This window comes from Melanotaenia boesemani, chromosome 20 (genome assembly GCF_017639745.1).
Source record: "Melanotaenia boesemani isolate fMelBoe1 chromosome 20, fMelBoe1.pri, whole genome shotgun sequence".
Lineage (NCBI taxonomy): Eukaryota > Metazoa > Chordata > Actinopteri > Atheriniformes > Melanotaeniidae > Melanotaenia > Melanotaenia boesemani.
Genome location: NC_055701.1, coordinates 19,528,962 through 19,673,140, shown reverse-complemented (window position 1 = coordinate 19,673,140; position 144,179 = coordinate 19,528,962). Strand labels below are relative to the sequence as shown.

General features: G+C 39.1%; 3 protein-coding genes across 4 annotated transcripts in view; all 3 read right to left on the bottom strand.

Moving 5' to 3' along the window:
• Nucleotides 1–4,305, bottom strand: part of palm1b (paralemmin 1b) — a 20,973-nt gene extending 16,668 nt beyond the window's left edge. Inside the window, exon 1 of one of the 2 annotated variants that reach the window (XM_041972370.1) lies at nt 3,838–4,305. Coding sequence is in view for 1 of the 2 variants with exons in the window: in XM_041972369.1 (XP_041828303.1) it covers nt 3,587–3,588 (2 nt within the window). In the remaining variant the exon portion in view is untranslated. Of the gene's footprint in view, nt 1–3,586; nt 3,759–3,837 lie in introns of those variants that run through there. The other variant, XM_041972369.1, reaches the window with a different exon arrangement.
• Nucleotides 4,306–19,361: 15,056 nt separating this feature from the next.
• On the bottom strand, nt 19,362–36,459 carry plppr3a (phospholipid phosphatase related 3a). The gene is made up of 9 exons (XM_041972859.1): nt 35,874–36,459; nt 30,639–30,742; nt 30,138–30,323; nt 29,199–29,328; nt 28,401–28,596; nt 26,872–26,929; nt 24,899–25,072; nt 23,143–23,973; nt 19,362–21,856 (listed from the first exon to the last, which is right to left on the bottom strand). Exons 2-9 carry the CDS (start codon nt 30,717–30,719, stop codon nt 20,780–20,782), a joined length of 2,733 nt encoding a protein of 910 aa, XP_041828793.1. The 5' UTR covers nt 30,720–30,742; nt 35,874–36,459; the 3' UTR covers nt 19,362–20,779.
• Nucleotides 36,460–43,967: 7,508 nt separating this feature from the next.
• LOC121630655 (glutamate receptor ionotropic, NMDA 3B-like) lies at nt 43,968–126,365 on the bottom strand. The gene is made up of 12 exons (XM_041971060.1): nt 125,563–126,365; nt 83,389–84,089; nt 75,454–75,950; nt 74,191–74,462; nt 72,621–72,857; nt 67,307–67,453; nt 66,880–67,025; nt 62,428–62,543; nt 50,190–50,341; nt 48,973–49,137; nt 47,671–47,738; nt 43,968–45,478 (listed from the first exon to the last, which is right to left on the bottom strand). Exons 1-12 carry the CDS (start codon nt 126,094–126,096, stop codon nt 44,503–44,505), a joined length of 4,011 nt encoding a protein of 1,336 aa, XP_041826994.1. The 5' UTR covers nt 126,097–126,365; the 3' UTR covers nt 43,968–44,502.
• Nucleotides 126,366–144,179: the final 17,814 nt, after the last annotated feature.

Here is a 144,179-nt window from a genome sequence, read left to right as displayed (position 1 = left end):
TGCATCTCGACAGGTGCTCGCTGCCTCTTTCAATCAGCAGCTTCCATTTATCCGGAAGCCTATGGACTTGTGTTATTAGAGCAGCTCTTAATGTTAACACAGGAACCATTAGGCCTAATAGGTGCTTTTCCTTATGGCAAGGTCCCAACCCCCACTTAAGGCTCTAAGGACAGTTAGGAATTGTTTATACTGTGTTTGTCCAATATCAGCCTGACTAATCTCCTCTGGTATTAAAAAAAAAGAAAAAAAAAAGTGGTTTCCTTTACAAGAGCTCTAATATTCAGTCTCTGTCTTTCTTTTAAACCCGATTTGTGTGTGAGTTCAGGTCATCTACAGTACAAAAAGAAGGATGATCCCTCTCTGCCGCTTATCAATAGTGCTTTTGATATAATCTTTGCAACAACAGTGATGATCGTCATATGAGCATGTGGGTGTGCGCGTGTTTTGGACTGCAGATACAAGAGCCTCCCTCACACACACACACACACACACACACACACACACACACACACACACACACACACACACACACACACACATTCAATATGAACACATACATTCTGCTGAGAACATTTCCCTTTGAGATTAAAACGACTTAGTACCAAAAAATGACAGTTAATCAGAAGACAGATGATCTGCTGGGAAAGGAGAGAGAGAAAAAAATAGATCCTTTCCTGCCTTATCTACTATGTAGCAAGGAGAGGGGTTTGCTAAGAGATGGAGAAAGAAAGAGTGAGAAAAAGTGACTATCCAGGAGAAAAGGAGAAGAGATTATTAGAAAGTGAGTAAAATTGGGAGATGGAAAGGGCAAGGTAGAATACAGTGCATTATCTATTAATATCTCACATCTCTGCTCAGATGCAGATTCTTATAATTTTGTATGCTTGCTAGATAACCTTTCAATTCCACTCATTTTTTTTATTTATCCCTACAATACCATCATTCAGCATAAAACTGTAAGACCCTGTGTAATGCATGCCATTCATTTCACACTGATTTTGGTTTTATAGCCTTTGCATAAATGATTCTTAATGACAATAAGGCCAGTGAGAGTAGTTAGCTAGAAACATTCTGTCCTGTAATGTTGTTGTTCATGTTACAGATATTCTATTTAACAAGGTAAATTCAAATTTTGTAATTTACTACTGCTGAAGCTTTTCATGGACAAGTCATAAAATAAAAAGAAAATTAAAAAAAAAAAACTTTTCATTTCTAGGTTTTCTTGTCATAACATTTAAGTTCAAGACCAATGATCAGTTTTATAAATGCAAATGGCAAAGATGTAAACATAATTCCACATCATAAGATTTAATTCAGGTTATTTTAATTTAGTCACTTTATATTTTAATGGATAGCTAAATATTGACAAAGTCCAACTTATCATCATCCAGAGTTAGGCCAGTGTTGTCCTAATTTATGCACATTTAGTTTTATTATAAACTTTCAGTCTGAATACTGTTTGCTGCATGAAAGTTATCAGAGGTGAAAATAAATAAAAAAAGAATCAGTTTCAGGCTGATAGACTAAAACACTTAAAATAACAAGGAAATGCACTGCAGAGGTGAGGGCTGAGTGGACATTCTATGTAATTAATTAAAAAATAGCCATGACTTTCAAATAGATGAATTCTATTCTATATTGATAAGAACCATTTCAATCACTGTACATGTTATTGTGAACTGAGAAGCAGCTTGGATGTCATTAATTATGACAAGTCTAACCATAAATATATCTAAGTTGGGGTTAGTTGGGGGCACTTAGTTCTACTGAACCTCATTTTTCACTGACAGCCCATGAATATGAATGAATGACCTTCCAGTTACCAACCAATTTCCCTATCTAAATGGGTGAAAGCAGATCCATCCAATCATCATGCCTCCCAGGTCAGGAGACAATTTTCAGCACACCACTGTAGACACACAGACAATCCATCTATGTGTTTCATTCACTCATTCAAACTGCCTGGCTACTGACAAAAATGCACACACAAAGCTGCCTATGCAAGCATACACGGGACAAAGATGAGGCTGCCCACAGTCATGATGCCACATGATGATTGGGTGAACAAGACAAGTGCTGTCAGCTCCACTGTGAGTTGCTGACAAAACACAGAGCAGTCAACTGGACATAAACCCTGAGCTACAGCCTAGCTAGGGCCTTTGGTAGACCTATATCTCACTCATATAATAAAACACAACAGACAAGAAAATAAGGCAGATATGCTGTTACATATTGAATATATTAATTATATAAGTTAAAATATGCAGTTTTTCCTGCTCTGGAGCAAACACTAATTCAGCTGTGTCCATATTCCCATCATTTACAGTGTAGAAAAGGCCCCAAAGTCTCCAGTTCATGTATAAATGACACATTTTGACAGAATTCATGCTCATAATGCAAACTCATTTCATGATTAAAAAAACAAACAATAAAAACATGTCCTTCAAAATTAAGATAAAAGCAAAACATTTTTAGACATGTATGTTGAATTAATATACAAGCTGTTTATAACCTGCAGTTTCTCTTTAGGAGAAACTAACATGGAAAGGTGAAAATCCCTTTCTATGCACATTTTCCCAGCATCTCTCGGAATCAAACAGGTGTCAAGCTATTTTGTATACAGCAAATGGGTGTGTTTTGTTTACAGACAATAATATGCCCTTGCAGCTCTTGTCAACAAAGATGCTGTCCATAACACAGAGCAGAAATCCAGGGGAGAAACAATGGTCATAAGATCAAACATAAAAACATCCTTTGTCTGGTTTTGGCCATACCTGCTGTGATCAAACATAATGACAAAAACAGAGTAAAGTGATAGGACTTTATGACATTGTTCCATTCACTGACAGGAAAAAAGCAGAAGAACACACACATACAAAAGCCTACGTGCTATTCTGAGAGGATGGAGGAGACGCCACGGTCCACTGAGGATGCACACTGTGCTATACACCCCAAAAAGCCAACGGCCTGTTCCGCTGCACAGTGTAAATTCCAGACGGGAGTATGTAATGGCCTAGGTTTATAAGCTCATGAGCGCCATGTTGGAGCGGACTGCTCACATCACAACACACAGAATCCCCTGCTGCTCCCCCGCTGCCTCCTCTCCTCCACAGTCTGCAACCAGTCAGCATCTCTCATCCGCGCGCGCAGTGGCGGCTGTGCGCTGCTGGCGCCACTGAAAATCTCCCGACAAGGCAAAAAAACGAATAAAAAAAACAAAAACAAAAACAACAACAACAACAACAACAAAAAAACAACAACAAAAAAAACAAAAACAAAACAAAACAAAAAAAACATATTCTCCTTCGCGAAACAGATCGATATAACATGATGGATCATCAAAGGCATTCGCGTAAACATGTCTTCCTGTTACACCTGTCGGCCCTATCATGCCTTCAGAGCACGGTGCTACAAGGCTGGGTCCTGGGCACGAGATATAACATGACATGACATAATAATGACGATATTCTGTAGCCCAATTCTCCCCCTAAATCAGCCAATGACTTTTCCTAATCACGTTATTATATCCTTGAAGGATGCGCGCATACTAATGCAGTGATATTGACACGTTTTTCTTTTTACTTACATCAATCTTGCTTTATAAGGAATACAGCACAGATATACCGCCAGTATTTTACATGTTTATTTCCTCCCGAACTATCTTCCATCCCTCTGCCCCGTTATGTCATCCCTCTCGTCCGAAGCAAAGGATGCTGCCGTAGTGCACAAGCAGCCGCTGGACAAATCACCAAAAGCAGGTCAGCCACAGGAAAACAGAACCACCGACAGAGGGGAGAACAATAATATTAATAATAATACAAAAAAATCACGACTTACTCTGCTGCAAATCCCTTTTGCGTCCCGCTGCCCACGCCTTCCAAACAAAGTGTCGTGTTGTTTATTTCTACACGTAAATTCAGAATACTCTTAACACCACCTCCCTCTCCTCCTCCTCCTCCTCCTTCCCTTCTTCGCTTGGCACCCCTTCTGTTATTGCCGAGGTGATGCCGCTGGCAGCTTGCGCGCACAGCCCGACGCTAATAAGGCCCCAATGGCTTCCTCTCGAGCGAAAAAGACGCACGCCGGACTTGGCTCCGGTCTTTTAGTGACTATCTCATGGGCAACAGGGCGTCGTCTGAAGCAGGTTGCGGTTTGGTTACGGCAGGGGTGAGAGAGAGAGTCAGGCTGGTATGTGAAGGGGAGTGCAGAGGGGAAAAGGATACGCCTCCCTGCCTTGTAGAGATAAAGGGGTCCCTGGCCGCGCACGTTGATTGAGATACGGGACCTCCTCTTCCAAAAAGGGGCCTGCTGGCTTATATTCAGCCCTATCTGACGTGCAAGAAACCAGCATGTGTGCTTCAGGGCAGCTGTGAAAGAGCAGAGTGCTTGCAACCAGACATTGGGAACGCATCCAGTTCTACCAGCGGAAAAAGCGCCATTCTTGCCACTTTTACTGTCCCACCTCCCCATCTAGTGGCGAAAAGTGTCAAGACTCCTTCGCACGTGATTTCATTCCGGTTGCTACATAAATAAACCCCGGCGGCTATGCTGAGGCTTTCGAGCGGCGATTTATGCGCCGAATTCGCTTAGTCATTAATCTGCTGCCTTCATCAAGTCAATGACAGGAGGATCACAGAGATATTTCTAAACAATGCCTGACCCTAATTATTCTCTCACATCTGTATCCTGAGATTATCCATAACATTTTGCACCTGCAGTCAACGTACAGCAGGGGGTGCTACAGTTCCAGACATGTTGCAATGCCTCTCCAGATATCCTGTCACCAGATCATGCACGCGCTACAAAATTAATCATCTAATGCATTAATTATGATAAAAAAAACAAAACAAAACAAACAAAAAAAAACAAAAAACAGCGCAACATATTTTTACATAAACTGTTTATATATATATATATATATATAAATATATATATATATATATATATATATATATATATATATATATATATATATAAACATATATATATATATATATATATATATATATATATATATATATATATATATATATATATATATAAATAAAACAAAAAAATTGAATATTGCGGAAAACTTTATTTATTTCAGGAATTCAACTTCAAAGGGGAAACTAATATATCCCTCAATGGCATCAATTTTTATTTTACGAGGAAAAAATATTCCACCCTTTGGAAGCTTGGGGGATACTTATGATATCACTCAGAAAATCTTTTTTTTTTACAAAGCACAGTCTGTATTATTCTGTATGGAATCTCATGAAGTAGTTGCTGGTGGATGTGAAACAGAGGTGGGCGTCACATTTTTGGCACTTGGTTTTAGGTGTACCTTTGCATCCTGGTACCTTGCATCTCCCTTTCTTTTCATTCATGACCATCCAGTGGGCTGTGGCATCCAGACGCACATCAGGGACCCGAATAGGTGTAGTGGGTCCTCTTCTCCTCTTTTCTTTGCACTCCACAGCAATTGTGGAGCTGGGACGACCTCTGTTAGATTGCAGACTGTTGACACTTTTGCACAAGCTTTCTGCAATACGGGACTTGAACGTATAAAACCTGATTTGTTCCTCTTTTGTCATCCCAGCGCTGCTGCAGTCTCTCTTGTAGAGCAGCCAGGCAGTCCCGATGGTCATGTCGATGAAGTGGAACATCAGCCGGTGGTACCACTTCTTTGACCTGATTCTGTTGCGGTACAGAGGCAATGAGAGAGTCCAGCAGATCCACTCCACCCATATTCTCACTGTACTCTCTCACCACATTGGTTGGCTGGGCGAAGGACAACCTTACCACTTGCTCCTACATCTGGCAGCTGAAGGGGTTGCACAACTCTCCCTGTGTAAGTCTCAAACTTGCGCGGGACACCATCAGAGCCAGCCAAGACAAGTATCTTGTAGCCCCATTTTTTTGGTTTTGCTGGCAGGTATTGCTTGAGTCTGTTTCTTCCCTTGAAAAGGACCATCTGACACGCACACACACACACACACACACACACACACACACACACACACACACACACACACACACACACACACACACACACACACACACACATATATATATATATATACATGTATGTATGTATGTCACATATTTATTTATTTTTCAGTGAGTTGCAGTGTCTTGTATGACTCACTGATGTCCACTGAAGTGGCTAATTTTCCATCCTCACCCATGCATATACTAGAAATATGCCTTTAACCAGGTGTCCACTGTCGATGGGTTAATGATGACACAGTTTGTTGCTAAATATTTGTATAATATGGTTCTCTGTTAAAAAATGTCACATTGTTAATTTAAGCACCTTGCTCTTCTTTTCCTTTTTGACTGTTCCTTTCATGAATCTCAGCCTCCATCTAACCCTATCTCTACATCCCCTTCGCTTAAACCAACTAAATTCATGCCCTCGTTCACCACATCCATAAATCCCCTTTTATTGGTCTTCATTTAGGCTTGGGTCTTCCAGTTTCAGCATCCTTCTTCTGACATGTTTACTATCCCTCCTCTGATCATGCCCAAAACATCTCAATCTGGCCTCTGCTTTGTCTTCCAAACATCTAACAGAGTCTGTGATGTACTCTTTCATGATGCTGTTCATCCTTGTCACTTCCAAAGAAAACCTCCAACTTTTTAATCTCTACTACGTCTAGTTCTGCCTCCTGTCTTTTTCTCACCATCACTGTCTCCAAACCACACAACATTGCTGCTCTCACCGTCATCTTGTACACCTTTCCTTTCATTCCAACTGAAACTCTTTAACCATTTTTGGAAAATCTTTCCACCTGTTCGTCTTGATTTTCAATAATATTCTATGAATATAGTGTGTGGTCTGAAAAGCGTTTCTAAGCTTACAAACATTAGTTTTGGGAATTAGAACTTTTCATTAAAGTCTAAAATTGATAAATACCTTAGTTGTGTAGGTAAGTGAATCAAGCAGATAAATATATTTCCATTGGCCTCCTAAGGATTTAAAGATGGACTGAAGGTTGGGTCTTTTTTCTGAACTTATCTAAATGGAGACTACTGTCTCAGACTTGGAAAACTTCTGGTTTAAATTAAATGTGGTCTAGGTCAAAGGTTATTCAGGCAGCCAAGATAAAAAAAAAACGGTTTGTTATAATACCCTTACTAACAAAGAGCAAGCAAACCAGGCTGAAAGAAAGACTGTGGTGAGTGTTTTGTCACTTAGAGCACTGATGTACTTGTGTGTGTGCGTGTGTTTTATGTTGTTGTTTTACTGTTATTTGTTCTTTTTTGTGTTTTTGTGGTCATTTATGCCACTTTTTGCTCTAGTTGTGTGTCTTTTAAAATTGTTAGTACTCCTTTTTTTTTAGAGCATTTTTTAAATTTTTGGCTTTAATTATAATTTCTTTTGTTTGTTTTATTTCTTTGCAATGTATTGAGTCTATTCATAGCCACTGAGTTGGTCTTAGTTCAGAAGGTACAGTGATAGTCTGCCAGTTAGGGGCTTGGTGGGTCTGTCTCTGGAGCCCCCTGTCCACATGTTGAAGAGTCCATCCATCCATATCCATCTATTCCTGCTAGCAAAGTTATGTAATGAGTCATTTAAGGGGAATTTTATCATTAAATTAAAAAAGGTAAGCTCTCCTGTGATAGACAGAATACGAAGCAGTGTTTATATAAATTAATACAAAGTGTGAATATTTATAAAGGGAGCAGATTGGTATTTATTGTCAGAGGGCTTAAAGAAAGCTAAAGATATAGAAAAGTGGCGTAACAAACCTGAGAGGATGTGTGGGTGAATAGGAAGAATTTTAAACCCTTTGCCTCTCGGTCTCTTACTTACTTCATGCACATCACGTCTCCCATCTTTCTCTGCCCCAAGCCATTTTAAAATGTGTGCATGTGACACGCAAATACATGCAGGAAGATGGTTTGGAAAAGAGAAGCATGTTGTGATGTGCATGTGCATGTCTGTCATGACTTCCTGATAAACACAACTGACAGATGAGGGTCGGGCATGTTTTTGGTCCCCACATCTCTAAAAAATGATTTTCTCCTTGACAAACAGGAACACCAAAAGCGATGCAGCCAGCTCTGACTCAATTTGATAATGATAAGGAAGTTTCACGGACACATTAGAGTTTGCACGTGGCAGGAAACTAAAAATAGTCCTGCAAGAATCGTGATGCAAACATGAATCTAAACAAGCTTGTGGGATCCTGCGGGTTCTTGAAGCAAGTTCTTTATTGAGTGTTTACGTGCATGTGATTTGTGTGTTTGTTTGTGACTTGGAATCCTCACAGCCCTCGAGGCCAGCTCAGCACTTGGCTTCTTATCTCCCTCTAAGAACCTTGGTCATGAATAAACATCACTGGAATAGAAATTACCCAAATAACCGAGGCGGGTGGTGAAAATCCACAGCAGAGGAGTTGTGTTGAGAAAGTGAAAGGGTAAGAAAGTCAGAAGTACTAAAGAAGGCAGTTGAAAGGCAGACTGAGGCCTGGGGAGGTGGGGGAATAGAGTTTCCTGCATCCTGGAATACTCACAGTGAACTGGGCCAGAAAAATGCCAAAATGTTTCACTTCTTGCTCTTTCTGTCTTTTAGTTTTGTCTGTCTACTGGCCTCCATCTCTGTCTCACAGTATGATTTAAAATGCCAGTCGTGCCTCTGTGGGCTGTTAAAGATTGTTGTGCACTCTCCTGTTGTGCTGGTGTATGTGGGCGCAGGCGCGGACAATTTTTATGACTTTTTCAAATTTGTTCTTGTTTGAAATGAAAATAAAATAAATATTGCAAGTTATCGTGTTAATCTTCAAAAGGAAATTAGGAAATTATAATGTAACTGAGATATTAACTAATTTGTAGTGTCATGAGGTTGAAGTAAAGAATTTATTTCCACACCTGTAAATTTTTGTAATTTCCCATCCTGTCCCTCCTACTTAACTCACTTGTTAAGTCTCCATTGTACACTAAACCAGACATGCACAGAGATGCACAGTGAAATGAGACTCATATGGAAATGAATAACCGTAAAAAAGGACAGTGTCATTACTTGCACACTTACTGTCACTCACCAATAATTTCCTCTGCCCTTTCTCTACTCTCTGTCTTTTGATTTGACTTTTATACAGGCCATCACCATGCTGCCCCCCTCTATGGTGCCAGATCAGGCTGGCATGAGATGTGACAACGTGTTAATCGATATCTCCTGTGCAGGTCAGCGAGTGTCACAGTGGAGTGACAGCTTTTATTCCCTCTCATAGCATCATTTAAAACGTAAAAAGCAAAGTTTCTTTCCTCAAACCTCTCTCGGGTTTTGCTTTCTTTTCTACTAACTGCCTTTTTATGTCAGACCTTTATCCTTTCTTGCCTGTCTTCTGCTTTCTCTCTTCCTGTCTGTGTTGGTGTGTGGCAGGTGAGAAGGCAGATGGATGAGAATCATGACTTCACTTAGTGAATGAACAAAATAAAAGCAGAGCTTAGCAAAACTTGAATTTAACCTGCTTGGTTAAATAATATGATAAAACACCAATGATCTGACAGAGAATAAAGAAAACCTGGTGGTAAATATAGTATTATGGTGTGTGGGTTTTTTTGGGTTTAGTCATTTGTTTACTTTTAAACTTATTTCCATGTTTTGTTTTATTCTATAAGCTTGCTCCTTTGTTTGCAAGCTCTCCGCTATTGCCACAGCCCCCAACTGCTACTCAGCTTCTTTTGTTAGTCATTGCATTCCTCTGTATATACACTCCTTTGTTTGCTTTTTTCCTTGCCAGATCATTTTGTTTTTTTCATTTCTATGTACTCAGCTGTCTCTAGCGTACCTGCCCTTAAGTGTTTTAAATTTTGCCTTGTTTCATAAGTAATTAAAGACTTCTATTTTCTGTCCGACTACCTCCAGTGATGTCTACATTTTTCGTCATCTTGATGACATATAGTGAGAGATCATGACAGAAACAGTGCAGGTGAGTAGCAATCAGCAAATTAGGATTTGATGTCAACCAAAAAGGGAAGCAATACTCAACAGAATGTATAGAGGAATAGCAACTTTAGGAAATAGTAAAGCTAAAACACACAATATGGAAATACGAAGGACAAGGCCAAACTGCAATGTAACAAAATTCAACGCTTTAATCTTCAGTTTTCTCTGATTCTTCATTTTTTTAATTAACTTCATACAGAATGTTTGCTCCCTTTAAAACTATATCTAATGTCTACACTTGTTTTTTTCAGTGTTCTTCATGTTTACTACATTTTTGCCTTCTTTCCTTTTACAGCTTCTTCTTACTCTCTCCCATTCTCTCAATTCCTTCCATCATTCCCATTTGTTGTAATTTCCTCCTTCTTTGTGTCACACATTTGATTAGATATTCATTCTCTCATGTATTTTCATCCCCTATTCTTTCACTCTCTGTTTTCATGCCTTTCCTCTATTCTGTGTTGTTATTTTTTTCCTTTCTCTTCTTTCCTCTCTGATTGTTTTAGCTCAACAATTTCTCTTTCTCTACTGAACATTATGATTCATCCTTGACCTCTGATCATTGCTCACAATTCCTGTCTTTACAGATAAACAGAGGGTGACTACCAGGTTAGAAAATACTGAGAAAAAGTCATATGCATTTACAAATAGATTCAAATATAACTAATGCCCCCATTCCCCTCCTTGTAGCTAGTATGAAATAAGATGGATCACAGGCATGAGTTCAGATGAGCTCAGTGCTGCAGAGTTTTAATTTACTCATTAAATTGATGCTCCCAGACTCACTGATTTAGACTGGATTAAAGTGGATGAAACAGTATTTTTTTCCAGTTTAATTTAATGCTGGATTATTTGCAGATTCGCTTATACACTAATATGAGCTCCATGTTCATGCATGTGTGCATATGCATATATGTTAAAGCATTTCATTATGGCATGGATAATGTGTTGAATAGTGCAATGTGACTGAGTTAGGTAAATGTTTGTGTTTATTATGCATTATATCCCTCAGTATCTTAACAGTAAGGATGTGAGGACTGAAACTGGGTCAACCAGTAGCAGAAGCTCATGATCATCTGCCAAAAGCTTCCATTAAAAAACTCTGACACATCTGACAGATTCTCCTGGCAGGGAGGTATTTATGATATTCATGATTTTGTGAGGACATGTAGAAGAAGAGGCGAGACACTGCATCAACACTGTTCATGTAACATATGAAGTTATCATGTGCATAAAAGGATGCAAACACAAGCAGATGGAATTATACAAGTCCTCACTGTCTTATATGACCCACATTAAAAAGGTACAGAGGTGAGAGGGCAGGAAATGAAAACAGACATGCAGTCTTGTGTGTAGATTTTCCAGCATTTGCATGAAAGGGTCCCAAACACACATGAGCACATATATGGTCCCAGACCCAATTAGTCTGGTCTGATAACTGTGTCAGTGTGCTACTACCCATTCCGAGGCCTGTAGGGTATTAAAGCCATGTACTGTACAGTCTTACTCATGCATGTACAGCATCAGCCCACTCATGCTTAAATACAGTTTACTGTTCCACCCCATCTCTATCTGTACTTGCATACAAAATGCACAAAACTAAAAGAAAATATATGTTTGCCTATGTGGAATCCTGTTTGTGTGTTTATGCTAAGAGAAAGAGATGTTAATCTTTATTCTCTCATTACTGTTGATGTGTTTGTGGGACTGTGTCTTTATACGATTAAACCTTACATACTGTTGAAATTTTGTGTCTTCATAGTATGGGTCAGTTTTGACCCAGGCTAAAATTTCCTTCATAGTAAGTGTCTATACCAATTTTAAAACTACAGATCTATTTAGAATGTCTAAACAGCATTTGTCACATAGATAAATGCATGATTAAATCTTTATAAAGGTTTCAGAGAGCAGGAAGAGTGTATTTTTTTAGGTTTTACAACACTTGTTTTTGGAGAAAAACATTACTATTACACAGCATAATGTCCTGCTTTACATAAAACATAAAAACATCAAAGCCATTAAAACATATATATATACTTTTAAAACTCATAAATAATATATATTCTACGTAACTTATAATGGCACAAACGTTCTAGAAACGTTAGAATTTATAATATAACCATGTTTTGTCATTGCAATCATTTAACACTGTCTTCACTACTATATCATAACAACTCATAATTTTTTTTTAAATTTTCTTGGCTCTAGTGGTCTTTATTTTACAGTTAGTGTACAAAATAGGGGTCAGAGAGAGCGAGAGAGCGAGAGAGAGAGAGAGAGAGAGAGAGCGAGAGAGAGAGAGAGAGAGAGAGAGAGAGGGTGAGACATGCAGTAAAGGGCCTCAGGGGCCAAGCACCTCTTTAAAGAGCTGCAGCCTCTGTATATGAGGCGGCAGTTCAACCAGTTAAGCTAAACACCGCCCCATGATTATCAATATTACTTTAAAACTTAAACACAAAACATTAAATATTAAAATGCTTGTTATGAACTACTTTCTGCAATTTCTTTCAACATTTGAAGAAGAGTAGTTACATCTCCTCCTCTGCCCCCTTGCGTTTGCTTCTTGTGTGAAGTGAAGACCAACAAATAAGTTTTTTTTTGTCTCACTACTTTGACACATCCACCTACAAATCATTATAAACTTCCTCTTCTTGGAAGATCAGACAAAGGGCATGTTACACATTATGTCTTGCTGCCATGATGTCCGTCCCTGAAATGACAGATTGTGTACGTTTAAGTCCCCTACTACCACCCTCCCAACCCAAATTTATCATCAAATCAAATCAAATCAAATCAAATCAAATCAAATCAAATTTTATTTATAAAGCGCTTTTCATGCAAAGGCAACACAAAGTGCTTTACATAGTAGAAATGAATGCATATTAAAATGAAAAAAAAGAAAATCACAGAACAAAAACAATAAGCCCTTTACACACCCAGTTATGTGACAGATTAAACTCCTCCCACCCCCCCCGCCCCCCCCCTTCAACCATCCACACACACACACACACACACACACACACACACACAAACTCTTAATATCTGTCTTTGGCTTGGCGCTGCTGTGAGGAAACGGCATTTTTGGGGACCCATTTACACCAGGAGCCAGTCAAGCCATGTTTGCAGAGGGCAGACCAAGCAGGCTTGACTCCCAGAGTTTAGGATCCCCATAAAGAAACACTGGAGTTAAAAATGTTAAAAATGTTAAAACAGTTAAAACAACGATAAAATAGGGAAACAGTTAAGAAGCTATAATAAAATATAATAAAATAAAATAGATAAATGAGACAGATAAGATAAGATAAGATGAGATAAATAACAGAAAATGAATAAAGTCAAATCAAAAGGCTAAACTAAAAAGGAAGGTCTTGAGCCTCTTCTTAAAAACATCAACAGTCTCTGCAGCCCTGAGGCTCTCTGGCAGGCTGTTCCACAGTTGAGGACCAAAATGATGAAACGAGGCCTCACCGTGTGTTTTAGATCTAACTTTGGGAATAGTTAAAAGGCCGGTACCAGAGGACCTCAGGGTCCGCGAGGGCTCATAATTTGAAAACAAGTCAGATAAATAAGAAGGCCCAAGACCATTACGACATTTATAAACAAGTAAGAGAACCTTAAAATCAATCCTGAAGCGCACGGGGAGCCAATGCAGCGATTTTAAAACCCGTGTAATGTGTTCCCGCCCCCCGGTCCTCGTCAGAACTTGTGCTGCCGAGTTTTGCAGTAACTGTAAACTAGAAATAGACTTTTTGGGAAGACCAGAGAGCAGGGCATTACAATAATCTAGCCTGCTGGAAATAAAAGCATGCATTAGCACCTCCGTGCTGGCAAGAGAGAGAAATGGGCGAACTCTGGCGATGTTTTTAAGATGATAAAAGCCTGTCTTTGTGACATTTCTGATGTGTGAAATAAAATTCAGCTCAGAGTCGAAAAGGACACCCAGATTTCTCACACACTGAGAGGGTTTGAAGTTTTTCAGTCTGCAGGAAATTATCTCTCTCTTGTCTTCAGGACCGATGACTAAAACCTCAGTTTTGTCCTGGTTGAGCTGCAAGAAATTCACTGCCATCCATGACTTTATGTCTAGAATACAGTTTAAAAGGGTGTTAACTGGCTCTAGGTCATCAGGAGACACGGCGATGTAAAGCTGTGTATCATCAGCATAGCTGTGAAAGTCAATGCCGTGTCTCCTGATGACGTCCCCAAGTGGCAACATGTAAAGATTAAAAAGTATTGGGCCTAAAATTGAGCCTTGGGGAACCCCACATTTTATGTCATAGATTCCTGAAGAGCATGTATCCATACTCACCAAGAACTTTCGATCAGCCAGATAGGAGTAAAACCAGTTAAGAACAGTACCTGAGAGGCCCACCAGACTTCTCAGTCTGTCTAATAAAATCTGGTGGTCCACTGTATCAAAAGCAGCACTAAGATCAAGTAGCACCAGGACATTAAGTTTCTGAGAGTCCAAATTACGTCTAAGGTCACTGACAATCTTTAAAAGGGCCGTCTCGGTACTGTGGTTTGTCCTAAAACCAGACTGATACTTTTCTAAAATGTTGTGTTTGTTTAAAAACCCATGTAATTGAGTATAAACAACCTTTTCTATAATTTTACTTAAAAATGGTAGATTGGATACAGGTCTGTAGTTGTCAAGGATGTTGCAGTCTAAATTACTCTTCTTCAGAAGAGGCCGCACCACAGCTGTTTTACAGGCAGATGGGAAGACACCTGTCTGAAGAGAGCAGTTTACAATATTTAAAAGCTCAGACTCGAAGAAACCATAAAATGTTTTTAAAAGAGATGTGGGAATGGGGTCTAAAAGGCAGGTTGTTGGGTTTAGCTGGGAGAAAACTCGACCAAGCATCTCTGCATCAGATGTCTGTTTCTGTGTAAACCAAGGCAAATGTAGTGGGACTACAGACAGTTCTTCTAACTTTTGTGTTTTTTGTTTCATTTTAGGAAAGGTTATTACATCTCAGACAAAAAGAATGTACTGTCAAATTGACCCAAACAGTATGTAAGGATTAGTAGCTTCATATGCTGCTGCATGTGCCCATGCAGGGCTACAAGGTAAAAATGTGTCCATCTCCACAATCTGCTCAATTCTCAGAGGAAAGCATGAAGAGACTGCAGAGCAGAAACATCAAATTTAATTGGAGAAGAGGTGGAATGAAAGGCATGCATACATTTTTGTTTTAGTGGAGGATTACTTTTAGCTGTCACATGAAAGCCTTGCTCATTTGCATAGTCAACTTCTGAGAAAGTTTTGAATAAAGCTGTTTTTTTTTTTAGTTTTTTAGCCATTTATTTTTAAAAGGTCTGCTTTGGTGTGTTTTACAGCATCCCAGCTAAGCTAATGATGTTAATGAGAATCTCCTAGTCACTTGAACACTTTGGTCCAGACTAAAATATCTCAACAAAGATTTTCAAATGTCACTCATCCTCATAGGATAGATTGTACTGACACTGAAAATAGGCTGAAATTTGAGAATTTAAATGAGATGATGCAACAATTACAATCACAAGCAAAAGTTTTGGGCAATTACAGCTCAAAATGACATTGCGAAGAAGTTAAGCTGATCTCAGACGTTATAAAGTTGAAGATAAGAATTTAGATGCAAATATTTTGGTGCCGGGCAAAAATGGAGCTTTCAGATCAATTATAATCGTTCACACCCTAATTTGCATGTATGGACTGTAATCTTTTCATAATCATTGTTATTTAATGCAAACTTCAAAGCTTTAAACTGTTTCTAACACCTTAGCTTTGTCCCAACAATCAGAAGTCACGTGCTCCACTAAGCGGTTCTCATTTAGATAATTAAAACAATTAATGCCCACAAATCAGAGGAATGCTATAAGAATGGTTTGCAAGAATCAGTATTTGCAGCTCTTAATGAAAGTGAATGACGAAGTGGCTTATAAAGGGCTTCCAGAAAGTGCTTTATAAACACTCACAATCCTCACAAACAAGTGTGAACAGCATCACAATGCAGGGCTCTTAATTGTCACTAAGCAACTTGAGGTTCAGTGTCTTTTCAAAGACACTTTGACACACCAAGAGGATGGGAGTTAAACCACTTACCTTCCAATTAATGGGTTATGTGATACCCCACCTGTGCCATAATCATGCAAACTTGAGTCATGTCTCCAAATGTTGAGCATTGGGGTGGATTGCAAACTCTACAGCCATGCATCATGTTAACGGAGAACAAGCTGGGATGGCCAAAGAATTGATTCTAGAGAATCAACAGAACTGAATAAGTCTCAGTTGTGATAATTGTCAAAAGAAATTTGCCTTCTATGATGACCATGCAGTACAGAACAACACTTTTTAAATAATGATGTTATTAACATCATTATAACATTAAATTCATGCACAACTCAGAATTAACATCAGCAAGAGCAGTGATCCTCTATAGCAAGCAGTGTGACCTAATTAAATTCCAATATAGGCTGCAGCTTTGCAAAGATGCTTATCATGTTAAACATTATACGTGCTTAGATTATGCACAGTCACTGCAAACAGATTAGGATGTGAAAATTCAGCCGAATAAAATTGTTTCTAAAGCCTCACAGAGCTGCACACATGGCTGTAAACTATTGTTTTGAAAATGGATATAAAAATGGTCCAGCCACAGAAAATCTAAAGTCAGTGGGCTTGAAACTCAAGCTATAAAGCAGCTGTTGCTCGATAAGGTGAAGACCACCCTATAAAAGTGTCAGGCTCCTGGCTGGGCTCTAACAATGTAACTGAGGGAAACCTTTATCACCTTCAACAACCTTTGTGTAAACAGGAGAACCAGTATGGTATATGCAGGAGGATTTTTTTTTCATTAAATACTGACTTGTTATAGTAATTTCTTGCTCTGAACAGCAGGGTAAGAAGAAGAAGAAGAAGAAAAAAAAAAAGCATTAAAGCTACCAACTCAGAGATTTCGACCTCCTGCAAATGTCAATTTTAGCCTCCAGCTGTGGAGGTAGAAGGCTGATTGACACATTAAAGCTAGTTTGGGTTCTAGTAGAGCTAAATACAAGGTCTGTGCCTGGTGGGTTGACAAATGACAGGTTTTCCAACGTGGTTTAATGGGCCCTTGTGAGACTTGATTTAATTTAGTGTGAATTTCAAACTGACAACTGTAACAGGCAGCATACCAAGGGAATATGAAAGTATCACTTTTCCTTTCGTTTCATAATTAATCTCTTCGAGAAAGCTGTTAAACAGAGGTTCATCAGCTATTTCAGCATGGAAGACAGATGAAAATGAACTCTGTGGGTTAGGTTTCATTATCAGTTAGCTGGAAGTGGTGACATTTTCATGCTAAAAGGTGTCACTATTGTACTTTTTAAAAGAAAAACGATCCACCATAAAACTGGACTGGCAGTAAGATTATTTTCATGGCCATATGGAATGAAAATCTGGAGAAGCTAGAATATACTGCAAGCTGGAAAGCCATGAATCCTCTTCTTTCATGTGTAACGGTTGACAGAGAGCTGTGTGAGATGACAGAAGGTAGAATGATAGTGGTGAAGTGAGTAAGATTAAAAAGAAAATGCAGACAAAAGGCTTTTGTGCAGTCCTTCTGCAGTAAATCAGTCCTGAAAAGGATGTAAGCAGATTTCTCTGGACAGCAGCTCTGACATACACACAAAAACTGTACAAGCATATACAGAGGCACATGGCCACAAAAATAGACATGCAGACAGCTCAGTCTCCATTTTCTGTTGCCTCCTGCGGTCACACATCCACACACGCTTGTTGTGTAGTGCTGCGTAGCGATTTATGGGCCACCAATAGGCAAAAGAGTGGGGGGACAAGACGGCGAGAGAAAGAGCTGTTGGCTTGCTGAGTGTGAGTCACGGACAGACTGACTGTCCTCAGGCCTCAGTACACCATCTGCCCCCCCCCACACACAGCCTCTATGGCCTCATTGCAACACTCAGAACTCCACAGTGTTGGATGCACACAAATATGCATAAATGCAGAGACAAGCAGACATACATTCATGCCTCAAACTAACACATATTTGAATGAATGCACAACTTTTACACACTTGTGCATACACAAACGGCCATTAATATCAAAGAGTACACATTTCCACAATTCTTTTTCTACACAGGCCTGTGCTTGTTTCATCCCTGCAGGTCATTTGGGATTGACCAGCATGCTACCAGAATTCATTACAGAAACCTGACACTAGCTCACATAAAACGAGCCAATGTTGCACTGTAAATGTGCATGTGTTACATCCGTCTGGCTGCGCACATTTGTGTGAGTGTTTATGTCAATGTGAGTGTCCAAATGAGCTTGCAAGTTCACATACCCCAGGAATCAATGCGAAAGATCCTTTTCATTAGAGTGAGGTAAAAGATGCTACTGCATCGACCCCTTTCTCTATTTGGAACCATATACACCAGCTACAGCGCCTTCAAGCATCACAAGATGAAGCCCCATTTAAGAAGTCGTATTTTCTTTTTATTCAACAAGGTTATTAATGTTACACGTCACCACAGTTAAAAAACATGAGTCCATAAAAGAGGACTGTGTAATAATAACAAGAGTATTATTAATATTAGAGAAAGCAAAGTATTTTACAACAGTCAAAATCGGGCAATGTTGTAGCATATGCACTAGAATGTTATTCTGTCAAAAGGAAAATGCACAGACTTGAAACACAGAAGTTAAAAAAACACACTCGTACACACATGCAGCACAAACAGACGAGCAACTTTATCTACAGGCTACCTATCTGGAGAGCACCTCTATAAAAAGATCACATTTTCCATTTAACACAGCTTCTTCCGAGAACAAATTTACAAAAATCTTTACAAAAAAAAAAAAAAAAGAAAAAATCTATGTCTCATTTAGATGTTGTGGTAAATGATAGAACTTCATTTCAGTGTGAGTCTGTGTTTCATTAAAATATGATCAAGTTATGGCCCAAAATAAAGCACTTATATTGAACTAAACAGCTTCTGATGGCAAAAATGAAAGAAGATAACTTTATACAACATGTGATCGTGCACATCACTACCACTTAAGCATGATAGATGCTCCTTCGAAGTGTATGTTTCACTTTGTTCAATTGACTAAACATAGTTTGCTAGATGTTTTTGATTACCTGAAACATTTTAGTTAAGGAAAAATGGCCAATTTAGTTTTCCAGTTGACAAAAAAAATCTCAGTCCCAAGCTCACTTTCGCATGCTGTAGGAAGCTTTCTGCTACAATACACAACCCTCATCAGTAGATGGATTTTACTCAGTTTGATCATCTACAGTATCTTAGCAACCAAGCAAACAGTATTTACTGGTGATGACTGAGTGATGTGGGTTAAGAGCTCTACAGCAAGTAGCCACATGGCTCTTGAGCTGAGCTTGTTTTGTTAATACTTTTAATTTCTGCTGGTCTGTTGGGTTTCTAAACCTTTGTTTACACCGTCCTCTGCTTAACAGAGTTATTTCATTTGGGGAAAAAAGGAAAGTCTAACTTCCTAATAAGGCATACTTGTTAAAGGGTTATTTAGAGACATAATATCTTGTGCCCCTGCAAAATATAAATGATGATGGATGTTTGAATAGATTGAGTTGGGTAAAAAGTTGTGAGTAAATAGGTTTTGTAAAAAATCATGGATGCATATCAAAGAGACTTTTTTTAAAAAAACCAACCTGACATCTCAGAGATGTTGTTTGTTAAAAATGTTTCATATTCCTGACTGATTATACAGCCAGTAAGCCGCAACCCAACCTGCTTTAGCAGTTACGGTGATGATAATGATGTACTCTCCACTGATATTCCCATCAGTACTGTGATTTGCCAGAAGCCAAAATGGCAAGAACAATGTTTGATAAACAAACTTATCTCTTAGCTTCAACCACCGTTCAGAGGCAGGTTTCACACAAAGCTTAAACCAACCATCTGCCTGCCTCTTTGTTCTTACACAGCTCGGTCGCCCTCGTCATTTTTGGAACAATTCTCTTTCAATTTCACTGCTTCTCATGTTTACAACAGTAATCCATTCAGTGACGTCTGTATAGGAGTACCCAACTGTGCATGATCCTCCTTACACCAACTCCTCCTCCTGGTTCCTAAGCCGGCTCTCTCTGGTGGATACTGACACATTTCCTCAGCATTGAAAATACAATTCCCCATTTGGGTTGTTTATTTAGAAGGGTTAAACCCCCCATACTCTTAAACCTGTGGCTGAACTTGACTTTACTAGATTCTTTTATTTTTCATCTCTGTTGGGCGATGAAGTTTTTCAGCTGAACACACAGGAAATTCTCGGTGTGTGATAGTTGGCAACCTCAAACAGCTGCAGTGGCTTAAGATGAGCTAGCATTGCCTGTAGTTGTTTTCTCAGTCTTATATACCACTCAAGGGAAACTTGATGTAGAAAATCCCAGACCATTCATTGTGATAACTCTTGTTTTGCTGCAGCCTCTTCAGTTCCTTCTCTGAATGTGTCTTAAAGAAACTCAGAAACTGCTGACAGCAGAAGTGAACCAGGGTTTATATATTGTTTTTTTTTTATTTTTTACACCCTTCGCTTTTGCTCTTCTTTCGATCAATTCTTTCTCTTGTCATGGCTGGCTCTGTGTGTGAGCAAGGAAAAAAAAAAAAAAAAAAAAAACAGATTTCCTGCTGATATTGTAAGCTGCCAGACCTCCTCATAGTCCTCAACCCCTTCAGTGGCTCCAAATGTTTTTGTCATTTTTTTCAAAAGTCATAAATCTCAACTTCTTTGTCACAGCCTGACTTGTTTAACTGTCTGCTCAGCTTAGTTTTTTCAAGTAAAATCTGTATTGTAACAATGACGTCTGTCGTAATTCCTGTTTACTATAACATCCTTTCGTTCTGCATGGCTTTGTAGTAGTGCTCCTGCTCAGCATGGCTGCGGGCGGAGACGGAGGGTCGGCGAGGCAAGGTGGAGGAGCGGGATAGTGCCTGACCGTGGCTGTCTATCAGCAGGTCAGGGTGGGGGGGAGGGGGAAGCATGCTAGAGCAAGATGGGTGAGGAGGAGGCATAGAAGAAGGGTGTGGTGGAGGTGGCAATGGCGAGGAAGATGGGTGAAAAGGTGGGGGCAATTGGCAGGAAGAAGGGTGAGGAGGTAAGGGCATTTGGGAGGATGATGGGTGAGGAGGTGGGGGCATTTGGGAGGATAATGGATGAGGAGGTGGGGGCATTTGGGAGGATGATGGGTGAGGAGGTGGGGGCATTTGGGAGGATGATGGGTGAGGAGGTGGGGGCATTTGGGTAGACTGGAGAGGGGATGGAGAAGACTGAGAAGATGGGTGAGGAGGAGGAGGCATATGAGAGGAGGCAGTATGAGGGGGAGGTGGAGGCATTGGAGAGGAGATTGAGTGTGGAGGGGGCGGCATGGGGGAAGATGAGGTATGAGGAGGTGGTGGAGGAAGAGGTGATGATAGCTGAGGTGGAGGAGGGAGGGGGGAGGAAGCAGTTGGGAGAGGTGGAGGAGGCAGATCTGCTCCTCCCTCGGCACTACCACTGGTCGTGGAGGAGCAGAGTGAGTCTGTTTTTACTGGGAGCGTCCGGTAATCTCTGTAGTGGCTGACATTGTCCTGTCGCTGCAGCGCCGAGCGATGTTTGTCACCCATTGTGTCAGCGGTCATCATGTTACCACTGATGGTGTTTCTCCACTCCCATGGCTTGCCATTACTGGCTGACACACGCACCACGGGATGGTGAGGGGCGTGAGCGTCGATTGTGACAATGCTCCCGCTGCCAGCAATGCTCCCTGGGTTGCTTCCGGTGCAGCTGTCTCGATCAGATGGGATGCGGTAATATGGTGACTCGGAGCAGTTGGAGCCACCTCCAGAGGAGGAGCCACCTTCTGAGGTCTTCGTGGAGGAAGAAGCCGGTCCATGGCTCTGTTGCTTTGACATGGCTATGACCTACAGGACAGCAAAAGATCTCATCAGCATGTATAGATGAAAGCAGCAACTGCTAACATTAGAACTATGAAATCAGATCATTTTATCCTGGTAAATATTGTAAAGGGTAACATTAAGATATTAAACATCCTCACAGACTTTTTAAAAGATTTAAAGGTCCCATATTATGCAAAATTCACTTTTTAATGGTTTTGGAACAGTCATACTGGTCCCCCCGCATGTGTAGGAGACCCGTAAGTGTGAAACTCTTTCAGGCGCTCTCTCTCCCCCCTGCTCCACCTCTAGGGAAGTAAGCGCTGAAATGAGCTTGTTTGAAAGCGTGTACGTTATGACGTCATAAGGGACAATAACCACTCCCCACAGAGCGATGGACCCGTCTACCGGCTCTCAAAGCCCGCCCTCTAAAAATCACCTAGCGCCCAGTGTTTTTCCCTCTTCGGCAACCCTCGTTAGCGGACATGGCTAAGCGACAGAAGCACTGTTCTGTTTGTGGCTGCATAAATGAACACGAAAACGTTTTTTTACTTCCATCCACTGAACCCACGAGGACTGAGTGGATTAATTTTATTTTTGGAGGAAATGTACCCGGAAAACTTCCAAAGGTTTTGCATGTCTGTGGCCAGCATTTCAAAGAGGACTGTTTCCACAACATGGGGGCATGGAAAGCAGGCTTCGCCAACCGTTTGAAGCTGAAGCCAGGTTCAATACCAACTGTCCGTGACACAGCTGGAGAGGTAAGAGCTGGCAGTTATTTTATCGTTTCGGCCTTATTAGTCTGATAGCTTGAAAATATATTAACCTGTCAATCACCTCATGACGGGCGATGCGATGGGCGGAGCCAACAGCTGAGCTGCTCCACCAGGGTTCCGCCCACCATAAACGGCACATTTCTGAAGCTGCTAAAAAGAGGGAGGTGAAGAGAAGCCGCTGCACTCAAACTGAGGGTCGATTTGTCCATACCATGGCGGAAATATTTCATTTAGATATTAATGAATGGTCTCAGATTGGGAATAAAGTGTATAATATGGGACCTTTAAGCTCGGCTTTGATTACTGTTTGCACACTTGTGAGAGAACAGTTTATTGGAAAATTATCCGTGAAATAGCTTCCCTGATTTTACTGACTAAATAGATCAGCAATACACAGCTGCTAAATTTCCTCCCTTGTCTAAACTACATTTTGAAGAGTTGTTTGTGTTCCACCTGACAGCATGGAATGAAATCTACTGCTCAAGATATAGTTTATCTGTTCATTTGCAAGCATTCATTTTCTAATTTTTAACTCACCTGAGTGACTCTCTGCTGGCTAGGCAGCTGGTTGGGCTGTGTGTTGGGCACACGGGGAGTCGACACGGCAATGGGTCCTGTTCCTGGCTCTTTCACCCTTTCTCCTTCTGTGAGTGACAACCACTTGGCGCGAGTCTTGGCGCTCTTCGGGGAGACAGGTGGTGGTCGAGAGGCCTCCTCAGGGATGTGAACTAGTGGGGGTGCCACCACCATCCTGGCTCCAGCTTGTGTGGCGGTGCTGTTGTTAGCCTGCACTGTGGGATAAAGAGATGAAGGCATCCCTTGGTTTTCTCCGTCTCCTGCAGCAGCTGCTCCTTCACCTCTGTCTTTTTCATCCTCTGCCTCGTCTTCATCTCGTGAGCTCTGGCTACGGAGCTCCAATGAGCGTTGCTTCCACTCTGACACAAGCTGTCGAGACTTTTGGGGGTCAAAGGGCACATGGAAGGTCATGTGACGCTGTGTGATGATTGGCTCCTCAGAGGGAGAGATGGGACTGTTGCCATTTGCAACTCGAGGCAAGGTGTTGCTGAAGGTTACCATAGTTTCCTTACCCATTGGACCACGGGTTGCCAGCAGCTCCACATCAGCACTTGCTCGTTTCAGGGAGGCCAAGGATGCCTTCTCCCTCCTCACCTTACTGCGGGCTCCAGACCCCAGCCCGGCTCCCAGCTCCTCCCTACTCTCAGACACTCTGGGAGTTTTCCTGTACAGGGAGTCATGACTCCTCTGACTTAACACCCTGAGGCCCTCTTTCTGATGGACTGAGGTTAGTTTCTGTAAAGAAGGAGCATCTTCCTCTGATGCTTTGAAGTTTCCCACTGCATACACAGCCTAAGAGAGAGGAGCACAAGGTGAAAATATAAATGAGGAAACATGAGTACTCTACATGTTAAATAAATACTTAAGTGTTAAAATTAATTTTCTTTCATTTTTGGGGGGAGAAAAAAAAGCTGTAGCTTATATTGTAGCCTGCCAAAATAACTGCATCTCTTTCAGTTTGTTGAGAGAATACACATGAATAGTCATCTCTCTTTCAATATGTCAATATGAATCCATCTTTTTCCCTGTCTTTATCCTTAATGACAGGAGGAAATGCGCCCCCTCTTTAAAAAGCAAGAGACCGCAGAAAAAAGAGAGGGAGAGGAGGAGAGAAGGGTGGAAAATGGTAAAGACAAGTTTTCTTAAAATGAAGTGTGAAATTGTTCCAGAGACTTCTTATCGGATTATTCGTTCTCTGCCCCTCTTCCCTCCATAATAGAAAAGGCTATATATAGCCTGCCAAAAAAGAAGGAAAAAGAAAAAAAAAATGCTCCAATAGAAAGTATGGAAGCCACACAGGGAGGCGAGATGATGGAAAAAAGAAGCAATTTGTTGGGACATGCTGTGATAGTGTTAGAATAATACAACAGGACAACTCAGTCACAGTAAAACAACCAAAGTGCGTTATTAAAAACATCTATTTATGTGTACGCTGTCACTCCCACCAGGCTGCATTTTGGCTGTTAACTACTCCTTGTGAAAAAAAATCAAATCCTAAATACATAAAAACAAATGCACAACTCAAGCCTGAAACAAGGAATCAATTTTTAAATTTATATCTTTTAGGAAGGTAAATTAAAAACGGGGTAATTATCTAAAAATAAATTATTAAACTGAAAAACTATATTTTATTTTGACTCTTGATATATTAATCTTCAACAGTTTAAATCAAGCAGACAGTCTTTATGTTGGACCGTTTCCTGAGCATTCAACTAACCAGGTAGACTCCAATTCCAGCTCCAATCAGATATCCCACGTAGACGTCTATTGGGTGACTGCGGTGTTGCGTTATCTGCGTCAGGCCAGCGAGGCCTGCCGCCATGCAGAAAGCAAACACCAGCAGTGGCTTCAGCAGCTTAGTTGTGCTGTTGATGCTGACATTAAAGTACATCTGCAAAGAGATACACACATAGATTGGCATTGGGAAGATAGTGTAGACGTATGTTGATTACCAGTAAATTGACTACAAATTTCCTTCTAGTATTTTTGAATTTCATCATTAAGGGAACAGAATTTTTACAACAGAATATTCTAGTTAGATTTTGATCCACCATCTGGCAGCTCAGGAGGGGGAAGCAGTGCACCATCAACACTGTGTACAGTGGGACTTGGAGAACCTGTTTGACCGTGTCCGGGTGCACTGGGATTATGGGAGTATGTACCCTCTTGTACAAGCTGTCTGCATACAAGCACAAAGACTGGATATGCTTTAGCGGTTAGTATAGTTCTGTTATTAAAATAAAATATGAATATGCCTCTCAGCAACTATATGGTGCAATACTTAACAAGCTGTAAGCTGTACAAAAATTCAATTTTGCAAATGTGAAACTTGTTTTAAGGGCTATAAGCCTATTTTCTGACCCTGTGCAGTAGGCTAGCTTTAGTTTCTGCTTTACAGTATTCTTACAAAAAAAAAAACCAAACAAACAAACAAACAAACAAAAACTTCCTGGTGACCTGGTAAATTAGCTGAGCCATGACATCTGGTCACTGACACAAATGAGAAAAAAACAAAACAAAACAAAAAAAATGAGCACTTCCATTATACAGTATTTTTTTTTTATCTGATTTATAAAGTTTAGCAGCTTTAGTTTAAAAAAGAATTATGTAAATGTGGTTAGCTAGGCAAACATCCTTTGACTGTAAAGCAGAGGTAATGAGAACAGGAGAGGCAGACAAATGGGGAGAATAGTTCCCTGACCATTCATATTCTCACCACACACACTGTATTTTGATTACATAAAATAGAGGACAGCTGAGTGGCAGAATGGCAGGCCTTGCAAGAACACCCTTTTTTAACAAGCCTGTCTATGGGCTAGTGGGCATAAAATCCTACTCTTCTTGGACAAGGGAAAAACTGTCAGTAAGGCGAAATCTCACTTATATTCAGTCCACACTTTGCCATTACACCTGAAATTAAATGTCAACTTCACGAGGAAAGCTTTAGGTTTTTCAATTCATTCATTCATTTTGTAGCCTTTTTTTTTAAAGTAAAAAAACAAAAACATAAATAAATAAATGTGTTAAGCAGAGAATGTGGAAAAATCAATGCGCTGCACAGATTAGACTGCTTGCTGTACCTCTACCTGCTGAAACAGCTGCTTTCTTTCTCCTGTCTGCCTTTCATCAGAAATCTGTCTAGTGACTTCTAATGCAGACATACTGGGCCCAGTGAGGCAGCAGGGATATGGCCAGTAGCTTGCAGTAGCCACTGATTGAAGAGGGGGTGTGTGGGAGGGTGTCGTGTCATGGAAAAATGACAGTGCTTCTTTGCTGTACAATACACATACTGGTGCCATCAGTGCTGGATTGCAGAGTGGCAAAAAACTCATATTCAAAACAGCTTATATGAACATGAAGATCAAAATCTGTGCTCAAAAATCACCTCCTTGAGCCCTTGTATTTATGAACTGGCAGTTTAGCAGCAGTGTTTGCTTGGAATAGGAGCCCAAGGTTTCGGGAAGTTTATGATTTTTTATTTAAAGAAACAGTCATAGAATAATACAAGGGTTAATCTATGTAGAGTTATACTGGAGCTGTATAAATGCATTATGCAAGATTATAAACATAAAGAGTTTTACCGGGGGATTATTTTTTTAGTTACAATGAGAAACACTCAGTAAACAACATAGATTTAGAGACTTAAGAATCATGCAAATGTATCATAATCAAATAAGGCAAAGAGCTTACAGAGATATATACTGCAGCGAAGCCCGACAGTGTTGCATGCTGGGATGGAAATGTTTTCCTAAGGGGACAAAAGAGTTGAGTTAGGAGGGAAAGACTACAGTCAGAAACAGTAAAAAAGATTAATGTTCTCATAAAAAATTAAGTTTAAATCAAATGTTTTGTGCTTTTTGAATAAACCTAAATGTGTGACGCTTGATGCTAGAATCATACGTGACACTAAAACCTGTGTGCCTGTCTAGACGAGTGTTTGTCAAACTGAGATGTCCTTGGATGTGAGCATTAATAATCACAGAATGCCATGGGGCCATTAAAGGGCATGAATTCAGCTGAATTAAGGTCAAAGCTTTAGAGTCTCCAGAAGTGAATCTCAAATCTTATTTAATCTGTCCTATAAAGGGGTTCTGTAAGGCAGTCTATGCATCTGCCCTTGCATTGCACCATTTTCTTTATTTTTCTTCCAACTTGTTGAGCTGCAGTTAATGCTGATATGAGATGACGAAGAAAAGTTCTGCTCTATGTGGACACAAGCTGAAGTGTGCGGAAGTGTAGAGCTGTCACCCAAATAAAAGAAATTTGGACCATATCACATTATAAGGTGGTAGTTTATTGTAAAACATTGAAAAAAGTACGCAGATGTTGCTGCAACCAAGAAATATTGGAGCGAAATACATTTGATAGAGATGTCATATTTATTCTTGTCTAGCGGAAAGATTTTAGTTCTATTTGTCAAGAATTAATTGTTGTACTCCGATTTATTGTTGTACTCACAGTAGAATGTGTGACAGTAAAACGGTGCATGTATGTGTGTGTCTTTGTTTTTCTTGGTTAACATGTACCTGTGGTGACGCCTATGTCCTATGGCTGTCTTTTGATTATGTTGGGTTTTAAGTCACTATGAAAAAACCTGTATCTTTCTAAATGAATAAATATTTTAGGGTTCTGTGTTACAATTATATAAAAATGAGTTGAAGTACTATATTTTATTTCTGTACCAGCTCTATTCAGCTGTAATCGTTCCTGTGTAAATACACTTATGTGTTTCATAGCCACATGCAGGGGCTTGCTTATCTGGTCTGTGTCTACCTGTTTCAAACTGTGCAGCTAAAGAGCATTTTCAAAGCAATAACACTTATAAAGGAAACACCACATCTGGGAGAAATTACCTACAAAGTTTTGTTGTAGAAATGAACACTTTATTAAATTAAAATGTTATTAGTAAAAATAAAAACAATTTTAATAAACCATCTCACAGCAATGCTTTTTTAAAACAGTTTAAATCTCATTATCCTTTTCATGTGCAAATTTGCTTTAAGATATCCTGTAAGATATTGACGTGTAAAATCTACTAAGCATCACCACTGAAATTTTTATTACCCCATAGTTCTAGATAAGATCCTGTAGGAAACAATAATTTATAGTACTGACTGCACTCTATCTGCACATCAACACAGGTCTTTTATTGATTGCTTATAAAAATGCTATTTTTTTTAATCTGCGACATGGAGACAGAGAGTAACAATAAGTCTTACCTAGCTGATAAAATAGCATATTGGTCTTTTCCCATGCAGATGTCTTGTGTGATGTAGGCATTGTTGTCACATGACACTCCCGGGGCCGTGTAATTGGGCTGGCACACTGTGAGGAAAAAAGGGGCGTGATAGCCGGTAGCTAACTGGATGACATCTGTCACCAGGGCTGTTGCCAGGAGACCAAATACATGAACACCTGAGGGATAGAGGTTAGAGGAAGAGTTGGTAAGACAGCTTTGTTAAATGAACTAAAAGCCCCTGGTGGCTTCCTCATGTTGAGCTGTTCACTTACGAACATGTGCAGTGGCGGCAAACAATGATAAATTCACTCAGTCTCAAAGCGACACCACCGGCCTTCAGTTTCTTTTATTTTAAAGCATTTACTCTCACAGAGAGAAATCTGGTAAGGTGTACTCATTACTTTTTCACTTCAAAGCTCAAAGAATCCCTCAAAATATTTCCTGGTATATTAAACCTATTTTCATTTAAGTCATCTTCCATTTAATATTTGTAATTTGCTTATTTCTCTAAGACAGTGTTGGGGGCAGGAGTGAGCACAAGGGTTCGGGCAAAGATGCGCTATGGGCCTGTACCAAGGCAGTTCCCTTTAGGGAGGAGATCATTAGTTTGGGTTAGGGTTTATTTAATTTTATTTAAGGGTTTATTTAAATGTTTAGATATATTATTTTGGTTTATGAGATTGTTTAGTAATTATATATTTATTATCAGAATTTATTTAGCTTTTATAGTAGTATATGACCATTTTTAACTCCCAAAAGCATCAGTGGTTTGACTTACCAACAAAGCGTACAGTTCTGCGTAGGAAGGAGTTAAAGCTGCACCCTCCTGCGTTTATACTGCCTTCTGATTTGGGACAAGTCTTCAGTTTGGACTGCATGCAGTACATCAGGCCTTCCCCCAACATAATCTACAGTCACCAATAGGGAAAAAGGGGAAAGAGAAGGTGTGATGCAGATAACTTTGCATTGCAATTTGCTGAGGCAAAAACAAACGGTACAAAAATAAGAAAGAATGATTAAGAAAAAAGGTGCCATTAATGTCAGATATAAATGTCTCTGATTGTGATCTACAGTGAACAAGTACAGCTGGGAGAGAAAGGAGGCAAGGTGCTATTGAATAGTGATCACTTCCAATCAGAGTGATAAATGAGCTTTAGAGAGGTCTGTTCGTTTCCATGCTGCTGATGGATTAGTAGTGTGCGTGTTTGTGTGCAAGACTGTGTATTGATCGGGTAGACCTGTGGCATGTTTGATGATGTGTATAGGAATGGCAGGTGTATATTTATCAATGCATGCATCGATCTAGCATTTGAAAGAGGAGACTGAATTTACTTTGTTCAAGCAGGTGTACATTTGCTAATTTGTGTAATCGATGTATTTTTTGTTTGAGTGTTAAATAAATAAATTAACATAATGTCAAAGAACCTCTGAATTTAAAAAATTGCATTTTTGTAACATATATAGGTCGACTCAGTTTGGATCTATATTTTTTTACAACAAAAATTGATTAAATGCCACTAAGTGACAAATCTACTGGGAAAAATTTGCTCACTGAGGGTTTTAGCTTGCTGATTTGGCATTAAGGTCTTGAAATCAAAACACTAATGCTAATTTTTCTTTGTATTTTGTGAATAAAAAAAAGGTTAGTTACTTAAATAACTGTAAGACCTTTCCGTGCTCACAGATATATGAGTATATCTCTGGGACGGGAACTTACAGAGGCTGCTGGCCCAGCGAAGGCCAAACTCAGCAACATTAACAGAGGGATGAGCTCGTCACCCGTCTCCACGTAGGGCATTGAGAGGTCACGGTCATGGCAACGGAAACCCACCATCGCCGGGGACAAGACATCTGTCAACTCCAGGAAGTACAGGGACACCAAGGAGGACAGGACAATGGGGAGCTGGACAGACGTGTGCACACGCATGAATATAAAACAAGGCCAAGGGCAAAGCAAAGAGTGACTAGCATTTAATTTTTGCTTGGAAAGGAGTGATTCATTCCACATTTCATTGTTACTTTTACCATAAGCTCATAGCTACACACCTTCATACATAATGAAGAATAACTTCTGACTTTGTACACTAGTGATTACATGCATCCAGATGCAGTCACCAAACAACCCTCACTGTTTGTAAGATTATAAAAAAAATGATGCAGAGGTGATTAATTCAGTCAAATGTAGTGAGATACTTTGACATGTGACTTTTCCCCGTACCTCCACAAAATAGAAACATGGCAGCAGTGTCATGCTGTCTTTGGGTGGTTTCTTCTTGGCTTTGTTTTTGGGGGATGTCATCTTGGGGTGGGACCAATCACATCCTGCGGGGAGAATAGATTGCCAAGAAACATTAGAATGAATATCCAGGGCATTTTCACTGGTTTTTTCATCATATGTGTTTCCACAAACATCACAAAATATTTAAATTTCTGTCAGGTCTAGACTTATCTGATGCAGGAAACATAAGTTCAAACAGTTTTCAGGCTGATTAAGACTGAAGTACCAACTGAAGTGCAAGAATGAAACTTTGTACTATTAAAAATAAAGACACATTAAAATATGTTTGAAACAATTGATTCATTATTGAGCCAAGTAAAGAGGTGCCTTATTAGGTTTCAAATGAACATTGGCACAGACTCATTCAATAATTATACCTATTATCCTACAAATGCTTATTTAATAACTACACTCGAATACACATGCACTGGGATAGTGAAATACAAGTTATTAGGAGGCTCTATTTGGAACGTGAAGGTTCATTTATAGTAATTAAGAAATAACAGGTGCCTTATTATAACCCTTATTGACAAGATAATACAAGTCCCAAATGTGTGCAGAATGTAGCTGTCAAGTTTGTGTCAAAAACAGGGCAGATATAATTGGTTTTACAGTCCCTTTAACCCCTGTTTTGTTTCAGGGTCAGCGTCTCAGTTTCTGTGTTTGTAGCTTTAAATGAAAGGAGCCGCTTCTGCTTATATCCCTCTTCAGTTCATGCCATGGAAGCAGGAAAATGTAAGCAGTGAGCTGTGTATTGCTAGGGAATTGGTTGATGAAAGCCATGTGCTATGTACCACCTATTCTCTCATTTTCAGATTTTTCTTTTATTTTTAATTTCAGGTGTATGTTTTCAACTGTTTGGGGCCTTTTAACGGTTATTTCAGAGTTTTGGAGTGGGATTGAGTGATGTATTTATAGTCAGAGTTATAGCTGCAGTTAACAGCAGTCTAAGCACAACTAAAAATAAATCTGATAGAGGAGCTAAGCTAAGAGCTCCTCACAACAGGACAACAGAATTGAGAATTTCCTCCACCAAAAATAACTCAAAGTCTAAAAAATGGCACAGTAGATTGAATAAATGTTATATATTGTGATTTTTTGCAGTAACTGACTGCCGATCTGTTTCTCAGAGGACATTTGTTACTGTGCATCACTGTGTGTATGATTGCTTCCCAATGTGACAGAGAAAAATTTGTGGAAAAATACAGAAAAACACAAACACCATCTTTTAAATCTTAAAAAATAAATAAATAATAATAATAAAATAGTAATATGCAGCAGTAAGCTATTCAACAACTCACGGTCTCAGTTGACCAGCAGCTACAGAGCTGTGACATTCTGCTGCTTCTAACTTTCTCTGTGTGAAATGATTGTATATGCAAGTTGACTAATTCATTGTACAGATGTTGTCTTTGACCTAAAGATGTTTTTTTTCAGATGCTGCTGCTATAAAGCTATAATTTTACCAGAGCAAAGTGATGGTCTTAACATGCTATAAGTCAGCTGGAGTTAATACAATCATAAGAGGCTGCTTTTAAGAAGTAATTTCAGACATATTTAGCTGACAAACAAAAGAAAAAAATGGAAATGGGAGCAGATTTGTTTCATTTGATCTCATCTAAGTGTCTTTTTTTTTTACATGTAAACAATGCGACTGCTCATAATCACTTCAGACAACTTCACAAAATATATAACAGAATATCCCTTTAAAACTTTTTAACATCAAATAAAATCAGAATTTATCTTCCTCACACACATGCACATACACAGATATGTCTTGCTTTCAGTTACCTGCAGGCAAACAGAAGGCCTCAGAGAGAGGAAAGAGCTATGGGCACATATGGAAAGCTAAACATAGTTAAATATTCACAATTCTCCCTACAGCTCCATTTTTCTGCTCGTGAGTTTTAGTCCAACCAACTTCACCCCTTTCTCCTCTCTCAGCCCCTTTTACCTCACCCATCTCTCCTTGTCCCATCTACTTCTCACTTCTTCTCACTTATCTATCGTCAGCACCCTCCTCTTACCAACCTGATTTCAAGTTGTTCTTACTTTCCTTTTCACCCCTTTTCTTTCTCCCTTTGTTCATTTTTTTAATAAATATAATTATACATATTCCAACTAATTCTGAAATTTGTCTGTTTGGTTCACATTATTTAAACTGGGTTTTAGTTGACAATGAAGATGAAGTGTCTTCAACCTGTTTTTCTGGCACAAATATGCATCTAAGTTTTAAATCAAATAACTTTCAGTATCTCTTTTCAAGAAGTTCATATTTTGTGAAAGCTGTCTAGGCATCAGTAAGAGAATCTCTGCTATCCTCAGCCTCCTTGATGTCTGTTTTTCCAAGTTTGTTTGTTTTGCCGAGTTTATTTTTCTCCCACTTCCCCTTCTTGTATCTGTCTAAATTCCCACTGTAGTCTCTCAATAGGCACCTTTCCACCCTCAACAACTTTTTGGCATAATCCCTTTTTTAACCATATATCCCTCATTTTTTCACATCTCTCTCAGCCCTCCTCCCTTGTATTCATCACCATTATCCTTTCTTTTTCTTTTTCTGTCCCTGTTTTTTCGCTAGATAAGAGGACCTGACCCTGAGGCAATGTGACGCACAGAGAATTAAAGAGTCTAATTTCCATGACCCCTAGAAATGCAGTGGAGAGGAGAGAAGAAGAGGAAAATAGGAGAGGAAAGAGGAAGAAAAGGAAAAAGACAAACACAGATCAAAGAAAAAAAAATCTAAATACTGTGACTCAGGCGAGTGTGCATGTGTGTGTTTGTTTGACGTCTGGTTGTGGGGGTAAGCAGGGAGGGTGCAGGGGATCAGAAGCGAGGAGGATATCGGGATGGATGGATTCCAGTGTGGCTGAAAGCAGCTTAGGAAGACCCTGAGTCCTGGGTCTCACTCTCACAGCCGCTTGGTCTCAGTGACCTACTCCAGTCAGCATTTAAACCTCACCCTAACTCACATTTCACGCACACACACAGACAGCATAAGCCTGAAAGAAGGGGGTCGTTTATCTATCACAGCAGCATTTGTCCTTTGGGACACATCACATGTGTGTGGTTGCAATGAGAGCAGTCTGAGCTGCCTGCTGTATTGTGCTTGCAAGTATCATGTATGTGCTTGTGTGTATCTATACTCTAAAGCAGTTTGTGCATGTTCTGTGTCAGTGTAAAAAAAGTGGTTTGAAGCCTGTGGTGGAAAGAAACAGGCTGTCAATCTGTCTGACAGCAGTGGAAATGCAAGGCTCAGTGACCACCAACGCAGGGGATGGTGGTGTTGGAGTCAGTTAGCAGTAATGTACAGATGGGTGACATTTTTGTATTTTCATGATGATGGAGGAGAAAGCTGCCTAACAGGTTAGATTAAGACATAATATATGAGCATCTTCATCCCATTCAGTTATTCCCAGCACTCTGTTTGAAAGCATTCTCCATCTGTCATTTTCTTCTCATTTACTCAGATTTTTCTCTTAATTTGTCCCATCTGTTTAGTCTGGCTCTATAAAAGCTAGCACAGTCAGGCTGCAACAGACTACAGACAGTTGACAAAGGAGAAACCTGAACACCGCTCCAGTCAGAGGATCAGGTGCTCTATTAAGCTGTGAGGAGGACATGGTTTGGGTCTACTTGTCCACTTATAGGTATGGGTTATTGCAAATCAATACAAGGTTGCTGTGAGTGATCACCTTTAACCTCTGATGATATATTCCAACCTGACAGGAGCGGTTGCTTCTGTGATGACTATGCTCCCATCCTTAGGGCATGGAGGTTCACTGAAAGGTTTGATGAGTATGAAAATGATGTGAATCATATGCACACATCGAAACTGCCTTCAGACTTCAACCCAACTGGACACTGACAGGAGATCTTAAATCAGTGTGTTTGACAGGGCTCTCCACCATCATCAAAGGGAAACATCAAAAGGAGGGAAAGATGTTCAATCCCATCAGCAGCGTCTCACAGACTTGTAGAGTCAATGTCAAGTCACATTAAAGTTGCTCAATAAGCTGAGTACCCGAGTAAAACAATTAATCTTGCTTTATCTGTAATTTGTTATCTGACTGTTGCTTTTATTTCACCAGTCAATTCTCAGATCATTTTCTCAAACTGTTGTCTTATAAATAAATAAATAAATAAATAAACTGAGAAACTGTCCATTAGTGTCCCAGTCCCCGGAGTTTGGTTTTGTATCACCAGACAAAAAATTGTGAAGGTTAAGCGTCAAATGTAACTGGGAAGGAAAATATCTGGCATGATTTTGCAGGAAATGTAAGTTAAAGGGATCAGCTGCACACATTTTCCACAAACACTCATGCACTAACTTTTGGGTTTCCTTCCTGGCTTCATAAAGTGTTTTTTTTTTTTAATTGCGTATAGTTACAGCATGGTGGAGTGTGATGGAACACAAAAAATGCTCAAGAGAAAATGTGATACTGAGAGATTTGGAAGTTTGACACATTGTTTAGATGCTTAAATCTGCATTATTCCTGAACACCAATGTGAATATGATTTGGATTACTGACCCCACAAAAATTCATTAAATGAGTCACACTTCTATTCTGGATTGATCTTCGTTTCATAATAAGTGTAACAAACAACAGTGATATTTGTTTTTCTTCCATTCCCCGAGTGTACACTCATCCCTCCTACAAGAAAGTTATTGTATTACAATGACATGACACAAGCAGGGCCCCTAATTAAGCAAAAGAACCTAAACGAGCTATAATAAGGCTTGATGTGCAGGAGGGTGAACCTAACTTAGCTCATCTGCCTTTACAGGAAGAAAATCCTAACCATTGTGCAAAGCTTTTTATCCTGATCATAAAAGAAAAATCAGCAAAGATATAGAATTGGGATGCTGATTGTATCTTCCGCAGAGGAAAAACATGCATATCCAAACATCCAGTTTTGCTTTGATTATTGTTGATTACCCAGCCAGCTCAGTCACATCCAGGATATTTAAACAGAAGCTTTTAGCAGGTACGCCTCCGCAAGCAGAAATGAGCAGATTGCATGAGATCATCAGTTATGGAAACGTGAAAACCATGTGCTGATTCTTTTTTCAGGTCGAGCTGGGGAGGAGAGGCAGGTGTCTTTGGGGAGGGGGGTGCATGCGAGATAAAAAAAAAATCCATAAATAAATAAAATAAAACACCGGACCGCACTCACCTCTGTCCCGGGGGCTCCGTGAATTTACCGAGTCCCGTCGCCCCCTTCCACCCCGGCGTGGTCTTGCGTGCTGCTCCAGTTTTGCAATATCCTTTTAATCCATATCCAGCTTCTCTTAAGTCACCCCGAAAATCTCCAAACCCTCACTGATATTTAAGGAGCGCTCCTGTACGAGGCTATTCGGGGATCATGGAAGTAGACCAGGAGGGGGGGTGGTATGATAGGAGTGAAGAGGGGGAGATCTATACAGAAGGAGCAGGGATGGCGAGAGAGAGAGAGAGAGAGAGAGAGAGAGAGAGAGAGAGAGAGAGAGAAAAGAGGAGACAGGAGGGTTGCTGATGGTGGAAAGTCCAATTTACCGCACTTGGTAACGCGTTCCTTTCCTTTCTGTCTTGGCTCTGGACAAGTGAGATTCACGTGCGTCCACGTTGTTCCTCCTCTTTATTGGCGCCTGCAGGTTTTCTTATTTCCGGTAGAATATGTAGTCATATCTTTTTTTTAAATACTGATCTTATATACACAACATCCGTCACTGGCTTTTCGGTACACAGTCTCACAGCGCGCGCACCCCCACACACAAACACACACAAAGGCATGGGGGAGTGAGGAGGGGTGTGTGTATGGGGATGGAGGGGAAAGGGGGCGTTGGTGTGTGTGCGCTTATGATGGTGGGGGGAGGAGACAGTCTGGTCCACACACAAGCACGCGCTTCCTTGACGAATTCCTGTTTCGGAGCGACCGCCGTGAGGCGACCAAGACAAAGGGGTAGATTTTTGGAATGTGTAGACCGTGTGCGCATGTCTGCCTGTACGAGTGTGTGTGTGTCTGTTTGTTTGTGTGGGTTTGTATGAGGAGGAAACGTTGCCTACGCATATGTGCGTAAAAGTGAGGGGGCGATTTTGGAGATTAAACTCATCTGGAACTAAAAGCAAATTTCAACTGGGTTGCAATGTTGGTGTCACGATAAAACCCCAATTTTAACACCTTCGGATTTGGTAAATGACCCTGAACGTCCATCACCCAGAGGCGCGGGTTCAGATTGTGTTTGCCTTTGTTTACTATGAAGGGTGTGGCAGGCGGGTGGCCACTGTGGTGCATTTACATCACCCCGGAGGAACCGGTGCACTGATCGTTTGGTCGCCCCGTGCAGACAACTGTTTCTGACTCACCATGGATGACACTGCGGCAATTAACATCAAAGACTCGGCTGTAGGTGCACACTTGCGTGCATCTCTCTCTCTCTTTTTTTTTAGCGGTATGCACATTGTTTTGCTTTTAGAGAAAGCTCACTATAACAGATCTATAGTCCATCTTCTTTTCCCACGGTTATTAATTCTTAATGGTTCTTGAAGATGAACTTAAAATCCATTTAGCACCCACGTTTCCCCCCGTTTCTGTAGTTTTCTCTGTTTTATCAGCAGCCTACTAAGTGTTTAAAGATGTGAGGCGCGACACTTTTAGCTCTACTTTTAATATCTGCTAAGGTGTGGAGCTAGAAATCTCCTACCGACCAGCCTTGTATGTTTCTTTATTCTCTGATTCAAACATTTTCACACACCACCTTCTCTCTCAATCTCTGTCATTTGGCTCTGTGCTTGCGTGAATGGGGGTGCCCCATTTATAGTGTTGATCCTGTCTCAAGTTGCCAAGGAGTTCTTCTGGTTCTCATGGGGTACTCCCTTGCCTCTGATTCCCTCCCCAGAGCCCCTCCTGTTCTGCCTCTCATTCCCCCTGCCCTGCCTAGAGACCCCCATCCTGACAATCACACACACACACACACACACACACACACACACACACACACACACACACACACACACACACACACACACACACACATATGCACACTATACAGCTGCCCTGCCAATAATACCCAAGGGTTGGTCACAGCTGGTAGGAGCTAATAAACTCATCACTCACAGTGCCTGGCTCCTATTTACCAACTAGATAAAGCACACTGGGGAGGAAGGGAAGCACATGTGAAGTAGAAGTGGTTGAACACCTTTTTTGTTTCTCACAGACAAATCATCCCTCAAAACATGGTTAATTTTGGTAGGTGTGAACACATTTGCAAAGCCAAAAATCACCACAACTGCGTTATCCCCAATACTCAGTTACTATATACCAGCACTCTTTGCCATTTACCCCAGTTGGATGGTAATTGGTTGCTGGAGGGTATGTACATTGGGGATTCTTAAGTTTGATTAAAATTCTTCTTGACTGCTGTTCACACATGTGACCCAGTTACTTCCTCTGAGCAAAAGGCCGATCATTTCAATTTAGTCTACGTGTATGCATGTGGAAACTCACATTCAGACACACACATGTGCTTGTTGCATGGTTATAGAAGCAGAAGCACTGCAGCAAGCAGGGTTTCATGTTCTGCACTCATACTGTAAATGCAGAATTGATTTAACCCCACACATTACACATGTTGCACAAAAGCATCTTGGTCAGTTTTGTCCGCGCACGTTGACACATTTACCCAACCATCTATGAAAACTCACTCAGTTCTGCGATTGGATTCTGATTGATTTTCTTCACGACCCATTCAGCATCTCCCAAGTGCTGTGAAGACACCTGACAAAGAACCCATTCCTTCTTTTATCATAACACGGAGAATCCAACTCTGTGAGAGAGCAGAGAAGACATGATTGATTGGCTTTATCACCTCGTGATTATCTTCACTTTATACAGTATGATCAATGCACGGGTAGTAAATTATCAGCATTCTACTCCCACATCTCTCATCCTCTTCTTAGCCACCATATGTTTGGTTTTTTCTCTGCTTTAAATGATTTTACTATAAGGAATCAATTTCAGTTTTCTCCTTGGGTACACGAAAACAAGCTTTTAGTACTACTGTAAATTATACTTTGAGAGTATCAACATTATTGTGATCATGTGGTTAATAAAACATTCTCCTGTGAGGTGAAATACAATCAGTGGAGATGAAATGGGAAACACTTCTGGTCCAGCTATTTATCGGGCAGCTGAAGTGTTATTAATTATCTGCACAAGCTCAAAGACTGCATAACTTTAAATTTAAAAATGACTTCTCTTTTAGGAATAACAAGTGGAAAGGAGCACATGTCTCAGTTGCAATTTTAATAGAATGTCAATAGTGCTAAGTCATCCCCTGCAGGCAAAGCTGCTCCTCAATGTGCACTCATGTGTTTAGTGATAAGACTCAAGTGCCGCTGTGTGGTTAAATGTTGTCATTACATGACAAGAGCGAAGAAAAAGAAAAAAAAAGAAATTATATATAGGTCTATATATATATATACACATACACACACACGCACGCACATACACACACATATACATACAGTACTGGTTAAGCCTCTCCTCAAGTAATTTCAGGGACACCGTCTTTTTATTTGACAGGTCTCTGAGATTTGTGTTACCTGCGATAGAACTTCAGGTTTTACTCTTTACTTTCACTGGGCTTACCTCTACTGCAGACAGGAGAGGATTTCACTCTGTGAGACTTAAAGAGGTGAAATATCACAAGGAACTTAACTGAGAGCTTTAAGGGTATTCACAATTTGACAGCAAGCTGACAAATGCTGCTACTGTACATCATAATCGCCCAGAAAGTCCCACTCAGATGGATTGCTTCAGTGCTCCATGGTAACACGTGGCCATTGTGGGTGGTGCAGTGGGTGTGGAGTTATTGGTTTAGTATGGGTTGTGGCTTAATAGAACATATATACTGTAGATGGTATCTGGACTGTGTATCAGTATGTGAAAGCGTTTCGCTTCAGATTAACTGATTCCCAGAAATAAATATATATATATAAATAATTATGAGAAATTAATTATCTTTATTGCTTGTGCACATTGCAAATGTTTTGGAACCCCCCAAAATTAAAGATCATAGACCTTAATTGTTATAGTTTCACTGCCCTTATTAAGAAATATCAGTGGAAAAAAAAACTTAATAAATATTCTGACTCCTCAAATCTTATCTCAATATTCAGCAGCTCCCTTAAGAAGCTGCACAGCACTCTAAAAAATTAAAATAATTTATGCCTTCAGAGTAGCACAGATTGTAAAGTGTTATCAGGAAGCTGTTGCCTCAGCTCTCATTTTTAATAAGAAAATGTCAGTAAACAGGGAAGGAGAAGGTCAAGTCGAGTCTGGAAAACTATGAAAACTTTCTGAGAGAGATGCTTGATTGTTTGTGTGCAAAACAGCTTTACAAAGACTGAACAGACCTTGGAGTCTTGGTGCACTTCTCTACTCTAAAGAAGCACAAATTCAACCCTCAGGTCATCAGAACAAAACCTTTTTCTGCATCCTCACCATTATATGCATCAGAAGTTTTCAAATCAACATGTAAACAAGCTAGAAACATTCTGGAGATGAGTGTTGTAAAATGATTACTCTGAAAAAGAAAAAGAAAATGTTCGGAGGGAAAAGAGTGCAGGCTTTCATGAGAAAAAAATACTTATTCAGCTGCTTACCACAGAGTTGGATCGATAATGTTGTGGACTTCTGTTGAAGGCAGAAACACAGGAACATTTCACTGATAGAAGCAAAACTTCTATCAAACAGAATAACAATTGATTCAGGAAGCAAAAAAAAAAAAAAAAAAAAAGCCTCTAACTGAGCAATGGCTCCAAGCACACCTAAAATCCTCCCCAAAATTAAAAGCTAAATGTTTGGTCTTCTGACCTCAGTGTGCACGCACTGTGCATGTGCATAAATACATCATCCTTGTGTCTTTTAAGCGCAAGAGCAGATGGCAAAGACAATCCCACAAGAACAGGAAACCCTTTTGTTAGCTGCAAAGACATAACAAATATCATTATTAAAGGTACTCTAACTCAGAGACTTTTTCCTTTTTGTTCCTGTTGTGTTGAACCTGTAAGAAGTAGAAAAGATGCTTAAAGTTGTTAAAGATTTTAAAGAAATGTGTAATTTTGAACTTTTTTAATGTTTTTAATTTAGGCCATAATAATTTACTGACTATATCACAATGACAATAATTACTTTGCCAAACATTTACTTGTCATCAGATTTGAAGGTATAACTTTAAACTTTAGTTTGTAGCCTGCTACAGCTTCACATTTGCACACTTAAGTAAATATGAGCTTATAGTGCAACACAATATAAACCAGGTCTAGATTAACAGCGTTTCACTAAAAAAATGCTTACTTTAAAAATGAGATAATGCAAGTAAATTAATATATAAATGTTTATTTCAAAACATGAGAATGTCCATTTATGCATAAAATTCAATAATATGTTGATATAACTCTTATAAGGGGTAATTTAAAAGTATCTCTTTAAATATCCAGTACCACAAGCTCTTCTCCAAAAAAAACTGCTAAAATATTTATGTCCTTGTAGACACCATGGCATGTGAACACAACCACTTCACACCACAGCAAAGTTTGAAATGTTGACATGTACATTAGTACAGCATACAGTTTGTTTTTCAGTAGTATCACTGTCCGTTTTTCCAGATTTGTGGGCCTGTCAAATGTCTAAAGCACTGAGAGACAGGCAAAACGGAGCATCTCGAAAGGTTAATGGAGAGATTTCATAAAACATTATCTCATCAAGACCTCTGCATGTTAAAATGAACCAAAAATGCACCTGTGTTTGTTTCACAGACGTTCTAGTGTCCATAGCCGCGGGAGGCAGGGATGCAGCTTCCTCTAGTGGTTAACTGAGAAATTTCCACAAAAAAGAGTCTCAAAGTCTGTTTTTGAGTTTCTATTTCAATTACTAACAACAACATGTAAAATGAAATTAAATGCACACACACACAAAACCAAGATAGGGTTTCACTCAGATCAAAGCTTTCCTGAAATGATGATTCGCATAGTAACTTGGTGGGGGAAAAAAAGAAGAAGAAGAAGAAAAAAAAGAGAGAAGAAGTCACGATTCCTTCAGTAATGAAAATTTTGGACATTTTCATTACAAACTGAGAACCCCAACATCCTAATCAGGAAGGGGCTGGGATTTTAATTAAAGGGATTTTGCAGTAATGTAGTATTGCACTTTCATAACCTTGGGGTAATTACAAGGGACAAAACGCCCGCCCCCCCCCAAAAAAGTCAAATTAAATAAATAATAATAAAAAAAATAAAGGATAAAAAAATAACAATGGATTCTACATTTAAAAGCACCATCATCTTTTCGATAGAACGTCCTTGGCTTTAACAGTCTGTTTATGATGCAAACGTTTGTCTGTATCTTAAGTTTTAACATCCTGCCACTGCATTGCACAGCTCACTTTCCTAAGAGTTGGGATATTGTGTAAAATGTTAGAAAGCAACAAAACGCCATCATTTGCAATTTAGCAAAACTTTTTGCTTTACTGAAAAATAGTTTAAAGGCAACTTATTAAATTATAACCCAACACACAATTAAAGATCATTTGAATCTTATCACAACAAAATATTTCTTGTTTGGTGTAGAATTTCAGGTTCCTTAAAATATAATTGGTTGAAACATGAACATTAATTGACCAGTTTAGAAAAGAGACTCTGAAAGAGCAATACTACAATATCTCATTTAAGCACATGTTACTTCATTTTGCAAGCCATTGTAAAGCTTGGCCAGTTGGAGTTTAGGCTGATGTAGAGGTTAAAATGTTTAGCTTGTGTAAGTGGCCTAAGCATTTCTACTTAGCCAACATTGTGTCTAGATCGATCTACTATCAGACAAATTTTATTTCCCTGGGTTCCTGCTTGTAATGGTGGTAACTGAACACAAAACAAAAAAAAAAACTCCAGTTTTATGGGTAACTTGGGAGCCCATAAAACAACAACTGCCTTTATATAAATGACAACACAGAAAATTAAAGGGTGGTGTGTTGGAGCTTTGAACTGGCAGAGCTTTGAAAACCAGAAAACAGGATGAAGCTGCAAGAGGATTAATCCAATTCAGTTACCTACATTTTACCTACATGTGTTACACAGGGACTTTATTTTTGATTCGAGAAGTAATATAAGTGCAATATAAATATAGGATGCAACGGGTCCAATCACAGTTGCGTCTGTGGTTTGCACTGATGTTATGTGTGGTTATGATTCTGGGAAGGTGGACATTTGGCTACAGGGAAGCTATAGGGTAAAAAAAAACAAAACAAAACGGATAATGCTGTAAGCTCTGCATAGATCTGAAGTTTATGCATAAAATATTTTTAATGCTCCCTACGCTGTCACAGATACCAGCTTTTGAAGTGTTTGGTGAAAACAAAAATTAATTAATCAAGACCGCAGGTCAGTTTTCTTTGCTTCACGCCATCGTTAATGAGTTTTGGGCAGTGATGAGGCTCTTAATATACTTCAGTATTACTGCTAACACGTTAACTATGTTAACATATGTATTTGTTTTTTTTCTTTGTTTTTGTTGGCATTTGTGGCTTGATTTTAATGAAGTTTGCCTGAGGCCTTAAAGATTAGTCATTCAATGCTGGTTGTCTCTCTTTTCCCTTCACACAGATAGTTAAATCCCACAATATTCCCAATGTTTAGCAATTTTACATTTCTTTGTTGATCAAAGGCAAATATTTTTTATTTTGAATGAGTTGCTAATATCAGTTTTTAAATGAGCACGCCTTTTTCCAAGCAAAATTAAATACAACACAACAACATAATAAGAACAAAAAACAGTTTCAACATTCAGATGCCATCTGTGCACTATTTGCCTCTTTAACAAAAGTAATATTTTACACAATTTCCCAACTATTTTTTAATATGTAAAATTTCTTTGATGTTCTTGAAATAATACTAACTAGTTTGTTATGTTAAACTAATATTTTGCTTACTCTGAGACTAGTGCAGAGTAACAACATGGAAAAAGACAGACAGAATTTGCCATGAAAGATCCTCTTTTGTTGCTCATTTAGACACATTAAAATAAAATATAAAATATCCAAAAATGTGTTTTGACGTTTTGAAAACAGTTGTGGAGTAAAACAAAATATCAAAGACATAACGCTGGATTAATTTGATTGGGTCATCTCGGGGATTGTTATCAGGCTGTGCAATTCTTCTCATAGTTTATATAATTCACATTTTTTAAAAGTTATTACATATATAAGTTGAAATATAGAATTTTTTCAACATCGTTTGTGATAAAGTGCATATATATGAGTTGGCATTTACTTTATCCCTTTTTTGCATCTAATTTACTTATGTGTTATATTTAATTAAAGAGGATTTTGTTTGCTTGTCCATGTTTGGACGGTTTTGCTTCCTGTATACTGTCATTTGACAATTTTTAATTCGTTGTGATTCATGTTTCTTTATGTCAACCACAGATTTTCTGTATTTAAACAGTATTATTTGTCATATTAAGTTATTATTGCAACAATTTTTGCTTTCATTTAAATATTATATTGCTTTTTCATGATTACGTGAATGATATAGAAATAGGATCAATTCAGTTAAACCTACGAAAAAACAAACAGAAATAACTTGAAGTGAGAGTTGAAATTAATATGACTGGAAAAATGACTAGCTTGCTGCAAATGAACATGTGACTTAAAAATATACTGCAATCTGTCACTCAGCTCCTCACAAACTTAACATACAACATCCGAGCCATCTTCCCGCAGCTATGTACTAGCCCCCTCCCTCCTTCATATCAGGCTTTAGAGAGCCAATCAGGTCCCACTGCTTACACTTGGCTGGTTGGCTTTTGTCCTCTCCAGAGCGTTCAGAGTGCGTGATAGGTTAGCCATCTGTCTGTCCAGGCTAGAAGTGTTCCGTGTTTGGACAGTTATATTTCCAGCACTGTGTTGGTTGACCCGACTTCGCTCCAAACTAGTTGAAGTGCGTGATGGGACAGTTCTTTCTCCTGTTAAGATATCAACAGGGCGTAATTGATTGGCTCTCCCTCTGTCCAAATTGTTCATTGTGTTGAATTGGTTGCTTCTACCATGGTCCACAGTCCCAGGTGCGCCTGATTGGTTTGCCCTCCCTGTCTGCTGATTATTCAGGGTTTGTAGTTGACTGGTCCTGTCTCTCTCAGGGAGTTTGGACTGAGTGGAACTACTTTTGTCTGTGTTAATAGTCTGTACCCTCTGTCTGTCTCTTTCCCTCTCCAGACTGGTATCTCTGCGTACCAGTCCACTCCTCTCTCTCTCTAGGCTGCTCTGGATCTCAGCTCTTCTAGCAAGAGCCTCTCTTAGCTGGGTGCGGAAGGTTTCAATCTTCCCCTGCAGCTCCTGCAGCTCCCCCTCCCACAGGCTGGTCTGAGCCGCTCTGTTCCCCAGAGGAGAGAGCACCAAACCTGTGGAAGCCAGAGTGGAGACGGGGCCTCCATTGGCGTGGAGGCTAATCTGAGGAGGAGAGGTAAAACTGCCCAGGCCGCCCAGCCCGAACCCTCCAAGGCCGAGTCCGGGGCGGCCAACCATCCCAGGCCGACCTCGCACAGATGCAGTGTGTGTGCGCAGGCGGTAGCTGTGAAGGGTTTCCAGGTCAAAGTGAACACGTTTCTCCTTGTGTTCGTGGGATGGTGAGGAGTTTCCAGTGTCCCCAGCTGTAGTGGAAGCAGGGAGGGATGTGGAAGGAGACGGAGGAGGAGGATGATGCTGTTTCCTGTGCAGGGTGCAGTTCTCTGAGATACAAGAGGAGGGGCTAGTAAAATGAAAGAAGAAAAAAAAAATCAACTAAGACATATTTAGTACAGCAATAAAAGTATATGCATAACAATAAAAATGAACCTGGTCTTATTTTAAGCATAAAAGTACCAAGTTCAGACTAAGCAACATGAATATCAATCAAATCATGTTGGCAAACTTTGCTTTAGGTTAAGCTTATCTGACTGAATATAAAAGAGCTGTTTGACACTGAGTTGCACAGAACAACTTTGGATTTTCCTCAGTGTCTGTTTTTGATCTTTTTTGAATAATTTATTCAAATAATTCTAGGATAGAGACTTTCCAGATTAAATCTTGACAGATATCTTCAGTATCTGTTGCTTTAGCCTCTTTTGACTGCAAATAAAAGATTTTCTAAAACTTTAATTTTTGTTAAAAAAAATCTGTTGGAGTAGCATAGACCTATAGCTTCATTTATCTAAACAAAATCTTTTGTTTATGGAAATTTGTCTGTCTGCTATCTTGCAGAGTATTTCACGGCTCTGTATAGTGCATACCGTATGAGGCTGTCAGCAGGATACATATGAGATAAGAAAGTTTTAAGCTACCTTTTCAGCACAAAAACTTTTTCTATGTACTCTGGTCTTTTAGGGGGCATGTTCATAAAATCCTACTATCTTGAAGCCATGTCAGTTCAGGCTCTACAATAGCTTGTGAAATGTGTTGGCTTTCAGTTGTGTTGAAGGAATAGTTGTTACTGTTTGCAAACACAACATTCAAACTCAGCCATTTAGGATGGGGAAGAGATAGTGGGCGTCACATGCTGCGGTGGAGGGAATTTGAGCAGTAAGACATTAATTTCTGTTTCACATTGATTAGATAAAAAAAATAAACATCCAAAAACCATGGAAATGTGAATATTTTTACTAAATTCCTAACACTGATCATTTTAAATGGCTAAAAAAAGACTAAATGACAGTAGATAGAAAGAGCCAGTGGAATGTCGTTCTACCTCATACAGTGCGAAAATTTCCAGCCTGTCTGTATCTTCCTATGATAATATAAATGGAGTGATATTTCATTCAACTTAACCTGACATTATGAATATTAATAAAACACTATATACCTATAACTATGGTGTATTAAAAATAAGTTGCTTAATTTAGCATTAAAACCAACAGAAAATACAGTTTACTGCTATATCGTTACATATCGTTTTTATTACTCTTTCTTTGCATACATCTTTATGCAAACATATAGTGGGGAATCTTTAGTAGAGAAAGAATTACCACATTATCCAGTAACATATATGTGCCTGAGATCTTTCCTGTCTTTGTTTGTAGAAACCAAGACCTCTAATATTAAACTGTTGCTATATGTCAGAGAGCAGTACAGAGCATTCACCTGGAGGCAAAGTCAGAGATTTTTCTCCTATAAAGAATTTTTTTCTCTTTTCATTTCAAAAAAGATCTCACATAAAGAGACCAGAGTCGACATTGTCAAGTTGCAGAGGCCTTCAAATTGTGAAAGAGCTCCCAGACGTCTTGATGACTAACTTGATTCACTCTGTGGAACACTTTGCTTTTAACCGAGTGGTCTGAAAACAGTCTCTCTACCTTCAAATCTTTCCTTAAGATGTGCTTGTTTATCTTGGCCTTTGGCTGAGTACAGGCACCCTATTGGGGTTTTTATGTTGGACCTTTGTTTTTTGTCATTGCATTTTCTTGTTGTACTGGTTTGTATAAACGTTCTATATAAATAAACTTGACGTTGACATTAAGGGCTACACTGTGTTGCATGTCTGTTTTCATATGTGACCAACTCAAGTAGACATTACATCTAACTGGCTGCTGTGGATATTTTGTATCTGTACTGCAAATGTTGCTAGTTGACCTACTTTAGCATATCAGTGCATAGTATGGCTTTCACATAAAGAAACAGGCATTTCCTTGGACTACTTTGCATGAAGGAGAGAGGTGCAGCTTTCCTATTTATGCAGGTGAGATATGTTGGATCAGTGGGATATGAAGTAGCTCAAAGATATTCACATTTACTGTGTAGATTTAGAAAAGGACAAATATCATATATTTGCACTCTTAACAACATAGTAAAATTTGATTGTAGGAACTTGTGGACACTCTGTGTAAAAATTATATAGCTTGTATTTAACAGCACACTTTTAGATTCAGTGGCACTGCAGAGGAAGGAAAATGTCAATGAGCTCATTACTTTTGGTCAAGACCGGACAGCTCCTTCCCAACATCCTCATATGTGGTATTGAGGGCTCGGTGAATTTTCTGCAAGCAGAGGATATTGTTAGTAACAAGACACTTGTCATGATTTCATCTAATCTGTAAATATTCAGGAAAGCTGGATTTAAAAGCTGTAATTATTTTATCCAGCCCTTTTACACAAGACTGTTGCAAAGCTCCCTTTACTATTAACAATAAAAAAGACAAAAAAGGCAGTGTTTTATTGTTAAAAGTATAAGTTATTTAAGTCAATTTTAATAAAAGTACCAAAAGCTTAGGTTAATCAGAACATCTCCAAAGCAAGCTATAAGGTCAGTACTTTAATTTTCTTTGTGCATTTACATCTGATGATGTATGTGTAGAAAATGAGACTTTCATTATAGATAGAGATAATCTTGAGGGATTGAGTCACATGTCATGCTTTTACATAGCTGAGCTGGTTTTGTGAGGAATGCTAGAGGCTGCCTGGGAGGGCCTGTCATCTTAGAGAGATATAGCAAACAAATGTAAGCAGTCCTGATATTCAAACTGCTAGTTCCATTATTTACTCAAAGGGAATAGAAATGGCCACAAGCATTTTTTAACTAGTAACGGCAAGAGTTGCATGGAAAAAGTGACCTTTAAATTGCCATTGGGGTGATGTAGTTCTTAATTTATCTTAAACATAATCCCCAAACAGTATAACTACCGATTGAGCTTCAACAGATTGCATCTTTCCTTTCAAATTGTGCCATTTAGTTAAAAACCTAACAAAACAAAACATGCAGGCTGAATCAAACGTGTGTTAAAACATATGTAAAATTTTTTCCATTGACACAAGCATAGATGCAAATTCATGGTCACGAACCAGTTAATAAAACATGGCTGCAAGAAAACATGCTTCATTTAAGTAATTTAAATGAACTAGTTAATTTATAGGATAGATTAAAACTTAATTAGGTAATTAACAAAGTTCTTTATTTATGTTAATTAATGCAATTAACTTCATTTAAAAAAGGTCAAACTGAATCTGTCCTCTATAACATAGTATAATCAAGTTTTAGGAAAAATGTTCTCTCATCAAGTGTTATTATAAGTTTCCAACAGTAGAGGGCGTAGGTTATCTGCACTTGAGGCTATCTCACCAGCAGTAATTGTGTGTGCATGAACACCAGACAGTAATGTGAAGATTACGACTTGTCTTTTAGCATCTTTTCTCTTCACGTGCTTCAGTGTGAGATGTGCCATTAGTATGTGACAGAATGTGCGTGCATGGACATCAGCACGTGCGCTCGCTCACCTGGCTGGTGTGCAGCCAGTACTGCAGAGTGTTTGAGCGGCGGAGGCGGGGAATCACCAGGTGATAGAAGGTGTGTTCACCTGCCAGGGTCAGCAATGCTCCGCCGACTCCCATACACAGCAGCACAAACAGGCCTGAAAAATGCTGGATCCCCATCTGTAGAGTCTACGCGGGGCGGCGACAGAAAGACAGATGAGACAAGGAAGTTCATGGAGAGGAAATGCAGAGATGAATGATTTCTATTTACATAATTATCATTAAGGGAACTTTGTGTGAGTATATTCTGCTGCTGAGTGGCTTGTTTGGTTGTGTGAGCCCATAAGAATTGAAACAAAGAAAGAAACAGCATAAAAATAATTTGGAGCGAAAGGATGGGGACAAGCTAAAAAAGAAACAGTAGTTATCAGTGAAATGGAAAAAAGGGAGATGATGGTTAATTGAGGATCAGTTTGTTCCTATTCGGTTCGCCCACACCCGCCCCCTTGACATAATGTCTATCTCATGACGCCTTCATGAGCCTGGAGGAAGTAGAAGAGGCTGTGAGGACCTCTTTCAGTGCTCTGTAATCATATTTCCCCCACCCAGCTCATTTCTGCTCTGCCTCTGATGGCAATTAGCCCCATGCTGACTCAACAAATTCATCAGCGACAACAGTGACCTCCTTTTGCTCTCAATCCAGAGGGCAAGACCGCGCTAATGCCCACATTGTTTCAGAGTAGCCCTTTCTTTAAGCTTCAGATTGGATGAAGAATAATGACTTTCTGGTGTGGGGTGAAGTTAAGGTTATGTAATTGTGTTTGTTGCCATGATTTAACTTTGAAGAGGGATTAAAATGCATGGCCCAGAGGTAGTTCTCCATTCAAAAACAAGGGATATAGATAGAAATGACAGTGTGCTGTCTGGATGTTTCCACTTTTTTAAAAGGGTAAAAGGAAAAGCAAGAACTTAAGGTTAGTCTTCTGTAGCACACAGACACACATATGTATTGACTCTCAGAGGGTATGTGCCTGAAAGTGTGAGGTCAGTGCAGCAGCCTGAGTTTATGTGGGGTTTATGTGATTGTGTGTATGTGAAACTGTCCGTGTATGTGTGCTTAGCTGGCAGCCAATCTTGTCTGTGTCCCAAAGGGAGACTCATTTATAGGAGAACACCAGCAGAAGGCTTTGCTTTATACACAACACACGTACAGAATATGAAAGCTGCCACTGATGACTTACCTCGGTGACTGCAAAGACTCTCTTTCCGCAGGGTACAACTTTATACCATTTGTCATGTAACATGTCCATGAAGCCGTCTGACTTGTAGCGACTCACAAACTCTGACACGTTACGGGTTAGAGGAGAGCCCTGGGGAAGGCCTATACCGTAGCCTGAGAAAGGAGACAACCACAGATGTATATTAATGTGCATGTAGCAGAGCTGTTAACTACAAGCATGCTGGCAGAGTAGATGGTCAAGCTTGGCGTTTCCTTAAAGGAAAACAGGTAGATAATTGCAGTCAGCCAAAGGGCAGATGCCCTTTGGAAAAAAGAGATTTACAGGTTTTCATCTTTCACTTTAAATCAGATCAACCATGTTTTCTGCCAAAGTACAGTGTGCATGCAATAGAAACATTATATGGAGTTTTTCTGGCTTGGCATTCGTGAGAGGAGGCGGTCATTCTGTAAAGAACATATAGTTTTTTTTTTTTTTTTTTTTAATTCTTATGAGTAGCTGAAGTATGGTTGCATCCTCTTTTTAATGTATGTAAGAGGAGACAAAAAAAGTTTCAGCCTCTTGTCTACTCTTGGGGCTTTGTAAGGCATGTAAGACTTGGGTTGCTCTGTGAAACTTTGCATGAGAAAGCAAAGTGTCATGTCTGATCCTCATTTCTGTTCCCAGTACACGAACATCATTCTCAGGCTTGTATCAAGCTGCCTGCTTCCAGCTTGAAGAATCTTTTGGGATCACGTCAGTCTCTTCCCTCTAGACTTCCCTTAGAGGTTCACAAGTAAAGTTTATATATCAGGCCTCACGTGTGTGCTTTGTTATTTAGATTTTACTAGAAATAACTAAATTTCAGGCAGTGTTTTAGGCTTGCTTAAGGGATATTAAATAGTACCGCCTTTATACTGAAGTTTTCTGACACTTAGCCTTCTCTGGCAATGGAATCTGTTTTGTCAATACATTGTCAGATTCTATAAAAATCAGCCTCTCAGCATCAAACATAGAAGGACTCCCTAAAACTGACCTACCCTGACCCGCATCAGTATGAGCCATCAGCTGCAAAAAAGTCTTTGGAGTCATCCAAAGTGGATCAAGAGTGGATCATCCACTCTGGGCTCACTTCACAGTCATCCCCTGCAGCTCCAGACTCACTTCTGCAGAAAAGCCAAACAAAGGCCATTTCCACTCCATGAGCAGGATTATATTATAGCCATTGCATTGATTTGTTTCTCTTAATGAATATGTGGCGTTAGGATAAAGCAACGTGTTTAAAAAAATTTTTTTTTAATGCAAGCTGGTTATTTTTTGTCAGGAACATTGTTTGTTGTTAGGCTTTTACTTAGTTTTTCTTTTTTGCTTCCTCTGTGGCTCTGGGACTTCCTGCTTGGCGTGGTGGTGCTGATTGTGGATTCAACTCATCTGCTATGGATCACCAACCTGTGCCTGCTTGAGCTCCAGTCTCAACAACACTAGATCGTTGCATTACTTCAGTGGTTCAACTCTGGCCAAATCTAAGTTCCCATCTAGTTTAGAGAAGTCTTGAGTCTTGTTTTTAATTAACCTTTTTAGTGGTTTATTGTTGCACTGCCACCATTTTTGCCTTTGACGCAATCACATCTGTCTGTTTGGGAAAGAAGGATCATTGCTAACCACAGAAGTTCCAAGTTTTAGTTCAGCCACAACTGATCAATACAATATTCAATCAGATTCCTGGATTTTCTGCAATTCCTGTCATGTTTAACACCGACTGTCCATTCATAGACACCTTCAGCCATGGAAGATTGTTCATTAAAGTTTTTTCTTTTTTGAAAGAATCACTATAATAAACATTTTGTTTTTGACTTTCTGCTGTCTCTAGGGATGTAGATACCACATTTTTTCAAACCGAGTACAAGTATTTGCATTTGAGTACTTGCCAATACTGTGTACCGTTATGGGCACTAATAAATCCCATTACAGTTCACTGATTAGGAGTGTGGACCAGAATGTCAGATACAATGAGTCAGTGGTTAATTGTGTGATTTATCAAACAGGTCAGCCTGCGGTCATCCTCAAGGCTTAAAAACAGAATCTTCATAGATAAGGAGGATAAAGTTTTATTTGGTGGGTTATGTTTACAGCTGTGACAAGGTACCAAATGCCTAAAATCAGCTTTTCTCAAAGAGATGATGCCAAATTCAGATTTTTTTCATATGTGTATCAGGTTCTGTAGTATTGGTACACTTTTATGAATATCAAGTACAAGCACATGCACATAATATTGGGCCCATACCTGATGCTGGTATTGGTTTATCTCTAGTCTCTGCTCCTTCCTAAGTCCGATCTTTCCCCACAGCTAGTTAAAACACTATTTTTCATTTAAATGACAGAAATTCATATTGAAATTAAGTTAAACAAGAAAGCTCTTTCCCTCACATCTGCCCTCATTATCTGGCATTAGTGCTTTTCATCCTGCAACGCTTTGTCACTTCCATTTTCCCACACTGTCAAACTCACTTCATTCTTATATTCTGTCATCACAACTATGGTCAATTAGTCTTATTGTCTTTCACTTTTCAAGCCAATCAGCCTGATCCTTGTTGTTTAAAATGGTCTTCTCTTCCATCATGCCTTCTACAAGCTGATGTTTCCACATAACAGTCTCAAATTAAACTCTATTACATTGATCAATTTAGTTGCATCTTTTCAGTAAATCTCTCATAGAAATACAGTTACTAATACATTAACAAACATCTCTACTGTTTTTAAGATAGATCTCTTTAAAGAAATGAGACAGCATACATGGTTTTAAGGCAAACACAAAGCCTGAATGCAGAGACATTTCCACCACCATACCTGTTGCTCCATTACACATTGCAGAGCTGCAGACATGGACAACTTTATAGAAATACTCCATGCAGTTAGAGTTGCTTGTGTCACAGAGGTAGATTTTGTCCTGTGTTTTTTAATTTATAGGAAATTAAGACTAAATTTAAATAAGTATTCAGGCTTATTTCTGTTATTGGTGCTTGTGATGCTATGGTACATGGACTTGTTTTTGCTTCTAAGGCTTGCTTGCCTGTTTCTGTCCTGTAGCAGAGCTGGTGCAGAACAGAAAGGTTGCAGCAAAGAAAAGACATTCTTAAATGAAAGAAGTTTGTAGACCCAGCTTCCCAGCCAAAATGAGTGATCAGGGACAAACCATTTCGCACACAGGTAACAAAGAAGCCAACGGTCACTGTAGAAACCTCATTTCTTCTGTTGGAATTAGAGAACCTTATAGGAGAATACCCATCAGTGCAGCCGTGAGTACACCTCCTTTATGGCAGAGTGGTTAAAAAAGCCATTCCTCACTAGAAAGTACATTAAACTAGCTGTGAATTTGTCAAAAGGCACCTGAAAGACTATTTGGTTACAACAGTGCAACCAAGCACTGAACGCCATCTTGTTAATACTGTCTACAGGAAAACGTGGTGTCAGGATTGCATCCTGGGAACCTGTTTAAAACCTGTTTAAAAGTCCTGGAGTGGTACACACACAGTTGGACCTGAAACCAGTGGATTTACTGAGACCTGAAAATGACTACACAGTACCCATCATGGTTGAGCTTGAACAATTCTGTCCAGAGGAGTTGTGCCAAGCTTGTAGGATTATCCAAAAGACTTGGGGCCATCATTGGTGTTGTTGCCAAGCATACTTCAACCAAACACTAAGTGAGGGGTCTGAATGTGAATGTAATATTCACGTAAAAGGGGGTATCTTAGTATTTAGTTTTCTTTAAATCAACAAAACACCCTCTAAACAAAAATGATAAAGCTTAAGTTCTGCAGTCAGCAATGGAAACAGTCATTATAAATGCATTAAATTTACTTGATTTGTAGACTTTGTAACAACACCAATTAGACCTCAGACTTTATTTTTCTTTAGAGGTGAAAATCCAGCAATATGCAGAGTAATGAGACCAGACACAGGTATAAAATATACAGCAGTTACAGCTATAAAATTACATAACTGTAATATTTTTAATTAAGTAAGAGATTAAAGTACTTTTCCCACCAATGTTTATTGCTTTAATTTCTGTAGCAGCACATTCGTGAATCATTGTTTGAAATCTGGAGAGACTAACTAAAACCGTATCTGATTAGAATTACAGCACACATTTCTGTGAATACAAAGTGGAAGAAATCTGTTCTTTAGTTTTAAATCAAAAGACTCTCTCTGAGAATTATTGCTATACAAGATCCCCTAGGGTTGTTTGTTTCATTTCATCTGTACTGCAGTCAAAGACTCAGTCATGCCAACCATCTTTTTATATGTGTGGGGTTGTCTCAGAGTTGGCAGCTGTTTGTTGCTGTGTTTATGTATGTGTGTGTATTACGGTGCTGTCAAGGTGTGTGAGACTGATGGGGGTTTGCGGACAGCAACAGAGAATAGCGAAGGTTCACGTAACTGTCACACTCCACTTCCTACATGACAAAGACTGTCTACGCCTCCCCCCCTTTGCACCTACCCTCCCTTTCCTTCTCATTTTCCCTCTCTTTGTTTTTTACTCTCTTCCCATCACTGTTTGAGGTCATTTCTCTCCCACCATTTCCGTTGGTCTTGTCCTTTCTTAGTCCCCTTCTTATCTCTGTCATCCCTCCACTTTAGTTCATTTTCTGCTTCAGTCCATTCTTCTCTTTATCTTTCAGCTCCTCTCCCGAGTCCACTGCTTTGTCTCTGCACGTCTCTCTCCTCTTCCTTTTTATTTCCGGCCGACAGAAAGCATTTCTCTTTCATCAGCCTATCTGCATCCGCATTTCTTTGGAGCGCTCAGTCAAACAGTGAAATACAAGTGGGCAGCCACTTGTCATTTGTTTTGATTCTGTTCCCCAGACATTGGCATACTCCATCAGAAGTCTTAAGTCCCAAAGCCGTCACTCAAATTCCCACACACCTACTCACTCAGGCACAACAGTGCACATTGTGGTATACTTAAAAGCTCTTTCTGTAAAAAAAAAAAAAAAAAAAAAAGAGAGAGAAATGTAACCATTGTGCAAGCAAAAATCTAATAATCTGTTGTTACATTAAAAATATGACCATATCTTATGTTTTAAGTTCTTTAAAATAATCTCTTAATTGGGTTACTGTAGTCAGTTTTTTATGACTGCTTACCCACCAAAGGAAAAAAAATGTTAAGTTATCAAAACCTAACCCAAAATTTGCTATAAAACACAATATCATCTTCAGAGTTTTTACTAAACACTTAAACACATGTATTTACTTCTGACACAGAAAGATATCAAGGTCTCTTCTTTGCATTTTGAAGCTCTGGCTTTTTCAATGACCCCATGTATGAACCATTTGGTTTTCAGTTAGGCACACTGGTATGTGCCTAACTGAAAACACACCAGCAGAAAAAGACAGTTTGCCTCCAGTAGAATAAATCAGCACTTTGGTTCTCATTACTGACATTTCTCAAAAGACTACATGAACTTTTTTCTTTGTTTATGTCAGAGGTTCTCAAACTTTTTCAACATTGTGTCCCCTGTATAAAATTTTTCAGCTAGGTATACCCCCTAAACCAGGGGTATCAATTTACATTATAGTTCAGGGGCAACATACAGCACAATATGATCTAAAGTGAGCTGGGCCAGTAAAATAAATGTATAATAACTGATAGCTAATGAAAACACATTTTCCCCTTTGTACAATGTTAGAAAACATTATGAACATGAAATTTCTTTAGAAAATAAAAAGTTTTTATAATATTTTGCCTCAGTTATACATTTACAAACTTTTAGTTTCCTTGTTTTATTATATATATTTATCATATATAAAAATGTGAATACTATATAATATATAATCAATTTATATTTTTATACATTTATAAGTGTATTATAGTTTTAAATATATTTTAATAATTTTTTCTTATGTTATTTACATATTTATTTTTGTTTTATATATGTACAAAATAGATGTACAAAATCTCAAAACTTTTAATCACAGGTATCTGGAACTGAAAAATTGCAGCATTTTACATTATATTTAGAGTAACTTCTGAAGAACTAAAAGTTATTTTAAATGTACATATGTGTACATTTCCACATCTGTGTAGTAATTCTGACTACCTTAACTGATTCACCTCTTAATACAAACTGTAGTTAGATCTATTAAGTAAGAAAGATATAACAAGTAACCCCCTTTTTTTTTCATTTTATTTCTCACAAACTTGCTGGAGTGGCTCCAAGTACTCCAAGGGATACATGTCCCCCATTTGAGAAACACTGGTCTATGTAGGATTTAGGGTTGACAGCACCAAGGTGGAAGTTGTTTCCTTTTTTTCTTTGACAACATAAATGTTTTTTGAGCTTATAGGAGAAAAACTGGTATGTATTTTGACATCCTTGTTGACTTTCTTGAGTACATGGTAAGAAGTGTTTTCATCCCTCTGCAGCATTGGTCTGTGCACTGCTTGCAGATTGTATTTTTGTACTTTCTCTGTATACCTCACAGAGTGTTAGGTGTAGCACATTAGTAAGAGTTTAAATAATGTTACTATGTGAACAATGCATGCTTGATACGGTGGCAAAATGTATTTTTTATAAATTTGTAAAACAAAACAAACAAAAACACTGAAGTGTTTAATTTTGCTGAAGATCTGGGCTGTTGTGCTAATTGAGTGTGTGGTTGTGCTAACTCTGTGAAATTTTCTTTTTAAAAAAAGGGCCCTGTTTTTAAAATTGTGCCTATCCAATCATGAAAAACTGTAATAGACTTAGACTTTTTAATTTTTTTTTAAATCTTTTTTTCCAGTTATATTATGTAGGAGGATGTTTCCCTCCTTTGTCAGTAAGATACAGCAAATGTTAAAGCAGCTAATACATTGGTATTGATTGTAAAGATTCAGTTAGTGATAATAAGAGCCGTATGCTACATATCAGAGTTAAGATCTTGAACAAGATTAATGACCAGATTTAGCTTAAAAGTAGCAGTCAAATCCCTAATATGTCTACTTTAGTTTTAATTCTGACCTGTTAATTAATTAAATTTAAGTAATTCTGCAGGTTAAAATATTTCTTATTGTCTCACAAAACTTTGTGTGAGAGTATATAACATTTGTTTATAACGTGAATAAATGAGAAACTATATATAATGAATAAAGGTTAACATCAGAATAAAATGCTGTTTTTCTAGTCAGTGCAAGTGTTTTTTATATATAAATACAACTGACAGCAGCAGCCTAACAAAATTTAACCAATATAAGTATCCAAATATAGATGTTTTTCCCCTGCACATCAATCATAGATGCTCCATCACAATGAGAACGGTGGAATTTAGAGGCCAAGGCTGAGTTCAGACTGTCCACCACTATAACTCTCTCTACGAGCGATGAGGGCCAGCAGCTGCTGATGCATTTCAGAAACCACTTAAATGTAGAACCACTACACAATTATATGCTGTATACTCTGATTACTGCCTGCATCATTTGAAAGGGGGGAAAAAACCCACAACACCTGCACAACAACATTGCTTTTTTTGGGTAAGCCATAACTGAAACGCCTACCATAAACTTTGAAATAAAACTTCTAACATAAATTTGTGTTTATGCAACTTTATTTCCAGCTTTATACTGTATCTACCTACACAAGCATACTGATGCCTGAGCTGCAACTATGCTATTATAAACTCAATTTCAACCTATTCATTCTTAAGTAATGTTATGCATGGAAATTAGTGATTATTTAGTGCTTTTCCAAATGCAGCTGATACCCATTGGTTGTTATTGCTCACATAAGAACGCCACTTCACATAATGCTACCATATTTACAGTTTAGACTGAGCAACAATAGTATGAAATATGGTTTAATAATAATCTTTGAATCCTGCTGCTCAGGCACAGCAGGAGATGAGCCCCTACATGGTTGAGACATCAAGCAGAAATTTCATCAAAGAGACTTCTATTATGCATTGTGCTCATCATGCACACTGAGTATGAAGAAACATTAATTTCCAACTAACAGACTAAGCTGTTAACAACAGCAGTTTTTGAACTTTTTTTGGGGGGGGGCGGTGTGTGTGGTCTGCACCTGCGTCCAGGTAGGTGGTAATGTGAATCAAAGTAACATCCACATGAATGTGAGAACAAAAGTATAGCTCTGCCAACACTGAATGCTTTTATCCCACATCGTATCCTGCTGCTATCACTTTCGCAGGTAAATATTGAACATAACTGGCCATCCACATGATGTAAAAGACGATATGATTCTTTTATTGCTCTGTGGCTCAATTTTAACAAGCAGGTGGCCATTGTGGATGCCTTGAGGTGTGAATTGAGAACAGCATGGGATCAATCTGTGGATATGCAGCCACATATGCAGCTTGCTGTGGTGTACTTTGTGTTGTGGCATCTTTCTGTTGCACATGACCCTGCAAATTTATTTCTCTTCTCTCTACCACTTCTATCTTTGTAGGTGCAAACAGCTGCATGCTGAGCAAACCTGTCAGACATGCTATAATGCAGAGGTCATCCAATCATTTCACTTCAATATTAGTTTTTTTTTCTCTTTTTTTTCTAGTGTTTAAGCATCCTATAAAAGCATGCATGTTTTTCCTTCTTTTTCTTAATATTACTCTCTTGCATTGGAATTTCACATACATACATGCTCACACATTTGAGCTGACAGAGGTGTCTGCGTGTGACTGCTGTCAGACGTGAACTGCCCGACCAAAAACACCCTCAACCCGGCAACAAAGTCTTCTGCCATCCTCATTTTGATCTGCAGACCTGCTTTTGTCCTGCTTGACTGAACTTGCAAAGACCACTTATGCACACAGGGACACACGATCACAAACACATATATACACACTGGTCCAACACTTACACACACACCTACAAGCAAGCAGTGCGCCACTACGTGTTCAGTGGCAATATTATTAATGGGGTGTGTCTAGGCTGTCGTAAACATCTCCCAACAGCACTCACTGAAAACAGACACACAGCGACTTCCCCGCATCTCTTTCCAGTTAAGCAGCCAGAAGATTTCAGCAGAGCACCTTGCCTGCAGCGATTCCACTTTCTCAATTCTTCCGCCTCCCTGTATCTCCTGACCACAAACCGCTCTATAAATCCTGCCTCACATGGACCAAACAACACTTCCTCTTTTTCTTTCCTCCATCCTGTTTCTCTCTTTCCTTTCTCCCCCTCCCTCCGTCCATCTGCTTGGGGTGAAGGTTTGTCTTGATTAGGGGACTCTGTTGGCTGGCTCTTTTATCACTCGCTGTGCAGAAAGGCACAAACTGGCAGTGGGCAAATGAAAGCCCTCTATCTCCTTCTTATGCTCAACTCCCACCTCCCTCAGTCCCCTCACAGGCCCTCATTTTTTCCACCTTTGTTGTTCTTTCTCATACCTTCTTCATCTCATGTTCTTTCCTCTTTTTTTTTTTTTTACAATCTCCTCCCCACCTCCTCAGGATTTTTTTCCTCTCTCATATTTCCTGTCTGGGTCATTTCATGCTCTTTCTCCCAAAACCACTAAGACTTATTGAGTTATTCACTCCCCTTATACTCCCCATCACACTGAAGGGGTAAATGGCCACTGATGCCACTGTTGATTTTTTGCCTGCTATTTCACATGGCCTGTTGCTGAAGTAGTCATCAAACTGAGCCATTCTACATACAAATGAGATTTACTTTCTCATCTCCACAAACATGAACAGAGCAATGGTAGTGTGTCTTGGTTTATCTTATGCAGTGAAGACAGCAGCACATAATCTCTAGTGCACAAGGGTTGTGTAGCTAGTAGGGAACGTGGGAGTGGGGTCTTTCAGAGGCTACACTTTGACTGACAGAGAAATGACATCAAAGTTAGTGTTTGGTCCCATGTGGTACTCTTAGTAGTATCTGCATGTCTCTGAGAAAGGAAGAGGAAGGATTGGATTAACACAACTGCACGTTTGTACAGTAATCTGCATGCACACGAATATCCAGGGGGCAGGCATGACCACCATGCATGCTCATTCTGTCCCTGCAGAAACCAGGCAGGTTAGAAGTTAAAGGTTTAGCTAATAAATTTGTTCTGCCAGCAAAATATTTTACTTTAAAGTCACCTTCAGAAGGCATATATGTGGAGATAGCATGTGACCAGAATACTGTAAAAATTACAATAACAGCAGGAAGCTTTCATTTAGCACAGTGAAAGAAAATCAGACTTTTATTAAAATGTGGACAGAATCTCTTTTGGCAGGTCATCAGCAGTTTTATTTTCTAAAAGTAATCAAAGTGACTTCATCTGGGCATACATATCTATGCAACGGATCCTATTACTGCTACAGAATTACTACTATTAGCACCATCATTTCTCAATTATATCTGGCTCTCAGAACCACACAAATTGTTCCATTACAAAAACACAATTTATTGTTGAAAAAAAAAAAAAAAATATATATATATATATATATATATATATATATATATATATATACATATATATCTTCTGTTGCTCTATTTTGGTGAGTCTTTCTGCACTGCAGCTTCAGGCACCTGTTTGTAGCTGACAGGAGAGGCACCAGGTGTGGTTTTCTGCTGCTGTGGCCCATGTGCTTCAAGGTTTGACTTGTTGTGCATTGAGACATGGAATTCTGCATACCTTGGATGTAACCAGTGGTTGTTTGAGTTACTGACTCTGTATCATCTCCAACCAGTCTACCCATCCTCCTCCAACCTCCTGACATCAACAAGGCAAAAATGGTTTAAACAACTGCTGCTCACTGGATATTTTCTCTTTTTCAGAACGTTCTCTGTAAGCATTAAGGATGGTTGTGTGTTAAAACCCCAGTAGATCAGCAGTTTCTAAAATACTCAGCCTGTTTGGCACAAACAACCGTACCATGTTCAAAGTCACTTAAATCCCCATTCTTCCTCATTTCAAGGCTCAGTTTGGACTTCACCTTCACCATGTCTACATGACTCAATTCATTGAGTTTCTGCCATGTGATTGACTGATTAGATATTTGTGTTAACAAGCAACTGATAAGGAGGACGTATTAAAGTAAAGGATTTAAAGCTACTGTTGCTGAATTTTATCCATACTATATATTCCACTGCACAACAATGTTTTTCCGTTTTTTTTCAGTGTTAGTTTTAGGTTCAGGTTTTAAGTCTACAAGGATTAGAAGATAGGAGAAAAACATTTCTCTGTCAATTTCTTTGCACAACATATAGGTTTAACAAAAGTATAAAAATCTTTCTTGGAAGCTTCTTGGCCCCATTTTATGTTTTTTTAATGCATGCCATGGTGCACATAGTGACTGTCAGATGGAACAAAAAGCAAAGGCCTCAGTTGTGAAAAATGTCCCTTTTTCTGAAATCTAAAAGGAAAACAATCTCCTTTAAGAATAGGACTGGAACACACAAGCACAGCAAGCAGCAGTCAGTGACTACCTCTTCGCTTATGTACATGCTCAAACCCACACATTCATGCAAGAACTGTAAGAAAACTGGCATACAATAACCCCCTGTGTGGGTCATTAGCTGTTTTCTGACTGACTGTGGATTTGTTTATATGCTTTATGACTGCGTTGCAGTTATTCCATCCAGTTAATCATCAAGTCTTAAATCTTCTTACTGAGCATTGTCATTAATAATAAATGAAAGGGTACCCTGTGGAGTTCGAAGTTCACACACTTGTTATCCTGTCAGTCATATAGCTAACTACAACATTTGATCTGAATGTGAGTATGCTATGATGGAAATTTATGTTTCTTCTTCTTATGTATGTGTAGATGAGAGCCACTCATACTGTATATGCTCTGTGTATACAGATACACTGTTTCTACAAGTTTGTGGCTACACTGACAAATGTGAATGCTGATAAGCCAGTTTTGGTGTTTTATGTCATTCCACAGGATCATTTTGAAAGAGAACTGAACTAAAGGCAGCTGACATCCAAAGATGAACTTTGGAAAGTCCACCAAGAAGCCTTGAGAACTGTTCCTGAAGACAATAAATGTATGAAAACTTTTCCAGGAAAGTTGAGACTGAATTGAAGAATGACCGTCATTTCAAGTTTCTACTTTTAAGTTCGTTGGAAGTGCACAAACTCTTAGTTTTGTCTTATATTTTGTATTTGCATCTGTGATTGCATATGTTTCAATGAATCACTGCAGCCATTTCCATTTTCCATAAAAACAGAATTTTTTAAAGATAGTTTTACAAAATGCTTCTCAGTGCAAGTTGATACAAAGTCCTTATAAGTGATGGAAAAGAGTGTGTGTCTGACAGCGTGAGCACCTTCAATAGCAAACGGCTTCCCGACAGTGAGCAGCTTGCAGTCTGCGTCAATAGAGACCTCGAAGTCCAACAGGGCTTTATCCATGATGAACGCATCCAGGGCAGGAGGATCTGTCCTTCACCACCAACACACACACACACACACACACACACACACACACACACACACACACACACACACACACACATACACACATATCACAAGACAAAGAAAGACAGATAGAGAAGTATTAATTAAAGAGCGCTAATCTGCAAGTAAAGTAAATTTGAAAGCAAATCAAATTTACCATCCCACAATTATTCTGACTCTTGAGGCCTTTTCAGGAATCCTGAATATGGGGCTGTCATGCCACTCTGTCATTTATACAGCGGATAAGATTAACTGCAGTCTAATACACTCCGTAAACACATACATCATTACCTAAACCAACAGCCTCTGTAGAGGATTGATAAGACATAATACACTCTGTAGATGACTCTCCAACTCCAGCAATATTGATCCAATTGACCCTAACTGACCCCTAATTATTGACTATTCCTGTACTGCTGACCACAACCAGCTGTGGACAGGCTCTGAAAAATAAACCGACAAACAAACACAACAATGAAAACATACAAACACCTAAATATACACACAAAAGTCTCAGCCCAGATTTGACTGGCAGACAGATAAGCAAGCATAAACAACTGTACTGGAGAAAACATGCATACAAGTAGTCTGAGGGGAGAAAAACAGACCAGTCTGATCAAATTACTTCAAACTTGTTATTATTCAGGACATTTACCACAAAACAAAAGGTTGACTTTACAAAGTCTTTGCTGTGCTGGCAAAGGAGCAAAGTATTTTCCTTGTCTAGACCTGTCAAAAAAGAAGCATAGGGAGAAGAGGATTGAGACTACTTGTGGGACTAAAGAGGGTCGGAAGTTCTCTGCTGCATGGTCTTGGAATAACAATAGAGTGCCTGAGCTTGAGCGGGAGCTACAAGTTTTGAGGATGTGCATAGGTGCAGTGGGTGCTTGAGCATGTATCTATTCCTCTGAGTCTACACATTTTAGTACATTTGCATGTGTAGCCTGCAGCATTCCATCTCACCAGGAGAAGGGTTAGAACTTCTTTTTCTCATCCTCTCTTTAAATGTGAGAACAGTATTGGGGTCAGTAGTTCTGCCAACACAATATTTTACATCCTCACTCCAACTCTCTGCACTACAGTGACTTCCACTTCTGCTTTGCCTTGCACGCAAACAAAATCCTCCTCTTTCTCTGAACAAGCGCTTTGTATCTTCCCACTGGTATAACAAAGTCAGCATGTGCACTATCTCAGTATCTGTGCTGGTGCTCCATGGAGTAGGCATTATGTCTGAGAAGCATATAGTTACAGCGTTGAGTTTATTTAGAAAAGAATTCAGTGAGGACAAACTCATTTTTGTTCTTTTTATCTACACAAATTTTTATTACATTTTGAAGTCTGCTATTAGATTTGTTAAAAGATTTATGAGTTGTCGCTCATCCTGCTGTACTGGCACAGTAACCAGCAGCAGAAGTTAACTTAAGAAAGGAAAAAAAAACAGCTCAAGCTATCAGAAACCAGCAGCTAGATGTGTAGCGTTTAAAGGACAAACAAAGCTTAAAACAACTGGTGACATGTTCCAAATAAACATCATGTCCACAGGTTTTCAATAGAAGCCTGAAAAGTATGAAAAGCTATAGAATTTATTAACCCTTTAACGTGATCTATATGCGTATCACATATGATACATATGGATTCTGGGACTTATTGAATCGTATCACAGTAAAAACTTTGCTCAAAGCTTTACTTTATTCAGCAACACCCAATACAGAAATAGAAAAAGACACAAGAATAAAGATGTAGAACAAAACAAAAAGCAAACCATGTAACATTGGAACGGTGTTTGATAGTGAGTGTTAAATGCTTGTTTCTTGAGTATGTATAGTAGCAATGACAAAATACTGGGGAAATGACCATGCTAATGGCAATAACAATACCAGTAATTACATATCGGTCATAATGTTACTAACAACAATAGTAATACTAATTGGCTGGGCTTCCGTTTAAAAGCAGAGTCAGAGCACATTATAGCCTTATTAGCAGCTAATTTAATGTTTTATTTATTTATTTATTTCCACAAAACCCTTTTTTTTAGTGCATTTTTGTTAAGAAAACCCTCTATGGTATGACTTTTTTTTCTTTTTCGTAAAACAAATATTTCTTCACATTTTGTGGGTGGTTGGTGGTCCCTAATAATATGTCTATCATAAAATCTGACCCCCCTAATATAAGGCCAAGACTATTCTTGCTTTTTAGCTATGTGTCCATGTAGCCAACTGGCTCCATTCTGAGCATACTTCATATACTTTTGTACTATGCTTGTTGTCAGAGTATTTCACCATATTCCCAAACTCAGATTGGATAGATTTTCTGAAATTGTAGTGTGTAAACAGAACAATAAACATGAGTAGGTTAGTGCTTGGTTCAAATTGAAACCAAGAACACTTGTCTTCTGTCTGTGTTTGTCATCACCATCTTGATTTTTGACTATGTACATTTTGACTTACTGACAACATGAAAGCTTCTGTCCTTGAGACCAACTTGGAGATTAGTGACCTAGCAAAGCTGCTATCTCTGGGCAAACAATTTCCAACACATTAACAAGGTTCTAGAGAAAGTTACCCTGTAATGTACCCAGATTTATGATTTGTTTTGCGTTTAATGGGGCTGTATCTTTACAAAACAACATCATGATTCATTAAAGAAGACTTAAACTAGGGATGAATGCAATAAACATAGTGATTTATGGCATTATTAAATCAACTGAGAAGCATGGAAATTTGCTCATAGTTTATAATCTGCTAACTTTTTGTGACCATCGGTGGTGTTCCCTGCAGACGAAAAATATGAACATGATGCACATTGTTGCGTTAAAGAATTTTATGAGTGTTTGGAGTTTGTGATGGTTATGGGGTTATGGTCATTTTACCTCTTGCCCCGCTAAACACCATGAGGAGCAGCGGTTCAACCTAGAAGTGTCTGAAGTGGGATGCATCTGCCAGAATGTTATGGGATCTTGGTGGCATTGAAAGCTGATGAGAGCAGAATGTGGCAGCAGATCTGCTCAGTGGAAATGACCTTTAAAAACACATCCCTGTCAGCTGAACAGCTGCTGGTGAACCACTTATAGATGCTGTAGTTTAGCATGATCTCAGGAGAAGGACAGGAGGAGTTTCTCTGGGTCTTCATGAAGAAGAGATGCTGCTTCTTAAAAAAACCCATGCGTTTTACTCCCTGACAAGGTCAGCACTTATATGCACAGTCTGGAACTTGAATTGAATTTATCTTTAAAAAACACTCAAAGAAAACTGGGGAGGGTTTAAAATATAAAGACCCTTCAACAGATGAGTAGGTGTTTTAGTTGAGTACTTTTTAAAGCAGAGATGTTGCTTTTCCCTCTCCCTCACTGTTTAGTGTTATAAATAATGAATAAAAATAATGTGCAAAGACAAAATGACTATCATTAATTATCTCTGGGGTTTATTGATATTGCTTTCTCAGCTTATAATGCAGAAGTCATCCACATTGGCACATAAACAGCTGTCTTTGTCTCAGATCCTTTAAAATTTGTGTTATCAGTGCCTTGTGTTATCTCCTTTTTGTTTTACAATGCTGTATGTAGAGCACTTTCAACAGCTCTCCATGAATTAAACTTTTAAATAAACTCGCTTCCTCTCTTTCATCTGGTTTCTGTCCCTATTCAACATCCCATTGAGCATCCATCCTCGCTGTTAATTACTTCAGTCTGTCCCTGACTCTTATTCATTTCTACTTGAACACCCCATTTCAAACAAGAAAATCACTTTCCCTCCTAAACTGTGAGGACTTTGTCAATGAAATTTATGTGTGCCTTTTACTTCACTTATACCTTGATGTAAAGTGTGTCTGGTGGGAAAAAATGCTCATGCTAATGCAGAGTGCAAATACATGCAGCAATGGGTGTTCGTTTGTATCTTTGACAGATGCAATTGCAAAACAGTGTGCTTTCAACATTGACAAATGGGTTAGACATAGCATTACTGCAGGTGGGAAAAAAGCAAAAATCAGCTTTTATACTGAACATAAAGCTTAATTTAACTGTGTTTTTCTTAATATTCACAATGGATCAGATGGATATAAAAAGAAAAAACACATGCATATTCTATCTTTCCTAAACATGAAGTAGGGTGTATATTTAAAAACTGCCTGAGACAGCTGGAAATCTTTTTATGTTTTACTCTCATTGTCAGCAGAAAGAATTGTTGTGCACAGTGTGCATGCAAAATCCTCGCACTGAGAACAGGTGACAAGAAATGTCAGCGTGACCACATTGTTTAGGTCTGATTGCAATGAAATGACAGTAAATTGGTGTAATTTAAGATGTGGCTGTGCTTGCATCTTACTTTAACATGTGCACACCCTCTGGTGTGGTGGGCTGGTTGAATCTTCTCATGTAGTCGTGCATCTCAGGGAAACTCTTCTTCATGTAATCCTCAGCACTGCTCTCCCTCACCGTCCCAAATCTGAAGCCCAGAGAGGGATGGTGCAGCTGGGGACGTGACACAGGAAGGTGAGGGTTGAGATGGTAATGGAGACGATTAAGAGAGAAAAGATGGGACTCATATTGAATTCACTGTAGCACTGAACTCCCTGCCCGGTTTAGGGATAAGGAAAGCGATAATCCTTCACAAATAATTCCGCTCTTTGCTCATTAGCTTGTCCTTGTGTAAGATTAGTTTGTGTGTACAAGTAGCTGTGTCTCTGTTTGCATGCATGTGGTATGTTGACATTCATACAGCTGCAAGCTTGTGTCCTTGTGTGCACTCTAACCTTCTCATCATGAATTCCTGAAACCTGCTCAAAAGTCTTCTCCCCGACCATGACTGCAGCGAGGTTGGCGGTGTAGCTGGACAGCACCAGTAAGCAGAAAATGGCCCAAAGGTTCATCAAAAAACGCCCTGTCCAGCATTTAGGAGTCTGTGGAGAGGAAATGTACACAAAGAGAGACTTTTTGATTTAGTTTTTCTTTTGTCTACATTAAAATATATATATCTTTAATAAGACTGACTCTAAAATAATCTTAAAATAATCTTAATAATAATATCTTAAAAAACAATTTAAAACAATGATGTTACATGAAGATAACTGAAGCAAAAAACTTAGCCCAGAGGTAATAAAATAAAATAAAATAAAATAAAATAAAATAAACATATTTATCTTCCCCTCCAAAAATTCCAGTTCCACTTAACTGATTACCTCAATTGAGGAGAGCTAATCAAATAAATAATTGAATGCTAAGGATTTTATTCAACATTATGTTATGTGTGATAAATCAGAATTAGGAATAAGTCCACCTGAGAACTGTGATCATTTAGATATCAAAACAATTCTCTATTCAGCTCTGGAAAAATGTGAAAGGAATGATAATGTGGATTTTGTGGAAAAATTATGCGAATACAGAAATATGCATAAACTGCATACTTCATACTTCATACTGAGCATGGACACAAACCACAGTTGATAAGGGTCCATTTTCAAGATTTGAACATGTGGAAAAGAGTTTTCCATGCAGCTAGGTTAAAAAAGGGTGTTTGAGAGAATGACTGCAGGATATACTTTGATGAGAACTTTGCAACTCAAATTTTCAAGGAGCGTACAAATTACAGACAAGTAAGAAAGCAACTTCAACAAAGATCAAGTCTTGCATATTATTCACTGCTAAACTTAAAGCGTTTGAAATAGATGGGGGAGCTAAGGTGTTTGATAATCATTAAATAGCAGCAGAGTCTTCATGAGTGTGGCATAAACATGGAAATACAAGCATCAGAGTCAGATTTGGAGGCTGTGTTACATGCAACAGGTTAGCAGATATCTCATTTCAGAGGCAAGAGAGCACTTTTAAGTGACCTGGTGTCAAGACATCATTGTATTCTTTAGAATCCAGTAAAGATCATAGGGCTGCAAGGTGAGTTGTGTATCAAGTAAAATGTCCAGAAGATGATATTTCCTCTTAGATTTACAACACAGAAATGACTGAGGAACTCCAAGGGTAAAGACTTGCTAATACAGAGCTTATGATTTATGGTTCTGAATTTGATGTTGATCCAGATAATAATGTGTGTGATCACATTAATGATCCATGCAGATATAATGCGCTGGAGGAGTTTAATGATGGGGATGCATTTTCATTGATTCATTTTTAATTGTAGAGGTCTTTATGCAAATTTCTCTTAGATCAATGAATATTCAAATATACTCAACAGTAAATTTATACTGATGGCTCTATATGAGAAAGATAATGATTTTCATATGAATGATTATGGGTTTCATTGTAACAACAGAATTAATTAAAGTGGAGGGGGTGTTGATGGTGGAAAGCACGGCCATGTTAGAAGGTTTTATAATAGTAGAAATAAATGTTTGACTCGTGTCAATGAACAGGGTCAAATCTTAAAGTCTTCAAAGATTACTTAGAGGGTCTTAGTGGGTTAAGTAAAAATAAAATATTCATTATTTGTGGAATATTCAATATTAAATTTCACAGCTTAATTCTTTTTTTATGAGTGCTGGACACAATCCTAAATAAATCAGTGAAAATACAGCAAAATGGTGTTAGGAGAAGGAGGTGGGGAGAAAGAGAGATATAATTTTCTTTTTTAATCATGAAAGCTGTAAAGGTTATTCCACTTTTTAAATCTGGTGATGTAAATAACTTGATTAACTTTAGACCACTGCTACAGAATCAGTACGAACAAATTGATCAGCATCTTCAATTTTCATTAAAATAACTCAACATATGACAAAAACAGTAGAGGATAAGAAATATACAGTTTCGGTGTCTACCGGTGTGAAGAAAGCATTTGATCATCAGTTTCATCAGTAGATGATAAGAAGAAAACAGAGCTTTTTGATATGAAATCAAACGTGTTTCAGGATATGCTGTGGTGTACCACATGGCCTGGTACAGGGGCAAAAACTATTTTATCTGTATATTAGTGATATTTGTAAAGTCTCTGAGAAGCTGTAGTTTTTGTTAGTTGAAGATAGAAACTTATCTATTAGTGAATGAATGAGAAGAAATACATAGCTTTTTAAATGTTTGAGACTGATGAGACAATAATTACACAAACATGGTTGTAACTCATTATTACAAAGGTGTCAGGAGAGAGTTGAACTCTGTGTAATTAAATGGCTAATTGAAAAGGGAGAAGGGGAGGATGGCATGCACATTATGAGCAGAATTTTTATTTAATCTTGGGAAAGAAATGCCCCCCTTAGGAGATTTTTCCTTTGCACCATAAGTATAATGAATGACAATGATATGAGGAACATCAATAGAAGTGTGTGTGTGTGTGTGATGCTGTTTGTGGTGATGAGTTTTGCAATATTTGTTTCTGAATGGATTTAAAAATGCTGCATGTAAAAACTAAAAGCTCTCATTGTATGTTTAAAATTAATTACTACAAACATGGTTAAACGATCATACGGCTGCATTTTTCTGAGATGAAACATTATTCATTGTAAAGCTTGTCAAGTAGGATTCCAAATAGACCCCAAATTCACTTATAAACAGTCAGTTTGAAGAGCTTAGCCCACATACTTGTTTGTATTCACAAACAGTATGTGTTTGCTTTTCACAAGAAAAACAGCTTTTAGGATTAGATGATGAGTTGGCACAAGACAATGCTATCTCCGTTATTTTTTGGCTTGGGTTGCTAAGAGTCTACAATCAATACAGGACGGGACTTCTGATGTGAGTCTAATCGCACCCACATCCATCCACACAACAAGGACATGTTACATAGCATGTGTGTTAGCTGTGATAGCAAGCACTACCTATGGTGGCCTGAAGTGGAAAAACAAAATAACTTCAAAGCAAATAAATTTCCAACCTTAAGATTCCCCCTGGGGTTGTTACTGCTATGCAGCATCCTGGTGCTCAGAAACTTAACAACTTAATTTTCCAGCCCAGAGCATCACATGTCAGCCACATTTTGCTTTACGGCACAGCATCACATGGCAGCAATCGGATATCGACACACTAGCCCTTATGAATGTATAGCATGGCTGATTGAGCAAAAAACTAAAAAAAAATTATAATAAAAAAATAACGAAACATTTCAAGAACACATTTTTGAAGGAAGTAAGGAAAAGAAAAAGAGAAAATGAAAGAGAGCAAGAGATAAGACAAGAATCAATCTTTTCCTCACTAGAGAGACAATGCTGCAATGGACTTCATTAGGGGGCTTTAAAGTGCTTTCAAATCACTGCTTTAAAATATTTTGGTTTCTAAATTGATGTTTTATCTTTTGTTTGGTTTTTATTGGGGCAGTGGTAGCTCAGATGATTGAATAGTCCCTCAGTCATAACATCAGTGGCTTGATACCAGGTCTCTCTGGTTAAAATAACCTGGAGCAAGTTACTGTGTTTTCTCAAATGTTGACTTTTAATTTTGTTTTTGTGTTTTGCACCTCAGGGCCACTGTAGTGAGCTCACAAACTACTTTATGATGCTGCTTGGCCTTGGAGGGAATGCTGAATCACCACTGTCTACGGTAACCAGATATCCTCCAGAGTATGGCCACTAATGATGGACCAGAAACCGAAAAGAAGAAAAAAAAAAAAAAAAAAATATATATATATATATATATATATATATTTTAGAGCAATCACAAATATGTAGCTTCCATTTTTGATAACATTGCCTTCAGTGTGAGTGTGCATGGCTGTTCGTCTATTTGAGTTAGCTCTGTGATGGATTGGCACTATGTGCAGGGTGGGGCTTGCCTCTCCCACACTGTCAGCTGGGATAGGCTCCAAAATCCCATAACCCTCTACTGAATAAAATGGATGTATAGAGAGATTAAATAAAATATTAAAACTGAACTCTACAATAAAGGCTTAGCAATCGATTTATTTGCCCTGTCTTCCCCAGAGCATGAGTAAACATCACAGATTGGCTCTGACTCAACATCCAGAGGTTCAGAGTGTTGCTGAAGGACATTTTAACAGGTCACAAGGCTGCTAATGAACACAACTGTTAAGTGACACTTTGCCAGACACAAAGTTCAAACCTGTGACCTTTTAGTTTGGAGAAAGTCTTTCTAATCACTTGGCTACTTTTTTTTTCTCTTTTCCAGGGACTAAGTGTCCTTAAAAGACATTATGCTGAGCTGCAAAATCAAAGAAAGGACAGGCAAAATTTGAGGAAATGACACTTCTGCTTGAAAATTTCAGGCCATAAGTTATCACGGTGATGGATTTTGGTACACTGTTGTTGTATGGAAAACAAAGTATGCGGAGTACAGAGTCATTATTCATCTACATTGTGGTTGAGTGTGTGCCACTGTGATTGTTGTTGTGTCACAATCTGTCAAATCTGACACGATTGTTAAGGATGCCGTTGCAAAGAAGGTACATTTAATATCTCTACATATTTATGTCAAACAAACAGAATAAAAATAAGATTATTTTTTTTATATTTAATGGAAATTAAATTGTTTTTTTAAGTTCCTGAATATTTATTACCAGACAAAAAGCAATCAGTTTTTCTCAAGCCAACCTTCAATCCTGGTCTGCAATGCGGGCCACTACCTTTCTCCTTTACATCATCCCAAACCTGCCCACCTCCATATGTGACCCTCAAACTTTTCTCATGTCAATGCTCACCCTTCTGTCAACCTTCCACCCTACCTGCCCTCACCTTGGTACTCTTTAACTCTCCACCTTCCCCCTGACTCCTTTTTTCAACTTTGTGTGTTAATACTTGGGGGAGTTAACCTCTGACTGTTTCATCTTTTATCACCTTCATCCATTCCCATCTTTCTCACCATAACTCCTTCAATCTCTATCGGCACACTTACCCTTTCCCCTCTCCTTCCCTATATGTGCATTATCCTCTCCATACCTCTCTACTTTATCACTGCCTACCCTTTTAACCTCTCCCCTATCAATCTTTTTTCCCTTCGTGGCCATCTCCCTCATCTGTTCCCTGCCTGTTTTCCCCTCTTTTAACTTGCCCTCACTGTTTGTGAACTCATTCCCATAATGCGCATCCCTTCCACCCCCCTCCTTTCTTTGCAATTTCTTATTTCTACACCACCCTGCGTGATGCCTATTTATCACAGAGAGCAGCGCTACTTTACCTTGGTAGCGACAGTGCGCCCGAACAGTATTGCGTAGCAGAGATTGAGGGCAGAGGAGTAGGAGAACACACGCAGCCTGTTCCTGCCATGGGGTGTCATGCCGAAGGGGCTATTCCACTCATATAAGGTAAGGAAGAGTGCTGTGAGATGTAATGTAACAAAGATGCCCACCCACATGGACCAGTGGAGTGGCCACATGAAGGCTCCAATGGGAGCTGCAGTGTCCCGGCTACGAACCTGGAAAAGAAGAAAAAAAAACAAAAACAGTTGATTTATTTGGGTCTACATTGTATTTAGAGCAAAAAATGCAAACAACCTCTTTCCAGGCTGTAGCGGTGCTGGTCATCTGTTTAGTTTGTCTAAGAACTCACTGAGCCTGTTTACATGACCACTGAAATCCAATAGGCGGAAGTAATCAGATAATAATCCCATCATCTCTATAAACTGCTGCCTTCAGGGAGATTTTACTGATCTAATAAAACACGGGAAAGCAGTCTTTTAAACAGTTTTTACCCCCAAGCAAGCTAGCCAGCCATCCAGCCATCCATCCATCCATCCATCCATCCATCCATCCATCCATCCATCCATCCATCCATCCATCCATCCATCCATCCATTTATCTGAAGCTACATGCACTTCTGAAATATATTTGGAAATATTTGGAAAACCCTTGCCTGCATGTTCTAGGATTTCTTTTTAGAGTAAATACATACACATACACAGTGCCTTAACTTCCTGTTATTTTCAAAACATCAAGTCGTTGTTGAACATGGCAGGGCTCATCATCTTAGCTGCAAAATAGACTACATGTGAAAGTTTAACTTAGTTTATACATGGCTTCCTGCGCTGCACATCACCAGGTAATTCTTTTGTGTCCCGCTCATTTTATGAGGGCACTGCTTCTTGTCTTTTTAGCAGAAGACATGGAAAAGATGGAAGCAGTGAAGTTTCTTGCACAGGCACAGACGTAAAAAAAAACAAAAAACCAAGAAGACAAAATAAAACTAACTAAATCAGATATATGGGTGGACATACACAGAGACAGAGCATTAATGAGAAATCTGGGTGCATAAAACTAATTCCTCATAATCAGATAACTGCCCTTATCTGATAAAAAGATATCTGATTATGCTGTCTACAGGATCACTTGAATTACCAGATAATTTCAGAAATCAATGAATAATGAAGACTTTTGGTGTGCATGTAAACAAGCTCATTGTTTTAAACGACAGAGCAACCTTTGTTATGCTGACTCTAAGTTTGAACTTCTCCGATTAACATGCTCACTATAAACTCTACAAACTAACTATTGCCCAAAGAATGGTTCCCTGTTCCTCACCAGAATAAAAGTATTACGAGGGCATAGGGGTGAAATTAAAAGGTTGTATAGCTTCAGATCATTTGAAATGATGGCAGCAACAGAGAAGGATACTGAAAACTGCAGTGCTGTTACATTGTAACTCAAAACGCATCTTTAAGACATGTTTTGTGTTTCTTTAAGCTTAAAAAAATAAATAAATAATACAAATTAAAACTTCAACAAGCTAATGAGTATTTCAAGCAGCTGTACCAGAATGCCCAGGCTGGTGGAGTAGAAGGGTGAGGTGAAATCTATGACTCTGCTCCTGGCAGAGTTAATAGAGAAAGAAGTGACAGCCATGTCAGCGGCTCCACTCAGCAGGTCCCCTACGAGCCCGGTCCAGCGCCCCGTTCCGCTCAGTGCTCCATACTTCCCGTCTCCCACAATGTAAAGGTCAAAGGTGAAGCCCATGTCTTCTGCAAGTTTCTCCAACAAGTCAATGCAGTACCCATAGCAGCATTTTCTCAGGTCCTCTGGTAAGTCTGAGGAAATAAGTGATGATGATTACATTTTTTCATTCAGATATTTTTATGTATGATTAGTAAGTGCACAGGTCAAACCTCTGGGAACTTGTCCACAAAAGTGAATCATAAAAAATGCTGATGGATTGTCAAAGGACTCTTCAGCTTGGACATTTTTTATCACCCTGGCACTACGGATGGGACTATATCTATTAACATTAAATACTGGGCTACAAAAAAATTAACAACCTTTAAAAAAACTAATTAAAAAAGGAGGGGAGCTGGCAAAGTGAAATATACCCTTTGTCAGTTTTACCATTTTGATTTCTCTGGCAAACTTTATTTGTAATTTCAATTAATTGAAATCTGTAGCGTGCCAAACGCTTTTGCTTGGCAAAAGTTGTCTTTAAAAGTTAAGCCCAAGCACCAGCATATGGGACTCTGTGATTAGAGATGTGCTGTATTGAAGTGGCAATCAAACCAGTTTCTGCGCCAACTTGTAAAGAAGTTTAAATTGCTTTCAATCTGTGAAGACGAGTAAAAGAAAGTTAAAATAACTTTAATTTTACTGCCAAACTGTGAGCAATGTGGTTACTCAGTGGTCCCCTGGAGCAAAGAAACAGCACCTGATGTATCTTTGATACGGTAGTCTTCATCTGTTATTGATTTAATGTCATTCGTGCTTTTCATTCATGAAACAGAGATGCAGCCGAAGAGCAGAGACCTTGACATCGAACCTGATATATTTTTGAACTACACAGACCATCCATGATCCCTTATTGATAAGACTTCAAAAATAGCACTAATATCAAAGTACAGTAGAGATGTGGTCACTCACATGGTAAAGAGGTTTAAGAAATAGATCTAAGAGTTTACCTAGGAGAAGCCTACTCTACACCTTACAAAATTTAGAGTTCATAACACACAATGCTTTCTGACTAGTGATACAGGAGTTGTGCTACATACTAGTATCTCACAGTGTTCTATGTACAAATCCAAAAGCATAACTCACCAATGCCCTCCCAGTCCATTGCTGTAGAGTTTGGGTTGTGAAATTGGTTGAAGAGACCGTGGATTATGTCAGATCGGTTGGTTTTAGGGTCCATGCAGAGTTGACCAGCTGGACACAATCCATCCTCATCCACTTCCCGTGTAAAGACAAATGGGTGTTCCACCAATGTCACCACCCTAAGGCGGTGTCCCTCAACAGAAAGTCCTGGCCTCCAGCGACCTCCCATATTACCATCACCCTGGCCATCCCCTCCCCTCACACCAGCCCCAAGGCCTTGTCCCTGACTGTTCCCAAGCCCTCCTACCAGTCCCAGGATGCCTCCCTCTAAGTCAAGTCGGCCACGAGTCCACTGGCCTACAGTAACCCAGGCTGGTTGGCCCAAAGCACCTCTCTTAAGACTCCATACATGGAACAACTGGGAGGAGAGGACCCGAGAGACACCGGCATCCACTTGGATCAGCCCTGTGGCCCCAGTGAAGGAAGAGTTGGAGAGAAACCTTAAGAACAGAGAAAGAAAACCAGACTGTAAATGAAAAACAACAGAATAAAGAAAAAGATGAAAAATGCATGTTGGGGAATTACAGTTTTAAAATGTAGAAACATAGCCTGAATTACCCACTGGGCAGTATGGTTTAATAAAAATATTTTTTTACAAATGTTGGTGCAGATGGGCACAGTCTGGTTGTAAAGCTGCAGCAAGTCTGGTCTCAGATGGATAATTGCATCTCCCAGAAAGTCATAATTAAAAGTTAATGCAGTGCAGTGAGGGTATCCTCCTATCTGCCAGTCCATACAGTCAGTCATTGCCATTCATCTCACTTGCCTGGCGGCCTCACATCAGTCTTTAGAGTAGAATACATTAGACATTCCATTCCCCATTTTTGCATATATCTGTCCTGATCTTTTAAACTGCATGGGGATTGTTCACTCATGTCTGCATTTGATCTTATGGATGTTGTCAGGCAACATTTCACTGTGCATGCAAGTTGTATTATGTGATTATGTTTTAATTAGTGGGAGATTGTAAGGAGGTTGTTAATCATATGAGTGGTTATTTAAAGGTTAAGCATGTAAGAATCAGCGCATTTGATATGACTGCTGAAGTGTGCAGGAACTTCAGAGGATGTCTGGTTTCTTGAAATGGTAAGTTTTCCCCCCTGCTAATGGAAAAGAGGGAGGTTGAGCTGGAGCTCTTCCTCAAAACAGAAACACATTTCCCCTCTCGCTTTCCATTTTAGTTTCACTTTTCTTTTTTTTCTTATGTCTCCCAAGTTACATGTCTGAACTGATGAGCTTGGGTTGCAACGGCTTGCTGTAGAGCTTTCTCCATTAATTATGAGATATGCAAAGGATAATGAAAAGACTAAATTGATCATGTGGGTCATTAACCTCTCCTCCAAGCCAAGTTTTAAGGGTTTGTGTGTTCTGCTTGTTGATTTGTCCGTTGCCCTACATCTTCACTTCTAAATTTACGTCAGCATCACCATAATTCTAAAAGAACCTGATTAAAAATGCTCCTGATCTGAGACTCATTCCAATCACGTTCCACATTAACTTATGTTTCCTCATCAGCAGCTCTCTCTGTCTCTGTGACCATAAAGCTGAAGTGCTAGCCTTGCCTTAAGCTGAAATCACTCATGGTAATAGCATAGCTGAATCATCATATTTAACAGACAGCAGATTCATCAAGCTAACCCACTCCTGACTCATACTGTAATGGCTCCGTCTGGCCACCAAAAAAAAAAAAAAAAAACATTAACCATATAGTAAGCTTTACATTACATCTCTTATCTGAGCAGGATAGAGCAAAATCTCCTTTCTCCCAGTTTGTGACATGTTTGGATTTATACCCACAGATAAAGAAGTAAGGTAGGAGTGTGCAATAATAGAGGGATGGCCAGGAGCAGGGCTGTAAAAAGTACAACACACTTTCAAGCAACACTACCTTTTCTATGCGGTCCTGCAGATTGTTTTGTTGTATCAGGCCAAAGGCTGAATTTCAAGAATGATTGTGGATGTCAAAGCAGTTTGATAAGTCAGCCAGGTATGTCAGAGAGGGATGGCTTCCTCTCACTAACACCTGGTCCCGGTTTAAACTTTCAGACTGAATGTCAGCAGAGTGGCTGGTAAGTGATGACTTTATAAGAGAAACACTGGCATGTGTCTCAGCCTTTTATCGCCCCATCTCCTCTAGTTTGGAAGAAACTTTACTCCCTCTGTCTTTTTCTATGTGTTGTGGTAATACATGACTTGCTTGTTACGATGGTTTTAATCTCTTCTGTGGCGACGGAATCGCAGTGGCAGCTGTGTCGAGCGAGATGGCATTGACTGGCAGATTTCACTTTGATAACAATATGGTCCTTTATCTGCTTCCCTCCCTTCTCCTCCTTTTTCTTCTCCCCCACATCCTTTTCCTGTCTGAGGTTTTCTTTGACTTTTGTCCTATACTTTCCTTTACTTAGTTCATACTTCCTTTATCTTTCATCCATCTGATTGCCTTTGACCACATTCCTGCTTCCGTCTGGATGCAGTAAGCATGCGGGGATGTTTTGAAACTGGACATTAGGAAGAAAACCATAGGACAAAGTAGCTAGTTGCTCATATTTTTAAAACTGGTGCCATGGGTTGTGCTTTTCTCTGCTTTCCTCCTTCTTCACACCTTCCTAGCTTGCTTAAATCTCCAGACATCCTCTCTCTACCTGCCTTCATCACTTCATCCCTTGGGGCATTGAGTTGTTAATTGCCTTTTCCATGTGGAAGTCCCTTCCTTCCTTCAGCTTTGTTAGGTCTCTCCAGAGCAATGGCGTGTCTGGCAGTTGCAACGGAGGGATAAGAATCATGGAGTATACAGGAAGACCACAGAGTCTGACTTTATGGGTTTGAATAGTCTGACAGAACAACGCTTTTTATCGGTCACTCTCAAGCCTGAAAAAGGTCACTGACACTTTAATGCAAAAGTCTCTATTATGAGCAGACCATTCTGAAAGTCAAGATTTTTCCTAATTAGCTCTAAATAGAATCTTGTGACTTTCCCAGGTGTCTTGATAAAGTTTTAACCTGTTGAAAACACATTACTTCACCTACTTATTTTGTTTATAGTTAAAAAGCACTCCACAATGGATGGAGACTTTTTGTGTGGTAAAGCTGCACATGGCAGCATTGCTTTTAATACATAAGTAACCTAATATAACTTTAATTATGATTTAACATGTTAATATTAACTGAAATGTAGTGTGATTGTGTTGATGGGAACATTATTTTGTAAACCAAAGTATTAAAAGTAATTCATTTTCAATCTGATGGGTCCTTATAGGACAGGCATGTCAAACTGGTCCAGCAAAGGGCCGTGTGGCTGCAGGTTTTTGTTCCAGCCAGCCAAGAGCACACAGTTTGACCAATCAGCTGTCTGAAGACTGAGATCAGTTGATTGAATCAGTCAAATCTGGTGTGCTGCTGCTTGGTTGGAACAAAAACCTGCAGCCACACGGCCCTTTGCTGGACCAGTTTGACATATGTGTTATAGGACATTAAGTTTGGTGATCATTATACATAAAACATAAAAACCAACACAAAACATTACATACACAAACATTACAAACATCAATACGAACAGCCAAACATTTCCCTTTCAGCAGCATGTGTATTTGACTGCATTCAAAAAGGTTTGTTAAAAATAAACCAAATATAAGTAGAAGAAAACAACAAGCTTTTTAGGTTTAGATTTACTCTGGCGTTGCCCCTGGTGTAAATCTAGTTGTGGAATTATAAAAATACATAAATACAAAGACAATGCTGACGTGGTGACCTATTCAGGATGCACCTCTCACCGAATATCCAACCCCACACCCCTTCATTGGAATAAGCAAAAAAACATGAAAATGGATGGGTGAATGGACAACACTGACTTTTACTGATAGGATGTAATTATTATTTAGTGTCTTTTAGTCATGGACGCAGTGATTTTTATTTTCCGTTTGACCTTGTTGCATGTGGATTTATGTGATTCCTTTTCAGGGTGCAAAATACAGGAAGGAGAGTATTTAAATTAATGACACGGCGCAATTAACTAACTTTACTAACCTTTGTCCTTGCAGTTAATTACTGATAGAGCCGATTTTTACCAGCAGAAAACAAATCTCTTCAGTTTTGCTCTTGACATGCCTTTTTTCTTGATGGGCTGAGGACAAAGCTGGTGTGGCACAGCTCCAGCTGGTAGAGAAGTGTGTGAAGGAAGAAATTCCTTTAAAAAACCAGTTTATTTGATGTTTCAGTGGAAAATATTGTCAGTACAACAACAGAGCTATGTTATACTTAACTTACTAGAGAAAATCTAAGAGGGTTTAAAATCTGCAACTAGAACTAGAGTTAAAACCAGATACACCAAACAGTTTTTTGCAGCTCATGTTTGTCATTTTGATTGTTTTGTTTTAGTGAATGCCTCATTATTTAGCTGTGCTATAATCCATTGTTGTTGTCCTAAAGCACAGAGGAATAATGTAAGAGACAGTGATGTACCACAGATTTGTATTTACACGCCTTCATTTTTCCAGAATAAGCTATTTATAGAGGAGTTTTAAAGCAGTTTTAACTGTGTTTTTTCATCTGAATCTGAGTTGCTGGTAAATTACAGGCCCCTGATTATCAACAGCTATACTCTTTTGTGACTACCTTATATTGTGATACACCTTGTAAAACAATTTGGCCATTACTGATATGAGTTGGTTGTGTGTATACATCGGTATTGTACATTGCCCGTAAAGCTGGACACTCCCACAGGCACTATTTTTTATTTGCAACCAGTCCAATTTGGCTGGGATAGTAAATCTGTCCCCAAGTGTTTGAACAGGTCCATGTTTCTGAATAATTGTTAATCTAATGTTAGTTAACTATATTCAGTCTTTCAGAGGCAGCAATAAAGTACCATTTGAATTAAAGTTATGTCATCACTCTGTCGGTAGTAATTTGGTTAGCAGCTACAATATATAAAACTCCTCACCACAGTGAGGTGTTGCAGTTTCTGGAAATTCTTACAGTTCTCACATGTAATTCCTGTCAGATGACCTAAAATGCAGATCATAAATCTAAAACAATTTTCACCTTATTGGCAAATAAAAGAAGCTCTCATTAATCCACAGCAGTTTCACTACGGTGACTCACACTTAACAGAGAGGTGACTCAGTGTTTCATTGATGTGTGCTAATACACAACCAGTAACAAGCCATTTCATAGCACATACACAAAACAGAAAACTAAGTATAAATAATAATAATAATAATAATAATAATAATAATAATAATAATAAAGATAATAAGGACTAAACATTAAATATTTAAGAAAATGTAACAAAACCAAAAACGTGTTTAGTGAAACCTATTGTGTGTGTTTTTTTCAGGGCTGCATCAAAAAGATTATCAATTGCTTTTTAACAAACCACCACAAAAGGCAAAAGAGAAGCCAATATCATGGCTATCATTCCCCAAAAATCTATAAACATCCCTAACATTTGCAATAGGAAAAGTCAGCATATTTCCAAAATATTTTGGCTTCATACTTTTCCAAAAACAGTTTTAACCAAAAGGTTCATCTAAAATTTAGTACTCTGTATCAGATTAAAGATAATGATCTCCCACACCACTTATTTCAGCCTCCAGCCCTCCTTGTCCGATGGTTCTGGTACCTTAGTGCTCAGATAAACTGCAGACAGAAAGAGCACTGTGAGAATCCAGCGAGTGATTATGTGGGTGTTGCTGATGATCACTCTCAGCTGGCAGGCACCATGTGTGCTCAATATCTGCTGTGGGCCCCAGCTCCTACCACAAATCCTTCTCTCACCAGCACCACATGACTGCAGAAGTTGGCTACGTGCTGTTTTATCCATTGTGCTGTTTGAAGAATATTCATGTCAACTGGCAGAGCAAAAGTATTTTACTTGGGAGTGAATTTATAGTACAAGGCTTCGGTGCTTCGCGCAATATCAACCACATACAGCTTAACTGCGTTTCTGAATTATGTAAGCGTGAGGATTTTTTCTTTTTTTCTGTCCAAACATAAGGATTAATTCCTTTTACTCTAAGTGAATAGTTTAGTCTTTTTTTCTCTGTATATTTATATCACAGACTGCACCTTGACAGATGTGTGAAAGCTGTCAAAAGACTTTTTAAAAGCCACAGGGATAAAAAAAATTGTGGCAACAGCATAGAGAATCTCACAAACCCCTCTGGTACCAGTCTATAAATCTTCATGCCATAAAGACCTCCTCCCACCTCAGAACAACAGCGCTGTTCAGAAGTCAACACCCCTGTGGTGGAAAGGACAAACAGGGGCAGCTACAAGCAAGCAGTGCCACAGAAATGCCAAAGAAAGCTAAGAAGCTAACAGACATTTAGTGGTGTGGCAAGTGAAATTAAACTGCAGTTTGTCAGTGTGATCAATATGTCATTAGATGATTTAAATGTGTGCGCTGGTGGGAACATGCCTCCAAATTTCAGAGCCAAGGAGTCATTTTACTGCAGACACATAAGTTAGCATAGTGGATGGTTGCAGAAGGTATAAAGACCATTAAAAAACCAGACCAGGCCTGACAAGTGCTAGTATTAATCCTCCATCATCTGATGTAAGATATTAAATGTTCAGAGAAACTTATGTATCATGCACACTACTGACATTTTCTTAGGCAACCTCTACCAACTGCAGAGAACTGCAGGTGGTGGAGATTAGTCTTTGTGGAGAGCTGGAATTACTCTAGAAATATTCAAAATGATAAATAAATAAATACATCTGTCAATGAGAAAGGAGGATTATATGGTAGAGCTGCCATTTTTTAATAAATCAAGTTTGGGTGAATTTTAATTTGAATTCTTGAAATGTGTGGTATTTTAACCATTGTAGAGCATATGATTCAAAAGACTTTCAGGCTGCACCTTTTGTTTTTTAATTGGTTTTAAAGTGTTAAAAGATTCCCCACTTCCCAAATGAATGTTTGAATATAAAAAATAGCAGCACCATGACTTAGTAATAGTATCAGTATTTTTGGAAAAACATTAACATTTCTTGGACTATCTTTAGGCTCTGCTCGAAAATTGCATACCCATAATGAAATGAATATATCTCTGTCACCACAAGGTCTATTTAAATAGTTTTGGAGTCATAGTAAAGGGAAAACTTTGAGATTTGTTAATATGTATAATATCAGTACATGTGTTAAAAAAAAAAAAAAAAAAATAGGATGACATATAGCACAAATAAAAAAAAGTTTCAGGCTCACCTAAAAAAGAAAACACTACCAGGATGAATATGGATATCTCTTTGGATTGATACAGTTCTAAATCTCTGTTAATTCATTGTAAAATATGTGAATGTTATCTCTGCAAAGGCCAACTCTGATAAAGTAAAATAGAACAAATTACAGTAGTTTTTAGCATAGATAGCTCAGAAAAGGTTTCCAACAGGGCTATTTTGGCAAAGTTGTGCCAAAATGGCACCACTTGTTCTCAAAGTCCCTCAACTGAAGGACTCAGGTTTTAAAATGTGAAACTGTTATGGTTATTAATAAACTTTATTAAGTTTGTTTTCAATTTTATGAACATCAGTACTTGATGAGGGTTGTAGTACAAATCTCAATCTTAAACTCCCCTGTCCTGTCTGGATAATTTGTAGAACTGAAATGAAAACTGTTTCTGTCCATGCACATATTGCACCAATCTCAGCAAGACTTACATTGTACATCTGTACATAAAATATATAATATGTGTAAAATATTGCTGGTGAAACAAATGACAGCCATGAACAATTAAACTTTTAATAAGTTTTAAGATTAAAACAACTGTATAATACCAATATGTAAAGTTAATTAACATTTGTGGTTAGTAATATTTTGCTCTTTTGGTATTTTCAAGTGAACTTTAATCAGTAAATATATGGAGCATGTGTGCATACCTGGCGAGATATTGTCCAGAAGAGATCAGTTCCTGTCGATTTGATTTGTCATAACAATTCACCATGTTCTGAACCAGCGCTAGGTCTGGTCTCACCATGGTTCCTGCGGTGACTGCTCGACCAATCAGCTGTAAAGCATCCCGTATGTAGAAGCTTATCGGTTTGCGGCCAACCTCCCCATAGGCCAGCAGTCCTAGGGGACCTCCAAGAGTGTGTAGTGAATCTGGAGACAAGGGGTATCCCATGATCCACTGCAGTGCTGGTAGTGATGGAGCGAGACGCTGTGCAGCCCGAAGTACAGAAGAGAGACACTCAGGGTCAGATCCCAGAAGAATTACAGAGGAGATAGGAGAGGTGGAGCGCAGGAAACTAGTGGATATTATATTCAAAGCCTCTTCTTCCATTTGATCTTCCCTTTTCTCATCGCTGGCCTCCCCCTTTCGATCTCTACTTCCTGGGATGAGGGTCAGATTAATAATGTCCGACAGATGCCAAGTAGAACCGCTATTCTTCTGCAGGTGAGTCAGCAAGCCATCACCACCTTCGTCCCATCCGGGGCAAATCACAGCTGCTCCTCCCCAGCTGCCTTCTCCCCGGCTTCCCCTGTCCCTATCCCCGTCTCCTCCCTGCAGGACAGCCAACAGCAAGCTGCCCAGGGTTGATGGAGGCACACGGGCAGACATCTGCAGGTGGAATTGGTTCTGTGAGACAATAACAGAGGAAGGAGGAGGAATTGAAAGAACAAAAGTGAGAAGTAAGAAAGTTAAGAGGATGCCAAAAAAAAAAAAAAACATGACAGAGGAGTAAATAAAAATGGCAGAGAGAGGGAGGGAGGAAAAAAAAAAAATCAAAACAGAGATTATTAGATATCACTAAACCCCAACACTTCAGGGCTGAATAACATGAATTCACATTAAAGCACTCGTGTACTGCAAAACAATTCCTGTTGCTGTAGTAATTTACCACAAAACAGATCAGAAACAATCTGTCACGTTTGTTCATTATCTCTCAGTCTGAATGAGAAGACACAAACAAGGAGTCAATGATTCGCATCTAATCTGCAACATCACGGTTGACTTGGCAAGACAACAGTAGCATCCACAGTTCATCCAAAAGCCTGCGTTTCCAAACCCCACAGAAAACACTGGCTTGTTTCATACTGTTCCAAAATGGATAACACTGTTGTCCTTGAATACTGCTCACAGATGGACCCCCCCTTCTCCTTCCTTTGGGGTTTCTATCCATTTTTCATCCAATCAGTGCTTCAGGCAAGGTTGAAGGGGGGGGACTGCTTTTATATAGATAAGCCAAAGTTTAGCTAAACATGACTTAAGATTTTCTTTGAATGGCTCCACCTCACTGAACTAAGATGATAGGTATGCAATAGGGCTCATGAACACCCTCTGGCCCAAATGCATACACATTTTCAGAATCTTTGAAGCATGGGAAAAAAAGCACGCGCATACTTTTATACACACCATAAACATGCACAAAGGGATTTGATTGAATCTGCAGGCACACTATGCAAGTATGCCAAATCCTTAGATACCCTGTGCAACACACACTCAAACGCATGCATCTGCGTTTGAAGATGAGCTATCTTAAACCAAGTGCCACCCTCACTCAGACACACTCATTCAAATGGAAATGTCCCACCAGGGAGCACAAAGCTAACAGAGCGGCCCACTGCTGAAAGTCCTTGAGTCCCTTAAGAGAGTGAGAAAAAAGTATTTGAAGTGTGGGCAGACATGGATCAATTAATGCAGCCTATGTATTTATCCTCTTGGAAAGTGCCAGGTGTGTGTGAGAGGACAAGTGAAGATCTGTTCATTGGAACTCAGTGGGGCGGCTGAAGAGGTGGAATGATTGATGGGAGTGAGTAGATCGTGAGGTGGCAGTGGGTGGTGCAGACAAATAAAGACAGGAGGGTGGTGCGTACAACTGGTGTGAACATTATTTAGCATATCACTGTCAGGAATGAAACTAACATCATGCATATTTTGTCAAAGGACTCAGAGAACACAAAATGGGATGAGAAAAGATCAATGCGGAGCCTCAAGGCAGCTGGAGGAATTACTATGTAAATCTAAACCTGCTCTCATTCTAAGTTCCTCTGAGTGCAACCTATCCAAGTTAAACTATATAATGCACACGTTCAGAGCAAATCAAGTTAAAAAAAAAGAGATTTTACAAGTAATCAGAACAGCAGACTGATGAGCGGGAAAAAGCTGTTAATTAAGCTCCCAGTCTATGAAGCTTGTTAGAAAACCAGAGAGGGATTCTTGCTGTATACATCATTGTCAAATTAATTGTAATAATGTTCGTCTGCGGGACGTCCCACAGCTGCGTCAGCTGTTTTATTATTTCTATTGCACAATTATGGCTAGCTTGCTTGACTTTTAGACTTTTATTATTTTAGCATTTCAATTACATCTGAGATATTTAGCTGGTGTTCTTATCCAGACCGACTTACAGCGTGTACAACAGCAGTTTTTCTTCAGGAGTGAAGACGTGAGGATAATAATAAGAGGTAACCAGAGCATTGTTAATGGAAAAGGTGCAAGGAGAGAAAATAAATAGGAGTGAAAGGAGGAGGCAGATGAAAGCTCTGATGTGATTTCTAAAAGATAAGGTGATATGAACCTTTTTGTATAGATGTGTTTCTCCATAAGATAAGGACAAATTATGCTCTTTTGACTACAGATAGACAGACTTTTTCCCAGGGGAACTATGGACATAAGAAAACTTAAAAAAAGCACACATCTAACTTGCCTATAACAATTGCATTTAGTTGCTGTGTTTGGATGCAACACAGTTTTTTCCCTGATATCTTTATGTGGAAAAACACTGAAAATCTTCTGCTCTGCATCTAATTATAATTGTGATGTATGACACCATAACACAATAATAAAAACAAAAAATCCCCAAACAAGACAGAAAGATCACCTGGAACAAAAACTCACACATCTATGTTGGAACATCTTTGCCTTTAGCTGAAATGATAAACAGACCAGCTGGTACACCAATCAGTGACCTCCCAAGAGAGAGAGAGAGAGAGAGAGAGAGAGAGAGAGAAAGAGAGAAAGAGAGCAAGAGAAACAAAAACCTGCACTGGGCAAGAGTTAGGCCACCCATGAATGGATGATGTCTCTCTTGAACCTTTCCAAGAAGTCTGGGTGACAAGACTAAAGCTAACTAAAGTAATAATAAAAAAAGAAGTTCCCCATGTGTGACTCAAATCTCAGTCTTCAGAGGGTTATTACAGTGATAACTCTCACTCATAATGTTACAACATACTGTAAAATAATTTCGCTCATTAACGAGGCCAATTCATGATAGACCTCATAGTGCCAATGGACAGTCTTCCTTTTATTATTAGCTGTTGCTCTTATCTTTAAAAAGAGGCACACTTTGTTCTTTTTGGATTTTAATAACATTAAACATTTGCCATTCGTCTGTTATAAGCGGCCTGCCATTTTCCAAAAGAAAAAGGCAGACAACAGTTTCAATCAAACAATAACAAAATCCTACATATAGCATAGCAAGTTCGGCAGCATATGCAGGGCAATGAAATCCCTGCCAGTCATCTTTCCAGCTTAATCCAGCGTGTCTTAAAAACGAACTGGCAACAACAGTGTTTATCCCTGTGACACACCAGATTTAATGTATGTATGTGCTTATGTCTGCAAACTGGTGTGCAATTGACAACAATAGATCTTCAAGTCCATTGTGGCATGTGTGAGTTTGCTTGCGTTTGCTCCGGGTCTAGGCCAACTTTGTTGTTGCAGTTATCGAAGATCACAATGTAAAATGTTTATTTTTTAGTGGAATCTGAGCTAAGTTTTGATCTGTAGAGTGATGCAGACAGCATAGCTTTTATGGTGCAACTGTCTAGACAAGATAAAGGTGGCTGTGCTGTTTGTGGAAGTTTACAAGCTATTTGCTAGTTCTTCTAAAACACAGAACCATATTTAGGATGTCTTTTGGGATTTGTTTTGGTATGCAGGCACTGATGAGCTTGATCTTGCCAGCCATGTTGCTACACATCGTTACTACCTACACCAAGGCTCGTCTTTTTATAAAGGACTTGTGTCTTTTTCAGGCTTGGTTAAAATGTAATGGGGAAGAAGCTATACATTTGCAGCTTGTAAGACCTCCAGTTTGAGTGCATGTTCGAGTGTATCTTTGTGTGTATGTTCTTATCATTTTCCATTCTCAGGTATGAGCTTCACCTGCAAGTAAGAGACTTGGAGAGACTCAGAAAAGGATGAAAGATAAGCACAGCTAAAAGGAGTGTCAGCATTATTCTGGTATAAAATATAAAATCCATAGTTCTTCTCACACATCTACAAATTAGGGAGCCTTGAACTGAACCTTTACTTCTACTAAACAAATTCATACTGCTGTTTGACTTGCTGGTCCAGTGATTTTCAGGTCTTCAAACAAACTGCATGTGCACAAACACACACACAGACACAATACACTTGCACATGGACATACACACATGCAGGAGGTACAGAGAAAACATGCACACATGGGCACCCGTGCAAGAACACACAGTTACAGTACAAACACAGTGAGGTGTGAATACCTGAGCAGAAATCCTCAGGGATCTCTAGGCAATGTGGAATAAGAAAAACTGACAGGAATGCACTGAATGAAAAAAAAAAAAAAAAAAAAGTAAGGATGGGGGGCCTTATTCCTTATTTAGGGCCATGAGAAAAGCATCAAAACTCTCACACCTTCTGGTGCCAAATAGGAAAAGAAACAAGATTTCCTGAATTTAAAATGGACACAGAGGAAACCGCAGCACCTGCAGTTTCAAAGCTTATTAAAATCAACTTGCAGGAAATATCAAGGAGGTGGGACAAGACAGCATATGTGTTTGAGAGTATATCAGAAGGTTTAGGTGGCTGGGGGAGGCAGAAGGCCTAAGATGTGAGCTCAGGCTGTGACAAAACCAGGTGTCTCCTTTTGGCCTTGCTCCACAGCTTCAGGCAAGGGATCTCTTTAACTTACTGCATCCTGACTTACCATGAAAGCTCACTGTACTGCAGCTTTTAGCTAAACATGGCAGTCATGATTCGTTTGCATCTAGCAAAGCGCCAGTGGTTAGACCGAGAGCATGCTTGCAGCTGCCCTTGCTATTATACCCAGCAGTATGGACCTCTGCCTGGGCCTCTGAATGGCTGCTTCGCTTTTCTCTATGTCCAGAAACAAAGCTCATGGTCATGGCAGCACTCCAAACATCAGCACCTCACTAAGCATATAAATATTTCAGCAGCAGTTATCAGGTGAGATGGCTGAATGAGGGGAGGGCAAAGGCAGAGATTGGAAGGGAGGCCTAAAGTGAGGAGTATGTTGGAGATGAAAGAAAAATTGATATGTGGTTTAATATCCGTTGCTGCAGTTAAAGGCAACGGTTTGCATTTGAATGTATGTGCAGCAGAAGAAAAAGAAAATAGACAAGATAGTGAGCTTGAGGAAGAGGAAGACAATATTTTCTCAGCAGGGTGCAAGCCTGAGATTTCAAACACCTGAGATAGGAACTGAGAGCACTGTAACCTGAATGTCAAACAAAAATGTCAGCAAATGTGGGCTTGCAAGCACACAAAAAATACTCCAATGCAGGCAGTTTAACTGCAGCTTAAATAAATTCATGCTTACATTAGCTCATACATTCATGAATTAATAAAAACGGTTAAGTATGTAATTTCTTCTGACTATTTTTCTCAGAGTATAAACAAAATCCATGACTGAATAAGGTGTTTTACAGATTTTTGCATGTTTAATAAAGCAATGCTGAGCAGCACTTCTTAGCTGACCAAGAGGTAGCTAACTAGGCTGTTTGCTGTGCTGTTGTGTAATTGTATGCAAATGGCATTGTTTAATTTTCTCCTAATTTCCTTCCGTCTCCTGGCACAAAGTGTTATATGAGTGACTTTAATCTTACTCAGCCATGTTGCCAGGGTTAAGCTCGGTGGGGGTAAGAAGAAGTTGGCGCCACTACACAGAAATGCATCGCAAGCACAAGTGGAAATACGTACAAGGCAACCTACAATCCACACACAGGCTGTAAATTACATTTACTTGCTTGCACATGCACGGCAGCATGCCCCACGCTCACATAAACACGCAAAATAACACGACTGTGAAGCAATCAGCCACTTAACTCGGCAAATGACTGCGGTTATCTAAGCATAACAGGCTGTTAGCTCAGAGAAACTGGGTGATAAGCGGTAATATACACACTATTAGGCTCCACCACAGGACTGGCCAGAGAAAAGGGCTAAATCTTGTTTCACAGTTAACAGTCGATGAAGATAATGCTATGTCTCCCCCTGATTGTCACAGCTGAGTAACATATGCAAATACCTAGACTCAATCCAATTCAGCCCAACATTTCCTATAGAGCAATGGCGGGGAAAAGCATGTATGAGACTGTGGCTGCTGAGGCACGATGGAGCAGCAGGTGCAAAGCACACTTTGAATTAGGTTTGATTACAGGGAAATGGCTTATCGTTGCTCATGCTGTTCATAACGTAGCAGTGACAATTTAGAGACTGCTGGAGGTATGAGTGTGTTGAGTCCATTAAACATAAGGACTTTGTTAGTTTCTTGGTGGTATGGCTGGTTAGGAGAAGGGTGAGGGGCTTTGCAGTGGCATCATAAAAATATTATTGTAGTCATGAGTGATTGTGAGAAGAGCCATAAAAGTCTTGACAGGCCATGTCTTTTCTTCTCCTCAGGGCTCTGAGTTTATGGTAAATCCTCAAAATAGGGGGAAAGGCTGAAAGAAAATGGGATTTGCTCAATTTGTTCATCTGTGTCAAATCAAGCATAGCGGTGTGTGTAGGTGTGTAGGTAAAAACTTGCATATGTTTGCTCATATACAAGGTATTTGTCTATGAATGTGTGTGTCTGCGAGGGTATTTGTGTGCTATTTACGACTGTAAAAATGTGAATGCCTGTGATTTACAAGCCATTTGATGGAATATTGTTCTCAGCATGCCTTCAAATTAATTTGAGTGATCAAGACGCAGAGCACATCAGCATCCCCCCCCCCACCCCTCAAGCATCCTGAGCTACTGCAGAACAGACAGAACGAGAGGAAGGCTGTTCTTACACACACATTTCATGACACACAAAGTAAAGCAGAGTGATCACACACTCAAACCAGCCAAGCGCTTTGGGCTTTGAACATTATCCATGAAGAAGTTTTTGCGACACAATTCCACAGTTTAATCAAATGGTGATCCAGAGGGAATAACTAAAACTCAGAATGCATATCATAGTATGCAAATGCTTCCATGCTAGTCTGAGTAAACGGAGTAATCCAAAGCAGAATGTTCGCTTTCATTATCAGTTAACTTTGGATTTAATGAGCCTCCTCGGGCCTGCGAATGTCCTGATGTGATCAATAACAATAAGAATGTGCTGTTGTGGACTGGTTAGTCAGGTCTCTAGTCAGCCAGTGTTAGTGCTGAGTGCACCGCTAGCATTGGTGAAGGCTGTCATCTCAGCACGCTGCCTATGCGCCTCTTTTGTCAGGAGCTCCTTTGATCCCCTCAGAAGCAGAGTTACAAGCCCACAGCAGAATTATGCTGAATGGGTTCATGTATCATCCTCCCCCCTACAAACAGCCTCTGGCCCCCTCACTATTTATGATCATAATAGCTGCCGTTATTTATTAGAGAGAGATTGTTGTCCTTGTTCAATAGGCAGTGTTGTTTTCTCTGCTGGGGAGAATAATATTTGTCCTTTTGGTGTGGCCCTGTGTGTGATATGAGACAGCGTAGTGAATGTGATGGTGATTGATTCCTGTGTTGAACAGCAGAGAGAGGTACAGAGGAAGGCTAATCTGAGTTATGATTGCCACTGTAATCGCATTTTCTCCTCTGACTCATCCATCCGCTCTACAGTAGAGCATGCATGCACTATTTTGATGACGTGCCGCTGCTCTTTCTTGAGCACATTCCACTTGTTTTCCATCACCAAGATTTTCAAGATCATAACTCACCCTCACTTCCCGCAGCCCCAGTTTTATCTTCCACACTCAGTAACTTGCTAACCTGCTGGAAGTGGCGTCAGGCATTGGGTGTAATCATGCCATCACGTTGGTGGTAAACTAAGCTGTTTGGGGTGTTGTGGCAGTGGGGAAGGATAGAAAATAGCCTCTCGCTTGGTTGTAATTTGATCAGCAGGCAGATGGACCGATGAGACGGTGACATTATTAACAGATCTCTAAGTATGGATGCAGACTGGCGTGGTGTCATTAACAGTCAGGCCACGGGGAGTGGAGCTGCAAACAGAAAAACACTTCAGGGGGTGCACATTTATTCACAAAACCCCAGTGGTGAAAGCACACTATGCTAGTAATGAGATGTCTAAAGCTTTGAGTAGAGGGTGTGCATCTGAGTATGTGTGATATTTCCTGTTCACACTGTGTATGCATCTTTCTGTTAGTTTGTTGTGTATACTTAATATGTGTAAATGAACAAATCCCTGATGGAAAATATCCCTTTGCTCCAGTCACGCTGAATACATAAAACCCAAACCAGACTTCCCAGGAGTGAAATAATACACCCAGAGAGATGGAAGTAATTTAGGGGCAGCGTGTTTGCGGAAGAGTGCTTAAAGGGGATATGTGTAAGTCCCACGATGGATGGGCTTTCTGTGAGTAAATGACCTGCCTTGATTCAGTCTATCAGCTGAGCTCTCCACCCAGACTCCTTGATACCCCCTTTCATCCATCTCTATAAGCGATGATGGAGAGATGGTGAGTAAGAGGACAAGAGACTTCAGAGATGAATATGCAGAGGAGTCAACGAGCGAGCATAAAGGAACTAATTAGAGAAGAGGGGAAAAATTTAGGATCAAAAGGGACAGAGACAGAAAAGTTAACAAAAAGACTATTAGACTCAAATCTGAATATGACGTAATATGTATGACAAACGGCACTCTGTTCAAACCAGAAGTGCCTCTTTAATGTGACTGAGAGTTTTAGCTGAATGAGGGCTCGTTTGAGGAGAGCTGATTTCAGTTAAAGACGAGCATGTTGTGTGGTTTCTGCCAGTTTCTGGTGTCACATAAGTAAATAAGTAGTGCTGAAATAGTCATTTAGAAAAACAAAACAAAGTTGTCACTTACTCCAGAAAAGATTTCAGGCACCAACCAAAGCTTAAATTAGAGATACCACGCAATGTGCTCGGTCATTAGAGAAATATTCTGCCTACATTTTTTTGACGTACATTTTCTATCAAGAGAAAAATGTGAATCCCTTTAACAATTTTAAGATTATAAGTACATGTAAAGGCTGGAGGTCTTTACTCAGAAGGATTAATGCTCATTTGAAAACAGGAGCCAAAAAAGCGACAGATTCTGAAAAATAAAAAACTTGCAAATTGCTTATTAGATGGAGGCATCACTTGATATAAGTTGTGACCACATGAGAGTCATATATTTTGCTCTGAATTGTCAAAACAGCACATATTTGTTGGGTGAAGATGCAGTTGGAAAACAACTACCAGCCAGCCAGAAGAAACCTGCATGATTCATGAAGGTCATGATCTTTATGCAAGTCTTACATCAGATGATGAAACAGTCTCATCATTTAACTTCTTAAATTTTTTTTTTTTTTACATGTATGTGGAGATAACCAAGTTTTACCAGGTCTTTTCTACACTAACTTAAGTTTTAAAACCAGACACGTTATGTAACTTTACCAACTTACACAGTGGCATCTGTGATGAGCATTTCTTCTGGGACAGTTTCGCTCTATGCACTCTGTCACATTCTAGTTATCAGATATAAACACACCAGCTGTTTTAAACGCATTCAGCAAAGGAATGCAAGAAGACATATTAGGAGGAAAAGAAGCGACAAAGAGACAGGGGAAGAGAAAAGACAAGAGTGAAGGTAAGACTGTCTCTTACTGGCGGGAAAGACCTCACAGTACAAGAAAGATGGAAGATGGATGCTGAATTAGCCATTGATAGGGGGCGCAACCCTGAGAGAACCTACAAAATTCTGTAGTGCATCTTTAAAAAGCTCACGTTTGTTTTCTGTTACGGCTTACCTTCTATATCATATTTCTATTTATTAGGTTTAGGCATCATAAACTACATACAGTAGTTTGGCAAAATATAACAGCTTGCCTTAAAATGTTAAACCATCTTGCAAATCCCCTTTTGACTGTAAAATACACAAACTTAGTGAGGCACGAGAGAAAGCTTTAAATTATGTACAGTATTAGCAGCGGTGACAGATTTCATATTTAAAATATTTATAGCAGTTATTTAGAAGTTAACTGGCTGTAGTGGATACTGAATTGTTTTGAAAATGTTGTCACTTTATGTTACTTGTCATGATTCAACTACAAATTGTGACAAAACAACAAACAAATTAACTTTTCATTAATTAAACATCATTATATCAGATTCAGCCTTATTTTTAGACACAGAGCATTTTGTTTGTTTAATGATAAAATTAATCCTTTGGAATACAATTTGCCTCCTAACTGTATCTGCAGCATACAAACATGAATCACCTGGATACTTTGTTTTGAATATTGTTGTTTTCTTGCTAATCAAAAACAATCTGCTGTCCCTCATTTTTCCCCACCCAGAGGGAATCACATTGTGATATCTGATTTGTTCGGAGTTTGTTGAGTGTCAGCTTTCCTTTTCGAGAAAAGGATGGAGAAAATGGCTCAGAGGAAGTAATTTCAAAAGACATGAGCTCTATATTAGAAAAGCGGGGACAAGGACATGGATATAAATGCAGATAGAAAGAGATTAAAGCAGCCTGGCTGCACTAAGAACCCTGTTACTCAGACACTACAGAAGGAAAAGATAATATATTTCTAAAGTTTGGCTTGTCCTTTTTGTTACCTTTTTACAGTATATCCATTTCCTATTTAACTTCAAAGTTGCATACTTAACATGAGCGATTACTCACTTTAAAACAAAAAGTGCAATTTTAAAACATAAAGTTGAAAAGATGAACCCAGAATTTATTCTGAAGTCTTGACTGATGATTTTGAAGGGCAGTTTAGATATTAATACTGTTACTTTGTGACCTCCCACATGTATTTAAGTGAAATCTTACATTAACAGCTTTGTACTAAATGACTATTTGCTTTACAGGTTTTCCTACCCCACCATGTGGGGAACAGAAGGCACTTGCCCATATAAATTTTGTGCATCTGTGCTTGTCATTAGCTCCGTCAGCCAATAGAGTGTGAATAAACTGTGCTAATGTTGTTCTAATGAATAACTTTGAAGAGAGGATTACTTGCAATGGCTGCTGCAGCACAAATTCAAAAGGATGTACACATTTCTTTCCTTCTGCAACAGCTACAGTTGTAATATCTATATTTAAACCTTTATTCACCCTGGGATGATTTACAGCTCACGCTGAGCCTGCAGGTTCCTTTAGAGCAATGCACTGATGATGCATATATTTATATGTAGTCATATTCTGAAAGCTGTCACATCATTTTAACCTTGACCACAGAAATGGCTTTACAGAAAACACTGCCTTGCTTAAGGACACAGACCACTGTGGACAGTTACAAGGGTTAACTAAGTGTGCTTTCACTTTTCCCACCAACATATTTTGGGATTCCAACTTGTGACCTTGACTACCAGCTGTTTGGACTGGAAGCAGCTGCAGTATGATAATATCCATCACACTTTGTTTTTCATCAAAGCCTAAACTACAAAGCATAAACAACAGCAATGCAGCTATATATATATATATATATATATATATATATATATATATATATATATATATATACATATATAAAATAGCGTCTCCTGGGAGAGGAATTGCATGTTCTACTTTTCTTCTCTGAACTTTAAGTAACAGTCATATTTTTACAGGTAGTTTTGTTATTCATCCAAACACAGCGGAAGGTACAGTGCACATCTCTGCTGCTAGGGTCAAACCTCTGTAGCGTGAGACTCATCTGCATACAGAGAGATTTTTAAACTGTGTCATGTGAGGTAATAAGAGATTTTATTAGTTTTTATTCATTTTAGTGACAGAATTTTAAAAAAGGGGGTCAAATGTACCCTGATAAGACATGCTATCATGCAAGCAAAGGGGAGAAATTGTTTATGAACCCTAAACATAAAAGGTGGGCTTACCTGAGGTGTTCAAACTCAATCCCCCCACTTAAAGAACCCATTAAATAAAATCATTATTCCATGGATAAAGTGGTGTACTTAACATTCTCCAGGGAGGTGATACAGATTAATAAAAACATGAATAATATTATGAGAACAATGCACTTAAGATAGCCCCTAAGCCCTATTCTTTGTAAATGTGCCATTAGTCATTTTGATGAGTCATCCTGCATACATAGATCCAAGTGTTTGCAGCAGCCTCTTCTTCAGATGTAACCTTTAAGCAACCTTTAAGCAGCACGTGCACGGGTTTGTTGACAGGCGGTTACAAAAATGTGCAACTGCTTTATTTTTTTTTATAAGGCCTGCAGCAAACGCACCCACACAGGCTAATCTGCCCTGTTGGAAGGGCACATCAGATATTTCAGAATTACCCCTGGAGTTAAGAGCTGTTATTGCATCAAATCATGTTTGATTCATTTACGATAACTAAGGCACATATAATGGGAGTGGGCTAATTATTCTACTCTGAGAGCTCTGGGCTTATTTTGGAACAAAGGTACACAACACATGCCTGAGAAGCTGTCTCCAAAGAAAAATGACCAGGAAAGAGGTTGGAATTGTAAGACTGATTAACAGGAGGAGAAACACTGAATTCTGTTTATTTTTATTACCTTATTTATTGACTTTGTCCAAGTAGTTGTGCAAAATGAGTAGAATAGGGATTTAAAGTTCCCAGTAAAAAAAAAAAAAAAACAAACAAACAAAAAAAAAAAAAAAAAAAAAGGAGAAAAAAGAGAGCACACATTATATATTATCTTATCTTAAGCTACTTTGCACATGATTTGCTCTCTGGCACTCTCTATAGATGAGATCATATTAGCCCATTCTCCCAGAAAATATTTTTCACATTTACTATTGGGGGAAATATGCACAGCGTTTACAATCCATACATTAATGACAGTACTGTTTATGTGGCAAACCACATAATTTACCCTAACCCTGACCAGTTGTGTATGTCCCACCTTAAATGTTTTTTTTTCTTCATATCTTGTGTATTTTTAATATATTTTTAGTATTTATTTTTATACACTTTTTAGTTAAAGATTTTTCCCTTTATGTTAAACAAATACTATGTGACTTTCTGACCCTGAAAATATGTGTTTCTGACTTGTTTTGATGGTACATTCCCAGAGCCATTTTTACCCAGCAGCGTCCTAAGGCCGAGAAACTAAACTTTTTTTCCAGGGTGCTGCGGCACTCAACATAAACATTTCACTTTATGGCACAGCGTCACACGCCAGCAACTGGATGTCAACACACTGGCACGTCTAAACACGCACTGTGGATTCATCATCAAAGAAATGCAAGAGGACAATTTCAGAAAGCAAAGGAAAAGAAAAAGCGAGAAAGGGGCAGAGCAAGAGATGAGACAATGGTCTACACTGGAGTTAGTTTTACTGTTTGGAGACAACTTCAAGTAGATGTAGGATGCCAGATGTATGCCAAAGTAGCCATCGTTAGGGGGTGCCTCACTTAGAAAAATGACCAAAGTTCAGTAGTTCTTCTTTAACAAGTTATTCTGTTTTCTAAACATATGACAATAGCTGTGGGCACCATGTAAAACAACAATAGCAGGACCTACCATTAGTTAAAACAGTATATCTTTAGGTAAAAAAAAAAAAAAAATTAATTAAATAAAGGAGGAGTTACTACAATTAAACATGGGTCTGTCAGCTGAAGGTACATAAAAAACAACTCAGCTATCATTGTAATAAAGGCAGATTTACACTTGACCCCAAAGTCCTTTCTCTATATCCAAGGGCCAGATGGACAGGTGGCCTAAAACCCTAAAATCCGACGATCCATCCATCCCTCCATCCATCCATCCATCCATCCATCCATCCATCCATCCATCCATACATACAAACATACATCCAATTCCTCTTATCGGGTAAGGTCACAGGGACAGCAGCCTAAGCACAGGAGCCTAGACTTCCCTTTCCCATTGACCCTTTTCAGTTCATACGGAGGGATTCCGAGGCGTTCCCAGGCCAACCGAGAGACATAGTCTCTCCAGAGTGTCCTGGGTCTTCCCTGGGTCTCCTCGCAGTGGGACATGTCCGCAGCACCTCACCAAGGAGGTGTCCGGGAGGCATCCTCACCAGATGCCTGAGCGACCTCATCTTGCTCCTCTAGATGTGGAGGAGCAGCTGAACTACTCTGAGCCCCTCCCACATGACCAAGGGTCTCCCCCTATCTCAGAACCCGGCCATCCTGCGAAGGAAAGTAACTCTGGCCACTTGTATTTGTGATCTCGATTTTTCAGTCACTACCCAAAGCTCGTGATGATATGTGAGGGTAGGAACGTAGATCGACCAGTAAATTGAGAGCTTTGCTTTTTTGGCTCAGCTCCTTCTTCACCATGACAGACCGATGCAGAGCCCTCATCACTGCTGACTTCTCTGATCCGCCTGTTGATCTCCCGCTTTTACATCCCAAAAACATTAGATACAGTATAAATATATATAAATATAAGAGTTTTGCAAATCACTGTATGCGATGTTTTGCAAAAAGTGTGAAGCTGAGTCTGTGCTTATTGTTGTGCAACTCTGGAGAGTGTTTTGTTTCTTGGCTCTAAAGATTTGTTAATTGTGTGAACAATTTTAGTTTAATGTGTAAACAATTGTAAAAAAATGTAATAATTAATACATTATTTTCTAAATCTAGTGAAATGAATAAAATGAAAAACACTTTATTAATCCCTCAGGGAAATTGACATGGCAGCAACCTTTCTAAAGATTAGTAAAGATAATCCCCTATAAAATATAGTGAAATGATCATGATGCAGGCCTGTTTTGATGCATCAGGGCTATAATAACTTGCCACAATGAAACCAGCAAAATCTATAAGAAAATCTGAGCTTAATGTCATAAGAGAACTCCTGCAGAAAGACATTGACCCCACAAATGTAAGTCATCCTGTCAGTGAATGTTTAAGAAAGAATGTTTTGAAAAGGTCAAGTCAAAATATAGACTTTAATCCAACAGAAGGAGGAGCGAGAGGTTTATGAGGAAACTCATCAAAGCCCAAAAGATGTGGCTGTTCTGTAGAGACTAATTGGCTGAATTTTCTCTAGGGTGACTACATGTTGTATTAAAAAGTGTTCCTAAATGAATGAAAGATCAAGTATGCAAGGCCAAGGTCGTTTGAGTCCCCTTGATTTACTTTTAAAATATGACCTGAATATCAGGTCATATTTCACCTCAAGTTTGTTCAGATTTTATGAGATTTGCTACAGACATTATTCTGCATGCCTGGGCTCCAGCCATGATCACATATTAACCTACAAACTGTTCATTGCGTTTTTTCAGTTTCTTGAGTATAGGGAACAAACAGAAAACAGTATTGAGACTCAATTATCATCATTTTTAAGCAAACAGCATTTTAAAAACTTCATTTATACTGCTGAGCAAGTCTGACTTTTAAGCAGAGGACTTTGAACAACTTCAGAAATAAATGCAAATGTGCCACTTCAATAAAAGTATAATATTTTATTTGAACAAAATGGAAATGGAAATGCTCACATCTTGATTTTACAGAATTATTTTATTTACATTTGTCCTGTGCTTTAAATTCAGGGTGTCGATAAGTCTGGTTAACACTGTCCCTTAGGTCTACTGGAAAATTGAGCCACTTATCGCTCTCTCAATTACCTCAGTCTCTGTATTAATTGTAGCAACAAATAAATGGGCCATATCTCCGCACTAGGCCATAATCACTAATCTGCCATTCGTGCTTCTAGCCAGGGGGTATAATTGGAGCAGTTCATACTAGTGGAAAATAACTGATCATCAACAACGGTGCAAGGGTGGCCAACTGTGCAAAGCAACTATTGTCCAATCAGAGAAAATTACAAGGATTATGTTGCAACCTCTGCAGTTCTAGAAACATACATGTATGACTGTGTTAAATCTGTATGATAACAAATTCACCTGGGTGTATGGACGTTAAACAAAAAAAAAAAAAAAACACTGCTCTTTGATGTTTACATGAAGGTATCACAGGATCTAAACTTACTATGTTATAATGGGTGTAAAAAGCTGTCCATGTGAGGGTGCTTAAAGGCACTTAAGAAAAAAAAATTAGCCAATGGTGAAACCATGATCTGCCTAGGAGCCACAAACTTAGTTCGTTTCATGACAAAAACCATGGCTGTGCTCCTCAAAGCTGAGGAGCAAAAAGGAAATGGCAGGGGGGGATGATAATCTTCCTGTAAATGCCAACTCAGAGCTTAACACTTCTACAAAGTCACCTCTAATTTAGATTCATAAAAAAGATTGCAAGCGTCAGATATCCTTAAGTAGAGGGACTTTAAGGAGTCAAACTTAATTTTCTTAGTTGGCAAACACTTCCACTGTGTGTGATATTTCAATTAAAGTGAGCAGCTGTGAGTCTGTTTGATTTGTGTGTGCATGGGTGTGCGTAGGTCACTGAAGTTACTGTGGTCTAATAGTGACATTTGACCCAATTATGTTGTAAATGAATGGAAAGCAGTATTTACCGATTTCAGAATATTGCCTCTCACCTTTGCAGCTGTGTTTTTCAGGCTCAATTAATATGAAAAGCTGCATTCCCAGGACTGATTGATGTTGATTGAAACCTGCAAAGGGCATCAAAGAGCAATGAGAGCCTACCGAAGACCCACACACACCCATTCACACACATTGGTCTGTGCAGAAATGTTTCTGTTGTGTGTACACCTGTATGCTAATGTGCTTGCCCACAAATCCCACCTTCTACTCAGTATTCCTGAGAAACAGCACGTAAATGACAAAATATCATAGATAATCGTGTTGAGATTAACAATCTCATTTTGATTCATGCTTAATGTTTAATTAACTCAACTTTAGGTCTTTAGCCTGTCGGAGGTTCCCTCTGCATAGCAAATAGGCTTCTTGCTCAGTGCCAGGTGCACCACCGATACGAAAGGATTCTGATTAAGGAAGTGGGACGGATAAATTTTGCATTAATCTTTTGGGATGATATTTGTGGGACTGCATGAGGCAATGAATAATTAATATTACCAATACAAAATAAGCAGTAACAAACAGAGCAAACCAAAATATGTTTATAGTATATTTAATAGGTTTGGGACTAAATTTGTGCACTGTTTAATAAATTTGTAGCATTTTTTACATTTGTGTCCTGCAAATAAAAACATTGTGCACCTAATACGGTGCATATAAAATAAAACATGTGCACTAAGTGTGTATCTATATGCCAAAGCAGAGGAGATTAAGCCAACACTGTGTATACTATTCAAGAGGGTGTGCGGGTGCATATTATGTTGACGATTATACGCTTCTCTTTCTATCTCAGACGTTTCTTTGAAGCTTAGGTTGGTGTACAAGACAAAGTAACCATGAAATTGACACCCAATCCAATGGCCTAACAACATCCTCATCCAAATGAACCATTTAAACAGTTCTGGCCACCGAATGCAAGGCTCTCTGGTAATAATTCATCAATATAAAATATCTGTTTTTCAATATGTATTACATTTTGTAGTCAGAATATGAAAGCCTACAGGGTCTAGAACATTTTCCCCTCCTGTCGCTCGGCTCCTCCTTCTCCTGCTTTCTTTTCCCGGCTGACATACCCTGCGCCAGTCTGATAACGTGATTTCACGCAAAAGTGAAATCCTTCACATGTCTGATGTATGCGTCTCTCACTCACTCCCCATCCTCTTTCCAAAAGCAACCCATCCTCTTCCTTCCCCCCCAATATCCCACCTGACATTTGTAGGGAGTCTGTTCAAAGGGAAAAGATGCTTTGTGGCACTGGCAGGTCAGACAGTGTATGTGTGTGTGGGCGTGTGAAAGAGAGAGAAAAGGTGAGGAGGGAATCAATATCTTTGGCAGGTGTGTTCCCATATATTAGAAAGACTTAAAGCAAAAGGGAAACAGCAGGGAAGAGAGAGCATGGAGTTTCTTTGGTAGAAATACATGGCTCGGAGGTACATGGGAACTCTGAAGGGTAGTGTTGCATTTGGGAGAATATTTAATATCAGATTATGCATCTGATAGATAAGAGACGGGGAGATCTTAAGTGAGAATGTGTATTTGTGTGAGTGTGAAAGAACAACCTACAAGAGACAAGGAGAGAATGAAATTTTGAAAGATAGCCAAGAGATAAAATGACATTTACGGATCAGAACTTCACACGTCTCTCATTCTTGAACATCAGGCAGCCTGTCCTTTCCCTGGGACCAATCTGTCACCTCAGCTGGGCTCCGTGCTTGGCAAAAACTATGCCGATAGAAATGATCTACTCTTATGGAGAAAAAAAAATGTTCTTTGTACCAGCTTTCTGATTCACAGAAAGAGCAGTTTTTGTGGTGGAAAAGGTCCATAGAGACTTTTTTTTATAACTGTATTTTCTCAGGAAATGTCAACGGACTATGAACAAGGTTTATTATATTCACCCTACTTCACATTTTGTCACTTTTACACCCCCTACTGTGTTTAAAAAACACTTCATACTTCATAACATACTTTCCCAACTGCAACAATCCAATCTAAACCTTCTTCCACTGACCTCTGCTTGCACTTCAGTTAGGAAGCATGAACAAATCAATCCACAGAAGAGTTTTATGGTAAGGCTGATATGGCATCCTTTCAGGGGCCGTGAAATGTCCTGAATAAAATACATGAACTCTGGAACCCGGACACCTGGTTCCTTTTCTGTTTGGACACAAAACACTAACAGCTACAGGGACAATAATCCACCATTTTCAACCCACCTGTTACAAACACAAACTGTGTGCAGGAGACCACACATGAGAATGGAGGCTTGGCAGAGGGACCAGTGGTGCAACAAACAAACCGCTGTTGGCGGCATGCTCATAAACCCCTTTTTTTTATGGCTGAGCTGCAGCTTATTAATGGAGATTAATAAGTTTATCTTTTTCTCCAAATCTGAACTCATTTTATTCAGGTACATTATTGATAGGCACAGAAATCTTTTGAATTAAGGATCTATATTGAGTAAGAACACAATGATTGAAAGAGCTGCAGTGTAATAACAAAGCTAAACTTCTGGCTGAGATAAAATGGAACTATGCTACAAAATAATTGCTTAGATTTGTATTAGTTTCTGACATTATTGAGAGGTTTGTTTGCTTTGGTCCCACTTGTGTCATCCCTTTCAGTGCCTGTGTTATCATGTGATATTCAAATTGATCTGTCTTTGCCTCAGATATAAATAAACTGCTTTATGTTATTTCTTCACGCAGTGATAAAATATGTGGCTGATTTTGAATATCTGGATAGAGTATTTAAATCAAATAAAAATCTGTATTTATTTGAGCTGGCACAGAAAGAGGAAGCGCTCATAAAAAGAGGGAGGAGTGTGAATCAACAATCACTGCGAATACTGTGGTATTCCTGTGGGTGTTGTGACCCGATGCCCACACAGGAAGAATGCTGATGTTTTAGCATATTGTAAGTCATGACTCAGTTGTTACGTTTGGCATCTTACGGGCTGACAGAGTGTTTGTTTTGAGTGGGATCCTGCTGCTCTGGCCAGGTCAAAAATTTATTTTAGCTAATAAAATTACCTCTGCTCAATCTGCAGAATGTTTCTCTGCAGTAGATTTCTTTTTATTGAGACAGAAAAAAGGTGCTTAGCTGTGAGATTTTCTTCTCCTTTTTGACTGGCAGTTGTTTTTATGATAAACGAAAAAGCCAAAACTCGGGTAAGCTGCACTTAGTGAGATGCAGAATTTTGTTGAAATAATAAAAACACAAACCACTTTTTTGCTGTCTGATTTTTAGAAAACAGTAAGAGTAAGCTTCTCTTTTTTTCATTGTAGCTGTCATATACCCATAGACACCCCTCTCTCTCTCTCTCTCTCTCTTTCTCTCTCTTCTCTCCCACAGGCATATTTTGTTGCCTTTTTGCAATGTTGCCAGCCATGAAATTTCAGAAAGGGGCTTTTCCTTCAGCAAGGTGTAATGAATGGATCCACAAGTGTCAACTGGTTGAAATAAAGCTTGAGGGCTGTGCAAATTGCAGGAGTATTTGCAGGTGTAAAGAAATGGTGAGAGAAGGTATTAGAGATGGCTTTTAAATGTGTGAAAAATCCAAGAAAAATCACTCATGGAGGTTTGAATATGGGTCCGACTGCTAGGATTTTTTGAGTTCATTAATAATTTGCTACAAAAGTTGATTTCTTTAATAGGGCCGAGATGGTTGGATAAATGGCAAGCTGACAGATGACCATGGTCACCCCACAACCTAGCTGCTAGTCTGACATGCAAGTCAGTGAATTAGACAAAAGAAATCGTCTGATAATTCTTTCCTCTCTCTCTCTCTTTTTTTTCTTTTTTGCATTCAAGCTGAAGCAGAACTTGTCTCAACAAAATCATTTAATAATCATGAGAAACACTTTAAGCCTAAGTGAAAGTCTGGCAGAAGGGTTTTACAAGCCAGTAAGAAGCTGACTAAAAATAGACCTGCAGCATGGTCTTGTAAATGGGAAGGCGAAACAGTAAAGAGAAACAAGCAAAAAAAGAAAAAAAACAAACAAAAAAACACACACACATCCAAGTGGGTGATTTAATTTCCCTACCTGTCATTGTGCAACTAAATAACTTTGGTCAGGGTATTACACGCTCTGGGCTCAGGGGCTCTAAACAGCAATCCCATACAGGTGGGAAATGAGCAGGAGGAAAATAGAAGGAAGGAAAGCGATAAGAGGGAGAAAAATGGTGGAGACATACAGCAAAAATGGAGAGTAGAAGAGATGGATAGACCAAGAAGTAGGGGGATGCAAAGGGGAGATGTGTGAGGGGGAAAAAAAAACAAAGAAATAAATAAAGAAATAGAGAGGAACAGGAGAGAGATGGCTAAAGAGAGAGGGATGCGGACATGTCTTAATAAGTGAGAGAAGAATGTAAATTGGACAAGGAATCAGAGGGCCTGAAGGATCAGGAGCCAGTCTTCTTGTTGCAAGCACTCATGAAGGACAACCACAGAAAACACAGACATATATAAATATACAGAGTGAATCTCAGTGAATTAGACTGACAGATAAACATACAGTAGTAGCGGTTTAAAAGTTCCCATCCAAGCTGAAAGCCAGCCGAATACCTGCTGGCTTCCAGCCCAGTTCCATTCCAGTTCCAGCCAGCTGCCTTCCAACTTCCAGCCGCCAGAGAGGCCCCCTCCTTCTCCTGGGAGTGTCGATGTTTTAATCAAACTCCACCCATTCCTTGTAATATAGGGTAGACCCAGAAGATGGCGCTTCTCTCACAGACTTCTCATCGCCCGTAGTCTGTCAGATTTTATCTGAATTTACACTGACCGGCAGAGGCGCCACTCAAAGCACCTCTGATGGCCAGTCACAATTCATAAAAATGCATAAAACTTAATACATAATCATCGTTTGACGTGGAATGTGAAATTGTAACATGCATGTGCGCTGCCAATTGTTTTATTCAGAAATGAATGCTAGTAGGTTAATAAAACCTTTCAAATACTGGATCACAGCCCCTAGCTCTATTCTCAATAGGATGTATTTATCATACTGATTAATCTTTTAATATTAGCATTATTAACATAGACAAATCAGATTTGGATCAAGCAACACAGAATCTGTTTGAGGTAGCTAGGAAGGGTTATTTTATTCTCATATTATTTATTTCACCACCATAAGAAGACAGGGCGACAGATAAAAGCCCCACGCAGGATCGGAGATAATTTCTTCCACTTCAATGTGTCTAATCGCGGGGGGACATCCAACACTCGCTGTGCTGCGACTTCCTGCTCGCCGGGAATCCCGATTACGTCACCCCTCCAGGTGGGCTATTCCCCGACACGCTCTGATTACCATTCCAAAAGGTACTGTATGCAGCCCCCAACTTGAACATGCGCCTTCTTCAACATTCGCACTTGCTCCAGAAAATTACCATCTCTTAGGCTCCTCCACCACCACTTTGACTGTGGATTGATACGTAAATGAGCCGCAATGAGGCAGCTGAACAAGTGACCCAGTTTTGTGATTGTTGCACATTGGGTAAGAGTGGTCAAACGAGTCCAGTTTGTGTTGTCATGCTACCAGAAATTCAGTAGGCTAGTCGGTCCTAATGCAGTGAATTTCCATGTTAATGTTGCCAAATTCAATAGCATAGCAAGAGATGAAAAAAGAAACAACGAAATTTCTTCAACATGTTAACCAAAATATTTACCTCTTAAAGCATAAACCAAGTATTTACAACAAGCAATGTGCTTTTTAACGTTAACGTGTGCCATAGCCTACTGCACCGCTGTTCCTCCTTCCAAGTCTTCTTTTTTATTATATTGTTGTTTTATCATCTGAATATTACGGAAGCGTCCAGCTGCCACAGCCATGAAAAAAATATCGAAGCAGTTTCTCGTTATAACGAGATAGATTCTCGTTATAACGAGATATAAATCACGTTTTAACGAGATGTATTTATCTCGTTATAACGAGAATCTTTCTCGTTATAACGAGATAAGTTAAAAATGTATTTATCTCGTTATAACGTGATAAGTTTATTATAAGAACATAGCCTGTACTGTATGCAGATGTTGTTACGACCTATATTGGAGCAAAATACATTTCATGGAAAATATACTCATCAAGCAGAAACTTTTCAGTTCTTTTTGACAATGATTAATTGTTCTACTCTGGTTTATTGCTGTACAGAAATGTGGGACAGTTATGAGAAACACGTAGGTCACCATGCGCACAGTGAGACGGTGGGTGCCTGTGTGTCTGAATTGCCACAGAGCAGGCATCCCCAACTTGGGACCTCTTGAGCCAGTGTCCGGCAGGTTTTCAGTATGTCCATACTGCAGCATACCTGACTCAAATAATGGGTCGTTAACAGGCTGGTGCAGACCTTATTCTTGCACACAAGACCGTTATAAGCAACACGGTGCGTCACCTGCACGCAGTGAGACGGTGCGTGCATGTGTCTGAGTGACAATAGGGTGTGCGCGCTGCTTTCAGTTAATAATATGTTATCTCCTGACAATAAAAATGAAAATTATAAAGGCTATATGCACCGCTATGTTCTTATAATAAACTTATCACGTTATAACGAGATAAATACATTTTTAACTTATCTCGTTATAACGAGAAAGATTCTCGTTATAACGAGATAAATACATCTCGTTAAAACGTGATTTATATCTCGTTATAACGAGAATCTATCTCGTTATAACGAGAAACTGCTTCGATATTTTTTTCATGGCTGTGGCAGCTGGACGCTTCCGTAGAATATACTACAACAACACAGAGAAAATATATGAAAGTTTATTTTACGCTGGTATTTGCGCAGCAGAGTTTTCTGCCGCCGGATTTGTAGTCCAGGAACGGAGAACACAGCTGCTGCCAGGAAAGGTGGATTACATTTTGTTAAAGCACAGCAATCTCCGAGTAGCCTATTATAACCTCTCAGTGGCAAAATAAAACACACTGGTCTGGTTTAGTCTTCACTCTGAAATGGTTCAGTCAGAGGAATATAAAGCTGTTTTAAAAATGTTGAGCAAGCCTAAAATAAACATTCATAGGCTATCTATGTGTTTTAGATTAACACAATGATAAAACAACAATAGGCTATAATGGAAAAGAAGACTTGAAAGCAGGAGCAGCGGTGCAGCATGGCAATGATGCGTTAATGGCTCGGGTCGCGGGTTAAACATCAGTCTGGTTCGGATTTAAATGGAATAAATACATTGGTGACGAGTCGGGTTCGGGAGTCATTCTAACGGGTTAGAGCAGGTATGCGTAGCAAAACGGAACCGTGCAGGACTCTGCTCTAAGCAGTTCGGACTTGGTTGACCTGGAACCATTTGACAATAAAATCTGGAGCCATCCTGCAACGCGCTCGCTTAGGCGTCCAGTTAAACCGTGTTTATTCAACCAGTCCCTACTTCATTGCATTCATTCTTTCCTCATAGCCTACGTGCACATTTTTTTCAAGATTGTTTATGTCAGTTTTGTTTTGGAAAATGAAAAAAGAGTCTTTGCGCAGAACTTATAACATTATTCTAATCTTGCCACTTGCCTATTTTATTATTGTGTATTTTTGTAATAACATGTAAATTCACTGCATAGGAACCAACTAGTCTACTGAATTTTGTGTGACAACACTAACAGAACTGTTTTGACAATGCAACAATTACAAAACTGCGGCTCATTTACTTATCAATCCATAGTCAAAGTGGTGGTGGAGGAGCCTTGGAGATGGTAATTTTATGGAGCAAGTGCGAATGTTGAGGAATTTAGCCTTTGTTCAAGTTGTGGGCTGCATATATGCAGCCCACAACTTGGTATACCTTTCAGAATGATAATAAACAGAACAAGACACACCAAACCAGGAGCTAAGACCACGAAGTTCAGCATCATGCTTATCTATCTTTGGCGTTTTTACACCAACATTTTTATACACTGGATAATGATAATAATTATCGATTAAAGTCACGGATAAAACTGCTGTTGTTAAAACACACCCATCTCTTACAAAATCTAAAATGTAAAACAAAAAAAACAACAAACAAAAAATCTGGATCACTGTAGAAATATCTTTATTCATTGCTGATCATCTGGCCATTGAAGCGTTTTTATTTGGAATTGGGAACAAATATTTTCCACCCTGTTATATTCTGTTCCACTCTGTTATGTTCCATTCCACCCTGTTAGTAAGGTGTTTTTTAATTTTTTTTTTTTTTACTAAAAACATTGAGGACTGTGAACCTTGTTGCACCATATTAGGAAGTGAGGAACATTAAATTGATTTTGCTTTTCTGTTCCCAGGTCAAAAGGAATGTAATTATCTCTCATTTGAAATACTTGATTATGCTTTCCTTCTTGCCTTTGTGGAAACAGAAACGTGATAATCTCTCACTTGAAAGCAAGCTGGGCGTACAATAGTGTGATGACGATGAAAACTCACATGACCAATGCTCAATAAAGGGTACATGAAAATGTGAGAAATGGTCAAAAGCACAAATACCGTTTGTGGTGAGTGAAACTATACAGCACAGTCCACAAGGCTCTTTTCAAGCACACTCCTCCCCCCAAGGAGTATGCTTGAACAGCTAACGGCAGGTAATGGCTGTGTTTACAAATGTAAAGGTGCTAATTGTTGGCCATTGAATTGTTAATTTCAAACCGGGCAGCCTTTTGGTTGTACTCTGGGCATGGTAGAGGGGTAAGAAATCTCTGGGTTTTCTAGTGTTAAACACTGGAAGCGCCGCCAGCGGTCTTTTGATGACCGCCAGTCACGCTATCATGCTTATAGTGTATTAAAAACTAAACGGCTGAACCTGGTATTTTAGGACTTTTATTATATAGTTGTTGTCTATAGTTTTACCTGCTTACTTGTTTGGAAAAGTAAACACATCAATATTTACGAGCAGTTTAGCACGTCTAAACTTCCACAGAGCCGCTCAGGGAGACTCTTTCTCAGCCAAACTGTCGTATATCACGGCTATGGAGTTGTAATAAATGGCCGCCCTACTCTGCTTCTGATTGGCTGTAAGATCACAAACCCTGTGTGATGATAGGCTGCTGGTTCCTGTCATTCCTACCAGCCTTTGCGCATGTGCCTGCTTCAGACAGCGGGCAGGCAGCTGTCCTACCGCTGAGACACAGTTGTATGACGTTTTATCACTAGATCGCTATGAATAAAATCCAGGGACACTTCATTTCACAGTATAAACCATTTATTTACTTATCTACTTAGGATAATAGCACTTTGAGGCCTAATTCAGAATATAGGTTGGGCTGGGTCCGGACTTTTGTGATCCCTGCTTTACACATTATCAGTATTATGTTATTTTTACCTGCCGATATTACGTTATGATTTTGTCAATATTCAGTTATGCAGCAGCTGTATCAACCCCCACTGTGAATAACTTACGTTGCAGTCAAATGACCGCTGGCAGCGCTCCTCGGGATGTTTAGAAAGCTCGCTGCTAGTGACATTCACCACTTAGCCGACTTGAGGAGGTTGTGCTTTGCCTCATAACACCATTAGCTACACATGTCGGCTTTTTTGATACATTTATTTGACGCCATTTTCAAATCAAATCATTTTTTAAATGTTGGCAAAAATGCAACAAATGAGCGACACAGCTCATTATAAACTGTTTAGAGAGCAGCAAGATCAAATCACTGCTCCTCCCCGTGGACAAAAGAGGGATTGCAGCTGTTTTTTTACTTGGGCTGCTTAGGGGCAGAGCCTCGCTGACGACGTCATTGCGGGGGATTACATTACCCCCACAGACCTGTGAAGGATCGGCCAAGGATCAGTCAAGGACCAGTCAAGGACCAGTCAAGAACCAGTCAAGGACCCATCATGGAAACAGGGGAACTTTTAAACCGCTACTACTGTACACAAAGTTGACTGTTGACTTACTGAAGCCAGAGTTCTCTGGGCAAGGTTAATTCCTCAGCTATCGGTCTATCCCTTACACTCTCATTCATCCTCACAAACACAAAGAAAATCTTCAGCAAATATCATCCTAAGTACATTTATCTACATGCTTCATGGGGAGCCTGAGCCAGACTCTAAGATTTAACAATTAAAAACCAACCCTAACCAAGCTTTAATTCGCATGTCCTACCAGCCCCTGCAGCTGGGATTATGTTCTCTGTGTTGATTACGTGAGCAAATAGGGATGTCACACTACACTGTAGCCATTTATACCCATGCTTAATAATCATAGCTTCTTGGGTTTTCATGGGTCATACAGATAGCTACAGAAACAAACCTGTTCACACCTTACACCCTCTTTCCTGCAGGTCTTCCTGCTTTACAGATGCACTGATCTGTAAAGAAGAGTCATTGTGCCAGCAAATTGTGACATGAACACATAACCATTACACCAGTTTGAGGTGCAATGGACTCAGTGAAGTCTTTATCTTCAACAGAAGGTGTCACTACTATGAAAAATAACACCTCTACACCACAGGAACAGATTAATCACACAGGAGGTATATCATGTACAAGCATGAAAAAATTGAGACAGTATTTCAGATTTTATTTATTTATTTATTTTTTAAGTTGAAAATGTTGACACCTAACTTATCAGGATCTCAGAAATAACATTTTGCCTCATTAGGACTTAGCTTCAGCCCCCATGAAGACCACCATTTTAATGAGGCCACTGTTAATACTGGAAAAGGTCCCAAAAACAAGTTTACACACAGAGACACAAAGAGCACGAGACAACAGAGAAACAGAGGCACTTTTAGTGAGTCCAGTCTGCATCATTTGCAACACTGTGGCAAACTGCAGATCTCTCCCACTAAGAGAATGCTACAGAGTGTTAAAGAGGCTGGGGGAAAAAGACTAAATGAAAAACAGACAGTGATACACTGGAGACAATGGTGAAGAGAATTGAAAAGTAAATAGTGTGCTGTTTTGTAGCAGTGCCAAACCAGAGCAGAGACAGGACTCTGCTTGCGACTAAATGGCCGTCATTAAAATCTGGGCCCACAGTGGGCAGTGCAGGTATTATATTTAAAGTCATCTTAGCCTTCCAGCCAGTATAAGAGTGCATGATCTGAGTGTATTTAGGCTTCAAGGACACTTGATTGAAGTCATAAAAATGAAAGATGACTCGTTGGAACGGAGTCACTGCAGAATCTCTCTTAACTTCTCTTTCCCTCCTTTCTCATCCCTCTCTTATTTCCCCCCATCTCACTCTCGCCTCTGCAGACTCTTTATCCTGCCAAAACAGTGCCTTCGTCCCTAACCCTCAGAGGTGGAAGCAGGGATAATTGAAAAAGTTCTCACACTGGGAGTTAAGTAAAACAGATAAGGGGAGAAGTTGCATGGGGGGGGTATATGTTAGCTGCACAACAAATACACACGATCAGTGTGTTTGTTGGGTTAGGATGTTTGCAGGGAGACAGAAAGGGAAAATGCAGGAAGAGAGAATTTTTCTGCCCTGAGTGATACAGGGAGCAAAAAGAAGTGTGTAAGCAATAAATGGAGAGTTTGTATGTGGCAATGGGTTGGAGGACGGAGAGAGAGAGAGAGAGAGAGAGAGAGAGAAAATGAAAGCTTCATCTTATCTACTTTAGCCATCGCATCTGTCCACTGGCTCAAAGTATAATGCCCACTTATGCAAATACATCCACATCTTTGTTCCCCTGATGCTGTGGGAGCCTTAACAACTGTTTAACAAAGTGTGTTTTTCTGCATGCTTGTGTGTAAATGCACCTTGGGATCTGTGTGTAGCTGAGTGTATGTGTGTGCTGGAAACTGCTGTACCAGGAAAGGCCCCACCATCCCCTTCTGCTCCTCTTCTCATCCCTCAGCCTTGCTTTGCTTCCCTTCGTTCACCATCCCACAATCCTAACTCCATGCCTCCCTCCCTGCTGACATCCTTCTTTTTCCATCCAACTCTGTTTATTCCAGCGCTCCCGCTTCTCTGTCCACTCGGAACTTCCCTGCCCTCTTCTACCCCTCATCTCCTTATGTTACTGCTTTTGTTTTTTCATGGCCACCTTAAAAGGCTTCTGATCAATCAAAGGCACTCAACAGAGTTTGTTAGCTTGCCATTGTGGAAGGAGAAAAGAAGTCATGCACCCAGGGGTCTGCTGCCATCATAATTAAACAGCTGGAGGAATGAATGCTTTCCTGTGCAGGACCTCCTGCCCTCACCGCTGACAATCCACCTTCAGGCGATTTCTGCCACCGCTGCAAAACTAATCACTTAGGTTTGCACAGTTCCAGTCATGCTATAGAGTGAACCATTGCTGGTAGGTAGTAGGTTTTGGGAAATATCCACTGTTAATAAATGGAGATGCAGCAGATGCTAATTTGAAGATAGGGTCAAACTAGTGGCTGGATGGAGAATGAAGACAGGTATGCTGATGAAATCAGCAGTCGATGGGATGGACACATTCAGGTCTGAGAGCTATCAATCACAAAATGATTTACCCAAAGCAGGAAAATAAGTTGTATGTGCTGCAATCGATATCTCATCCTTTAAGTACCAGCAAGGAATTACAACCCGCACCTGACCTCTCTTTATACTGTACAACCCACTGTGTCTACAATACAATCACTCTACATGCATGTTGTTAATTTCTAACGGGGCCTGGATACAACACACTTTCACTAAATCCCAAACAAGAGTGTAAATATGTAAAAAAATTAGTTGTAGTGTAGAGCTTCATTGTCACCAGTGGATCAAATTTCTATGTGAACACATAGGAACTCAAAGGCTTTGCAATCCCTTTAATCATCACAATGTTCATGCAAAAGAAAAACAGAAAAAGTTGTGATTCTGCATGAAATATGAGTGGTCATTGAATGCAATAGTTTTCAAATCATTCAAGCCTATGGAAAATAAAAAAAAAAAAACAACAAAAAAACACATATCTTCTCTGTTTAAACAACAGCTGAAGAAACCAGTTGTTTTAGAGTTGAAGGTAAATTGTTTCCCCATTAGAAGCCTCAACAATCCAGGCCTGCCTTTGCTTTTCAGTGTTATCCCTCACATACCGTGATTGATTTCTGGGGTTTCTCTCAGTTGTTTTTTAACGATATAAACTGCAGTAGATAATGAAATTTTCTAATTCTTTGCAATTTCTTGGCAAAATGTTTATTTTTTTATGTCGAGCTATTTGTCTTTCACAAAATCTATATAAAAAAATCTCTTTTTATAGAGACCTTTGGCATTTTACTTCATGTGATTTATTGTCCAATCTCATGAAAAGGCAAATACTGTATCACACGCAAAAACTGCAGCTCTCTGTGACACCATTATGAACATGAATGAAGTCAGGATGAACTTTCTCATAAAAGTGACCTGTGTCTGAATGACTCAATGTTATCGCTTTAAAAGACTGATGTTGCCATTAACATTACAAATTCTGAGCTAGAAAATGGCTTTGGATATTGAATAAGTGTGAATATTGGAAACAACACCAGATGAAGGGCAATGATCCTTGGGCACTATGTCTGGTGTAAATAGTCAACATTTATAATATTTCGACTTTTAACTTGCTCCTGTTTCACTAAATGGCTAAAAGAAATCTTAATAGGTTTTTAAAAGCCAAACTATCACACCAACATGGAAAAAATAGTGTTTGAAAAACTATGAGGAAAAGAAATCTGATCATCTCATATCACAGTGGGCAACTTATTCTGTTGAGTGATAATAAAACAAAACTTTAGATCAAAGAGGTGCAGACAGGGCATGTGTGCCAAAGCCAGACAGGGGAAACACATGTTCACACTTCTAACGTAACACACACACACCAGCTTTTTTTCACATCCAGCACTGAGACAAAAGGCACAGATAGAGTGCTGTCACTGCTGGGAGAGCCTTGGCAGTCAACCTGTAACCCCCTGCTGATACAGTGGATATGGTCAGATTGAGGCTGACACACTTAACCAGAGCAGACAGGCCTGCCAATAAATCCCACAACTCTACTACTGTGCCATTTCGAAAATTAACACCGTTCAACAAAGCGTGGCATCAACTGCTGCCGGAAAACCAAGTACAATTGCTTTGCTGAGTCAGAAGCTTTGCTTTATTTCTTCAGCCAAAAAGCAAATGAGCAAACAAAAAGTCACGCCATCAGTGAGCAACTGTTTACACAAGAAGCTGGATGAGGAATGGCCATTTGTTGACTTAAACCCAACTTTCTGTTAAGTTTGAAAAAAAAAAAAATAATAAAAAACATTGAAATTATAATGTTCATGCTTCGTCTATTTTCCATTGCCAACATGTGAGTAATGGGATGTGAGTAATGCATTTAGAATTTGTTACATAATCTTGGCTCAGCTATGTTGTTTCATGATGATTTAAAAAGTCTGGCAACTTCAAGTCTGCAACTGATTTATATTATCATTCATTTTTATCTGTGGCTAATGATGTTCAAGCATGGTGGCCTCTTTAGACAAGGCTAGGACAGTGCTGTGAATCTATTCCCTTGTGCAGAACAGGAAAAGAGCAATTTGTTCAAGTCTAATCATTATCTTTTATTTTATTTGGAGAAAAGAGGAAAATATATTTAGCCACATTCTTAAAGACTGTTTGATGCAGACGAAGGCAAAATGTTTCCCCACATACCTGTAAATAACAATGCACTAGTTTACTTCACCACATTTATGGCATCAAAAATAATAGTGTTTAATCCTTAAAATGGGATTTGGTTGCATGTGGCAACTCAGTCAAATTGAACTACTGCTTTCAAGCCCAATTTTATACTCGACCAGTCTCACCCAGCTGTAGTCACCAGTGAGTGAGCTGCCTGAATGATATTTCCATCCAAACATTTTGCCCAGCTGTCCTGCTCGAAAAGGGGTCTCTGAACCAAGCCATTCCACCTGCATGCCTCAGCGCCAGTTCACTCTTGTGTCATATCTGAAAAAAAAAAATTAAAATAAACAGCCTGCCTTGGGCTAAAACTCCTGTTGGTCCATTCTTCTGGTTATAAACAGAGAGAAAAAAAATACAAGCAATGTGCCCAGAAAAAACAAAACAAACAAAAAAAAAAAGATGTGTCTGTCCATTCCCTTGTCCTCAATTAAAAAAAATCTTCCCTCCTCCATTTTCCTTGCCTGGGGTAGTTCAGAACTTATGTATTCTGCTCAGCTTTATGCTGATTCCAACTTCAAAAGTAGCATCAAACCTCTAGTCATTTTTTCCCCTCATCCAATACTCTATAAACAAACTCAGTCAAATTTATATTTTTTTTTTACAGTCAACACCAGCTGATAAAGATGATTAATTTTTTAGCTAAAGACAATTTGTAATGTTATTTAAATGTGTGCCTCTTCTCTCCAAATACTCAAGATCATGTTGGAACAATAAATCTTAAGAAGTGTTATTAATAGTTGTAATTTTACAATGTTCTTCATTACTTCCTTAAAAAAAAAAAAAAGCTGAGTTAATTGGGGCTAGGACCAAGATATATGAATGCTACTGACCTGAATTAGAGTGAAATATTGCCCGGTTCTCTAGCGTGACTTGGCATGAGATAAGTGCGACGGGGAAGCTGCTTTAGCACTATCTGGAGGACAGTATGTCCTCTGTTGTGAAGGGCGATGAGAAAGGAAAATTGATCATATCCTTTTCTTCTTCACCCTATCACAGTTTTTTCTCACCTTTTATTTCTCGATTTCGTCTTGACTCCTCATGTCATTCCACCCATAAGATCTCATTTATAGTCTTCTTGCTTCATTCCCCCTCAATTTGTTTCAATATTCTCCCCATCAAATCTGGTTCCCAGCGATCATGTATGAAGTGACTCTGCAAAGGTTTCACTATGTCTGCATGTCTCCTCCCATCCCATAAATAGTGTTTACGGGTTAGATGTTGTGCATATCAATATCAGATCATCTTGACATTTCCTCAGCACTTGAAGTTAGTCTGGGACATTTCTCAGGATTTATCCGTCTTTCCGCTCTGTTCTACTTTATAGAGGCAATTTGAATTCAGAGGTCAATACAGAAAGAGAAAGAGAGAGACACAGACAGAGAGAGGGAGAGAGAGAGAGAGAGAGAGAGAGACAGAGAGAGAGACAAAGAGCACAAGGCTTCCCAAAAAAAAAAAGGTAACCGCTTGTGTATGATGGATACTCCCAGATATAATCTTGTTCATAACTATGTGTGTGAGGCAGAGCTGTGACTGTAATGTCTGAGTGGGTCCCAGTGTGTATTTCACTTCATTTCTTGTCCTCAAGAGTGTAGTGTGAGTGAGAGAGATTGTATGTGTGTAATTGCATCGACAGCACTGTGTCTATAAAGTATATTGCAGTTAGAGTAGATTACAGGTGGGTTATAGGAATAGTGTGCGTTTCTGCTGTGTGCAGTGTGCATTATCTGTGTCGAGGTGGCAGTCAGAAGGCATGTTGTGACATCTTTACCCCTGCAAAGAAAATTACATTTTTGTTGCAGTTTGTCTGATTGTTGGAGGGGGAGGTGAAGAGCAGGCGAAGGAAGACGAGACCATCTGCACCCTGAGCTATACTCAGCCAAAAAAATGGGTTAAAATTGGAGGTGCTTTAATGTAGTTTTAAATTTCATGCCTGATATACTGTTAGATTCTTGAGATCATGTTGAGTTCAAAGCACAGTGTCAACTTTTCATGAAAAAGTTTAAAAATGTTCACAGGGTGTTTTTTTTCTATCTACACCTAAACTGACATTTGATTGTCACTACAATTGCTTTCACGTAAGACATACCAACTCTTTTGGTGTTCCTTCTTCCTGAGTTTCCTACTGCTATCCTCTGCAGTTCAAATCAACCACACTTTGTTTATCCTTTACCAGTTTATTTACCTGAAACAGGATGCCTTACAAGATCTTGGCTGTATCATTCTTCATACTTGGTACAGAATATTCCTGAACACCATTCCAGCTACTTGGTTAAAATATTCCATATAAGCTGTTCATGCCAATCTCTGACATCCTGTCACTATGTGTTGGATTGTCTAATGGGCCTCTTTACACAACCTGTAGCTGGGGTCCTGTCTAGCATGGCTAACTCCAGCCTCTTTTGCCCTTGTGCTAAAAACCTGAGTAGCTTGTAAAGCCAGCTTCAGCTGCAGTAATTTGAAATAACGTTTTATGATGTTATCTGTCTCTCATGTTATTGCTAAGTGTCTTCAGTTTACTAGTGTATTGCAACGCTGACTCTTCTCTTTTAGATCATCTGTTGTAGATTTGCTGTTGTCCTTGGGATAATAAAATAATTTCATTTTAACTAGTCATAAATCTAACGTGACTTGCGACCTGTCCAGGGCCCTGTCTTGTACCTTGCTTCCCACCTAATGGCAGCTGGGATAGGCTTAAGCCCTTTTCACAAGTGGAACAGGCTAAAGCAACAATAGCCACTTCTCTAAGGCTGATGATGTCTTTCCTGCTTGGCATTGTCTTACAATAAACCTGAATGCTCCAGACCATCAAACTGTCAAAAACCTTTGCTTGTTCAGAGCTGCTCACGCTTGTGATTATCGATTAATCACGCACATTTGATTAGCAGCACTTGGCTGCTACTTACACTCTTAATTCCCATGAAAGCTGTAATGAATTTTTCACACACTACTTCTGCATTTTAACCTCATTTTTGTTCTAGAAATAATGACAGTGTATAATGTAATGCAGCATGATGTTTTATTTACTTTTTAGAAAAAGTATGGAGATATATATTATATTGGGGAGTGTATATATATATATATATATATATATATATATATATATATATATATATATATATATATATATATATATATATATATATGTATATATATATATACATATATATACAGATTTCAGAAATAAAAAAGGTTTTTTTCATTAATATAAAGTGCGTTTTTTTATTTGTAAAAATCAAGCTAAATGTCTAAGTTAGTTCAAGAAACCCTACAAAAATGTTCTGCCACATGCACATCCTGCTCCCGACACAGCAATACATGTCTGACAAACAAACCCTTTCAATCACAGCGGTGTACTTAAGCCATCAGTGCTCTGCTCTTTCTTTGCTGCATGCCTGCACACTCTAATAACGCTCCACTCCCTGCTGAGTTGAGCTCAGTGTTTCCTTGCGGGTAGTGATGAGGTCAGAGCCTTGACACCAACATTAATGCTGTACATATTCTACATTTCCATAATAATCTATTCCATGTGAGAAGGCTAACTGAACTGCTTGGATCCAGGTGTATTGAGCCTGTCACAACATTTTCTGCTCTTAACACAAAGGTGATGATCAGACAAGGCAGCATTTAACAAATATAATTATCATTTCAAATCTATCAAGAGGTTGCATTTCTATTCATGTAATGTGACTAATCTTTAGGATGTCAGAATGTGAGTTGGTGAACGTATGAATGCCATGGGTGCACTGTTTTTTGTCGACAGCTTTTCCTCCGAGGGCAGGTGTGGTTGAAGCCTGTTCTGATGGGTTCTAAATCATACCTGTTTTCAAGCCAACTCCCAGCATAAATATCCCAGAAGGAACACAGAAGTTACCTTGGGGTCTGCCATCTTTCAATCTCCTGTCTATGACATGCCTGCCTCTAAAACACCTTCATCACTGACAGGGTTTTTCTATGCCACATTTCCTCTCCTTCTGGAGTCTTTTTCCCCACTTTTATATCTTACTTGCTTGCTCATTTTATTCTGCTGTCTCCTTCTCAATTTTTAAATTTTGTTTCTTCCTCTCAACCCGTCCGAATCACTTTATCTGTCAAGGTGAGTTTGGTTCTCTGTCTGTTTCTCATGCTTACTCTCTGCCCTTCCTTTGTTACTCTTTTGAATTTTGTCTTTTCCCTTTCTAGACGTTTACCCCATTTCCCCATCTTCACTGCGGGTGTTTGGATAACCTGTCGCTTTGGCACTCGCTCAGCCGTGTCCCACAGCCATCTGTCAGCATCTGTGTAATCTCACATCAGCACGTCTCTCACCTTCTCTCCCCTGACTTACCTCCTGTCTGCCTTTCCCGTCTGCTTGTCTTTCACCTCTGACCTATGCCTATGGGAGCTTCTATATAGCTGCTGTGTGTGAAAGTTGTCTCTGGGGTCTGCCCTTATCACTAACGCCCACCTGCCCACGATTTGTTGTTTTGCCACAGTTGCCACATACTGTAACACCATGGCAAACATACTCACCAACAAACAGCTGCATAACCAAAGGCTCTATGGAGTTTGAACTTTAGGAGAATGCAGAAAGTCTGGAAGTATGTGTTTCTGATAGGCTTGAATTTTATTATACATAATTGAAAAGTGTGTGCAGGGTTGCAAAGAAAATGTATGTGTGTGTTTTTCTTCACTTACTAAATGCAAGTTATTGAGGGGGTGTCTTTCAATAACAGAAAACTCTTAGTGGTCACTTACTAATCCTCCAATGAACCAGCACAGTTCAGATAAAATTGCCTCCACCAGACTCCCAGGCCTCCTTTCATTCTCCTATGCTTTCTTTTAGTACAAACAACTCATTTTCACCTCAGGGCTTTGAATAGAGACGTTTTGTCAGGACCCTGGTAATTGAGCAAGGTGTCCTTTGGCATCAGCCCACCAGCCGGAGTAACATTAGATACTGAAAGCAAACACTCCAACATCATTCTTGCATATTGATTTACACACTTAGAAATCAAAGCACAGGAATGGTCTCAAAAAGGTATGTGTGTTTTGTCGTTCCAGTTTTACTAAAGGAGAGTAAAAGCAGTGAAAGTTTTTACCATCTTCTCTGCATCTTTTACAGAAAAATTCTAGACCCCTGGTGACAAAAATGTCTTTTTATGTTCTGATACAGAAATTTATCTTTTGGAAACACTAGTCACATCTATAATCAGTTAAAAATTTCAGTTAACCTTAAATTCATGTTTTAGACTGCTGGATGATTCAATAATCAATTAAAACTTCTTTATTTTTATTTTTTTTTCCTTTTGCTTACTTCTTGTTTACCAAGAACAGTTTGACCCATTGTTTAATTAGGTTTAGGAAACTATTTCCTTGTAGGTTTAGGAATGAACATAATTTGGTTAGGGTTTGAAACTGATACTTGGTTTAAAAATAAACCACTTCAGGATGTTATCTGGCACATTTGATAAGGACAAAATACATGACACCTTCCCACCCTCCACCATCCTTTTCCAGTCCCTGCAAACTTTGATCTTTTTTCCCTCCGTCAATCCCGTCTTTCCATTTCACCTCCCACTTCTTCTTCTTTGATCCCCCCTTCCTTAGTTCTAACATCCTGAACTTTTCTTCCTTGAGCCCTCATTCATAGGTCCGTCCCTCTATGCCAAGTGATTGCTCACTTTTCCTCTTGATGTCTTCCTCCCTCTTAGCTCATTTTTGCAGTCTTGTCCCTAACTGCTCTTCTTCTTTTCTTCAAATGTTCCCTTAAACACAACTTTTTTTGTTCATCAGATCACACTTTTATAGCTCTTCCCAACACTTGAATCCTAAATATCTTTATTTCTTCATTCCACAGAATCCCATCCTGTCTGGATTCGCTAATAACTCGTTTCCTCTTTTTCCTTATCCCCACATACCGTCATTGATCACAGCATAATAATAACTTCATTCCATACAATTAAAACCCACTCCTGTTTCCCTCCTTGATACACACAGCCCTTATTTACTTTTCCTTCATCTTTTTCCATCATTGGATTTCTTAATTTACTTTCTGAGCTCTATAGAGAAAACCCTGAATTGGTATGGGATTACAGGAGACAATTGTTTCACCAAAGGCAAAAACAAACGGCAAACATAATCCGAATATTGGAACACTATCTCGTCATCCTGAGCAGCTCAAGCAGACCCACAGTCTTTTAGGTAAGAAATACTCCACTGTTTCTGCTCTGCTCAATTAATCTGGCTCAGTCAAGACTGCGGTGAACTGTCATCATAACACTAATAAAGAAAAAGCTTTGAGCTGTTTGCATTAAGTGGCCAGCTTGTCTCAAACTGTCAGTTTGCCAGCAGCTCTGGCAAAGCGCAAGTTTTGTCCCTCTCGTTCATTTATTCCACTGTGGCCAGGGCACAAATCCCCTCTTCATCCCAAAGAAAACACTAAAGGCAGCATGGCCTTGTAAAGCCTCATTAGGCTTAATAACCTTTAGAGAGCACATAGCAGACACTGTATGCGGGTATACATTTGTGTGAGGCCCGTGCATGTGCTCCTCAGTGGACAGTGTGTGAATGCATGTGTGTGCGTGTATGAGAATGTGTGTCCTCTGAGAGTAAGGCTAGCTCAGAGCCACAATGTGTATTATTCAGCAGGGTCCCAGGATTAAAATGTAATTTCATTCAAAGTCGCAAATTGGGTTTTTTACTGTACTAATCTTCATTTTACTAAGCAGAATGAGGTATGCCATTAAAAAGAAGATGTGACTTAATGAAAGAATGTAGGATGGATAGATTGCAGAAAAGAATGTAGTTACCTACCAGAACGATAAAGGTTATTCTTAAAGATAAACAGTAAAAACCTCATGAATAATACATTGCACTGCTATATGAGTGTGTATTATAGTCACATTTTAGTGATAGGGATAATGACATCAAGATATGCTCTTTAAGCATTCAGATAATGCTGTGATTCAGAAAGACTTAAAGTTCAGGGGCAAAATAAGCTCAGTTACAGATTCGGATCAAATTATCATCATTATATCATATGCAAGGAGCGGCAGATGTTAAGGATAATAAGCTTTTGTACTTCAGTGTGTAAATAAAGCAAGTTTAAACTAAACTTATTAAACAGGAATAAAACGCTCCGCTGTACTATAGGGGTTATGATAAAATAGAGATATTTTTTATGGGTGTAAGAGTTAAATGAACTACAAAGAGAGAAAAAAAATGTTATTTAAATTAGACTGTGAAATTGAGCCTAGTACATTTTCATTACTTCATGGAAGAGTTCCAAGATGTGTTGCAATAGTATTGAGTGCAACTGGGAGTGTAGTGATATGCAGGAACACAGCTTCCACTGTGAAGAATGACAAATAATGAATTCACACCATACCATCCCACTCACCTAATCACATTCAAGAATCAGCAAAACCATTTCCTTCTGCTCTTGCTGTTAATGCATTTCCGAAATAGAAATCATGATCTACAAAATAATTTCAGTGATATTATCAGAAAAAATCTAGAATTGTCTAGTCAGGCCGTGCTTTAAAGAAGCTGGCCACATTATTAATGCATTAATGTTCTTTTTCAATTACATCTCTTGGCAAATTGCACAAGCAATTCTGTTTATTTAATAATGACAATATTACCATTTTCCACACACGCTAACATGGCAGTAGAATATCAATTTGAAACCCCATTTCACCCATTTTGGGGTTAATCAAGGTTATTTTTTTAGTTTCATTTTTCCACATCCAAAGTCCTCAATTAAATGTCTTACTCTGATTGCATAAAAAGCTTCTGATGAGAAAATCACCTGCCCAAATGCCCATAATGGACCTAATGGGAATTTGAAGCCCATTTCCTTCTTCGTTCCCCTCCCTGCTCTGTCTCCTCTTCCTCTCGCCTCTCCTCTCTTCTCCTCTCCTGGCTGTCATTCTGTTCACCATAGATGGGCGAGGGAGATTTACAGATGGGGGTCACACAGTGGTTCTAATTAGCTTAAGTAGGTAGGGAGGAATAAGCGCTTCCTTGCTGAGGTGCACCACATACTCCCAAAGCTCTGTCTGACTAAGCAGAGAAAATGAGGAAAACGCAGATGGACAACTGACCCCTGTCTATGTCCATCTTTCCATCCCTCTATCTGTCTGTGTCCTTTAATCTCCAAGTTTCTGCAGCTCTGAAGGAATTTTACCATCTTTGTGACATGAGAATATGTAGACTCTGTTGGCTTGATCTTTTAGGAGAAACTGGCAAAGATGGTAGCAATCCCTTAGCAGCTTGTCGGCTGGATTTTATTTTTTTATTTTTTGTTTTTTGTTTTGGGGGGGGGGGGGGGGGGGGGGTTACATTACAGAAGTCACATTTAACATGACCAAACTAGCTGACAAGCAAAAACAGCATGGGTCCATATCACCTGATAAATTCCTAAAGGACTTTGAAGGCTATACATTCTCAGACATTAAAAATTGTGTAGCACTTGTTTAAAAATTGGAAGGGAGCACATAAAGTTTCATTCCACATGTTAAAATTAATTTTTTTCTTATGCCCAGGGAAAGATTCTGCCAATCAGAAAAAAACTTGGGTTTAATTCCCATTGCCCTGAAGAAAAATCTCCACAATTTCACGAATCCTGGGGGCAAAGAATCTTTCCAAAATCAAAGAAAACCACACACCTCCTCATTTGGATCAGTCTGAGACAGATCCTGCACATTTTCTGGCAGAAGTGTTTGTTTTGTGTCTGCCTTTCTGTAGCCTTCCTTCCCCTTCTCAGGAGCACTCCTCCCTGCTGATGTGAAAATGTAAATTGCATTTTTAATTAAAATGGTATCTCCTGTTTCAGTGATTTGCTATCAGCAGTGCAACCAGTGTGCTTGTACATGCTAAACAATGTACCTCCCTGTTGACCTAACCTCCTGGTCAGCATCCTCTCCATGTGTGTTTGAGAACCTGTCCCACCTCTGACCAGCCTCCTATTATTCCTCACATTGCTCCCATATCATGTGCACCATAAAGTGCTAGAGAAAGAAAACACTACAATCCAACCCTGCTAAATTTAATTTTGTTCCACGTCTGTCCACGATACTGTCCCTTGTTTTCTGTCAATAAATTAAATGTTTGTAAAATGCATCTGTTTTTGGCAGTAAATTAATCAATTTGTCAGGAAACTGCAAAACATGAAATACAATATTTTAGTAATTTCAAAACACAGTCTGAAAAAAGTCTGAAAGATTTGTATTGATTCATTTCCAATTTCTGGTCCTACCAACTGTAGCCACTATTCTTTCCAGCTTACAAACATAATCTGGTCGGAAAAGTTGAGCACATATCCTTCAATAAACCCAGACACAGTGGCCTGCCACTAAGAAGAAATGAAATCATGAATTTAATATGAGGCTGAAATGCATTTTCTCGTAAACATAAAGGCAAACCAAACCAGGCATCCATTTAGACATAAATTATGCTTGGAATTATTGCTAAAAATATTGAAAAGGCTGTGCCACTGAGACACAAAGAAAAAGAGTGATTTTTTCACCCTTATTTTGCCCATTGACTGCTTGGCACAGTTCTGCAGAACTGAATAACATCCCAGCTTAAGAAAAAAAACCTCTCTCTTTTCCCAGCCCATCCATTCCTCTCCTCACATCTCCTCTCTCCTCTTTCTTTCTGCTGCTTATCTCCTTGCATTGCCAACACATTCGTCAAGTAGTTTGACTTCTTATTCATGCAAGCTTTATTGAAATCGAATAAGCAATCCATTGTTGACAAAGAGACATTGCTGGACAAAGATTTCAGACTTAAACTACCCTACCCTCTTTTCCCTCTTCCTCTCATCTCCTCTCTGTCCTTCTACTGCTTCCTGCTAGCCTGAGTGTGAGAATGTCTCAGCTGAACCTGTGTGAAAGTTGAAAGTCCTCTTTATGCGCATGTGGCTATCTATGTGTGTGGTGCTTGCCCCCTGTGCGGGAGTGCATACACTCAAATGAGTGTGTGACAGAGATGCAGTTGGCTGCTCGGTTGGATAGAGGCGGATATGGCAGGACCTGGATTGACTGACTGGCAAGCAGCTCTATACTGCTGCTGGGAATACTAACATGGCACACACACACACACACTTATTGGCCACTTAATTTGTACACAGAAAACGCAGCAAACACAAATACAAAGAAGAAATATGTGATCACATAAATAGCATGAGGTGCAGGGGTGACACATCTTCACAACAGCTATCTGACACTATCCCAACTGACTGAACACACTCAGAGAGGTGCCAAAACCATCTTCAAACAAGCATGCACACATTTTTGTTTTTGGCTTACACAGAATCAGAATCTGCAAACATACACACACAAAGAAAAGAGCTTAAAGAGAGAGAGAAAATGGCTTGAGGTTTCTGTCCATACCAGATATTAAACATGCATGTTGAGGGCCTGCAGGTTCACCACATTGCTCAACTAGAGTCAATCTGACATCAGGCATATTGGAAGAAGGCATTTCTATGTGAGAAACAGTGCATCTGCTACTCAGATTATCTTTGTTACATTTTCACTGTTTTTGTTTCTAACACTATTATTTTAATTATCCTTGTAGATTAAGCTCAAGGATAATTGCCCTCATTATTGTGGGTACAATTACTTTCCCTTAAACCATTTGTTTGCTGTTGCAAGACGTAATATTTGGCTGGTGAGAAACATTTTCCAACAGCTCAGACAAGAAAATCCTGTCCACAAGCTAAAAGATCAGTCAAAGGGTCATTGCGAAGTGTCAGCTTAGTTTTGCCATGGGTTCCTGCTTATTTAAAAGGGAGAATTTATTCCAAAACAAGTCGTTTTCTGTTGTTTAATAAGATGATTGCTACAGGTGCAAAGGAGAGCTCTGAAACACCCACACAAGCCATCTTTACCTTAGTCACAAGGGGCTCTGTGTCCTCCAGGATGGAGATGAAGGGGATTTCCATGAAAGAGGAGAGGAACTCCATTTGGATCAACTCCTCCCTGGAGCGAGGGAAAGCGAGCATGGCTGACACACCCCTGACCACCAGGTCCTGGCAGGCACTACGGGACAAGGACTCCGGGTCCCAACCCGATGGCGACCGTGCCACCATCTCCAGGCTCAGGTTGTAGGGTAGCAGGGGAGCCGGTTGCGAGGCTGTGGTGGTGGAGTCTCCCCCTCCGTTTTGGTGCCGAATGCTGGCCAGGGCGCGGTTGAGCGCGTTTTGTATCCGTGCCGGCTGGCGGGTCGGCAAGAGCGCGCCGAGGCGCACGGTGTGTCCTATCCGCGTGAGGATGTTGCAAGACTCCGGGCGAAGCAAGCAGGGCTCGGGGGAGGAAAAGGTGACTAATAAGAGAAGCAACAGTAGCGACCTGGCAGAGAGGAGAAGGAGATGAGTTCTCCCCGGGGCAAGGCAGTAGGTCCAGAGTCCAGAAAGAGACACCATGCTGTAGCTCCGACACGCAACTGAGGAGGACTGGGCTCTGCTCGGCGGGAGATGGCATAGCTCCCTCTTTCTCCCGGCTCCACCGCTTTCCTCGGACTTGATGGCTCTTTTCTGTCCCCTTTCTTTTGTTGTTGCGCACTGTCGACAGTGATTTGTCGGCGTTTTGACGTTTCGCCCCTCACCTCTTCAAAGTTTTTATGTCAACTGTAAAAGACGCGCTGGTGGAGGAGAGCAGAGATGAGCGCTCACAGCTTAGAGCGGTCGCCCCGCTTCTGTCAGTCTCCGCTGGAGGAAGGGGCACCAGCTGTAAAGTGTGTGTGAGTGCGTTTCAGCGAGTTGGTGTGTGCGCGTGTGTGTATATGCGTTTGCCCGCCAATAATCTAACCTCTCACGGAGCTTGCCTCTTGGAGAATTTTAAGCAAATCTCTTTGAATAAAATTTCCTTCCGCTTCTCCCGGGGACAATGCACACTTAATAATAATAATAATAATTATTATTATTATTATTATTATTATAATTATTATTATTATTCATTTAACAGAAAACGTCAGGGATGTCACGTTTTCCTCTTTAAAAACTACATCACCAAATAAAATAAGTTGGATTAAATTTACTAGTTCAAAAGTTTCAGGTATAAATTAACAAACAACTCGAATTTTCCTTAAAATACCCAAAGGAAAGCAGCGATCTCTTAAAAATATCTATTGTGAGAATTGTATGGTTTCAGGTCTCCAAAAGATTGAATTTAAGTTAAAACAGAAGAAGGAGAATAATATTTACAAGCTTTAAAAAAAATCGAACCGTTTAATAAATGGCGGTCATTTGTTTTCTGAGGTAATGGGCCACTTTTAAGCACCTTTAGGGCTCAAACTGCGATGTTCTTACCCGGTTGGCCGACAAAAGCTAATAGCTTGCTGAAATCTCAATTTTTCCCCCGAGATTTATCCCCACTTCCTTCCTGTCGTCCAAGTAGAGCATTACCCGTTGTATAACCACGTCTTTTCAGCACCGAGGACAGCGCCAATGCCATAAAAGAGATCTACTGTGCATGTTAATTTAGCTTCAAGCAAGGGACAGCACTCAGTCCTTCATTCATACATTCAATAGCCCATAGCCCCTCATCTGATATGCCATCTTTGGAGCAGAACATCCAGTAAATTTATATGTCTAACGAGTGAAGTCTCTGTTCCCATGGTGTCCACAGTCACTTTTTCTGACATTGCCTGGATTGTCTGCTGATAGATGTTTTGGTTTTTTGTCTGTGATTTCCCCTCTCTGTTATTCTCAGTGGTTTTAAGTGTCAGTTGAAGTTTGGGAACCAGTCAGAGGCCTGACATGAAAAGGTTTCTCTGACCAACAGCATGGCTACCTTTTCCCTGACTTTCCCTTTCTCATTCACACTTGCATTACAGGAATCAACAAGTCATTTCACAGCTGGCTGGGTGACCTGGTGTGAAAGCAGCTTGTTTAACTGTTAAATCTGAAACAGTTGTTGTGGAGGAAACAGAAAAAAGTATCTTCTTAGTGGTCTTCATGTTACTCATGCTTCACTTGCTCCATATAGAGTACAGATGAAAACCAACACTGTAGGCTTTGTTCTACTGCAGAAACAGCAACATTAAACTTGCATGGCTCCTCACACACACTCCCTCTGGTACTTGTTGAAGCTGGGCAGAGCCAAGTACAAGCAGAGTATATCCAAATATATTCCAGTCAGGTTTATTGCTATTGAAATTCCATAATCACTGGGAAAAAGTCTAGTTCCCGACAAGGTGTCTCATATGAAATGGGTAAATGTACAAGTGTCAAACTGTTGAGGTGCATCTGTAACCACAGTGTCACACTTTATCCCCAACAACAGTAATACCCATGATTGAAATCAAACACTTTTTTTTTTCAGCTAAACACAGTCATCTTTCCTGTTTTGTTACCTAGCATTTTTATATAGGCTTTTCAGATGTCACATTCAATAGGCCAAAAATGAAAAGAACCCAGATGATTTTGATAATATACAATTTCAGGTAGAAAAAAAAGGGGGGAAAAAAAAGATGCCTTAAAACCAATTTTGCAGTTTGCTTTAAGAGTACCATATTATCACAAGTTATCACAAAACAGCAACAAACATGGTATTAAGATAAGGACATACAGTACTGGGCAAAGGAGGTCACCCCTTATTTCATTTTATATTGCAAGAAAAAGAAGAAATACTGTAATAAATGACAACAAATGAAAAACATAAAATTAAATGCAATATATAGTACAAATTCAGAGACGTACAACTCAAACTTTAACCCTCTTTGGGAAGCCTTTCTTGTCAGTTTTTCAAGCAGTCTTTGGAAATACTTCTCCAAGTTTTTGACTGACATTCAAAGCTTTTCTTTGGATCTTGGTTGCCTTTTGTTCTGTTCACTGACAGGATGATCACACACTGCTTCAATAACGCTGAGGTCCACACTCTTAGGAGGATTCATCACCCCATAAGACCTGCACCCACTGATTTTCAATCCAGTTCTTATGTCATACCTCAGTCTTCTCTTTGTTTCTCTTTCAGTCAGGTAGTGTTCATCTGGTGTAGATAGGTTTAGATAGATGTGTTTGTTTGTTCTTTTAGGCCTGACACTTCTTCTTATGTCCTCAACTGGTCCAGATTCTGCACACTAGGCTGAAATATGCCAAGTTTTTATTTCTAACAATTCTTTGGAATCACCTTGTTAATACAAAAATGCACTTTTTTGTTTTCAAATTGTAACACCTTCTGCACTTTTCATATGGGGATAAAAAAAAGATGATGGCTGGCAGTAACAAAAGGCCAAAGCTTACTATTTAAAATTGGTTCTTTGTCAAGTTGTCTGATATGTGTAGAAAAAAAACTGCTTAATCTCTTTAGTTATGTGAAATTTTTATAATGATTTATAGGACAGTGTTTAGTGCCTTAAACAAAGAGCAGATTTGTCTGAGAATGGTCGGGAACAAGGATAGGACTAAAATGTGTGAAAAGCAGCCGATGTCCAAAAAAAAACAAAAAACAAAAAACAAAAAAACTTCGGATCACCAGAAATTCTGAAGAACAATTTCTCAAGACCACTTTAAAAGATTACAGAAAAAAGTCTGGCTCCCAGGAAGAAAAATAATGAGGGGCAGCTTAAGAGTATTGTAAGGTACAGGTGTATGGAAGGTAATGGAGGATAGCAGAGGTCGGTAAGGGTTGTTAGTTCTCTGAAGCAGACCTACATTCCAATTATGACTTTATCCAACATACAGGGAGACTGGGTATGGCTGTAACACTTTTGCTTAAGCACCTGTAACTCACTGAATTTTAGAACTACAATTCTCAAACTTTTATATAAAATACCCACATTTGTTTACTACAAATGGAGCCAATTCAAAACCCTGAAAGTGTATCACAGATTTTGAGTGGGAATGTCAAATACATGGTGGTGCTTTGTTACAACCTGCCTCACTACTGGGGTGGGTTGTAACAAATAATGGTGAGAGTTGTAGCAGTTTGACAAAACAAGCAAAAGTAAAGGTCACACTATAGAATATGCTTCAAAAAGATGTGTTACAATGTTAAACAGTCCAAAACAATGGGGAACATTTTGCCTAAACGTCCTTTGGCTTTGAATTGCCAGATGACTTTGTACTGACTACTGAAATGATTTAACATTGAAACAATACTAAACTTTTTTTTAAAAAAAAAGTTTTAACAATGTGTTAATGTACTAGGATCAAAATCCAAAACTTTTGCTTTTTTTCTGTCAAAATTATTTGAATTGTTTAAAGATAATAAAATGTGAAAATGCATCATAACAGTGAAAATACTAACAGTACAATACATAATATGTATTTTGAGACACACTGTAGGCCACTATAGTAGAAAACTACATAAAATACTAAGGACTAGGAATAAATATTTTTCAGCTGTTGATGGAAACCTCCTGAAAAAAATTTCATTTTTTGGATGATGTGACTTGCTTCCACTTGTTGCTCTCTTGCATGAATATGAAATTTTATTCAGAAATAGAATAGCGGTACAATAACATTCCTGTTCTACAATACATTTCAGGAGAGAGATGCTCATTAAGAGTCTCAAATGTGGTTGCAAAGCCCTTCTGGTGCCTAGATTGGTGCACAGGGAGAGTGATGACTGGGACATGTCCTTAGTGTGTCCCCAGAGGTGGCCCACAGGTGCCCCACATGCATCTTCTATCTGTATTACAGTTTCTTATTAACAGCTTCTCCCCCGATGGGTGTATTTGTTTTGATTATGTACATTGTGGGGGATTAATATGGAGAATAGGATTAAGCAGGCATCAGAAACCCAATTAAAGTAGCCCTTCATCTTTGCAAGAGGGGCCATGTCTCTGTTTCACTGTGTGAGATCCCTCCTCCTGTTCACTCATCACCTCCTGCCCTCTGTTTGTTCTGGCCCTCCTTCTACAGTGCCTGCCATCCATCTTAGCATTTTAAATATGCACACATCCTGCCTTCCTTCTTCCCTTTTCGTTTATCTCTCCAGCTCCACCCCTTTCCCCCTGCCTTCACCTTCATCCCCTTTCTCTCTGATCTTTTCCTCCCACATCCCTACTCTGCCTTTCATATTGCCTTTCATATTTTCTGCCTTTTGAGGTAGACAGCAAATTTGCCATTTACCCCTAAAATATACAACCTACACTATTAAACTACATGAGTGATTCATTCCTGAACCAAAACTTCAATTATGTGGCTAAAAAGACTGCTAGACAACAAAGAGGTTCAGCTAATGGGTGAGCCAACAACAACTGCCAATTTGAGGAAGGGTGAATGCTCCTCTGTGAGGGGAAATGGCACGTGTGTCATGTGTCACATAGTGTGTGTGTGTGTGTGTGTGTGAAAATGTAATCCTAAATAATCTGGCAGTGCAAACCCAGGTAGCACAGAGGCTTTTTGAAATGCCAGGGAGCTGTGAGTTAGTATTCCTGGCACAGAACTAAAGGCACTATAATATCACCTCTTAGCACAATGCTCACTAACAAGGAGCAAGACAGAAACAAGGGAGGACAGGGACAGAGAGGAAGAAAAGAAAAGGAAAGAAAAAAAGTCATTCCAGGGCAGCAAAGCTGGAAAACGTTGCAGAAGGACAAGCCATACACGTCTGGAAAAGTGGGAATGTTAAGGGAAGATTTGGAGTTGGCGTGTGTTGTGTTTTCAGAATTGAATCAAATTAACAACACAAGTTCCTTCCTCTTGGTTCCTCTCACACTCTGCTCTCCTTGTCGTACAAAGACAGTGGTCTATGGAGAGAGACTTATCTAGAAGCAACAGCAGCACCCTGCTTATGTATGTGCGCCTCTGAGTATGTGTGTGTGCCTGTTTCTCTAGTACTGTGTCAGTACATTTGTACTATGTATGGTAACATGCATGTGTCTGGCAAAAGTGCATACATTGTGAGAGTGTATTTGTGTGCAAGTGTGGGTTATTCTGTTTGACTCTATTTTGTGCCAAGACTGTCATCATAGTTAAGGTAGAACTCATCTGGAAGACTCTGGACCATGTGTGAGGGTGCTGTTTTAGGACTTCAACTCTGCGTTTAACAATTTTTCCCAGCAGGTTGTGAACCAGAACACATGCAGCTGGGTAAAGGGCTTTCCAATCAAAGCTAGAAACAGAGGATTAGGATGGGGGCTGATTACCTTTTCTTTTTGACAATCAACACCAGAGCACTGTCTGCAGAAAAAAACACCATAGTGAAGTTTGCAGAGAACACCGCTGTGATAGTCCTGAAACAGAAATGAAATCTACAATGATGAGGTCGGCATGAATGAGTGTTCTACCAATAACCTGGCACTAAACATATCCAAAACCAAGTAGATTATTGTGAGCTGTAGGAAAACAAAAAGAGGATCACGCTCCATGCCAGAAATTGCTAATGTCCTATTATTGCTGCAGTAAAATCTTCCTCGCATACAATGAACTGCTGTGGTTTCCCAGATGCATGGCTGCTGACAGCAAATCTATCTAGAAGATTATCACGAGAGTCCAAAACATCACGGATACTAGGCTACCAGCACTGAAGGACCTAACGAAAGCTCTTGCCACCTAAAGATGTTAAGAACTCCTCTCATGCAGGACACCCACATTTTCCACCTCTGCCCTTATGAAGACGATACAGGTCCACAAATGCTTTCATTTCCAGACTATAACAGTTTTGATGCGTTCTTTTGCTTGATAACCACCTTGTTGCTTCTTTAGATAAATGGCCTGTGCTTTTTAGCCACAGGGGACATAATTTCATTGTACTACTGTGCAATGAGAGTAAAGGCCTTACCTTGAACTCACAACGTGGTCTACTATTTTAGACTTTTGAAGGCTGGTAGAAATAGTGATTTTTATGCATAAAACACTCAAGTTCTTATATCTACAGGCACATTTTCACAGAAAAACAAGTTTTAAGTTAACAAACCCACAATTATCTTGGGTTTTTTAGAGGTACAAGTAAAGGATGGGAATGAAACTGAGTGGGTATGTCAGGAGACTATACTCATCCGCCGGGTAGCAAAGATGCTTTTGCTTTTTAATTAAAGTTGCATTCATTAGGATGGAGGAACTAAACATTACAGACACATTAACTTTTCATCCAGTGTCAAAGGTTTCTGTTGCCCACTTGTCATTTCCTGTATAATTCTGTAGGGGGAGCAAAAGAGGACGTACCCAAAATGATATGACACAGAAATAGAAAGTCTAAATAAATAACTCTTGCTGCTGTATTGTCTCTAGAAATCGAGTTTTACCAGGCTGAGATTACATTTCTTTAGTGAGAGCAATATGAAGGCACATTTGGTGGTTGGTGTGATGGCTGTATAACCCAATGATATCTTGTCTAGACCTGAGATTAACTCTAGTCTATGACAACTGACCAGGGCAACATATTTTAACTCCAGTGTAAGAAAAGTTTTTGTTTTCTTTTGCTGCTGCAGATTAAGTCTCTTGTGACTTCTCTTTTTTATGTTTTGTGTGTTTCCATTCCCAGTTCCTGCTTTGCTTCTCTAGGAAAGCATCCTTGTTCGGTATTCAACATGAGAGACAGACTGTTCCACGTATAGGTGGGAACAACACCTATGACATATATGTCTGACTTATAGAAACATAAATACTCCAGTACTATGCTCTGGTAACTGTGTTTATGGTTTACTATAAAATATAAAATTTAAATTTACACTCTGCTCTGGGTTAATTTCCCTTGGAATTCCTTGGCTTATGTAGTCAGGTCAACAGTTCCCAAATTTGCATCAATGTCAATTGGACATAGGCTATTTATACTTGATAAATATTGGCATTCTAACTTAAGTCAAAGAGTAAACAAAGTAATATTATGGATTCTAAACATCAGCATGTTTCATATTGACATTATTATTTAACCCAAGCTGCAGAGCCATTACTGATGCAGATGCATGTAATCATGTTTTATAACACAGACATTATAACAGAGAAATGCCATTACGTGGTAAATTATTTCACACAAAAAAGATTTTAACAATTCAGAGTGAGGATAGAGTGTGCAGTTGTAATGTCAGTTTTGCATTTTATGTATTTTTTAAAAAGTGGGTGAATGTTTTATGACATTTGTGTTTGCAATGATTCTACTTTGAATTTTGGGTAATCAGTGAATCAGAGTAAAAGTGAGTTCTAAAATACAACCTGCCATCTCTGACGTAGACACAAAACACTCGACCTTATATTTCATCCAGAGCCAGTGTGATGAACTGCCATTTCCTCTGCCACCAATTTCTCATAACAAAAGCATCACCAACAATTCATCTCATTAGCAGCTGGCCTGCGGTACACAGAAGAAGTAGAAGAACAAAAGGAAAAAGAAAGTAAAACATATTAAGCACTTCTGTGGCCACAAAAGTGGATCCATTCCCAGGACTGAATTCACAAACCCATTAGAGCCTAAACTGTCAAGGTAAATTTCAGGAAGAATACATTGTTGTGGTTCATAAATAGTGAGGAGAAAGCAAGATGACTAATGGCATGATAGCAGCAGATTCAGTCAAGGACCATCTGTGGTGAAGCGCTGCACTGATTAGCTCAAGCAGTCTCCAAATATGCTGGAGGCATGAACCACTGCCAGGAATTTGTGCACACATGTATCCATGTGTGGGTGCGTGAGTGCGTGCAAAGCATGGTAAAGTAAATCTAAAACAAAACAGTGTCTTTGTGTATAAAGAAGACACACTGGGAGACATGTCTACACAGATGTGTGCTTAATAGTGTTTTGGTGCGTGTGTCCATTCATTCAACTCCCTATGAGATGATGAAGATTTGTGTAGACGAGTAAGGTGAAGTGTTAATCAAGACCTGAGGAAATGCTTCCATAAATTTATATACACAAAATAGAGGGAACTTTTGTTCAATTCCCATTTGAGAATGCACTTATGTCCATGCATGGGCCCACAAGACTGATTAGTATGTGTGCATTATACTGTGCAGTACAAAATGTTCTCTTGAGATTCGGTAGGCAAGTTTGCATCTGTAAATTACACCTCTCTTGTTTGTGTAAAAACAACATTCCCCTTCCGGAGGATTAGAAAAGCCTAATTTTCCTTTTACTTTTGTTCCACAAAGGGCTTCAATTGACATTCAGGGAGGTGGGACTCAGTTCTAATTAGGTTGGCTCACACATTCCAAGATTCATCCAATCAATGGGCAACTAATGGGCTGTCAGTCAAATGGCAAGGCCTGGGACAGGTCAGGGTCACTAGAGGAATGCCTTAATTTCTCAGCAGAATGGGACAAAATAGGCCAAATAGTAGTCAGGCCAATGGGGGCAATTATAGAAAATGATGAGATTCAATAGTGGGACAGGGTGCATAATGAGTAGCAGATCTGTGGAAGAAGGGATACTGCGAGACTTTTAATCATTTAATCTTTCCCAAGGTGGAAATTTGAGTTAGCCTGCAGTGCCGCATTCTGTGCACACTTTTTCTTGATCTTTCATTCTCTCACTTAATTTAGCAAAAGGTCTAAGATACTTTATAACATGATCTAATTGTAAACCAACAATGAAAAGATGAATATAATGTGACATCTGCTCCTTTTATCCCTGCTGAAGTAGAACACCTGTTGCTGATACATGGGAAAAAAAAAAAAAAAAAAAACGTGATGAGCCAGATCGTGTACAGCTTGTTGTGGTTGAATTTGACATCTTCACGGGGGCGAGGGGGGGGGGGTAATGACATGAACAGAAAAGTGGATTAAAAAGACAGATTAACTATAATTTAAGTATTTCCAAACTAAAAAAGATTAAAAAAAATCATAATGTCCAATAAAACATGCAGGATATAATTTTCTCAAGGAGTAAGCTTTCTCTCAAAGAAGAGACAAGTTTTGACATTAAAGACACATTTTAAGCAGAAAGTGGACATTAATCCTGTCAATAATTACTGTATTCCTTCTTATTTTGTCAGAAACTCAATTGATATACTATGAATTTATATGGTGCATTTGGTAATGTATATGTCTGCATCATAATGTAAATCTTATAATTAAATGTTTTGCATACATGATCAATTATCTGGTAGGGACAGTGCAGGTTCACAAGCAGGAGTTAAGGTCAGACAAAAAGAATTCTGACAATAATAGCATTGTATACTTTATTCATAGTGTTTAAATTAATTTTAATTCTGTGTGATCTGAAGATCTGAAGCTTATGCAATACATAAGCATCATCTTAATAAATCATGGCTGGGGCAGCATGGCTCATTGGGTAGAAAGGTCGTCTTGTAGCCTAAGGGTTGTCAGTTCGATCCTGGCCTGGAGAGTTCATGTCAAGGTATTCATGAGCAAGACACCGAACCCCAAAGTGTTCCTTATGGGTCCTGGTTAACGCCTTGCATGGCAGCTCCTGCCGTCAGTGTGTGAATGGGTGAATGTGATGTATAATGTAAAGCGCTTTGGGTATAGTTTCACGTATAGTAAAAGTTCTATATAAATACAGACCATTTACCATTAATAAATCAACTTACTGTATAATGTCAAAAGGGAAGCCCACAATGATGAGTCCACATAGACTATATTTAAGTCAGCAGTCTTTTAACACATTAATTATGACTACAGCAAAGTTTCTCAAAACTTTTGTATTACTTTATGGTAAAAACCATGTTCAAAACCCTGTTGTACACAATCTGATACTTGTCTTCTGCCCCCTGGTGAATACCTGTTGCACTACCATAATTTTGACATATCACACAGTAATTAACTGTAAATATACTTTTTTTTTTTTTTTTTTTGTTAAATAGGTCAAAATTTTGTTAAAGGACCAAATAAACACAAATATCAGACTTTTCTCTCAATTTTCCTTGGATTAGGCTTTAATGATTAAGACTATTCAGCTGGATTATCAGTACTTTTAATTGTCAGAAATGTATCAGTGTCATCCTTTTATGTTAATTACACCCCCCCCCCCCAAAAAAAAGAAAAAGGTTTTGTATCCAAGAAAAAGATCTGTCAAGTCCAGCAATAAAACTTTTCATAGTGTAATCGATAATTTCAGGGATGTCACATCCTGAGGAAAGAAAGTCTTTCCAGACTCTGCCAATATGATGAAGGACACTTCTATAGCGCTTGTCAGACACCAGCAAGGTAAACAGGCTGTGGTTGTTTTTGTCTTTTAGTGTCCTTTAGGCTCTGCACAAACACCTCACAGATATAACAGTGTTCTGTAGATGGATACTGATGACATTCTGGGCAGTTTTAATCGATCACCACACTGCCTTCCTGTCTTGGGTTGTACACATCCCATGCCAGATGGTGATAATTGCAGTTACAATGCTCTCTATTACTTCTCTTTAGAAATTTAAGCTGACTGGAGTCTTGTTATTTTTGAGCTCTTTCAAATGTACATGTATAATTATACACAGTATGTAGTAAATATGACACCCTCTGGACAAAATCTTTTTATGAGCTACACCTCAGCTCAACATTTTTAAAGGGTTGAGCATGTTTACTTTCTGTTTCTGTAAACTGAGCAGTCAGTTTTTTTGTTTGGCTGATTCTAATGAGCAGATTGTTCACCACACCAAAATTTGACTGCCTCTTGTCATTTTGTTTGTAATCTGATAAATACAAAATAGACAATGACTGAGTGAGTAAATTCTTCTTAAAAACTCTAACAGGGACAGCACATATTAAGAAACAAAGATAAAAATCAATGTAAATATGCCAGGGTTAGCCAAAAGGAAAATTTTTATCCGTAGTCCCCTGGCCAGATCTTACAACCTATGATGCTTTAAATTGTAAATGAAAAGTGTTGAATACAAATATCCTTTGTTGGTGTTTGGTGACTAAATACCTTTAAAGCAGCATTAGAGTTTACTATACAGATAAATTTGTCAACATGCTTGAGGCACCAGCAAACACTGACAAGTTAATGCTGCAGGACATCACAAGAACAAGAATCCCTATTATAATACAGTATCAGTGAACAAACTCACAAAATGAGAGAAAGTCCTTGTTTTTCTTGTAATGTAGTTTTGCTTCACCAAATTCTATTTTTGAAAATTTTACATGTAGCGTGCAGTCATTAAACGAGTTATATAACTGGTGCAGCATTTATAATTTGTAGTGCAATTTTCTGAGCAAGTGGACAATAAAGCATTATCTTATCTTATCTTATCTTATCTTATCTTATCTTATCTTATCTTATCTTATCTTAATAGTGACAACCCTCTGAAAGGTTGCAAACTCAACATTTTAATGTGAGAAGAACTTATTTACTTGTCTAAAATGGGACTGTGGCTTACTCAGCTTCATCTCTGAGGCAGGAACAATAATGGGATTGATATGCTCATATCGTAAGGATATGCGTTTCCTCTTAGCTAGTAAAAGATCACTAAAGTAAATGTCTGGATGCAAGTTGCAACATATCATTTGCATGAAATACGAATCAACCACCGCCTCTACCTTTCATTCACAACCTACTAAAAGCAGAGGGAGAAGTCGTCATAATCTTTATATGACAATAAACCTGCATGTTGATAAGTTTACTGACAATAAAAAGCAAACACTTCACATCACAGAACAAACGAGCTAATGGGTTTCTTACCAGTTCAACAGCAACAAAGCAAAGTTGGCATCTGCATTGCATTCTGATTTTTTTTTCTAAACTCTCAGAGAGTGAAAGCCAGTGTGATCTTTACCTTTCTCTCTCTTTCCTCATTGGCTTGGGCTTCTTCAGTGCATCACACCTAATGTGGCTTCATTATTATTTATGTGTTTATTTATTTGTTATTTTGGTGACAGTCTAGTTCTTATTCTCTAGTTGTTGACATGACATGGTGCTGCAAGTCAAAACCATTGCACCAATCTGGAAACCAAATTTGTGAAATACAATTTCTGTGTCCCTGCTTACTTCAGGGCTTTTTCAGGTCCAGAATAGGTGTCAGTGGGCTATCAAAATGAGTCACATGCATATAATTTCAAGGTTCAAGTAGTTCCCAAAGCACTTCTCTGGTGCTGCTTTAACAGTTACACAAGAGCAACCCTTTTGAAATTTGGCTCATCAGAAATAAGATGTAGCAAAAGAACTAAAAGCAATTAATATTATTCATTGAGACTATTTTACAGCAAATTGCATACATTACACAGGAAATGACATGACTGCAGAATGAATACGGCATTAAAATGACTTCCAGAATGTGTGTCCTCTTAAAAAATACGCACATAGCAATGCCATGTAAGAGGAAGGAGAGTGACAAGGTGCAACACAGCATTGCACCACAGTAAGTAATGAGGTTTTATGGGAAATGTGATCTTAATTTAGAGATGCAAAGGCATTACAGACTATCTGCGTGAAATGGAAGCTATACATGTCCTTTCAACCATGGTTTCATTTATGTGAGGCAATTACAGCAGGCCTTCAGAATTAATGTGACAATGATATATGACGTACAAACCAGTTACTTTAGTTTAGTTCCTGGTGCAGAATCTGTAAAATATAAAAGATCCAGTCTGAAAATGTTAGCACATATCAATTTGTCAGCAAGCCTGAGCCACCTTTAATATTACTGAGTGAAATTTAAGGTAATTTTATGTTCTTTTCTTCATTATGAGTGTCCATTTGGTCTAAAATTACTCACGTTCTCTCTCAAAATAATGTGACTGACTTTGAATGAGCTTTTGCTTTATATTTTTGTGGAAGTTTAATATTTAATTTCATCATCATGCTCATAGTTTCATCATCATTTTTTTAGTCTTTGATCCACATTATTGGCCCCTTTCTATACAATCTTTGTTACTGACATGACTAAAAGTTACATTTTAGGACTTTTTCAGTGAAGCATGAAGATCTTCAAGATCTAAACAAATAAAGAGCAAACTGTCTTTGATCATATCATTTCATTTCATGCCTGGGGGATGTGTGGGTTAATAACATTTCTTGTACAATTACATGCTAGAAAGATTAGCTGTACCTTGAAACAGTTTTTACTATTCAAATTTCAGAAAAATCAATGTTCCCAATACCCCTCTCTAGGATGGAGATTCCCCTTGAAATGCAGTAGAGATTAAGCTTTTATTAAACATCGGTAGCTCACTTTCTTTACATTATATGAGATAAAGGAAGGTAAAGACAAAAAAAGCAAAGAAGAAAAGTCACGTTGTGGCAGACTTTCATGGTGAGCAAGATGTACATGTTGAGTTCTACAGGTTAATGTCCTCTGGCTAACAGTGAGCTGTGATAATAGGTAAGAGCTGCACCCATTACTCCCATTGTCGTAAGAGAGGCTGTACTGTGCTGAGCTGGCAGAGCTAGGTGCAGGGGATTACATTAATATAGGCCACTATGGCTCTCCCCAGGCGTTCACAGCAATTTGCAATGTGTAGAAGAGAAGGTAGAGTTGTGGGAGGAAGTGGAGGTGGGCTGGGGAGCCTAAATTCACAGAGAGCAGGAGCACAACCCAGCTGGGTAATAATGAGAGGTCCTGTATGAGGCTAATATGAGCTAATCTGTGTCTTCTATGATCTATTTCAATCTAATCAGCCTCCTTCCCATGTAGGCCATTTGTCACTGCATTAACATGGGACTTGCTAATGAAGTTGATGACAGACAGAGTGCCTTACTGGCCAGTACTAGGCCAGTATAATTACATCATCACAGGAGTACATCTGCTCTGTTCACCTCTTGCTACTCATATTTTAAAATGCCACGGCACCTAAATTTTCATACGAGTCGAAGATCTTTTGTGACCATTTCCAGAAAACTGACTTTCTCACGTTGTTATGTTTTAGTGTAAAAAAAATTCTTTATTACTTAGCATCAAATCATTAGCTATTTTCTACTGTTTATTGAAGGAGAATCCAAACATAAGCTTGCTGTTTGAATTTTGCCCTTCAATTTGCAAATGCATGCAAGAAGGTGTGATTATGTTTTCTCTTTCACAGACATTTGGCAAACATGAGATAGCCCTGCAAACATTAGCCTCAATTCTGTATCAGATCTGCTAACTCCTTGGAAAATCGTTCCCCCCCCCCCACTTCAGTGTTTACAACTTGTTGCCAACATTGCCTTTCTGCCTCCAGGTTGTATACAGCCATTTTTGCTGAAAACAGCTGCAGCTGGAAACAGGTTTATTAGTGGAACTAAAACAGTTAAGTTGCAGGCTATGAAACCCTAGCCATAAGCTGACAAATGCTAAAAATCTCTGAGGGGAAGTGCTCCCAGCAGGAGAGGTTCCCCTTAGAGATTTGTTCTACTTGTTCTGTTTGTTTGCCACTATAAACAAATCCCCTGAAATTCCACATACCTGAAAAAGCTGACTCTCATTCCTGTGACATTAAATATGCCGTTTCATCAAAGGTATACTGACAGAAGGAAGCACCATTAAATGCACAAGTTGTCCTTTTTCAGCCTAGTCCCATGAAACACAACTGATGGCAATAGCCCATGCTTTGACATGTTTTTTCTCCTTGATTTTGCAGATAAGATTTTAAAGCAGTGACATTGCTTCAACTCTTTTATCCAAATGTCTCTTGTCACTGTAATAATTTAATGGCGCAAAAATGACAAGCAAAAAGTGTAACTGTATTAAAATGACACAAATATGATGAGAGGTGAGGCTGTTTATATGGAGTGCCATGATATAACGATACCCTTGGTATCACTACAGCAATAACAATACTTGTCCCTAGAAGCATATGCTGCCTTATTAATGAGTGCCAGTCGGGAGGATAGAGAGGCGGTGGTGGAATAAGTAATGACTTTGGTTTTGGACTCCCATGTGAGATTTACCATCAAATCCCATCCATTATGGTTTAGCCTAAAATATTGTAACATTTAATAATATGGGTTTGACTACATTTGACTTAGTTAGTTTTTTAAGCTGCATTTTTAATTAACCATTATACTATGACATTTATGACAACTAAAGCAAAAATCTGTGCTCTGTTCAACCACATCGACAAGAGCAATTACTTTACAGTTGGATCCTTACACATAATAAAGTGCCATTCATGTACAGTACACCATAAATCCTACAAAACATGATTGCAGGGTCATTCTTTGTCCCTCTTAATCACTGACTCACTTGAATGCTTCATCATTCTTTTCCTCTATATTCCCTTTCCACCCAAACATCCTCCCTTACACACACCTCTTCCCTTGTTCTTTTGCTGTATGTATTCTCTACCCCTTGTTATTCAATGATAATTTGCTGCTTTTTTATCCCTTCTTCTTACCCTCTCCTTTCATTCACTGCTTTATCACTCTTGCATCCTTTTCCTGTGTTGTCCTTCCTTTCACTTGCCTCCTCCATCCATTCTTGTCACACTGGCTCTATCTTCCTTCTACTCTCTTAATTCTAACACTCTTGCCAGCTCCTTATTGCTCTTATCCCTCTGTGATACTCTTCTGCTTTCCCTCCCACTAATGATGCACTCTCTTGCTCACTTTTTTTCTCTCTCCTCTTTTCTCCGCTCTCACTTTTTCTCCCTCCTTCCATTTCCCTGCATCCCATCTATTATTCTCCCTCTCCCTCAATCTTTCTGTTCCCTACACCCCACCCCACCCCATATATTTCTCAGTGTCTCTCTATCTCTCTCCTTCTTTCTATTCACTGTGAGCGATGGCTCTATTGATTCTCTCTGTGATGATATTGCCCAAGGACGACTACGGGGCAAAAAACCTCTTTAACTTATCAGAGTCTGTCTGTGTATATAGCGAGTGTGTGTTTTTTTCTTTTCATTGTTTGTGTTTGGATAATGTGTGTGCACCATCACTAATCACGTGTCACAGCACAGTCTCTGGCTTGTGCACAGTCATGTGCTATTCTACAGGTATATAGTTGCTTGGGTTCTAAGGCCTCTCTCCAGGTTCTGGTATTTTGATTCAGTTAAGGAAAAAGTTCAGTTTTGACCTCTAAATTTTCTAATTCCATGTTGTATGTTGGCACTAATCTCCAATTTCATCAGTCTGCGCTCATGGGAACTTCTCCTACCTGCCAAATTCTTAGAAAGCCCTCTGCTGGCTTGCACAACAGGTGGAGGAATGCCGCCACAGATGCAGATGCCCCTAAAGTAGCCAGATTTTGAGGCTTCTTGCAATCAGGAGAACACATGCTAAACCTCAAATGGGCACACAACCACAGAGATTCAAACCTTTACACATGTGCACATTTGCACAGTCAGATAAAAAAAAAAGATACCAGAGAGGGAATAAACAATAAAAAAGCAGAGTCTGCAAACTAACTCTATCCCCCCATTGGTGTTCATTTATTTAAGTTCCTTGACATTTTGAGCTGCACAGCAGATATTTATTCAATTCACTGAAAATGAACCTGCTGTGGTGGCTATTGTAGAAATTGTGCCTTGCGTGCAGCTATCCCGCATTAGTACTACAAGGAAGCAATTTGTTTTGGTTACAGTATTTCCCGTAAGTACAGCAGCGGTGCAGAAAGAATCTAAAATATGCCGTCCCCAGTTCATCTGTATTCATTCCCATGGGGCGCATCTAATTCAGTTACATAATGTTGGGCTGTCAAGCACCTACCTATGAACCTCAAAACTCAATGACAACATTCGGCAAATATGCTGAATAATCATAAGAAAATCCATGTCTTCACCACTACTGATTACATTACATTACAATGATTTAGCAGATGCTTTTATCCAAAGCGACTTACAAGTGAAGAACACCGTGGGGGCAGTGGGGGTTTCAGTATCTTGCCCGTTTTCAAATCAAGATCATAACATTTGAAAATATTTCACACAATTTAATCTTACAGAAATAATTAACTGCACTGCATGACTTATTTGTCACCCAGACATAATGGAAAATTTGCTGGATGGCATCACATCAGTTGAGATTTTGCAGCTCATTAACAAGATTTTACAAAGTCAGTTATTTATTTAAAAGTAGAAAAAATGTAATCTTAATCCAGAAACCTTAAAAAGGTCATAATTTTTGCACCAAAAGGAGAAAAAATACTTCAAAACCTCTTCCATTTTGGACGCCATACTTACCTGATGCCAAATGCTTACAATGTCTATCAGAATCTTTTCTGAAGTGTGACAAGCTCATGAACCTAAAAAGCTAATGTTTATGATAATGTTCGATTGGTACGATATCTCTTAACATACTCACAAATTAATTTTTAGCCTGAATATTTTGACCACAGATAACAGAATGAAATTTCCTAAAGATTTGCTTTGTGGATGGTTGACTCACGCATCGTAAGTTAAAAATAAATCTGCTTTTCTTACATTTACTTGCGGCCATCTCATTTGACATAATGTGAATTTTACATGACTAAATGCAGCATGAATAAAACTTAATTCATTACCTTGTCTGTTTTCATCACTTCTCCCTGAGTCACATGAGAAAGGAGTATTACTGAGGTAAAAACAACAAATCATCCATTCCCCCCACGCTACTTTGCGACAGGCAAATGAAATCTTGTTTTAATTGTTTTAATTAAGAGACCTTTAGCAGCAGAAATGAGTGTGCATTTATTTTAAAGCAGATATATTGTGCTAATTTCAGGGTAGATTTGATCTAGAGATTCCTTCTTTTTTTATTTATATAATAATGGCCCCTTTAATCTCCCCTC

Coding starts and splice junctions, on each gene's coding strand:
- plppr3a (XM_041972859.1), bottom strand. CDS start 30,719: ATGACATCCCCCAAAAACAAAGCCAAGAAGAAACCACCCAAAGACAGC. Junction 30,324..30,638: donor CATGTTTCTATTTTGTGGAG/GTACGGGGAAAA, acceptor ACGTCTGTCCAG/CTCCCCATTGTCCTGTCCTC. Junction 23,974..24,898: donor CTGGAATTGGAGTCTACCTG/GTTAGTTGAATG, acceptor CCTCTCTCTTAG/GCTGTGTATGCAGTGGGAAA.
- LOC121630655 (XM_041971060.1), bottom strand. CDS start 126,096: ATGGTGTCTCTTTCTGGACTCTGGACCTACTGCCTTGCCCCGGGGAGA. Junction 62,544..66,879: donor GAGGGTGTGCACATGTTAAA/GTAAGATGCAAG, acceptor TTGGTGGTGAAG/GACAGATCCTCCTGCCCTGG. Junction 47,739..48,972: donor ACTGGCTGCACACCAGCCAG/GTGAGCGAGCGC, acceptor CTCTGCTTGCAG/AAAATTCACCGAGCCCTCAA.